Source organism: Saccoglossus kowalevskii, chromosome 20 (genome assembly GCF_978046115.1).
Source record: "Saccoglossus kowalevskii chromosome 20, keSacKowa6.1, whole genome shotgun sequence".
NCBI lineage: Eukaryota > Metazoa > Hemichordata > Enteropneusta > Harrimaniidae > Saccoglossus > Saccoglossus kowalevskii.
This window is the reverse complement of record NC_140660.1, coordinates 5,200,913-5,323,599: the sequence shown is the minus strand read 5'-3', so window position 1 is coordinate 5,323,599 and position 122,687 is coordinate 5,200,913. Positions and strand designations below refer to the sequence as shown.

Genomic DNA, 122,687 nt, shown 5'->3' with positions numbered 1-122,687 from the left:
ATCTTACCCTGAATCGGATTCAAAATAGCCGACTAGTGGCAATTTTGTTTAAACAAATGCTGTTCCATGGTCATATCTCTGACATGCATCGACAAAACATATTCAACACAAATACACAAGAACGCGCGCACGAACAGCTTGTATCGTGTTTGTCATACGCATGACAGTCATACTATATAATGGAAACATGTCTTATATCGGTCAATATGCAACCAACCGATGTACCGTCGTACTAACCACGCCATGTTCTATTGACATATTTAAATATGGCACTGTAATGACATTGTGGCTTCAGATCACTTTCAAAATTACCAACGAGGGCTATGTCATTTTCAATGACTGGTTTTGGGAAATGTTCACTGCACAAAGGGGTAAGTCACGCCCTGTCGTGTTTTAACTCCGAATACTCCAATCTTACAACGTTCTGAGACCTCCATATTTTTTATTGACCATATGAATAAGAAAAAAATATTAATGTAAAAAATAAAATAAAAAATAAAATAAAACCAACAATAGAAATAAGAACAGAAAGACACGGTCAAGGTTGGTTTTGTGGCCCTATTATGACGGCAGTTGAACTCCAACTAGTTATATCAAATGGACGTGAACTATGTCCATGGAATGTACGATCTACCGAGCCCACCGTCAAACTGAGACGTTACCAAGCTTTCATTAGTTAATTGTATTAAAATGCAGTTGGTTAAATTAACTTTTATAGGGTGAGGTTTACGTCAATGACTAGTACACGAAAGTGCCAAAATATAAAGATTTGATTGTAGTAAAATAAACTGAGAAGAGATCGAGTCAGTGGGTTGGGATGGAACAAGCATATCCGTTAGCAGATGTTAAAGGGCGGTGGTCGCTGCATCGCGCATGTGCGACATTTGTGTTGATAAAACATTGATTTTCCCACAATCCAATGCGCTCTTCTAATGGAAATCACGAGTATGAGTTTTGACCGGGGCGCGACTTGCACTGATAATAACGCGACCGCGACTGATATGCAACGTTTGACAAACGAGTCTAAACTGGGACATTACCAAGCTTTAATTAGATAATTTATTTTGTGATTGGAATGTATCGAAGGAGTCACCGGTGGTAATTAGTGCAATTCGGGCCCAGGTCAAACCTCATACTCGTTATTTTATTAAAAGAGCGCATCGGATTATGGGAAAACCAATGTTTATAAACATAAATGTCGCACACGCGCGGCGCGACGACCACCGCCTTTAAAAGACGGCAGTCGTCGTACCGCGTCCTGTTCAATATGGGACTCATAGCGACGTATACAACGCGCGTAAAATACAATGTTTATTTACATGAAATTCGAACACGCGCCGCGCGACGACAACCGCGCTTTAAGCTGGTAGAGACAAACACAATGTCCGGAAATGTATTCTGGTCATTACTGTAGTAGAGTATCGTTGATAATAAAGGTCATGATTTAGCTGATTTTCATCTTAAAGGGTGGTGGTCGTTGCACCGCGCATACCCGAGATATGGGTCTCATATAAACAAACAACGCTGACTGTCAGTGCAGATATTACCAAGCTTTCATAAGTAATTTCTTTGGTGATTGGAAAATATCAATGTAGTCGCCGGCGGTTATTAATGCAAGGCACACCCAGATCAAACTTGTACTTGTGATTTCATTAGAAGAGCGCATTGGATTATGGGAAAATCAATGTTTACAACAACACAAATGTCGCGCATGCGCGGCGCGACGACCACCGTCCTTAATGTTTTAATGAATCGGTGCTGGGTATATATTATGGCAGGTTGTTATCAAATCTGTGCCACTATTATACAATATTTTTTCTTTGATCTCACAAATGTGAATCCACATATGGCAAATAAAAATTCACGACATTTATTCTCTTTTAAATATGTTTCCCTTATTTAGTATGATTCTTGTTCACCACCAATCTTTTTTACCAGATAGACCAATAAGACTCAACGTTACATTGCTATACTGGTAGTTTATTAAAAGCACGTTGATTGGCCATTTCCCCCGGAACAGATGTATGCGTAGAAATGCTTATTTTGATGATTTGTTAGCACTGAAATGGCCGCGATTCGGTCATCTTGAATTGGATCAAGAGTCAAGTGCATGTGCATATGTATATGACGTGCATTTGAATAAAATCAGCCCAGGCATGTCTGACACAAATACGACAGACCACAGTCCCTCTATGATAGAGGGACTGTGGACAGACACATACACAGGACAGACAAATGAAGGGAAACAAATAACAGTAAAATAGTCATGTAAAAAAAGATCACAGAAACACAGAAGAGGAAGGGGTAAATTTTGTGGGTTTTGGAAATGACTGATATCATGCTCAATATCATGCCATTCAAGTGAAACACATATTGAAATGCTCTAATTATGTTTGTAACGCCGTCATACCTTCAAAGACACCAGGATGTGTGACCTTCAGGGGTCATGAAAGTCACCTAAGTATTGATGTAAGTATAATTATGGACATTTTGAATTTGTATTTTCCCCTACTACAGGAGTCTGACATATTTTTTTGAGAACCTACAAAATGGGCCTTTTTTTAACTATTCAAAAAGAAATGTATGGTAAAGCAATATATTTCATAAAAAAACAAATTATTTATCGAAATTCCCCAATAATTCAGGATGAGGTTGAATACCAATCTGTTTTCGCCATATGTATCCAAACACTATTTTGAATTATGATGAAACGTAGGAACCAATAATACAAGTTTAAAAAATTTCATTTTCACAATTTTCGTGCGAAAAGTAGTTATGTTACCATACTTTTCTATCAGGAGTTCGTGAGCAACAGCACAAAATCAGATCATCAGTCATTTAACATAGTAAAGACCTTACACCAATCTAATTTGTGGTCCAATTTTCAATCGCCACTCTTATAGTTAGGTGTTAGGCAAATATGGTTCAATACAGTAAAAGTCAAGGAAATCTGGTGACGAGGGCAGTGGTCATTGCGCCGCGTCATATTTGATATGGAACTCATAACGATGTATAGAACGTGTGTAAAATACATTGCTTACCCGATATTCGAACACTAGGTGTGCGATGACCACCGCTCTATAAATTAAGTTACCTCCATTAAAGAGCGCATGGCACAAGCATAAGTTGCCCCCCCCCCCCCCAATTGTTTGTAGCATTTGAACTCTGGTGAACTGATCAAGAGTTCAATGCAATGACGACTACACTACCAGTGACTCATATGTGTACAATGTTCTGGATTCCGTCGGGGATTTCGTTAGCAACATGTAGGCTTGGTGATTCACAACACTAACCATGACAAATTTGCATAATGCATTTTTTTTTCAGTTCAAAATAAAACATATACCTGTACACACTATTTGTGACCACAATCATATTTCTCTACTGCACTCCAAACATACTCTGGCAACTAGGACTGAATTTGGGAACTACTAGTATGGTTTGCATATTCATGAGTATATGTGACCAATCAGAGTATGGTTTGCATATTCATGAGTATATGTGACCAATCAGAGTATGGTTTGCATATTCATGAGTATATGTGACCAATCAGAGTATGATTTGCATATTCATGAGTATATGTGACCAATCAGAGTATGATTTGCATATTCATGAGTATATGTGACCAATCAGAGTATGGTTTGCATATTCATGAGTATATGTGACCAATCAGAGTATGGTTTGCATATTCATGAGTATATGTGACCAATCAGAGTATGGTTTGCATATTCATGAGTATATGTGACCAATCAGAGTATGGTTTGCATATTCATGAGTATATGTGACCAATCAGAGTATGATTTGCATATTCATGAGTATATGTGACCAATCAGAGTATGGTTTGCATATTCATGAGTATATGTGACCAATCAGAGTATAGTTTGCATATTCATGAGTATATGTGACCAATCAGAGTATGATTGGAATATTCATGAGTATATGTGACCAATCAGAGTATGGTTTGCATATTCATGAGTATATGTGACCAATCAGAGTATGATTTGCATATTCATGAGTATATGTGACCAATCAGAGTATGGCTTGCATATTCATGAGTATATGTGACCAATCAGAGTATGGTTTGCATATTCATGAGTATATGTGACCAATCAGAGTATGGTTTGCATATTCATGAGTATATGTGACCAATCAGAGTATGATTTGCATATTCATGAGTATATGTGACCAATCAGAGTATGATTTGCATATTCATGAGTATATGTGACCAATCAGAGTATGGTTTGCATATTCATGAGTATATGTGACCAATCAGAGTATGGTTTGCATATTCATGAGTATATGTGACCAATCAGAGTATGGTTTGCATATTCATGAGTATATGTGACCAATCAGAGTATGGTTTGCATATTCATGAGTATATGTGACCAATCAGAGTATGATTTGCATATTCATGAGTAAATGTGACCAATCAGAGTATGATTTGCATATTCATGAGTATATGTGACCAATCAGAGTATGGCTTGCATATTCATGAGTATATGTGACCAATCAGAGTATGATTTGCATATTCATGAGTATATGTGACCAATCAGAGTATGGTTTGCATATTCATGAGTATATGTGACCAATCAGAGTATGATTTGCATATTCATGAGTATGTGTGACCAATCAGAGTATGGTTTGCATATTCATGAGTATATGTGACCAATCAGAGTATGGTTTGCATATTCATGAGTATATGTGACCAATCAGAGTATGGTTTGCATATTCATGAGTATATGTGACCAATCAGAGTATGGTTTGCATATTCATGAGTATATGTGACCAATCAGAGTATGGTTTGCATATTCATGAGTATATGTGACCAGAGTATGGTTTGCATATTCATGAGTATATGTGACCAATCAGAGTATGGTTTGCATATTCATGAGTATATGTGACCAATCAGAGTATGATTTGCATATTCATGAGTATATGTGACCAATCAGAGTATGGTTTGCATATTCATGAGTATATGTGACAAGAGTATGGTTTGCATATTCATGAGTATATGTGACCAATCAGAGTATGGTTTGCATATTCATGAGTATATGTGACCAATCAGAGTATGGTTTGCATATTCATGAGTATATGTGACCAATCAGAGTATGGTTTGCATATTCATGAGTATATGTGACCAATCAGAGTATGATTTGCATATTCATGAGTATATGTGACCAATCAGAGTATGGTTTGCATATTCATGAGTATATGTGACCAATCAGAGTATGGTTTGCATATTCATGAGTATATGTGACCAATCAGAGTATGGTTTGCATATTCATGAGTATATGTGACCAATCAGAGTATGGTTTGCATATTCATGAGTATATGTGACCAATCAGAGTATGATTTGCATATTCATGAGTATATGTGACCAGAGTATGGTTTGCATATTCATGAGTATATGTGACCAATCAGAGTATGGTTTGCATATTCATGAGTATATGTGACCAATCAGAGTATGGTTTGCATATTCATGAGTATATGTGACCAATCAGAGTATGGTTTGCATATTCATGAGTATATGTGACCAATCAGAGTATGATTTGCATATTCATGAGTATATGTGACCAATCAGAGTATGATTTGCATATTCATGAGTATATGTGACCAATCAGAGTATGGTTTGCATATTCATGAGTGTATGTGACCAATCAGAGTATGGTTTGCATATTCATGAGTATATGTGACCAATCAGAGTATGATTTGCATATTCATGAGTATATGTGACCAATCAGAGTATGGTTTGCATATTCATGAGTATATGTGACCAATCAGAGTATGGTTTGCATATTCATGAGTATATGTGACCAATCAGAGTATGGTTTGCATATTCATGAGTATATGTGACCAATCAGAGTATGGTTTGCATATTCATGAATATATGTGACCAATCAGAGTATGATTTGCATATTCATGAGTATATGTGACCAGAGTATGGTTTGCATATTCATGAGTATATGTGACCAATCAGAGTATGGTTTGCATATTCATGAGTATATGTGACCAATCAGAGTATGATTTGCATATTCATGAGTATATGTGACCAATCAGAGTATGATTTGCATATTCATGAGTATATGTGACCAGAGTATGGTTTGCATATTCATGAGTATATGTGACCAATCAGAGTATGGTTTGCATATTCATGAGTATATGTGACCAATCAGAGTATGGTTTGCATATTCATGAGTATATGTGACCAATCAGAGTATAGTTTGCATATTCATGAGTATATGTGACCAATCAGAGTATGATTTGCATATTCATGAGTATATGTGACCAATCAGAGTATGGTTTGCATATTCATGAGTATATGTGACCAATCAGAGTATGGTTTGCATATTCATGAGTATATGTGACCAATCAGAGTATGATTTGCATATTCATGAGTATATGTGACCAATCAGAGTATGGTTTGCATATTCATGAGTATGTGACCAATCAGAGTATGATTTGCATATTCATGAGTATATGTGACCAATCAGAGTATGATTTGCACATTCATGAGTATATGTGACCAGAGTATGGTTTGCATATTCATGAGTATATGTGACCAATCAGAGTATGATTTGCATATTCATGAGTATATGTGACCAATCAGAGTATGATTTGCATATTCATGAGTATATGTGACCAATCAGAGTATGGTTTGCATATTCATGAGTATATGTGACCAGAGTATGGTTTGCATATTCATGAGTATATGTCACCAATCAGAGTATGGTTTGCATATTCATGAGTATATGTGACCAATCAGAGTATGGTTTGCATATTCATGAGTATATGTGACCAATCAGAGTATGGTTTGCATATTCATGAGTATATGTGACCAGAGTATGGTTTGCATATTCATGAGTATATGTGACCAATCAGAGTATGGTTTGCATATTCATGAGTATATGTGACCAATCAGAGTATGGTTTGCATATTCATGAGTATATGTGACCAATCAGAGTATGATTTGCATATTCATGAGTATATGTGACCAATCAGAGTATGGTTTGCATATTCATGAGTATATGTGACCAATCAGAGTATGGTTTGCATATTCATGAGTATATGTGACCAATCAGAGTATGGTTTGCATATTCATGAGTATATGTGACCAATCAGAGTATGATTTGCATATTCATGAGTATATGTGACCAATCAGAGTATGGTTTGCATATTCATGAGTATATGTGACCAATCAGAGTATGGTTTGCATATTCATGAGTATATGTGACCAATCAGAGTATGGTTTGCATATTCATGAGTATATGTGACCAATCAGAGTATGATTTGCATATTCATGAGTATATGTGACCAATCAGAGTATGGTTTGCATATTCATGAGTATATGTGACCAATCAGAGTATGGTTTGCATATTCATGAGTATATGTGACCAATCAGAGTATGGTTTGCATATTCATGAGTATATGTGACCAATCAGAGTATGGTTTGCATATTCATGAGTATATGTGACCAATCAGAGTATGATTTGCATATTCATGAGTATATGTGACCAATCAGAGTATGATTTGCATATTCATGAGTATATGTGACCAATCAGAGTATGGTTTGCATATTCATGAGTATATGTGACCAATCAGAGTATGATTTGCATATTCATGAGTATATGTGACCAATCAGAGTATGGTTTGCATATTCATGAGTATATGTGACCAATCAGAGTATGGTTTGCATATTCATGAGTATATGTGACCAATCAGAGTATGGTTTGCATATTCATGAGTATATGTGACCAATCAGAGTATGATTTGCATATTCATGAGTATATGTGACCAATCAGAGTATGGTTTGCATATTCATGAGTATATGTGACCAATCAGAGTATGGTTTGCATATTCATGAGTATATGTGACCAATCAGAGTATGGTTTGCATATTCATGAGTATATGTGACCAATCAGAGTATGGTTTGCATATTCATGAGTATATGTGACCAATCAGAGTATGATTTGCATATTCATGAGTATATGTGACCAATCAGAGTATGGTTTGCATATTCATGAGTATATGTGACCAATCAGAGTATGGTTTGCATATTCATGAGTATATGTGACCAATCAGAGTATGGTTTGCATATTCATGAGTATATGTGACCAATCAGAGTATGGTTTGCATATTCATGAGTATATGTGACCAATCAGAGTATGGTTTGCATATTCATGAGTATATGTGACCAATCAGAGTATGGTTTGCATATTCATGAGTATTATGTGACCAATCAGAGTTTGTTGTTACTTGGTGGAAGGATACACAAGTTGACAATTTCTGTAAAAACTAAAATTCAACTACCTAATTATTTGGCTGATTTTCGTGATTTATTGACCTTCAAAATGTCAACCTTACCAGTAATTGTTCACTTATTTTAACTCCAACAATTTGTTTAGGTGTGACTCTCTATGTTGACACAGGAAAGTGTGTGTAATTTTGTTTGACATTTAATTTGATGTGCAACTGTATATAACCAAACTTTTATATTTGTTGAAATTTTACTCTAAAAAAAACTCTACTGGCTGTGAATTTATTGTTATTTTGTATTCTAAAAACCTGAAATTTTTTCAAAAACATTCATTTAAAAGTAGTCAAAATTTTAGAGTTTTCACGGTACTATTCAGAACCCAATCGATCTTAGTAAATTAGCATCTTATAAAAAAATGTTTCCTAAAAATGGTTAATATCTGGCAAATATGATGATTTGCATAAAACAACATTTGACAATAACAAGCAGCCTCTCGGCTGAGATAGCTCCGCTGCTGGCAATGCACATTTCAATTAAAGAACAGAAGATATCATTAGAAAATGAACAATATGTATAGTATCAAAGCAATGGGACTTGCTGTTTTCAACAAGAATTCAAAAATATCATTTTTCACCATAAATGATTGTGGTTTTTAACAAGAAGAAAATATCACTTTTTACCAAAAATGATAAAAATATTCATCAAAATTAGAGAATTTAAAATATCATGAAATAAACAAATTTGAGAGTGGTCCACATGTAGTACCTATATATGTAATACTGTGGAATACTTTATTTTCGCTGGAATTAATTTTCGCTGAAAAGGCTTTTTGGGCGTTTTGTATGGAACTTATTTTCACTGATTTTTGATGAATTTAATGTTAAGTATATTCGCTGGATTTTATTTTCACGGAATCATCCATTCAGCGAAAATAAATTCCAAGCGAAAATAAAGTATTCTACAGTATCAAAGCAATTGGACTTGCGTTTTTTAACAAGAAGTCGAAAATATCACTTTTTACCAAAAATGACAAAAATATTCACCAAAATTAGAGAATTGAGGATATCATTACAAAATGAACAAATCTGAGAGAGGTCCACATGTAGTACCTATATATGTAATATCAAAGCAATTGGACTTGCGATCATGAAATGAACAAACCTAAGAGAGGTCTACCCAAGGTACATATACACCAAGTATCAAAGCATTCAGGCTTGTAGTTTTCAAGAAGAAGTCGAAAAAGTAAAACATTGACACGGACAATCACTCATATGACAAAAATGAGTGAAATATGCATTCTGATACATCTAATGTCTTCCTAAAGCATCATCTCCCCATTACTGAAAATCGTTACCCCCCCCCCCCCCCAATTTATGGACAGGCCATTCTATACATTAACATTTAATGTTACCCCCCCCAATCAAATGATACCAGTCGCTGGCAGCATAGTGGTTGTCACATCAGACTCATGATCGGTAGACCCAAGTTCAAATCCTACCTTAGGCTGAACATCAAAAGGGTATACCGGTACCCTTACCCTGGGTGAGTGTGCCACAGACAAATGCGACTTTGGGGCAATCTTGGTTAAGGTCCAGAGATGCTTGTGTTCAACCGAGCCTGGTTGACACCAGGATAGCGCATTAAATTGCCATTTGAGAATTTGAGATGGTCACACAGCCATGTCATGTAGTCCCAAACAGGAATATGACTTCTGTGGCAAAATGCACTATGTGTCAGCACTTGCAATTTGCACATACTAAAAAAAAAAATATCTGGAACTGTCGCCTGGCCCAAAAAAATAAAATAATGGGCATGTGGTTATCATTTTTTTTGTAACACCTTCCAACACAAGTACACACACACGCTATGAACACATTGATATCTGTCACCATTAATTTTATTAAATTTACACACTGTATACCGCCATCTAGTGGCTGTTTTTTGAAAGAAAAACTTATCAAAAAAGAACAAATTACATGTAGACTGAATAAGTCACATTAAATCAATTTATTCAATATTTTCCTGCAAACAACAGTTCTGCAGAAAATAAAATAAAAAAAATGTCACGATGGCTTTAGAAAATAAGCTGGCACAGTCCTATTCTGAGAATAAAGTCTGAGGCACTGTCTTAAAATATAAAGCTCCTCCAGTTTACTGAAGAAATTTACCAGCAATTTTTTTTATCACAAAGCTAGTGGGTATTACAAGATGAGTTCTCCTAGCTGAATGACATCATAGCACGGGTCAAACCAGGCGACCACAAACAATTTTAGTATTACAGTTTTTTTTTTTTATATATATAAGCACTCAAGGGATGTATGCTTTGATGATTATTATTCGACTTATTACGCAAGATAGCTATAGGTATCTTTCTCGCCATCCACTCTTTCCAGGTATTCCTTCTCAATCAAAATGTCGATACATTTCTGTGAGCAACAAGAAAAATGGTTATTAGTAGTGTACTCATTTCAACAGCAATAAACAATTAATCAAGGTTCAACAACATTTAGTCGTTTGAAATTTCATTTTTTCCTGCTCCCCTCTGGTTCATCATTATTCATTTATTACCAGCTAACTAACTGAAATTACTACATGACCACCTAGCTTTCCTTGAAATAACTACATGCCCATTTAACTTCCCTTAAAATAACTACATGAATAACTACGTTTCCACTCCAACATAATTTGATAATGTTTCACTATGATACAGGTAGCTTTTCAGTAATAATGTTAATCATACAACACCAACTTCAATGTTTTGAAATACGCTGTTTAAAAATGGACACATTGCTGTTACCTGTGGAAAACAGGACAAAACTGCCTTGCTAACGCATTGGAATATAAACTTTACTTTTAATGTTCACATCGTTCATGTTCATTTTCAAAATTTGTTATGAAGCAATTTAGTTCACAATTATTGAAGTCTCTTTAAGATCTGCTATCAAAAACGAAAAAGATTACATTTGCCATGTGCATGTTGTAATGTGACCCTAAAATTCACCATGAATGACTCCCTCTTAAGTTTGAAATAGCACTCCCTAGGTTTGGTAATATTCATAGTATACCTGCCATGAAGTTTTCCTAGGCACCCTAGGTTTTTCATTATTTCAACAACAATTTCCCCTATCTCACCTTTATAACAGGAACCCTGGGTTTAAATCTTGAAGACAGCTGCGTCAACACTTCACTCAAGAGCTGCTGATGTTTCAGTACTTTACGCATCTTCATTATGCGAACTATAGCCGCCTGTGTACAAGAGAAAATTTGGTTGGTCATTCAAAACAAATGTACACCTAGATCAAGGGGGGTATTACTCTCAAGCCAAACGGGATGATGCAGCATGAACCTTCCTTTTGATCATGAACTGTTCAACACTTTTGTACTGAAAATTGAGAGTATTAACTACCTCATGGTCAAAACGCGAACATCAAGCAAAAATCCAATCCCACCGACAAACACTGTGGTTATTGAATTTCACACTTTGATTTAGAATTTAAGGCCAGTTAACTTTTTTGCGTTTGACTTGATTCTTTTTGTATTCTGGTTTTTTTTTGCATGTTTTATATATATATATATATACAACAAACTCGTCTGAAAAATATAGTCCATCAAACATTACTGAAATTGCAGGATTCTGTTACCAGTTCTGATCAAAGCGGGGAGTCGTCACCTGTGCATGCGTCAGGTGGCAATAGCGTGTCATTGTTTCCAAACAAGCATCTACCCATGAGCCTTAGCGTTTTTAGCTTGTGTTGTTATCGGTGCTTGGGACTCAATTCCCGTGCGTGCGCAGGTGACGACCCTCCCAGTTTAACATTTTTGCATATAACTAATACAATCAGTGGTTTATATGCATTTCTGCAAACTATTTCCTGCTCGCTGCGAGATCTTGCATTGTATGTGAAATTGAACGTATAACAGAACTAAAGATCATGTGAGATTCAACAAACGTATTTCTAGGCTATTTCCACATCTAATAATGTGGTATTTGATGAAGCAAGCATATCAACGCCATTTCGAAAGATCGGTATTTTGACACTAAGTTATGAGAAAAGAGATTCAAGTTCAAAATCAAATCATTTGTTTGTAGCCGCTGATGTTTGGTCAGCACAATACGCAAGATTTCATAGTGACCAGAAAATCACCGATTGAAGCCATCTTCTAAATGAGAATATGAGGTTATTATGAGGATACCAACAAGTATGCACAAAGGCAGAACAGCGGGAGTATCGACCGACATGCAGCAGAGGTCGATATTAACCTTATTATTATACATCTTTTCCCTTCAAGGATACATCATGGGAATGCCAAAATACAAAAAAAGTATAGAACAGATTGAGCGAACTTCTTTGTGTAAAGTCCGGTCAAACCCTGGGGGCTGCCATGTTAGTTATTAATATTATTACAGGACGCTTACATGCGTAATCGTTCTATATTTAGAATTTGCATTTCCTAATATGGTTAGATGAAACCACCCAGTGCAATACTGCAAAAATATGGCACGCTGTAACCTTATGGCGTCAGTGACGGATGTATAATAATTAAGGTATTCAGAAATTGGCGAAAAATTGGATTTTTAGTGTCGTAACAAATACCTGTATTAGCAGCTTCCTATCCTCCTCAATGTGTTTATGTGTTGTTTCTTGTTCTTGTTTCTGTTCTGTTTTCATTGGCACATTGATATTTACACGTAGCTTTTTACTGGTGGAAAAAACAAACAAAACTCAAAAGTGTGCCTAGGTACAATGCTAGTAATATCACATTGCCCATTCAAATTTAAGCAATCATAACACAAATTTCGTATTTGCTGTATTATTAAACAGAGGTGATTCTATGGTCAAAATAAGAGGTACAATGCTAGTAATATCTCAACATCTCATTTAAGCAAACATCACATTCAAGATTTACTGTGTTAGTAGCACAACAATGTTACTATGGTCAAAATATAATAATAATAAATATAGTAATATTTTAATGATTCAGTATACAACAAATGGAATTTTCATTTCTATTAGAGGTGTTCTTTTAATAGAGGAAATATGATATTATGTAATGGCTTATGTTCATTGGCCGTTTTTGCAGTGAAAACCATGATTGCTCTTGATGTTGTAAAGTTGAAACAATTGATTACATACTTTGTTTCAAAATATTGTTGATTACCTGCAGACTTTGTCTACAGTTCTGGCATAATTACAAATCCAAATGACGTAAATAAGTCTAGACTGCAGACAAGTCACAACAATATTTTGAAACAAAGTAGATAATCAGTTGTTCTAATATTACAACATCCAGCAATCACAAAATCTTTGTGGTTTTCACTGTAAATGCTATATAGCTGACCTCTGAGATATTACTAGCATTGTAGCTAGGCATCAGAGTAGAATGCTGACCTCTTAGATATTACTAGCATTGTAGCTAGGCATCAGAGTAGTATGCTGACGTCTGAGATATTACTAGCATTGTAGCTAGGCATCAGAGTAGAATGCTGACCTCTTAGATATTACTAGCATTGTAGCTAGGCATCAGAGTAGTATGCTGACGTCTGAGATATTACTAGCATTGTAGCTAGGCATCAGAGTAGTATGCTGACCTCTGAGATATTACTAGCATTGTAGCTAGGCATCAGAGTAGAATGCTGACCTCTGAGATATTACTAGCATTGTAGCGAGGCATCAGAGTAGAATGCTGACCTCTGAGATATTACTAGCATTGTAGCGAGGCATCAGAGTAGAATGCTGACCTCTGAGATATTACTAGCATTGTAGCGAGGCATCAGAGTAGTATGCTGACCTCTGAGATATTACTAGCATTGTAGCTAGGCATCAGAGTAGAATGCTGACCTCTGAGATATTACTAGCATTGTAGCGAGGCATCAGAGTAGAATGCTGACCTCTGAGATATTACTAGCATTGTAGCGAGGCATCAGAGTAGTATGCTGACCTCTGAGATATTACTAGCATTGTAGCTAGGCATCAGAGTAGAATGCTGACCTCTGAGATATTACTAGCATTGTAGCGAGGCATCAGAGTAGTATGCTGACCTCTGAGATATTACTAGCATTGTAGCTAGGCATCAGAGTAGAATGCTGACCTCTGAGATATTACTAGCATTGTAGCGAGGCATCAGAGTAGAATGCTGACCTCTGAGATATTACTAGCATTGTAGCGAGGCATCAGAGTAGTATGCTGACCTCTGAGATATTACTAGCATTGTAGCTAGGCATCAGAGTAGAATGCTGACCTCTGAGATATTACTAGCATTGTAGCGAGGCATCAGAGTAGAATGCTGACCTCTGAGATATTACTAGCATTGTAGCGAGGCATCAGAGTAGTATGCTGACCTCTGAGATATTACTAGCATTGTAGCTAGGCATCAGAGTAGAATGCTGACCTCTGAGATATTACTAGCATTGTAGCTAGGCATCAGAGTAGTATGCTGACCTCTGAGATATTACTAGCATTGTAGCGAGGCATCAGAGTAGTATGCTGACCTCTGAGATATTACTAGCATTGTAGCTAGGCATCAGAGTAGTATGCTAACCTCTGATGCCTAGCTACAATGCTAGTAATATGTCAGAGTAGTATGCTGACCTCTGAGATATTACTAGCATTGTACCTAGGCATCAGAGTAGTATACAATGAGCAGAATATCGCATAAATTATTGTCAGAGCAGATTCCTGTCAGAGCCTCGTCAAATTCTTAACCCTAAAATCTTACTTTTTGTATCCAAGGAATAGTTTAACCACGGAATGCTGCGTTAGACAATCATCCTCATCTTCACATTCCTGGAAACAAAGAGAATGTTAATTGAAGCTATATGAACGATGCCCTATATGTGTTTTCCTTGCAAAACTTTTGTTTAAGTGTCAGTATTTGAACAGAAATATTTTTGATAGCTTTTGTTACAATATTTTCCACATTTTTTTTTTTGTATTTTTGTACTAAAATGGATATAAACTTTCTATTGCCGACAAGTTCTGATAAATCTTGTGAAAAATATGTGACAAAAATTAATTAAATTTATATTTATGACTGGTGAAGAAAGTTAATGTCTGAAAATGTAATTCCCAGCGAGACAAGTGTTTAAGAACGAGGGACGAAAAAAAACATGTCTACTTACCAATAACTTAGATTTCACTAAAATTTGAATTACTTGGAGTAAGATATCCTAGAGAATAACAAACAAACAAACAGCTTAGAGAAGCATTCGATGTAGAGTTATGCGAAACACAAGATCACAAAAACTGTAAAATCTGTATTAGAAGCCGCGACTTCTATTGAAATGGTACAATGCAACAGATGGGATGCAGCTTCTATCTACACATTTGAGAAATGATGAATTTTTGGTTCCAAACTGTTTAAAAAGAATGGGTGCGACTTCTATTAGGGATGCGGCTTCTGATACAGATTTTACGATATTCACAAGATCAACGAATCACAAGATCACTATATCACAAATACACCTGAAATCACTATATCACAAATACACGGTACACCTGAAATCACTATATCACAAATACACCTGAAATCACTATATCACAAATACACCTGAAATCACTATATCACAAATACACCTGAAATCACTGAATCACAAATACTCAAAGTACACTTACCAGTTTTAGTTGGGTATGTTCTTGTAATTGCAATAAGGAGTAGGTGTCTGAAGTGTTGTATTGGAGTAGTACTGCCATTTGAAATGTAGACGCCTACAATAAAACAAACATAAATAATAATATCAGGACACAGATGCAACAGTTGTGATAAATACTCCTGGTAAACAAAATATTCTGTTGAGGTAGAACGATACACTGAAGTACAAATACAATTTTCTTTGTTTTTACACACCGTGACCCAGTTTAATAGTTTCAGCTGAACCGCGAGTGGTTGAATGGTTTCCAAAAATTCTATTTATCATGTCACAAAAAAAATGAAATAAAAATTAACATTGTTTCCTATGGGAAGGATATATCTCAAAAATCTACTGGATGACATATGGTGAAAAAAAGGGATATATTGTCTTACAAAATACTTTTTGATGTCTAGAAGTATTATAACATTGACAATATTTTAGTGGGTTTTTTCAACACAGCAATGTGTTTTCATTGTGGTCTATGAAAACCTCTGCTAAAATTTTATATGTATTATTTCACCACTTTTCTCAAAAATCAGATTGAAAACCGAAAAAATGACATACTGTTGACAAATACTAAAATGTACTTGTGTCAATGGAATTGTTCAGTCAAGTCTAGATTAGACAAAAAACAAAGTTTTTTGTCAAGTTACAAGCCCTCTTACTAATCAACTGTTTGAATAATTTTCCAAACTGCTGTAAAACAACTACACCAGTAGGGCATGAAAGAAACTATGTACAAACTCCTTACCAATACTGAAAAATAGTAACATTTGACCTAAAAGTGAATCACTGTCTTCATGTCAAAGCAATCAAGCAAGTCAGATTTAAATAAAATAAAATAAAATTGCTTAAAAAAATTACACTGTGCAAAACATATTTAGAACTGAAAAGAAAACAGTCAGTACCCCCAGCACATATTGTTGCTGGATTAGTATTATAAATGAAAAAAACATTTGAATGTAGAAAAGTGAATTGTACATGCATGCCCAGGCATGGAAAACACTTGGATTATTCTTACCTGTAGAGTATACCTGTTTTTAAAACAATTCGTAACAAGTTCACCCTTAGACATCTGAAATAACCACATCAATTTCCGTCCACTGTGCTGCCCAGCGTAGAAAGTGGTAAAGCGCTGAAAACTACGCTCCAACTGAAAAATAATTAATAAGAATAAATAAAGTTGCTAATTAATCAAGCAAAACTAAACTGTAAAAATTCAATAAAATAATAATCAGTTTAAAAAGTGTCCAGAACTAGTAGCTACCAACAGGTAATTTTCCATTCACTGTGAGAATATGCGTACTGTTTGAAAAAAACATCTGAAATAAAAATTTGATTTAGAATGTAAATTTATTTTATAGCTCAATGTTGAAAGTTGAACAGATTAAATATATTGTTAAAATACCCTACCTACATCAGAGCTGACCATCATGAAATGTATGAGCACATATAATTAAGCGTGGAAATAGATATCCCGAAAAACTGTTGTGTTGAATCCCATGCAATCATTCAAAGTCACTACAACACTATGACCTGTTTTTATGTCCAATTTCACACGTATCTCAGAATCTCAATGTGATGTGTTTACTCAGGAACACACAAAACATCAAAAAAACCAGAGGTTTTAGGTTTAACTTCTTATTTATTCCACCATTTTCAGTTACCAACGGCACTACTTTTTACATATCAATACACTCGGGTGACCAGGTGACATATAACACCATTACAAAAGTATGTATTCTGATGCATGCAATAAAGTAGTTCCAAAAACGTCATTCTCACAGTGAACGGTTTATTCATTTAAATTTAATAATGTACTGATATACTGATTCATAGAAACTGTTGTACTAACCTCTGAAGGTAGGACAAATGTACAGGATTGTTGGAATGGCCAGGAACCTGAGCTGAGGACCTGTATGGTAAAATCTATATCCAGTGGCTCATTACTGTTCTTTAAATGATTCTTGAATTGTTCATTCAAGTCCTTACTGACTCCGATATCTTGAAACATCCGTTGTAATTTGGATGTGTACTCAAAACCACATGCTTGCTGCAGAACAAAAAACAAATATATAATTTAAATAATCATAACAAGCTTGGTATGACTCTGAATTGTCGTGTGATTCTGCACCAAAACTGAATAAACTCAATCAAATTGAACGGAGATTACACACTAAACTGTAAGCACCTTTCATAGTGATAGCAGTAGTAAGGGGTGTTCTTAACCTTTTCTTCTTTTCATTACAAATTCACAAAATAGTCCCGTTTATAGACAAATGCTTTGAGTAAAAATTGAAAACTGACTAAAATTTTGCTTGTTAGCTCTAAAATTAGGGTTCATTTTGAGAAATGAAGAATATAAGAAAAAATGGCTGAAAAATTTAGGCAAGAAAGTCTGGTGGTGAAAAGGTTAAATTCACAGCATACCATAGATACCCTAATTTAGGCGTCCTTTTTGCAACATTTGAATTCTTCATGGCACCAAAATTAGAATACATTTAGCACAATTTGTTGCAAGTGGCGCCTATTCAAGGGTCATAGGGTCAAACAAGTATGATTTTTTTTATTTGCACCTTTTTGGTTTGTGGAATGTGGGGCATCAAGAACATATAACTTCTGGTTGAGTGTTAATTGGAACAGGAATTTTTTTAGAAGGATTGTCAACAAAATGGAACAAGACATATACTGATGAAGAACCAGGTGATTTATTCATGTAAATGTAAACTTTATATACAAAATAAACAAGCAGTGATCAACACATTTTTTTGTACTTGACATGAAAATTTATTATTACAGTTTTCAATACAACTGTCAGGTTAGTGATTTAGAAAAAAAAAGTATATTATCAAAATTTTATGAAAAATTAAAACAAAATAGTGTGCATGATATCACGGTAAAATAATTAAGAAAAATTCCCGGAGTTCAAACATCGTCCACATTAGGCGGTGGAGTGCCTGGATTATCTTCTGTAGGACGTTTGGCAAAATAATTTGTAATAGAATTCATTGTCGAGTGGCGTTGTGCATCACGATGCGAGAAAGAGTGATTCATCAACTATATTGGTCCTATATTTATACCGTAAAAACAAAAGTGTTTATCACAGGTACGTGCCAGACTCGAGAAACGATGTCAGGAAACCACCTCGGCAGCGGTTATCAGTGTCAGACTTGGTAAACGAGTATCCGGTGGCCAGCTTTCGGGACTGTATGCCTAGCACGAGAGGCGAGAAATAATTCATACTCAATTATTTGAAAGTAACTGGCCTCATCGTTCAGTCGATTAATCCGGGATAAATGTATTTTAAACAATCTTGTTTTTAATCGTACAACCGAGATTTGTTTTGCCAACTGTACCAAAAGTTGTGCTCAAACACTCCGCAATATGTTGCAATAGAAGTGCGTGAAAGCGGCGTTTTGATTGGATGTTAATGTGACCTCCTGTCAAACGATGCACAAACTAACACATTAAGGCGGTCCTTTCTCACGCGATGAATTCGTGAGACTGAGAGGTAAAAAAAAGCAAAAATATATAGTGGTCTGTAATCGTTTTTTTTAGAATGAGAACTATCTGTTTTCCACATTTAATGTCAACAACATTACATTTAGAAAGAATTTACAGCATGCGCATAATATTTACATACACCTAACTTCCGCACCCGGTAGGTAATTACCGAGGGACTTAGCAACATCCCCAGACACTTTCCTAGACACTCCAGTGACCGCTGCAGACGCAATAAAATTATATACTCGCTCAGGCGACAGTTAATCAAAACACCGGACGCGGTATGCCTTTGATGCTTTGTAGGTACAAAAATCATTGCTGTGTAACACTTGGAAGAAATATAATACGAACATAAAACTGGGAATGAATATTAACAAGAAATGATAAATGTAAATTCCTTTGATTGGTAGTTTATTGAAATGGCATTGTTTTGTTTCGTGCGTTTTTCTTTTGCCTCCAGACGCCATAAGCTCCTTTGGTGTACTGCGTTCACTAAATTTTCGTGTTTTAATTAGCCATGACGTCGTTTAGTTATAAGCTATCAGACTTTTAGATAAGTCGCTTTGCATCATACCAACTATGGCAGTACATGTACATCGGAGATCGAACGAAATACGGTACCGGTATATGACTGTGCCCATGTGATCATCGCTCAACCAAAATTGTGAAGTTGTTTTTCGTTTGCATGGACTGGTAATTTTTTTTTTTATTTTAATTCACACTTGATGTACTAGGTCTGAAACAAAGAAAGTGCCTTTCTAACAGGAAGTCAAGCTGTCTGGATTTGACCGGGAAATTTAACACATGTTCTTAGCTTAGTGCACTTTACAACTTTGATACATTGTGTACAATTTCAGGTTTGGGTGACGCCTAAATTAGAATTCTTTTGTTAGGTTTGACCTTTGGGGGACGCCTAAATTAGAGGGACGCCTAAATTAGAGTACATACGGTATTCATCAAAAAAAGAAGAGTATTTCGTATCGAATCATACATGCTTATATGTAATCCAAATACAACATTGGTACTGGTGAGTCGACATAATTATGATATACAGTAGTTTTAAACAGAACCAGCTAAATGTTATACTGTATGTGTATATTATTATTATTATAGTCATCAGTTATTATTCTTGAATCTAATTATGAGTTAAAACTACATGCATGTGACTCTAAAACATGCACTTCCTGCAAAGCAATTACAGTATTGATAATACAGAGGTAAATACCTTTAGTTTTGATATCATGCTTGCCTCAGCGTCATCACTTGCCGAATTATGCTGTACAAGCCGCTTTGCTAACATCTTAGCATAGAATTTTTGAAACACATCTTTATCTTCAATGTATTTAAATACAACCATCTGTCGATAAATCATTAATATTATAATGTGAGTACAATGATGAGTCACATTTCACCATATATAGACAGACATATGAATGCCATTTTAGATGAAAGCATGCACTTCCAAACTGGTAGCTGGTGATGCCATTACTGAAAATCACAACAAATCAGATTTTTTTACCAAAACATACAGTAAAATACATCACTCAGTGACCAGCAAATCTTAACAATTGAATGCACACTACTCACTACTTGGTTCAATGACCAAAATAACTCAAACCTCACTACTTGGTTCAATGACCAACAGAATTTAGTACTCAACACTCTAATGACAAGTAAAAGTAAATATTCACTACTCGGTTCAATGACCAAAATAACTCAAACCCCACTACTTGGTTCAATGACCAACAGAATTTGGTACTCAACACTCTAATGACAAGTAAAAGTAAATATTCACTACTTTGTTCAATGACCAAAATAACTCAAACCCCACTACTTGGTTCAATGACCAAAATAACTCAAACCCCACTACTTGGTTCAATGACCAACAGAATTTAGTACTCAACACTCTAATGACAAGTAAAAGTAAATATTCACTACTCGGTTCAATGACCAAAATAACTCAAACCCCACTACTTGGTTCAATGACCAAAATAACTCAAACCTCACTACTTGGTTCAATGACCAACAGAATTAAGTACTCAACACTCTAATGACAAGTAAAAGTAAATATTCACTACTCGGTTCAATGACCAAAATAACTCAAACCCCAATTTGAATATCAATACTTGGATCAATGACCAATAGAAGTGAATTGTCATTCAACAAAAAAATAACAAGCAGCCTATTGGCTGAGATAGCTCTGCTGCTAGCAATGCACATTTCAATTAAAGAACTGAAGACATCATTAGAAAATAAACAATATGTATAGTTTGTATAGTAATCGGACTTGCTGTTTTCAACAAGAATTCAAAAATATCACTTTTTACCAAAAATGACAAAAATATTCACCAAAATTAGAGAATTAAAGATATCATTACAAAATGAACAAATCTGAGAGAGGTCCACATGTAGTACCTTTATATATAATATCAAAGCAATCGGACTAGTGGTTTTTAACAAGAAGCCGAAAATATCACTTTTTACCAAAAATGACAAAAATATTCACCAAAATTAGAGAATTGAAGATATCATCACAAAATGAACAAATCTGAGAGAGGTCCACGTGTAGTACCATTAAATATAATATCAAAGCAATCGGACTAGTGGTTTTTAACAAGAAGTCGAAAATATCACTTTTTACCAAAAATGACAAAAATATTCACCAAAATTAGAAAATTAAAGATATCATTACAAAATGAACAAATCTGAGAGAGGTCCACATGTAGTACCTATATATGTAATATCAAAGCAATTGGACTTGCGGTTTTTAACAAGAAGTTGAAAATATCACTTTTTACCAAAAATATTCACCAAAATTAGAGAATTGAAGATATCATCATGAAATGAACAAATCTGAGAGAGGTCTACCCAAGGTACATATACACCAAGTATCAAAGCATTCAGGCTTGTAGTTTTCAAGAAGAAGTCGAAAAAGTAAAACTATGACACGAACGACGACGGAGACGGACAATCACTCATATGATAAGCTCCGCTTGACAAAGTCAACAGCGGAGCTAAAAACTCATTAATTAGTTGAATGACAAATCAAATTGAATACTCACTACTTGGTTCAATGACTGATCGAGTTGAATACTCACTACTTGGTTCAATGACCAAAGTAACTCAAAACTCACAAACTCACTTCAATCATCAATAGAATTGAATACTCACTACTTGGTTCAACGTATCCTCTAGTTCAGCTTCTTCAGGGTTCTTTGAACTCTTCTTTAACAGTGAATCACAGTACCTGGCGAGTAACTCCGGTGATTTACTGGACGAGTTTGCTGCCTTAGTCACTGCATTATTATTGATGAACTTACCACACGCCTAGAAATCAATAGTTGTTATATTACTCAGCTCTACAGGGGATTCAATAAACTACTGTAAAATAATTAATTTAAGCTGGAATTTATTTTTGCTGAAAAAATTTATTATTATTTTTGATGAGTTGAATGAAAAATATAGGAAACAAACATCCTCTTGGCTGAGATAGGACAGCTGTTAGCAATGCATATTTCTTTGAGATGAAAACATTATCACAAAATGAAAAATTTGAGTGGTTCACTTAAGGTACCTATATGTATAATATCAAAGTAATCAGACTTCTTATTAGCAAGAAGTCAAAAATTAAACCTTTTACCATAAATGACAAAAATATTCCTCAAAATTAGAGAATTGAAGATATCATCACGAAATGAATAAATCTGAGAGAGATCTACCCAAGGCACTTATACACCAAGTATCAAAACAATCAGACTTGTGGTTTTCAAGAAAAACTTGAAAAAGTAAAAAGTTGGCATGAACACTAACGGATAGAGGTATTGGAAAATCAGTAAAATGATTATCTGTGACGAAGTCGACAGTGGAGCTAAAAAGGTATATTCACTGGATTTTATTTTCACTTAATTTCCCCTTCAGCAAAAATGAAAAAAAACAAGTGAAAAAGTTTTTTACAATATACGATAATGTTTGCAAAACAAATGGTGAGCATTATGTAATATGATTAAATATTCATGGAGACATTCAAAAGACAACCTATTGAGTAAATAAACATAGTTGAACTACACATGGCTTGCCTTTACTATTTAAGGTAGAAGCCTAGTCATAATTTTTGACAAAATTGGTCATAAATCGCATGACAATGTTCATTAGTTTATTATGTACAATCATAAAGCTAATGTCTTATAGTACAATGAAATAGCATTATTTTGTGTGTTATAGTTATGCTTTTTTGAGAAACGCGTCCTAATATTTCTTGAAAATTGCTATTTTTAGAACAATTCCATAGAACACAATGTTAAAGAAAATTGCATTTTTTCACTTTTTAAAACCCAGATTTTTTAAATAATTCAGAACAAAAAAAGTATTCCATCATTAACAATATAGAGGTATGTAAATGTGTCGAAATGGGCGTAGTGCGAGTGGTTAGTGCTAGTAGCACTAATCCGAAATAGTACTAGATCTAGTGCTAAAATGGCACTAGATCTAGCGCTAAAATGGCACTAGATCTAGTGCTAAAATGGCACTAGATCTAGTGCTAAAATGTACATAGTGCGAGTGGCATTGATATCGCATTGTCAACGACGTCGAGACATCCCGTAATTGTCCGAAAATGAATTAATATTTATGTAAATTGTTGTATCTTTCATTCATTGGGAAATGTGCTGCAGTGGGAAAATTGAGAATGTACATGAATGTCATTGTCCACGTTTGTCGTAATCACGGTTACTAAAAGAGACCTTTGAAACAACGCGATCGGCCGGGAAACTAGCTCCACGGACAGTGAAACTGCAGGTCAAACTTCGCAATTTTTACAAATTGTGAATAGATACACTGTATGAAATCGTATTGTGTGGAAGTTTGAGTTTTCAGCTTCGGTGGATATAAACTTGTAACTTATATGTAAATGGTGGAATTCAGCGTTGATTTTGTTTAAATCGCTGACGTGCCGTTTTATTTCTAGTCGGCGCCACATTTAATGAAAATAGATCTTCGAAAATGAAATTATGATGCCATATGTGAACTAAATAAAAAATGTGTATACTCCTAGTCTAAGTCCCGGGTCCCTGTAAAGCTCGGTGGATTTTGTGTGTACGGCGACCTGTGAATGGGCATGTCGCTCAGTACCGTTGGGAACCAGACAGAAAATGAACCGTTGTCTGGTTGTCATGACATTGACCTTTGCGGACATAATCAACCAATTATAAAAGTGGATTCACGCAATCCTGTTGTTACATTGTACCATGGAGCATAGACCTTAGAATGTCTATGCAAGGAAGTACTAACGGAAGCAGCGACAACCCCTCTCAAGTGGCCATTTAAGCCTCTTAACTGGCTTATTTCCTTTCGTTTCAACCCAAGTTAATCCTGATAAGGACACTGTCTAGCTCATCTTTGATGCCAATGATAGTTTGCGATTGCTTACACAAGTAACCAGTTAGCGGAATATGATATAACCTCGCTGATTTTTTAACATGACCATATAATATATGTCTAGACACTTTCTCAGCAATAGTATTTTTTAGGAGTCCTATTATTTGTTCTAGACTCTCAAAATTTTGTTACAGTTGCTAATAATTAAAACATGCGAAATCTGTGAAGTTACAAGTTAGTCTGTTGAATTTCCGGTCGTGAAATGCGTATTTTAACCCTTCACAGCTAAACAAACCCAGTGCAGTGCGCATACGTGATAACCGTAGTTTCGTAATGCGGCGATTTTTCGGCAGTTTTTAAATATTTTGGCGTAATTTTTTAGACATTTCAATCTTTCCGGACGCCTAAAATAGTCTATTTAAGCACCGTCCCTCAACACGGACGGTGATTTAAATTTTTATTCAAGAGCGTGTTTATTGTTACAAGCGTGAATGGGTAAACTTCGTGTGGACAAAGAGCTGCTATCACTGTAAACAATATTATATTATTCTTCTGATGCTCAGTTCATCTTTTGAAAACAACTATTTTTTGACTTGAAAAAAAAAAAATCATGCCATTTTCCCATCAAAATCCAAGCCAAAATATCGTACTACAACATCGGCAAATCTCTTCCGCGTTGCGTTCAATCTATTTAAATGAGCTATGGTGATTTGAACACATGAGCATCCTTCAGCATTTTGATTGGTTAATTAGCGATTTGACCTATTACCGTTAAAGTCCTAATATAAACCGCATACGTAATAGTAACCGCACCCCCAATTCCGGCTTCGGGGTTAAAGAGTTCTTAACAAAAATTGAAAACTTGAAAAGTACCTATTACTAACCGCACCCCCAATTCAACAAGACCGTGACTGACTTCATTGTTTCAACCAGCTGTTCCAAAACGACATTGTTCCTAATCCTATTCTTTGTTTCGACAACATGCCTAAAAATATTCACACCTATTTATTGTTCAGCGGTGATAAGATGTCAGACAGGCAATGAAACTGCTTTTGTTCTGGCGACCTCTGTCAATACTCTTTCTGAATACGTCTGTGTTTCGTAAGTTTTAGACAATGAGCTTTTATCACCGTAAAAGTGTTAAACTGAGCATTGAAGAATAATTTATTTTTCGAAAACAAATAATTTCTTGATTTAAAAAAAAAATCATGCCGTTTTCCCATGGAAATCAAAGGCAAAAGATCGCACTACATTATCGGTAAATCTCTTCCGTGTTGCGTTCACCATGAGGTCGCTGAACTGTCATTAACATATTTAAATGAGCTATGTAATTTAGACACGTGGGCACCATCCAGCATTTTGATTGGTTAATTAGCGACTTGACCTATCCGGTCAATAATACGTCAGGTGAGCATTCAAGAGCATGGCGGATATCGTATCGGCTGTTTACATGTGACTGAAATCATTCGCTTACGGGGAAACTAAGTTGAATTTTACTTGCATTTTATAACAATTCAACGAATTTATTTTTCGTGCGTTATTGTAATCACTACTAAATAATAATCACCAATATCAACAACTTCGAAAACAAGTAAGTTATTCACTTGTGACCAGCAGCATGGCCGGATCGAGCTACCGTTATGTGATCATTTGCTACTAAGCAGTGCATTCGTATTTTTATTTGAAACTTCTGTTAGAATATACTTTTTGTTGCCAAGAAAATTAAAAAAAATAAATGCATATTACATTAAAAATACTGAGTATTTTTTGTATCATGTAGAATTTTTTTTTGATTGACTGTAATTTTTCAACATTTCGTAACGCCTATTTTAGAACCAAAATAAGGCCTTTCACTCTTCCCCGACGCCTATTCAAGAGATTGTACGGTGTACGGTGTATTGTTTGTTTTGTGCATGTGTTGTGGACAAAAAATGACCACGCCCATTTAGTGATTGCAATATGTACGTAATAGAAACCGCACCCCGAACTTGAGCTTTTGATCCCAATTTTTAAATTGATACATTGTAATATAAACCGCGGTTTATAATAGGACTTTAACGGTAGCTCAACTCATGCAAAAGAAACATGGCGGATACCCTACAGCATCGAGCGTTTATATGCGATCGGAGTCATTTGCTTACGATGAAACTAAGTGAATTTTATTTGAATTTCATAACAATTCAACAAATTTATTTTTTGTGCATTATTATAATCACTACTGAATAATATTCAACAATTGTGAGACGCAGCATGACCGGATTGCGCAACCAGAATCATTTGCTGTTCGTTTTTATTTGAAACTTCGTTGAGAATATACTTTCGTTACCAATAAAATAAAAAACAATGTATTTGAAAAATTACACTGGGCGATATTGTAATGAAATTGCAGGCGGTCTACTTATTAATTCAACAAGAATTATTAATTATTATTGTTAATTCTGCAATAGTTTCTTTCGTCTTAGGTGGCCCAACTGACGGTGTTGAAAGTCTGCGTACACTAGTTAGATACTTCAATGATGAAAATGGAAGTCCTCAAAAAATATTTGATGATTATTTTTTGAAATTCTGAGCCCAAAATAAGTGCCCACCAGCCGTGAAATCCCCAGGCAATTTTCGGATGGCTAATTTACGACGGCATATAAAGAAAGTATTATTATGGACATCTCGCGTATATTGCCGATGTTTTATACTGTTTGTAGTTTGCATATGAAAGTGGTTGTTGATGCCCCTCCTATTATTCGACGTCGTTGACAATGCGATAACAATGCCACTCGCACTGTGCACATTTTAGCACTAGATCTAGTGCCATTTTAGCACTAGATCTAGTACTTTTTCGGATTAGTGCTACTAGCACTAGCCACTCGCACTACGCCCATTTCGACACATTTACATACATGCAATATATGATTTTTTAAGCCTATGTCACCAGATTAGATTTTGAGGTAAAAGTGTTATAATAGCGTCAAAATGGCGACTTTCCACTAAAATACAACCATCAATTTCTCGAAAAAAAGGCTGGTGACCCCCAACTTTTTTTAAGGTCAATATCCTTATATTGCCTTGGAGTACAATTTTTGAATTTATGAGTAGACTTCTACCTTAAGTGCAAGCAGATCATAGTATAGGGTAGGGATATCATTTTATCCTCAAGCTCACAGCACACCATCTTCTGCGATGTGACAGTCACACCGCATCACGTCATAGAGGTCAGTGTGCGATAGGCTTCAGTAAAAGTATAGACAAGTGAACTATACAGACCTTGTCTAAAGCTGCTACAAAACCAGCATCATTGTTGAACGATGAGAGAACCAGTGCATTGTATTTCCTATGTACGTCCAGTATAGTCTGAACGTACAGCTTGGGATCCTGTAAGCAACGACAAGGATAACACATCACTATGGTTACATTCCCAATTTAGGGATTTGTGTGACCAACATACACATTGTCAAATGTTTAGATTGTGGATAGACTATGAGAAATTAACTTTTAAAAAAGAATTATTATAAAAAGGTCCTCCCTAAAATAAGGTTAGTTATATTGTACATGTGTTTGTGGGATGGGACCCTCCAGCACTCTCAAAATAAAATTGGTGAGAAAGTGAGAGATGACTAATCTTTTTTTGGTTAAAACAGCTTCATTCAAAATGATTTCATGTTTTTTACTTGTTCTGAATGTGATGTTCAAATGATTTGTCACTAAATTAATTTAGTATAAACCAAACTCACATGCATCAAGGTGCCATGATAGTAAATGTATGTCTATGTACAAAATCAGTCCAACCACAACTAAGATCCAGTTCCATAATTGCAGAAATACATGATTTCGATAAGTTTTTTTTCAAGAAATAGAGGAAGATCCAGTTCCATAATTGCAGAAATACATGATTTCGATAATTTTTTTTTCAAGAAATAGAGGAAGATCCAGTTCCATAATTGCAGAAATACATGATTTTGATAATTTTTTTTCAAGAAATAGAGGAAGATCCAGTTTCATAATTGCAGAAATACATGATTTTGATAATTTTTTTGAAGAAATAAAGGAAGATCCAGTTCCATAATTGCAGAAATACATGATTTCGATAATTTTTTTTTCAAGAAATAGAGGAAGATCCAGTTCCATAATTGCAGAAATACATGATTTTGATAATTTTTTTTCAAGAAATAGAGGAAGATCCAGTTCCATAATTGCAGAAATACATGATTTTGATAATTTTTTTGAAGAAATAAAGGAAGATCCAGTTTCATAATTGCAGAAATACACGATTTTGTTATTTTTTTTTGAAGAAATAAAGGAAGATCCAGTTCCATAATTGCAATTTTTTTAGAAATAAAAGATTTGTACTCACATTAAGAGCTGACTCTCCACACTTCTCTATAGCAGACAGTCCTTGGTTCGTGATGTGTGATTCAAGTAAGTTCTTTAATTCACCGAGACCATCCTGGATCCTTGATACTAAGTTATACATCCTAGCTAAATCTAAAAAACAAAGATTTTATCTTTTTTTTTAAAATACTTTTGTACCGAGCAGCAGTTCCAGACATTGAATTTCACTGTTGTCTCCTGAATTTTTTTTATGTACAAAATAAAAGTGTGAGTATATACTGTAGAATACTTTATTTTCGCTTGGAATTAATTTTCACTTAAGGAATGATTCAGTGAAAATAAAATCCAGCGAATATACCTTTTTTACAATATTTTGCATTAAACTTGTGAAAATAAATTCCATACAAAACAGTCAAATAGTCTTTTCAGCGAAAATTAATTCCAGGTAAAATAAAGTATTCTACAGTACTGCATTTTACCACAAGCCACATTAAATGTTTAGAATGATGTGCCCATCTTTTCATTATAACAATTTAATGCTGAGGCCCTCCGATCAAACACAAGTACCTGTGTACTACATCTTTGCTAGCCAAGGTCTAAGTTTATTCGGCCAAGCCTGTAAAAGACCTTGGCAGAACGACCATCAAATATGCGTATTCTAACAGCGCCCCAGTAGTCAGTTGCGGCTAATTGTTGTCTAATCAGTTTGTGTGTCACAAATCCCTCTTTGGTGTTTCATTTTAAACAAAATGGCGGCGTCCATAAATCGTGATATTTGTGATGATAAAATTGCAAAAGTTTACGGTATTGGTGCCCTTAAGCCTCATCAGGTACAGGCAATCAACGCAGTTTAGTGTGGGAAGGATGTCTTCATAGCGACAAAAACAGGAAGTGGAATTTTGTTTTATAATTTAGTACCTCTAAGCTGATTGGGCGCCTTGTTTCGAGGCGCGTCCAATCAGATCTCACTGCTTAAGATACGCAATTAGCCTATGCGATCCCGCACGGTACCGTGTAGAGGCCTATAGGTCACAGACACGGGACTGTGCGATTCGGACAATGGTGTACTAAGGTTCCCCCAAAGTCGCATCCGTTAGTGAATAAAGTAGGGGGGTGGGTTGATCTTGTTTTGGTGTTCAACACTAAAACATGCGAACACATTGAGAACATTAACATGTGTGATGGACTACGGGCAAACACTTTTATCACAGATATCTTGCAGACACTGTAATTCTTGCAATTATTACATCACACTTCCCACTGCCAGTAGACTAGATACAGACTTTAATAATAAGATTTTGAAAATTCTATGAATACGTACGGGTGTCAGTCTGTGCATGCGAGTTACCATGGTAATGTACTGAAGTTATGGAGACTGCCAATCAGTGATAACACTAATCGTTACAAAGCGTAATATGTAGATTATGTAGTTACACAGAGATTCAATGGGCCGTTCTTTCGAGTACTGTAAAATCTGTATTAGAAACCGCGGCTTCTATTAAAATGGTACAATGCAACAGAGGGGATGCGGCTTCTATTAGAGCATCTACACATACAGTCAAACCTGTCTTAGCGGTCACCCTCAGAGAACGGTCACCTCTACGGAGCGGTCACCCTGCAGCAGTCCCGTGCAATTTGCCATGTAATTGACACTGCATAGAACGGCCACCTCCACAACGCGGCCAGCGGTCGCCAAATATCTAGGTAACCGGCGGCCACTACTGTGTATAACGGCCAGTGTTTTGGTCCAAAGCAGTAAAAATGGGAAGAGACGATAAAAATGCATTAAATCAAGACGGTCTCTCGATTACTAGTATACAATGAACAGTTGCACTGACCGGCGACCGCCGTCAATCATGCAGTTCATTTCACACGTAGGGTACTTACACTAGCAGGGAACAGACTGTTTATTTCCTCTGACATGCCAGTTTGTTTCAATTGAGTAGCCCATTTGTAATTAGGTGTTTTAACACCTGAAAACAAAACCTGAACAGTGACGGGAATTATAAAAACAATGACCACGCTTTTACTGTTGACTGGCATTGTTCACGTGATCAATATGCTAATTTGGATTGTAAGTACGAACAAAACATCAATGTTTACATTAACATAACGATGTCTAGAGTGTAAAAAAATTTAAAAATTACGTTGAATCAAGAATATGGCGAAAATTTTTAGGAAGGCACTGACGTTTACAGAGAAGGTTGAAGGTTGAAAGAAATGGCCTTAAAGAGGTATGCCTAAGGTACGACAGGGTCACGACCATACCAACGCTACTACGGCAGTGCTAAACAAGGCCGGGCAGTCTGTTTTATTTCCGTTGAGATGTCTACCACATGGGGGATTAGTTATTATTGGATGTTTTAACACCTGAAAACAAAGCCTGACTTGTGACAGCGATCGCAAAGTTTTACGTTTGAAAGACATTGTTCACGTGATCATATGCTAATTTGGCTCACACGTAAGAACAAAACATGTGAACAAAGCGATATCTTCAAACTTCAATCACTTTATTATTTACTCTCTGGCTTACAACATCTACGTATAACATTGAATCAAGAATATGGCAAAAATTATTAGAAAGACGCTGACGTTAACTCAGAAGGTGGAAATGATAAACCGTTTCGAAGCAAGTGGTGGTTCCTTGGGATCGCGTAAATTGGCTGTCGAATATGGTGTTGGTCGCACCCAGATACAGAATGTGCTGAAAAGGAAGGCCGAAATTCTTGATGAATACGAAAATAATGCACCCGGGGATCGTAAACGAAAGGTTCGAAAGACCGGCAATGAAGAAATAAATCGTCTAACTTGGGAATGGTTCAAGGATGCCATGGCAAGAAAAATTCCAGTCAGCGGGCCTTTGATGCAAGAACGCGCTCTTTCCTTCGCAAGCGATCTCGGAGTTGACGACTTCAAAGCATCGAATGGCTGGTTGGACAGTTTTCAAAAGCGTCACAACGTTGTATTTAGTATCATGACTGGCGAAAGCGGTGACGTGAATAATGAAATTGTCGAACAATGGAAAGATAAATTACCATCACTACTAGATGGCTATGAACCCAGAGACATTTATAACATGGATGAAACTGGACTTTTCTACCGGGCGACTATGAATAAAACTTTATTTGTGAAAGGCGAACAGTGTCGTGGTGGAAAGAAATCTAAAGAGAGACTGACAGTTATGTTATGTGCAAACATGGTAGGCGATAAAGAGAAGCCATTAGTTATCGGAAAATCCACCAAGCCACGCTGCTTTAAAAACATCAATCTAAAGTATTTACCTGTTGATTATTACGCTAATAAAAAGGCATGGATGAACTCGAAAATATTTGAGGACTGGCTTCGCAAATTTGATCGCAAGATGAGACGCCAAGGAAGAAAAATATTGCTCTTTGCCGATAATGCGCCATCACACCCAACGATCAACCTCAAGAACATTAAACTTCAATTTTTACCAGCCAACACTACGTCTAAATCACAACCGATGGATCAGGGGATTATTCAAACCACTAAGCTGAAATACAGAAAACGTCAGCTCCGTCACATCGTACGAAGAATGGACGAAGACAAGGCAAAGTATGGCAGTGAATTTTTGAAAGAAATTAACGTCCTGGATACAATCATGTGGATCAGCCAGTCGTGGAAAGAAGTTGAAGTCTCAACTATAGAAAAGGGCTTCAGTGCCTGTGGTTTCACCAGCAATGCAGAAATTACTGGTAAGTTATTTTTTCTTTTTATATTTTAATGTTTCTTTTTGTGTGTTGTTTTTTAAATTCCTGGACATTGTTCACTATGTTGGTTTATAAACTCAGGAGACAATAAGAAACAATGCATAAATTAAACAACAGAGTTTACCTGAAACAATAGAATATTTGCCTCACTTTTCATGGACACAGGGAACTGATCAAATGTTTTCCAGAATCATTAACATGTTTAACCTCCATGGTAGAATGGAACACAGTTTCATATCAACATGATTGGTGCTATGAATATTTCCCCCACTTGGCAGGTTTGTTTCATATTTTATTAATTCCCCCTAAATGTCGCCATTACATTTTTTTAATCTTTAATTTGAACTTTCTCTCTGCAGATGAATCCAGTAATGATGATAACACAGAGATAGCACAGTTGGATGAATTGTCCCATGAGTTGTTTGGATACAGTTTAGATGAGATTGTCAATATAGAAAGAGACCTAGCAACATGCAACACAGACAATGTTAACTGGGAGCAATCAGCAGTTGATATTTTGAGCCAGATGGAAGAAGATGAGACAGGTGCAGAAGATAGTGATGATGAGAACACCCCACCACCACCACCAAACCCAGAGAAACCATCCATCAATGATTACGGCCAGGCAGTCCAGTCAGTCTCTAACTTGAAAGATTTCATGTTGAGACAAGGATTGGATGACATGCTACTTGCTATAGCAGATATTGAAGATATTTTGGGCAAAAAATATGTGGAGAAAATATCATCTGCAAAACAAACTTCAGTTTTGGATTTTTTTGAACCTGCCAATGACAATGGACAATAAATGTACTTTATTACCTGTACGTGTATAGTGAGCCATTCAACTACAAATACATTTGTATTTTATTTACAAATATTTCATTTTGATCCTATTATTTATTTGGTTATCATTTGGTTATTAATTTCTTTATTCATTAATGACATGTGTATGTAAATGACTTGACTTTACACATTTGACACATTTATGTCAATAAAACAGTTTAAATTGTACAACTTTTTGTCTCTTGACACAGAATGCCCCGCCCACTTTGAAAAAAAAGTAAAATATATCCAACCTCTACAGAAAGGCCACCTTTATATAGTGGTCACTTTAGCCTGGTCCCTTGGGTGACCACTATACACAGGTTTGACTGTATGAGAAATGATGAATTTTTGGTTCTCAAACATTCAAAAAGAATGGGTGCGACTTCTATTAGGGATGCGGCTTCTAATACAGATTTTACGGTACTTGGAATGTCTGGATATCATAATTTTGCATTTATTACTGTAAAATACTTTATTTTAGCTGGAATTAATTTTCACTGATAAGACTTTTTGGGTGTTTTGTATGGAATTTATTTTCACTGATTTTTCGCGAGTTGAATGTAAAATATAGGAAAAATGTTATATTTGCTGGATTTCATTTTCACTAAATCATTCTTTCAGCGAAAATTAATTCCAAGCGAAAATAAAGTATTTTACAGTATATCAAACATCCTATTGGTAAAGGCTGCAAACTAAATTTAGCGGATACGAGTGGATTAAAGCGGGAGGGTCGTCACCTGTACACGCTAAAAATGCAAAGGCATGGGTAGACGCTTGTTTGTAAAAAATGACACGCTATGGCCATCTGACGCATGCGCAAGTGACAACTCCCCCACTTAAAGTCTTTTGTTCACTGATAACAACACGTGCTAAAAACGCAAAGGCTCATGGGTAGACGCTTGTTTGTAAACAATGACACGCTATGGCCATCTGACGCATGCTCAGACGACGACTCCCTCGCTTTAAAACAAGTAGACGATTACTACTTACCTAGGTTTTTATCATCATCTAATAGATTCTGAAACTCAGCATGGAAAATTTCCAAGTGTTTTTCTATAAGTACACGCTCACATGTTTTTGCTAATTCGTCCTGCGTACTTTCATGCAGGTAGACCTGCACACGACGCTGTTCCTCTGTCAACCTTGATTCTGCCTGGTGACAAAATAAAAGTAAACAATTATACTGCCCTCTGGTGACAAGAACTTACTTATTTTGAGGTTATTACAGAGAATGCACCAAGGAATATGGTGAGGGTATTCACAGGGGTGGGCATTCTGCTGTTCCTCTGTCAACCTCAATTCTGCCTGGTGACGAAATAGAGTAACATACTTTCATTTCATATGTGGATTGTGTCAAAGCAAAATGAATGCGACATAGCTTTACCCCCGAGAATACACCAACTCATAGAAGATATCAATATAATCTCTGAGTGTACATTATACGATATTTTAATTTCATTCAATGACCATAGAGGACACCCCTAATTAATATTATTCAAAAGTCAGAGGTCATCCTCATTAAAACCATTCAATGACCATGGAGGTCATCCTCATTAAAACCATTCAATGACCATGGAGGTCATCCTCATTAAAACCATTCAATGACCATGGAGGGCATCCTCATTAAAACCATTCAATGACCATGGAGGGCATCCCATTTATTTCCATTCAATGGCCATGTAGGGCATCCCATTTATTTCCATTCAATGGCCATGTAGGGCATCCCATTTATTTCCATTCAATGATCATGGAGGGCATCCCATTTATTTCCATTCAATGGCCATGGAGGGCATCCCATTTATTTCCATTCAATGGCCATGGAGGGCATCCCATTTATTTCCATTCAATGGCCATGGAGGCCATCTCATTTATTTCCATTCAATGGCCATGGAGGGCACCATCATTTATATCCATTCAATGACCATGGAGGGCACCATCATTTATATCCATTCAATGGCCATAGGGGGCACCCTCATTTATTTCCATTCAATGAGCATAGACGAGAATACTTACTTTCTTCATGTACTCTGTGACTGGATTCTGTCGTAAAAACTCTGTGCTTTCAGACATGTAAAACCTCTCAGTGTCCGCCAAGAATTGACTTTCAAACGAATCTTTGTAGACATTTAGTGTGGGTCCCTTGGACGTAGGATCATCTTCATTCAAACCGAGCTCAACTGCAAAAAAAATCAGCCAACAATGGAGTGAGTTTATGATCAAGAACAAGAGTAAATAAATCAATGCACACGCTTTCATCAATAAATTCGTTAATTTAGAGTTATTTTCAAAATGATTGTCTATCTCATTATGAATTACATTTATGATGGGAAATATTTGATATGTCTTGGTATAAGTACATTTTTTTAAAACTCAAACAAATCATGAAAGCTCCCATACATTTTTTTTATCAACAGGCCAACTTATTCTCAGGGGCAGACACCAGGGCATTTTCACCACTTTGCATCCAACATGGTGAAAACAAAAGCTGAAAACTGTCAGAAAACTGCACTTTGGGATATTTGTTGCCCCGTCAACCCCCCCCCCCCCCCCCCAAACCCTCTTCTTTTCTTAATATAAATAAATTTGGTTGCTCAGGATTGCTTCAAAGTTGAGTTTGTGTTGTTTCCTTTACTTCAGTTGATTTCACCGGCTCTTTGACCGCACAGACCGCAAGCTCGCACAGAGCCCATAAAAATACATGGTACAGTGGTGCACGTCTTAGCATGTCATGTCATGTGACATAGCTCCACCACCAAGATTACACAAATCTAGACCAGGACAAGTTAAGTAATAAGTCACTCATCAAAACAAGAATGCTGAGATTTCATACAAGTACACAGGAATGACAGCTTTATATCACGATTCAACTGAATATCGTTTTCACAACTACAGGAACTGTAAATCTCGCAAGTACTGACCAGCAATCAGATTTGTAGTTACTCCTGGCCTACTATAGGCGATGTACTAGTGTGTACCACTCGGGGGGAAAAAGTGAAATTGAGATAATAAACATCATCTTACCGTAGCAATCTATGACACCTCGTATTAGACGTGTGTTGATTGTTTCTCCGTTCCTTTCTCGCTCTATTAATTTCAGAACAGCACCAGTTACCTGCATAAAAACACATACTGAGTGAAACTTGTATGGTAGATTGCAAAACAAAATGGCCTCCACATCAGCCATCTTTAATCAAATTACAAAACAAAATGGACACCAGTCAGCCATCTTTAACCAGATTGCAAAACAAAATGGCCTCCAGTGAGCCATCTTTAATCAAATTACAAAACAAAATGGACACCAGTCAGCCATCTTTAATCAAATTAAAACACAAAATGAACACCAGTCAACGACCTTCATGGGGCTTATCTTCGTGAAAACAAATTAAGATCCAGAAGCATGCAGCTCATTTGATTCTTGTAGATAACAAACAGGCAGACACTCATCTAATTTTTTTTTTTAGATCTTGTCGTTGGTTACCATTGCACGATCTTGTCCATTTTCAAATTGCAACTAGTTTTTAAGACACTTAAAAAATTTAGCACCTCCATATAAGAAAGAAAAGTTGACATATGCTAGAAAGATGCATACAATGAACACAAAATCAGTAGATACCAACAATCTTAATACAAGGTAGACCCTGGAGAACACAAAGTGCCTATTGCAGAAAATTGGGAAATCAGATAGTGTCAACATTTTGAAACACAAATATTTACCCGTTTGAGTGTCAAAGTCGACTTCAGACATCATCCACAAAATAGTTTTGTTACAGTCTGCTCGTTTCCACATTAAATTTCCACATTTCCTTCACGGAAAAGGGAGCAAATGAAAATTTTAGTTCACCATGTGACAGTTTGAGGGAGATTTTATGATTTTAGGAAAAAATAAAATTACAAAATTAGTTGACTTTTACAATGAAGGAAAAAGAAAAGGTCACAAAAAAAGGCCAAAGTCAACTTGAAAAGTAGTTTTATTTATTATAGTCTGCTTTTTTACACATTAAATGTTGATCAAAAACTAGAAGCAATGTCATAATTTGTCAATTTGGTTCAAAATTGCAATTGGGATTCTGTGAAATGGATTCTGTAAAAATGACAAAAAGCTGAACAAATTTATGGCAGAAAAAATGTTTTCATTCCAACAGGCTAAAGCCATTTATTTTTTATGCATTTTAACAATAGTTAATTTGAGATTGCTTTGGTATATAGTCTGTCAATCATTTTCCTTATTTTGTCTAGTTGTGTACATATTCTTTTTTGAGAGCCATGGTAAAGAATATAATTATACATCTGGCATCGTAATGCCATAGTTACAGCGTGCTGCGATTTTGCACTGGGTATTTTCATTACAAAACAAAATGGCCTCCAGTCGGCCATCTTTAATCAGTTTACAAAACAAAATGGCTACTAGTCAGAACCATTTTTACTCACCTGTTTATTAAGAGGCTTAAAAAGATTATCTCGCCAGGTCACTAGAGCAAGCTGTTGGCAAACAGAAATCATGTCAAAGGAATCTTAATTTATTTACTTATTTTTCATTTTCATACGGACTGCTGAAAGTTTTTCATACGAGTACTCTCTGGAATAAAACATTGATCGATAATCATTATTTCATCAATGGACATGTCTACAGTACTGTGCACTCATTAATTATTTGTTGGTTTTTATTATTTTCGCCGATAAGTAAAATTCGCCAATATGAATCCATGTGAACATGAAAAATATCAATAACTCATTTTCTCGCTAAGTTTGTGAAATTGCTCAAAGCTTCAAAATAGTGAATTAAATGCCAGTGAAACCTTGAAGTTTGAGCCATTTGAAAATGAATGTTATAAGATAGGTAAATAAAAACTATTACAAGATTTAGAGAATTTTCCATGAAATAATGCCTTTACATACATTTCCATGGAAATTGTTTCAAAAATGCCAAATTTCTTAACTCAGTTTTCTCTAAAACACAAAGATATTGTAAAAATAAGGAAAACTAACTGTCCAAAATGTTGCATTTCCTTGGTGAGGTGGGGGTCAACACTGGTTACCAATGAGCTACGTTTCCCATGAGGAAGTTTAAATAATCAATTGCCTCTCAATTAATTTTGAAGAGCAGTGATTCAGATGCTCACAAAACATCAATTGGTTATTATTTTTTCAAAATGTCCTAATTTCATCCAAATATTTCAAAAAACAAAGAGCCTAAGTGTTTATTTCGAAATATGGCATATAATCATAAATTGGAAAAAATATTCTAAAATAATTTTGTGACAAATGAAATATTATGACAACTACAGAGAGTGTAGTATAATAGACCATGGAAATTTTGTGTCAACAAAATTCCAGAGATTCTAACTCGTTTTTTAAGAAATTATCATATGTAACAAAATTGCCACAACTAGGTCACAGTCTATTGCTGCAGTAGCTTTATATACTTACAGAGTAGATTTCATATATGCCTTTTCTTCCTTCGTCACACTCCCTCCGTACCCAGTGACGATTTAAATAGGCGCACACACCGTTTAGAACCTTACTGGAGAACTGATAGTCTTCCCATTGGTTTGTGTAAAAGGTCAACACACTCTCATCCATCAACTCGGTACCATCCTGTCAACAACAACAACAGCTTGGTGTTAATAGTTTTACTATGTTCTTGTAGGGATCGGAGATTGGTTTACATTCATGCGTACATCATTCTCTAAGACTGATTTCCGACACTGGTGGCGTGGTTGAGGGTTCAGAATCAGACCCTGCCACACACGACATTTTATACCTCAATCCAAGGGATTATGCGGTTTTTTTAAAAAGCGCTATATTACTAATAGTTTTGTTTTTGTTTTTATTATAATATTTTACATGGAAATTCAGCATGAGAAATGTATGAATGGGATTACCAAGGTACCGGAAATTCCGTTGAAAAACTAACCAAGTGAATCGCAGAAAACATTATCTATTTTATGCGAGGTCATATCCATCTGGTTGTCTTTCTACACGTACACGTACGTTAGGAATACATAAATGTTCGAATTCATCTTCACCGGTGAGGATTCTGCCTCATTCAGTCAATACTTGGAGAATGTGCTCTACATACACAAAAATGGGCTGTATTTGCAAAGTGCATTACTTATGTGAATTACTTTTATATTAGCTGGTATTAATTTTCGCTTAAAGAAAATTTTGACTGTTTTGTATGAAGTTTATTTTCACTGAATTTTGATGACTGAATGTAAAATATAGTAAAAAAGGTATATTCACTGGATTTTATTTTCATCCCTTCAGTGAAAATAAATTCTGAGTGAAAATAAAGTATTTTACAGTACATTTACTCTCTAAGCCTGCACTCTACACCAAAGAATTGTTATACCTCTTGATTCAAAAGTTCAAGATATACCCTGCATCTTGTTTTCTGATAAGTCAGTGTGAACTTGGAGGCTTATGTACTTATTATATATAATCCCATGACATTTTCTCCTAGGTTGGCGTCAGCAGACACAAATGATTACCGCCAGAGTTTGTATCAAGTTTTGCCTTTGGCTCGTATTGATACAACTTTTCAAAATTCCCAGATATACTCTATATATACACTGAAAGTCTCGACTCTACTCCAAGACATTTTTAAACCTCTTGATTTCAAACTTCAATAAGAACTACCCTGCATCTTGTATTGAGACAAGTAAGTAAAAACCTGGAGGCTGTTCTACTTTTACATAATCCTTTGATATGTTTTCTTAGGTTGACGTCAGTGGACACAAGTGATTATCATCAGAATTTTGTTTCAACTGAAGCCTCAGCTTACTCTGTCAAAACATCCCAGGATTGTATTTTTATCATATTAATTATTATTATAATTATTATTATTAGTAGTAGTAGTAGTATTATTATGCATAATTCCACAGTGCAAGTGTTGAATACAAGAAGAAATTGATGCTATTCTAGCACCACAAGTGTATGACAACTTAGGCCAGACTTTTATTATTCCTTGTTTTGCGAACCCGCCGAATGAACAGGAGCCGAAAATGAAATTTTTTTTTTTATTTCAGCATAATTTCTCGCACCCGCCGACTTGTAAGCGCAAAAAATTACTAAAAAAATATTATTTTTATCTTCATTTTTTCACCAGCCCGCCGCATAACCCCAAGTTGCATTTTCGTGGGAGTATCATGATCAAAGTACCGAAGTCTCGCGCAGATGAGAAACAAGGTTATACATGGAATAAAATGTTATTTCATTTCTTCTCTCTCTGATCAATGATCTCACTTACAATTCTTTGAGAATCACACAAATATAATGGAAAAAAAGAATTAATTTGATATATTTATTTTTTCCGCTCTCCTCAAAAAAATTGCCTTAAAAAAACTTGAGAAACAAGGAATAAAAATAGTCTGGCCTTAGTAGAATAAACATTCAACATATATATATATGTTTAATTGCATGCATAATTCCTTAATCCAAATGTTGAAATCAGAATTAGCTTAAGTAATACTGATTACAAATACTACAAAATACTTCATTTTCGTTTGGAACTAATTTTCGCTATTTTTTCGCTGAAGATAAAATCCAGCAAATGTATCTTTTTTTTTCTGTATTTTACATTTGTCAAAAATTGGTGAAGATAAATTCCACACAAAACACCCAAATAGTCTTTTCAGCGAAAATTAATTTCAAGTAAAATATTTAGTATTTCCTAGTACAGTCAAACCTGTGTTAACGACCACCTGTGCAGAGCGGCCACCTGCTCATAGCGACCATATTAGTACAGTCCCTTCGCAATTTACATGTTAAAGACACTGGATATAGCGACCACTGTCCAACGCGACCAGCGACCACCCTATTGTAGACCTATTCACATTTTAACCTTTGTATAACGACCACCAACATTTCCGTCAGACGGTATCAGCAAAAAAACAATACCTACTTGCGAATCGCTAACAGGAAAGTGGCCATATGTTACGTTCAGATTACCGAGTACACAATCTTTAGGTCTAATAGACAGGGGTGACCATCGCAACTTGGTTTGCAAAAAAGTAAAAACAAAAAGTTGAATATCATCTGAATGTAACGTTTGGAGACTGGAAAATTTTTACAAATTGAAACAGTTTCATTTAAAGTTTGAAATGACAAACTAGCTTGTTTCCGATCGATACTATACTATCGATCCCCAGCCGGCCAGCGGCACTTCTGTGGACTGTCTCGCACATGAAGAGCAAATTCCTCCCGTCTCAAAAACAAAATGAACAAATGAACCAGTTTTATTAAATGAGAGATGTTTTATTTACCTTGTCAACATGAAATATCCAAACAAAATTATAAAACATTCGTTTTTTACGTTTTCATCGCGGGATTGCAAAATCCAACCTATTTTGGCCGCCATGTTGTTTGTTGTTGATCGTTATAAATTATGCTAATGAAGCTAGCGCACGGGCAAAACATATTGTTATTGAGGGGTCATCTCAGGGTTATTCTCAACGAAAGATGTTTTCTACTTTGATCCTCTTTTTTTTTTTTTTTATAAAAGGTAATATCAATAATTCGCAATCGAGAAAATTCGTTTCGTTTGGGCAGTTTTGACACGTCGATGCTTGCAACAAATAACTGTAAAATTGCGTGTGCGATCATCATGTTTCATTTCCAGTTCGTTTGACTTTCTGATTCAACACCAACAGTTGGAGCAATCGTTATGAGTTTGGTAAATTTTGTTTATTACCAATGCTTCTTCATGTTTAATGCTTGTTTGTTTTTTCAAACACGGCAACTTTGCCTGTGCATTTTGTCACAGTGTACAATCGACAATACTATGATGGAGTATGTGTGAGAGACTAGGGAATAAGACTGCATGGCGAGAGTGTGAAAGACCGAGCTGAAACACCAATGCGGCCGATTGTTGACAATCGTTCTTATGCATTAAACACACGAATGAATCAATGGGCAGAATCACTTGGTTCCAGTGAATTTACATGATATAATTTGTAGTAAAAAAGTAAAGATGTGTAATTATCCAGATAAAAATGAGTGACTTTTATTAAAAAAGACCTGTTTATTGTACAATCAGTGTTCTCCCCAGACTTCATGTCAAGCATCACGGCCAATTTGCATAACACTGCATCTAATTTGCATAATTGTTATTTGCATAGTAATCAGTTTTTCCCAACAAATATTGTCAATCTACAATTAATTAAAGACAAGATATTTTTATATCTGATAAATTTTATATCATTTTACTGCATTGTATTTTATGTTTTTGTATCAAGTCAAATAAAGTTTGAAATGGAACATCATAAAAAGGAAAAAAATTGAAAAACTTGTGTCATTGCCAGTCAGTGAATATACTGTTATCCATGGATGTAACTGGTTCATCTTTGTGTATAAGTTTTTAGAGCCCATGTCAATGTTGGTTCATATAAACGTCGGGGAATACATTTTTTGGTTAAATTTATAAAGTCGGCAAGATATCGAAATATGTTGAAATTAATAAATCAATAATTAAAAAAAAATTCTACAATGGCAGTTCGGCGATTTTTCATTGCAATATATATACCTTGTGAGTACAACGCTACGATCACCGTAACATTGTCAGCTGGCAGCATTGCGTTGGACAGGTATTCACCGCTGCTATTGCGATCATCGGTATCTGACTTTTTGGTGTGAAATACACAAATTGTTTATTAAAACGATTCATTGACGATTATCATAAGCATTACATCTAAATTGCCAACGAGATGTTGTTTTTAAACATCGCGGAAAATCATGCATTCTACGCCGCCATCTTTGTTACCTCGGTCAGAACCCCTGGTAACCCAGCATGCACCGGTCACAATGTTGCAACGTGCATTATGTCGCCTTAGGGCGGCGTTTTTCTGTACTAAGGCACCCTATGAATGGGGTATTTCCAGAGGTCAGAGTTTGTTTTTTCTCAACCCGTCTCGTCTGCTGTTGAATTATTCATACTTTTCTTTCCAATGCGACATAATTTCACTTGTTTTTTTTTAATTTTGGGGTAATTAATGTCACCGGTGATTGAGTGATAACAAATCAGAGTGCAGCAAAAATAGGGGTTGATCTTCCCGACGTACGCCGTGACTTGTTTTGTCACATTGTTGCCGTTGCGTGCAATAGGCAAATTATTGCTACTCTAGTTAATTTTTTTTTTGATTTGGAGGCTCTGCACCTTTGAAAGACTTCGCAACATATTGCAGACTTCCGTTTTTATCACTGTCTTTGTATGGCTAACAAAAGCAGGATTACCTAAATCGATCAATACATGTTATTGTTTTAAATATGTGCAAGACGAGACTGACACTTGTAAACAAAAACATAAGCATCACGGGCAAGTGACCAAGCGTCACGGACAAAGGGCAAGCATCACGACCGAGTGTCCAAGCGTCACGGTACCGTGTTGCTTCAGAGGCCTGGGGAGAACACTAACAATGTGTAGGTTTGCTTTTATGTTTTACTTATGATCTCCCTTAAAATTCCCGCCCTAATTAATATTCATGATTGAATGAATAAATTAGGCCACCTCCATATAAAGACCACCTGTCTATAAAGGACAGTTTGGCTCAGTCCACTGACTGTCCTTTATAGACAGGTTTGACTGTATATCAAAGCACGTGTTTTTGATGACCCACTCTGATTCATTTCACATGAACGCCTCGTATAAACCCTATGACGATTATTCCAGAATAATTCTAAAATTCAAGATAATTTTAATAAAATAATGTTTAATAATCAACATTATCACATGAAAAACCTTGAAACCCTTCCACGGTGATCTACGTCACACAGCGTATCTAGACATTGGGGAAAAAACCTGAAATATGGTTGTACAGATGGTGAAACAATGTGACATTACTAATAATAAATTATACAGTCTAATAAAAATATAATAAATGTATAAACCACATTACCTTCAGCAGATTCACAAGATAGTTCTTCAGAAAATCTCTAAGCCTTTTATATAGTTCAAGACCAACAAACTGTGCACCTCCCATGTTTTGGCCCTTCTTAGTTTTCGCTGACGACGACCTTGACTGCTGTGATTGATGTACACTTGTACAGTAGTTGTAAACATGTCTGACAGCGAGGAAACCAGTCAAGGAAACTTACACTTGTTTATCAAATAGATCGTTTTCCATTCACTTCGAGATCCCACGTTATGCATGAAATTGAACGCAAAAACTGGACAAACAAAGGTCATAGTGTCGGAGTGACGACAAACATTGTGTGGGAATCGACAAACGCGAAAGTATTTTGGGGGGTATTTCCATGCTAAATATTGCGTTGTACACATTTGATGATAGGCAATTTTGTAGTCTTGCCTCATGTGTGTATGCGAGACTGATAAAATTATTGTTTGAGGAGTGTGTGATAAGTAAATTTGGGTTTTATGTAAACTTGATGTGCTAATGTCAATTTCGATGAAGTAAGGCTATTTAAAAGCAATATTCCCCTGTCAAAGATCGGCTTTTCATCTTTGAGCTATAAAAAAAAAGAAATTCGAGTTCAAAATCAAATCGTTTTTTTTTTTGCAGCAGACGTTTGGTGCCTGTCTTTCATGCAACTCGCGAGATCTCACAGTTGAATGGAAAATCACCTAATACTAAAGATCAAACTGCAGCACCAGATGCATAAACGAAAAGATGGCAATGTGACGTTTTTGGGACTACTTTATTGCATGCGACAGAACACACACTTTTGTAATGGTGTTATATGTCACCTGAGTGTATTGATATGTAAAAAAGCAGTGCCATTGGTGTAACTGAAAATGGCGGAATAAACAAGAAGTTAAATGTGCAAGCTCTCTGGTTTATTTGATGTTTTGTGTGTTACTGAGTCAACACATCACAGGCAGCATGAATTCAGTATTTCATGCTACACCGTGAAGTATCAGTTAATTGTTTCACCACCAGACTGCTTTATTTTTTCTTCTGAAGGAAAGTGGACTATAAACGAGACTATTTTACAAGTTACCCGTATGAATTTAAGTTTACACTCGCTGTTCGTGACAGTACGTCCTTTCAAGGCAGACAATAAGATGATTAACACCTCTGTTACAATTTAAGTGGTATGTCTAAATATGGACAACAAAGTTTCACAATGATGTCAGGTAATGTCCAAATAAGGACAACAGTCTGCTGCAACAATGTCATAATGGTATGTCTAAATATGGACAACAAAGTTTAACAATGATGTCAGGTAATGTCCAAATAAGGACAACAGTCTGCTGTAACAATGTCATAATGGTATGTCTAAATATGGACAACAAAGTTTAACAATGATGTCAGGTAATGTCCAAATAAGGACAACAGTCTGCTGTAACAATGTCATAATGGTATGTCTAAATATGGACAACAAAGTTTAACAATGATGTCAGGTAATGTCCAACAGTCTGCTATAACAAATGATGTCATGACATTTACAGTTTGTTCAACTATCCTAAAATGAAGCCACTTTGGAAATACATAATGCATGCAAGATATTAACAAATTATCATAGAGAATATAGATACAGTATGTTATAATATTCTGTAATATCATAACACTCAAATACAGATAATAACATGCCATAACAACTGAAGGATACGTATATAGCTCCATGAATCGTGACTTAGCCATACTCTGTCTTGTGTAGACATGCTGTATCCCTGACTTTAGGTCATCCCAGATCTGATCCAAACCTATCTGTTTCAGCCCATGGGGGTTCTGACCACCTCTCCCTGACCCTGATGACCTTGACATGATGACGACAACAAGACAGATACACGTGTCCAAAGCACAGATACAAGTTTGGATGTCAGCTTCTGCGTTTTTTTTTCTTACTCAGTTCTACAAGTAAAAAATGGATAAACCATGATTATTGTTGTTCTACCTGATTAGAGGTGCCCCCTTGCAATTTTTAGTGCCCCCCCCCCCATCCCCACCCCTGTGCTTACGTATTCAAACCTATGTATAGCCACCACACAATGAACATTATTAAAAGTCTCGATAAACAGGTGGTATTTATTATTTAAGTTGGATGATTTTTTTTATGGATCGCCAACACATACATTTGAAAACAGATTTGTATACACATTTCTTTGAGGTAATCAAAATCTAAAAAGCAAATTAAAAATGTTTTATAAACTTAATGCTCAAAACAAAGACAAATCTGAAAAAATATTGTCAGTCATGTAAGATCAGGGGTTTTTATAAATAGGTTGCTTGTATTTCTGGAGACTGCTAAAAAAAAAGTCACTATAGAAAGGAGTCTTTAAACAGAGATGGTCACGAACACGAGTTTGACTGTAGTATAATTATTTAGGGCATAAATTCAGGTTTGTGGCACTTGGAAGTGACATTTTTTTTTGCTTTTTATTACCCAGACAGTCTTGGCTATTGCAGCATTGTGAATAGAGGAACATACTCAAAAAACAATTTCAAAATATAGAAAACGGGTACAAACATTCTCTCTTTCAAATGCTTAGCAAGATTTAGCAAGAATGTACATAAATAATAATAAAAAAACATGGTGGAAAAAGTAATGATGGGATCACCATACTACGGTAAACACTATATTTAACTTTTTACAAAACGATAACAGGTTTAAATTTGGGACTGTTGATGCATTAGCAAAATTCTTTCTGAGTGAATTATTTAATTCTTGTTTTGCAATTACAAGTCAATAGGGTTAATAGAGTACCAGGGTAACATTCCAAAAACTGAAATGAAATTAGAGAAGTAATGTAGTTGTTGTACTTCCCAATTAAAATTTATGATTTCAACAATGCTGAGCATACATTATTTGAAACATGTTTTGTTTTGTTTTTGGCCAGAAACATCACAAATGATTTTCATTGAAATCATACATTTTGCAATTCTGAAACTGGATTTCGATTATTTCTAAAAAAAAATGATTGAAAAATTTGTTTTGAAACAACATATGGGACATGTTCAAAATTTCAGTGTGAATTTGCATTCTAATGCTCATGACATTGACCGAACTTGAGTTTGTGGAGTTTTTCAAACATCAAATCATCAACAACAACAAAATTTATGGAGGAACCAAGAATCAGCAATGATCTAGACAGCATGTGTGTATGAAATTATAAACATGCCAATCATCAACAGATTTGCATGAATTTTTGAGAAGCCATTCTTTTTCCAAAATTTCACAGATTAACAGTAAGTGGGACGTAATTTACTTCCGGCACACTAACAATGAACTTTAACTGTAAACAGTGATCTATCGCTTGATGAAGGACGGACAGGGATGGGGTTTCCCTTCAAGGTGGGAATCCCCGAAACTACAAGTCAATGAATTGGTCACGATTTAGATACATAGGTACTGTGGTGTAATGGTTAGCACTTTCGACTTTAAATCGAGAAATCCGAGTTCAAATCTCGGCAGGACCTCATTTTCACTTGTCACCAATTTTGATAATATCTATTTTTAAACATGGTTCTTGTTTTCTTGAGATCCCGGCAGAACGTGGATGCACTTTTTTTTTGCCTCGCAATCATATTATCGGGACCACACTGAGCTACCCCTGGTTGAATCCGACAAATAAAATCATATATGACGATGAAAATATACTATAAACATGACGAAAAGGGTGAATAACACGTTACCTCACGACGGTGAATCACCTTTTGAATTTGATGACAGCGACAATTCAAACACTACCGACAATATTCTTCGAATTAAACCAATGAAGTGATTTTCAGATATATAAAATAAACTGACCTACCTGTGGGATACCTTGAAGTTTTGTGGAACGGCCCTTTGTTGATATAAAATTCCCAGGTGAACAGATCGCAATAAAATCTTTATCATTTTCTCGGGGACTAACCTTACAAAATGGCGGCTTCCATGGCAGTCAGTTGTAACAAAACTACGATTGACAAAGAAAAACTTAAACGAGATATACTCCGGGATATACAGCCGATATGTTACAACTGAAATCCGGGAAATCCGATGAACAATACAATATTTCTCATGGAAGGTACGAAAACCCAGAAAATTGTCGTTGATTTTTGTTGAATATACGACACTAAAATTCGAAGATCCCGTGCTATGCTTCTCGCGGTTGGCGAGACTTGGTGAAAATCAAACAGCGCCCCCGTGGAGAATGTTTGTAATAGTACCCATTTTAACTCGGTGCCTATTCAGAAACTTGCCAATCGAACATAAATATTGTGGAAGCTTTCTCTAACAGATATACAATCAATGACTCAAAACGAGAACATTTTCAGAAAAACTGTGAATATGTATTTTTGATAGAAGCTTTCATGAATGCTAGAAATGCTCTTGGTTTCACCAAGGTCCCATGGTGTAATGGTTAGCACTCTGGACTTTGAATCCAGCGATCCGAGTTCAAATCTCGGTGGGACCTCCACTTGTTTTTTTTTTAATTCTCACAGACGATTTGTATCTTATTGAGTTTTTATACAGATAATATATACACATATAAAGTGTATTTTTACTTTCTACATTGTTTCCTATGGCAAGAATATATCTTAATATCTCAAAATTTTGTTTAATGACATATGGTGAAAGATAATCATATAGCACATGTTTATGTACATTGAATTGACATTATTCATAATTTATGATGAAATGTGTTTGACTGTGGTATATCGAAATCGGTGCTAAATTTCCAATTTCTGCATTAGTACCGGAGAAAAATCTCAAGAAAAATAAAATAAATTTAAAAATAGTATTTTGACTCGAAATATTGTCACTGCTTTATGCTGTAATATGTGTATGTATAAAAACTGCATGAGTAGCATTCTACCTAAAGAAATGACCAATCAGTGCTCGTTTTAAAACAGGGTACTGTCTGGCCATCTGATTGGTCGGTTTTCATGGGGAGGCACATGATTAGTGTATTCGCAAGCTACTGATTAGACCAGTGTAGGTGCATTATACCGCGGCGTTCTTGGCGTAACCTAGACTGCCCAAGTCATGGCAATTGTTTTATACGATATATCCTTTAGAACGAGTTTGTAGAATCTTCTACGTTGACTCAAAATTACCACATCTGGTTTCTATTTTCAAGCAGCTTTTCATTACAGAAATTATTAATATCATCAAAGAAAGAAATTCATAAAATTTTCCAGTCAATGTCAGCTTACAAATGTTTGCACATTAAATCATGTCGGCAAATCAGACAAGTCGCGTGAGCATCAGTTTATGATACGTCGTGCTCACGTGCCACCAATAATTCAATTTGAAGGACCAAAACTCAAGCTGAAGTCGATCGATACTCCCGCTGTACTGTCTTTGCAGTATCCTCGTAATAATCTTTTCCTCCCAGAAATACATCATAGGAATGCCGAAATCTTAAACCTTCAGAACAGATTCAGCGAACTTCTTTTTATGGGGTCCGGTTAAACTACTGTAGAATACTTTATTTTCGCTTGGAATTTATTTTCGCTATTTTCGCTGAAGGGATGATTCCGTGAAAATAAAATCCAGCGAATATACTTTTTTTCCTATATTTCACATTAATCTCATCAAAAATCAGTGAAAATAAATTCCAAGCAAAACGCCCAAAAAGCCTTTTCAGCGAAAATTAATTCCAGCGAAAATAAAGTATTCCACAGTATAAACAATAGTCCTACTATACTGTCTTTGATTAAACCCTGGTGGCAGCCCTGTTTTTTTTATTATTAGAGGACGCTTAAGCGCGTAATCATTCCATATTTGGAATTTGCGTTTCCTAATATGGTAGAATGAAAATATCCAGTGTAATACCGCAACATTACGGCACGCTGTAACTTATGGCGTTACAGTGACAGATGTATAATAATAATTGTTACCGGGAATATGCTTAGATATTTCTGGCTTCCGGTTATCAGCGAAATCTGTTTAAGGGGAACTGCTCAATCCCATGGATTGCACCAAAGAATCATGGGACACTATTGTTTATGTTGTTTACAATTTTAATCTATCTTTTGTTATCCATTGTTATTTTAATCCAGAAAGTAAATTTGTTGTGAAATTAATCTTAACTGGAAGGTGCCCATTTCGGGTTATAATCATTAAGTTATTGCTACAGGCAGAAAGGATGTATATGTATAATAACAATGTTATCATGAGAATACTGCGAAGTATGTACAAGGGCATTACAGGATGGCATCATTCATGCCTACATTGCAGTATTCCCATAACATGAATAAGTCCACATTCAGGAACTTGTCTTGCATAATTTCAGACTTGCAAGACACCGACATACATTCTTACCGGGTAATAGAAGTCACACCCATTCTTTTTGAACAATCAAGAACCAAAATGTCACCATTTCCATATGTGGAGATGCTCTAACAGAAACTACATCCCCTATTTTAATAAAAGACGGCTTCTAATACAGATTTTACAGTATTCAGTAATTTTTTTGGCAATCAAGTTCAATATAAGCATATTGATTTTAAATAATGTACTAGTATTCCACTTACAGACATTCACTTGTTTAATTTTTGTCAACCAGCTTGTGAATATCAGATAACAAATTTAGCTCACTGGTCAGACCTAGCTTGTGTTCAAACATTGCCTGTGTATAACAATAGCAGTCAGGGTTTTTCCAGAAAAAAATGAGGGGGGCATACACAGGCGAGGGAGCGGAGCATACACAGGCGAGGGAGCGAATTGACCTGGAAACGTCATATCGGAAGGTTTCTGTGCCGTTTTAATGGTGTATCTATCGCCATTGAAATGTTTTTGAAGTAATTTTTAGTGTATTTGGTGTCCAAACCTCTGGCAGTGAACCATCTTTGATGAGTGACCAGTGTGTCAAACTCGGCATAAGATAATATATGCTAATAAGCTAATTTATGTTAATGAGGCATGTGCATGTGCAATTTGCTGTAATAAAAAAGATCAAAACAAGATATATCATGTATTTATTTATAAAATACTTTATAACACAACAAGATTATCTTTTTTAATAGTTAACAATAACAAAAAAAATCAAGTTTTTAACATTTCCCACATTGGGAGTAATGAAATGCATGCTGGGAAAGTGGACAGATCCATTTTGCCAGAAACAGGGGGGGCCCACAAGCTATGCCACGCATCGAATACGAATTTGAATCCTAAAAACAGACTTCACGAAATGACTAACTTCTCAAAATAAAAATAATTGCTGATGGAGAAATAAGAGTTGATGTGTTCCACAGAGTATGAAATGTTTCGATATTTGTCAGCCGATGTTGATGACAAGACAGTGAAGTATGGAGAAGGGTTACACATCATGACTGCATCGGCGTGCCTTGCTTTTCCAACTCTGTCCTGTAAAGACGAAAAAACAAAAAAACATTGAAATCAAAGGCTTGAAAATGATAATACTGATTCTATTAGAAGCGCTTATACATTTCTATAATCAAAATAAGTAATATTTAGTGAACACAACAAATGTGATTTTTGGTTTACAGTCAAATACTTTCTTTTTGCTGAAAAAATTATTCAGTGAGAATAAAATCAGTGAAATCATCCTCTCACTCACCTTAGTTGTTTTGAGAAATCATCTTCTACGTTATCATCATCCCAATTATCTTCCCAGACATTCACATCATCTTGGTCTTCATCTTCTCCACCCCAATCTGTGATAAAACACACTTTTATACTTAAAGGACGGTAGTCATCGTGCAACGCATGCGCCAAATATATGGGTCTCATATAAACAAAGATGGCGACTTTGAAGTACAAACTGAAAAGTTACCAAGCTTTAATTATGTATTTTTCAGGTGATTGGAAGGTATTGAAGAAGTCATTGATGGCAATTAGTGCAAGTCGCGCCCAGGTCAAACCTCATACTTGAGATTTCTATTGGAAGAGCGCAAATTAATGTTAATCAACACAAATGCTGCAAATGCACAGCACAATGACCACTGCCTCCTTTAAGTCATTTGAAATTGGGGATCTAGATACGAGAAAGCTTAAAAGGCAGTGGTCGACTGGCAGTGTTCTGTTCGATATAGAACTCATAGCTAATAGGTGATTTTCTGTACAATTGCGAGATCTCGTGAGATGCATGAAAGACGCGCGTCGAACGTCTGCTGTAAAAATCAAACAATTTGATTTTCAACTCGAATTTCTTTATTTCGTAGCTCACATCGACTGGCCGATCTTCGACAGAAGAATATTGCTTCCGAATACCCTCACTTAATCGAAATTGTCTATCATCAAATGTGGACAGCACATTATTAAGCATGGAAATGTCCCCCAAAATACTTTCGCGTTTGTCGAATCCCACGCGATGTTTGACGCCACTACGACGCTATGACCTTTGTTTGTCCTGTTTTTACGTTCGATTTCACGCATAACGCATGATTCTCGCAGTGAACGGAAAATGGTCTATTAGAGCTATGAATTGCAAATATAAGTTGGTGTTTGTTCATAATTGCAAAACTGGGTCAAGGGGACGAATAGTGGAAATAGATCTTTTAATCACAGAGCCGCGGGACGAATAGTGGAAATAGATTGGTTTTCCGCACAGCAGCAGGGTGAATAGTGGAAATAGATTGGTTATTCGCACCACTGCAGGGCGAATAGTGGAAATAGATTGGTTATTCGAACAGCCCTGTGGCGAATAGTGGAAATAGATCAGTTATTTGCACAGTCGTGGGAAGAATAGTCATTGCCTATTTAAAGTGGTAATATTGATGGTGGGTCCAAACGTTTGGGATTGTACGTCAAAGGGTAAGCGATTTTGTTGTCAATTTTAGGAAACAGCTAGTTTTATACAGTACAAGTGTTGCTGCTAACTAATAATGGTGGGTCCAAATGATGAGAATTTTAAATACCATCAAGTTGTCTAATCGTCAAGGGGTCCAAACGACCTGTAATCATTATGTATTAATAACCTGTTCTGTTTCTTTTTCATTTATATAGTATGCGCTTTTTCCAATAATTTTATTGCAGCTCCTAATTACTTACTAGTGAGCCCCTGTTGTAAAAGGGTAGCAACATATAAATAAATAAATAAATAACCTGTATTCGTGTATTTTTGCATTGTCATAACATGTGACAAACGTATCTCGATAAAGTTAAGACGTACACACAGAGCAAGAACAGCGCATTTAAAGCACCGCCAACTTGTCTTTTCTTGTGTAACAGGCTTATTATCATTTACCTTCTGATGGGAACTCTTCGAATTCGTCGTCTTCTTCGAGAAGACCCAAGTCCATGGCTTTCTTTGCGGGTTCCGCCATTTTGAGTACAGGCTCGTTCGCCGAAATAAATAATCAAGAACTAACAATTATCTTAAGTTTTGTTTTGTTTTCAAAATGTCAAAATTATATTTTAATTGCAGGAATAAATTATTATAAATGATACTAAGAAATGGTTAAATTTGTAAGGTACAAAATGAGTGAATTTTGCTGGAAAATTATTACTACGACCGGGAACGAGGCATATCGTGTGCAAAATCACGTTGTAGACGGCAGTTGTTCATTGGAAACTCCATTTTCACCTTACTCGTTGATAATGTAAGTATTTGTCGATTTGTATCCATGTTTTGTTCAAAATACGGCATGCTTTCATACAATATTCAAAGCATGGTGTGTTTAGTGATGGTCAAAACTTGATATTAAGCATAGTTTGGGTGTATTTCTCGAGTTAAACGTTTTCCAAACCGAGACCTCGTCTCGCGTGGCACAACCTTTCGTCCATCACTTTAACAACCTTGCGGTCTTTTGTCTCTGAAATGAACACCGTCTTCTCGTCGACAATAATGTTAAACTTTTTAATGCATTCGTCGATTTTTTTTTCTAATTGCCCTAATAGTAAGTATTTGCCATGTTTGATTAGTCGAGTTGTCGTCTTTGCGAATTGATGATTTGGTAAGAGATTTCACCCCGACTCAACCGGATCCCTCGTCGGGGTTATTGACCCTCCAATAATAAAAAAAAAAAAGAAACCGGAAAGGATATGCGTTTTTTTTTCGAACATACTTCCCTTTAATTCTTGCTGCCTTTTCGTCATAGGGAATAAAATGTCTATAAATACAGTGCTCGGCGTTGCAATGTCAAGAGCCCTTCTCGGCTGCAAAACCGCATGTTGCGCCTACAGTCAGCTGTTCTGCGGACGGCATGGCAACTTCCCGATAAATAGGAAACTACTAATCGAGACGTTTACTGATTTAAGTTTAAGTATTTGCAGCGCTTCATTTTTGTTATTTGCTTTACTTAAATTTGTAGAAGGTATTAAGAATATCTGATAATATTTCTGCTGGTAACCTGCTGCAAAAACCATATGTCTACCGTTAACTTAGTTTTCCCTTTTCACGAGTTCAACTCAAGGCCCTGGTTTGGAAGTATTCGTTTTGGGAAGAACTGCTATGATGGATAGCATGGTAACCAAAATATGTTTTACAAGTTGACCCCCCCCCTCTGTACAGTGGTTTAGACTTCCTATTAATATTCTGCTGCCATGCTCACTGGGCAACATGAATGCTGATTGGCTGATAAAAATAGCTCACTGAGTATGAATACTGGAAAAGTTTGATTTTCACCTAAAATTCCCATGTTCCTATGAAAATATCAAAAATGGACACCTTTGTAAACGATGAAAACTGACTTTATTTACCTAGTTAGAATGTATGAAATACTACAGTAGTACAATCAGACTCCTTAGTATGCCAGAAATAAATTCAAATAATCAGAAACTGTTCTATATAAGGCCAGACTTTTATTATCCCTTGTTTCGCGAACCCGCCGAATGAACAAGAGCCGAAAATAAAAATAAAATTTTATTTCAGCGTAATTTCTCGCCGACTTATAAGTGCAAAAAATTGCTAAAAAAAAAATGTTTATCTTCATTTTTTTCCGCACGCCGCATAACAAATCCAAGTTGCATTTTCGTGGGAGTATCATGATCAAAGTACCAAAGTCTCGCGAGGATGAGAAACAAGGTTATAGATGGAATAAAATTTTATTGCATTTCTTCTCTTCGATCAATGATCTCACTTACAATTCTTTGAGAATCGCACAAATCTCATGGAAAAAAAGAATTAATTTTATTTATTTTTTTTCGCTCTTCTCAAAAAAATTGCCTCATAAAATCTCGAGAAACAAGGAATAAAAAAAGCCTGGCCTAATATATGAAATGAGAATGCTTGCTTAGCATCATGGTTACAACAGTTTGAAAACAAATCCGCAATCTTGAAAATTACAAGTTTTTGTCAACACCCTTGTTTATAATGATTGTTCACCCAATCAACCACATTGCTGATGCTACTGCAACTGTGTTGAGATCATCAATTTACGACAAGATGCATACAATGGCAATGGCAGGTTATCAGATTTTCTTGATGTTCTTATTTGGCATGTATTTTCAATAATGCAATAAAACGATGACACTGTTTGATTGAATTATGACTAATCTTTACAAAGCACAAACAAGATAGAGGCAAAAAATGTGTCCAAAAAAATGCAACTGTTTAAGAAGACAGTGTTGATGTCGCTCCAATTCATAATTACGCAATAGAGGCATCTCAAGTAGACCTCGTTCATTTTGTGATGACATCTTCAATTCTTTAATTGAAATGTGCATTGCAAACAACGAAACTCTAAGCCAAGAGGCTGCATGTATTATTACCCTCGTATTTCTATGTGCAAGTTTTAGTTGCATCAACAATGGTTACAATCGAGTTCAACCAGATACTATTCACCATGTTGCAGCTGTCGTAGTCATTATGAAACTAATATGAACTTTGTATTGTGGCCATAAAGATTTACCGTATCACTAAGTATTATCTATTCTCATGCATACACTTCTATAATTTATAACACACTCAATACAAAGTTCTTATCTTCATTCATAATACTGTAAAAAGATTAAATATTCACTGGGTTTTAATTTTGCTTATTTCGCTGACTGGAAAATGCGCTAAATTAAAACCCAGTGAATATGTAAAATTTATTATAGAACACATTATCTAATGGTTAAAACTGTGAATTTTAAACCCACTGAATATGCCTGAAATGGTAAATCAGCGAAATTTAAACCCAGTGAAAATTAGTCATTTTACAGTAGGTGATTTTCTGTACAACTGAGAGATTTCGCGAGTTGCGTGAAAGACGCACTAAACGTCTGACCAAAAATCGAATGATTTGATTTCAAACTCAAATTTCTTTATTTCGTAGCTCAAATCAAAAGGCCGATCTTTGACAGGAAAATATTTCTTCATACCCTAACTTAATCGAAAGGGAAAATCATTAGATGTACATAGAACATTATTAGGCATGGAAATAACCACCAAAATACTTTCGCGTTTGTCGAATTCCACGATGATTGTTGACACTTTGACCTTTGTTTGTCCTTTTTTTTATGTTCGATTTCACGCATAACGTGGAATCTCAAAGTGTGCGAAAATTTGGTCTATTCTGATTAATTATTCTACTACAAAATAAAGGCTTAAACTCCACTGAGGCATCAAAACCATTGCCTTGATGTCAATGAATTTACAGTCAAACCTGTGTATAGTGGTCACCCAAGGGACCAGGCTAAAGTGACCACTATATAAAGGTGGCCTTTCTGTAGAGGTTGGATATATTTTACTTTTTTTTCAAAGTGGGCGGGGCATTCTGTGTCAAGAGACAAAAAGTTGTACAATTTAAACTGTTTTATTGACATAAATGTGTTAAGTCTTGGGATAATATATTTACATACACATGTCATTAATGAATGAAGAAATTAATAAAGAATGATAACCAAATAAATAATAGGATCAAAATGAAATATTTGTAAATAAAATACAAATGTATTTGTAGTTGAATGGCTCACTATACACGTACAGGTAATAAAGTACATTTATTGTCCATTGTCATTGGCAGGTTCAAAAAAATCCAAAACTGAAGTTTGTTTTGCAGATGATATTTTCTCCACATATTTTTTGCCCAAAATATCTTCAATGTCTGCTATAGCAAGTAGCATGTCATCCAATCCTTGTCTCAACATGAAATCTTTCAAGTTAGAGACTGACTGGACTGCCTGGCTGTAATCATTGATGGATGGTTTCTCTGGGTTTGGTGGTGGTGGTGGGGTGTTCTCATCATCACTATCTTCTGCACCTGTATCATCTTCTTCCATCTGGCTCAAAATATCAACTGCTGATTGCTCCCAGTTAACATTGTCTGTGTTGCATGTTGCTAGGTCTCTTTCTATATTGACAATCTCATCTAAACTGCATCCAAACAACTCATGGGACAATTCATCCAACTGTGCTATCTCTGTGTTATCATCATTACTGGATTCATCTGCAGAGAGAAAATTCAAATTAAAGATTAAACAAATGTAATGGCGACATTTAGGGGGAATTAATGAAATATGAAACAAACCTGCCAAGTGGGGAAAAATATTCATAGCACCAGTCATGTTGATATGAAACTGTGTTCCATTCTACCATGGAGGTTAAACATGTTAATGATTCTGGAAAACATTTGATCAGTTCCCTGTGTCCAGGAAAAGTGAGGCAAATATTCTATTGTTTCAGGTAAACTCTGTTATTTAATTTATGCAAAATAGCATTACACAACACAAGTCAATTTCTATTGAAAAATCACCATTGTTTCTTATTGTCTCCTGAGTTTATAAACCAACATAGTGAACAATGTCCAGGAATTTAAAAAACAACACACAAAAAAAAACATTAAAATATAAAAAGAAAAAATAACTTACCAGTAATTTCTGCATTGCTGGTGAAACCACAGGCACTGAAGCACTTTTCTATAGTTGAGACTTCAACTTCTTTCCACGACTGGCTGATCCACATGATTGTATCCAGGACGTTAATTTCTTTCAAAAATTCACTGCCATACTTTGCCTTGTCTTCGTCCATTCTTCGTACGATGTGACGGAGCTGACGTTTTCTGTATTTCAGCTTAGTGGTTTGAATAATCCCCTGATCCATCGGTTGTGATTTAGACGTAGTGTTGGCTGGTAAAAATTGAAGTTTAATGTTCTTTAGGTTGATCGTTGGGTGTGATGGCGCATTATCGGCAAAGAGCAATATTTTTCTTCCTTGGCGTCTCATCTTGCGATCAAATTTGCGAAGCCAGTCCTCAAATATTTTCGAGTTCATCCATGCCTTTTTATTAGCGTAATAATCAACAGGTAAATTCTTTAGATTGATGTTTTTAAAGCAGCGTGGCTTGGTGGATTTTCCGATAACTAATGGCTTCTCTTTATCGCCTACCATGTTTGCACATAACATAACTGTCAGTCTCTCTTTAGATTTCTTTCCACCACGACACTGTTCGCCTTTCACAAATAAAGTTTTATTCATAGTCGCCCGGTAGAAAAGTCCAGTTTCATCCATGTTATAAATGTCTCTGGGTTCATAGCCATCTAGCAGTGATGGTAATTTATCTTTCCATTGTTCGACAATTTCATTATTCACGTCACCGCTTTCGCCAGTCATGATACTAAATACAACGTTGTGACGCTTTCGAAAACTGTCCAACCAGCCATTCGATGCTTTGAAGTCGTCAACTCCGAGATCGCTTGCGAAGGAAAGAGCGCGTTCTTGCATCAAAGGCCCGCTGACCGGAATTTTTCTTGCCATGGCATCCTTGAACCATTCCCAAGTCAGACGATTTATTTCTTCATTGCCGGTCTTTCGAACCTTTCGTTTACGATCCCCGGGTGCATTATTTTCGTATTCATCAAGAATTTCGGCCTTCCTTTTCAGCACATTCTGTATCTGGGTGCGACCAACACCATATTCGACAGCCAATTTACGCGATCCCAAGGAACCACCACTTGCTTCGAAACGGTTTATCATTTCCACCTTCTGAGTTAACGTCAGCGTCTTTCTAATAATTTTTGCCATATTCTTGATTCAATGTTATACGTAGATGTTGTAAGCCAAAGAGTAAATAATAAAGTGATTGAAGTTTGAAGATATCGCTTTGTTCACATGTTTTGTTCTTACGTGTGAGCCAAATTAGCATATGATCACGTGAACAATGTCTTTCAAACGTAAAACTTTGCGATCGCTGTCACAAGTCAGGCTTTGTTTTCAGGTGTTAAACATCCAATAATAACTAATCCCCCATGTGGTAGACATCTCAACGGAAATAAAACAGACTGCCCGGCCTTGTTTAGCACTGCCGTAGTAGCGTTGGTATGGTCGTGACCCTGTCGTACCTTAGGCATACCTCTTTACGGCCATTTCTTTCAACCTTCAACCTTCTCTGTAAACGTCAGTGCCTTCCTAAAAATTTTCGCCATATTCTTGATTCAACGTAATTTTTAAATTTTTTTTACACTCTAGACATCGTTATGTTAATGTAAACATTGATGTTTTGTTCGTACTTACAATCCAAATTAGCATATTTATCACGTGAACAATGCCAGTCAACAGTAAAAGCGTGGTCATTGTTTTTATAATTCCCGTCACTGTTCAGGTTTTGTTTTCAGGTGTTAAAACACCTAATTACAAATGGGCTACTCAATTGAAACAAACTGGCATGTCAGAGGAAATAAACAGTCTGTTCCCTGCTAGTGTAAGTACCCTACGTGTGAAATGAACTGCATGATTGACGGCGGTCGCCGGTCAGTGCAACTGTTCATTGTATACTAGTAATCGAGAGACCGTCTTGATTTAACGCATTTTTATCGTCTCTTCCCCATTTTTACTGCTTTGGACCAAAACACTGGCCGTTATACACAGTAGTGGCCGCCGGTTACCTAGATATTTGGTGACCGCTGGCCGCGTTGTGGAGGTGGCCGTTCTATGCAGTGTCAATTACATGGCAAATTGCACGGGACTGCTGCAGGGTGACCGCTCCGTAGAGGTGACCGTTCTCTGAGGGTGACCGCTAAGACAGGTTTGACTGTACTTGGTGTCTCTTTCAATAATTCCTGTATTATTGTTATATGCTAACACCATATTTGGAAATAGATGCCCTGTCAACTTAGAAGTTGACATCTTTCGTTAAGTCAGACAATAGGTATTAAGTTGCCTCCTCGAGCCCTTTAACGGCCAATTTAATACTCGATGCAACAAAACATTAGTTTTAAAATTCTCGGCAAAACAATAGATTTGTTGGGAGCCATCCGGCTACCCACAACTTGGTAGAAATCACGACAACTGAGGCGCAACATGCATTTGTAGCGAGTGTTTACATATTATATTTTTGTGTAAATTAGCCACCATGTTACTTTGCTTGTGAGAATCTAGTGTTATTGATGTTTTGTTTTTTGTTACAGCTGTCAGTTGTATGAGTCAGAAGACGCCCAAACCTACACTTACAGGTCAGAGGTTGAAGACCAGAAAAAGAGGTATGGCTGGATTTGATTTTTTTTTTTTGATTTTCTTCTCAGCTCAGCAAGTAGTGCCGTTCGTGTAGGTGATTGTCCGTTGTCCATCAACAATTGCATTTTCAATTTCTTCTTGTAAACTACCAGTTTAGTTGCTTAGATATTGATATACAGGTACCTTGGATGAACCAAATTTGTTCAATTTGGCTGATATCAATTCTCTATTTAAGAACCCACAGTTTGATGACATCACATGTGAGAACCCATAGTTTGATGGAATCGCGTGTGAGAACCCACAGTTTGATGTCATCACATGCGAGATCCCACAGTTTGATGTCATCACATGTGAGAACCCATAGTTTGATGTCATCACATGTGAGAACCCATAGTTTGATGTCATCACATGTGAGAACCCATAGTTTGATGTCATCACATGTGAGAACCCATAGTTTGATGACATCACATGTGAGAACCCATAGTTTGATGACATCACATGTGAGAACCCATAGTTTGATGTCATCACATGCGAGAACCCATAGTTTGATGACATCACATGCGAGAACCCATAGTTTGATGACATCACATGCGAGAACCCATAGTTTGATGACATCACATGTGAGAACCCATAGTTTGATGACATCACCATCTGTTCCAAATGATGTGAATATTTTTGTTCCTGACCTCACCATGGAGGATAACAAAAACTGATTTAATGAGACTGATGGAACAGTCGCCAGTTGGACAAAAAATCTTTAGTCTCTGTTTGTGTCTGTCCCTCCACCTGACTGTTGATATTTCTGTACATGCATGCATGTATGTGTGTATGTCTGTGCGTCTGGAGCTGTATCTCAGACATACATTGACCAATTCTCAAAACGTGCACTTACTTGATGATTACTTGACTGGATCAAAGATGGCCAAACTGGCAGCTGATATTTTGTTCTAAAAATACACTAAATCCTAATTTTTTATTTTTGCTCCCAGGTTATTTTCCCAAACAGTAAGACCTAGACAATGTGGTTGTCCAATGTTAAATTATGTGCAGGATTATTGTGCCTTTTAACATAACTGATTTTTATAAGGATCCGAAGTCAAAATAGAATATCTCAAAATCAGGTTGAGTCGACTTGTTGACTACTTTGGGGAATTCTTCAAAAAAAATTGTATGACTTGAGGCACGAACAAAAATAGTGTGGCCTCTGATTTCTTGTGTTTCCACACTTATTTTGTTCATGAATACAGATAGTAAATTTCATTTCACCAAATTACAAATTCCACAACTGTGTTTTTAAAGATCGCTATATTAGTGTACGATAATCTGTTGCATCAATGATGCGTGTCTATGAATTGTTGCATCACAGCTTTTCTTGGTACATCATATAAGCTTTGAGGGCGCACTGCCAGGCATCCTTACAATATCACTCCTGTTACCGTAAAATACTTTATTTTAGCTGGAATAAATTTTTGCTGAAAAGACTTTTTGGGTATTTTGTATAGAATTTATATTTACTGATTTTTGACGAGTTGAATGTGAAATGTGGAAATAAAAGTATATTCGCTGGGAAAAAAAAATAAATTCCAAGCGGAAATAAAGTATTCTACATTATATGGCACACATGTGCTATACCTCACGAGGGCGCTGCTCTGATACATACAGTACTAATTTTTGCAGATGAAAAGGAGAAATATGATCCTATAGGATTCCGTGATGCTGTAATACTTGGTATTTACGATGCCAGTGATTTGGATCAGCTCGCCAAGTTCTTGGATACCGCCGGAAGTCGACTTAATTATCGACGCTATGCAGACGTCCTCTTTGATATCTTATTTGCTGGGGGAATTTTAGGTGAGTTTTACTGGGGTTTTCAAATTTACAAAACTGTGTTTGGAATCAGTCATGTCCAACTTGTGTTTTATTGGTCATGTTCAGAATACAGTCAAACCCGTTTTAGACAGTTATATAATGATGCACCTACCTATAGTGACCATTTTTTCGGGGGCTATAATGTACGAGTAACCTGTGTTAAGAAATGCACCAATGTACCATGCATTTCTATGGGTTATAAACAGGCTTCTGTAGAACACTGGTTGGAGAGCCAGTGAAAACAGCAGACATTGTGAAAACAGCATAAACTCAACTACAAAACAATCCCAAACGACCAAATTTATATATGTTACACGTGTTACCTCGTTGCTCTGTTCAGCAATATATTTTTTTTGGGAGTTTTTCATCATTGTGGTCGCCAGTTGTGGTTGCCAGGCAATGAAAATGCCTGGATGTTTGCTCGCATGAATAAGGGCAATGTTTGTATAACTGTATGCTTGAGACGGATAATTTTTTGTTTTGGACTGGTAAAAATTAAAACGTATTTGCGCGATAGTCTGGTAAAAGTTTTCTCTGGGCTGCTTTAATTTTAATAAAAAAGTATTTTGGATCAAGTTAAACACAGTTTGCTTCGAATGGCTGATAAAAAGATGATGAAACAATGAACGCAGCAATTTAAAATAAAAAAAATTATATAATTGTGCATGTTGGATTTCTGTGATGCTTACTTGAAATGAAATTAGGATTTCAATTTCTAAAATAAGAACTTTGTAGTACTAGTATCTACCTATGTTAATAATATGAAACATATTTAGGCATATTACTCCAAAAAATTTTTGGATATGTATCAACATCAGTTTATTGGCTAAATATATTAAAAATATACATAGAAATTGGATTGGCCTTGCGCACATAGGTTTGAAAGCCACCCAGTCGGTTTTGAAAGCCAACCAAACTAAACAAGCTTGAAAAACTAGTTAAGTATTAAAGGCCCAGGTATACTATAAATACGCTCCTAAACAATAGGGATTATTTTCTTGCTTGTTACGCTGTAGTAAACAGTTCAAGCCAAGCTCCAGTAAAAACGCGTTTTCTCGAACTTGCAGGTCTATTATGTCGTGCCAAAGTGGATGCATTGGTGACTATGAATATCACAGCAGTGACTGTGTGTAGTATTTATGACAATAAATAGTGTACGGGTTGAGATTTTGGCGGATAAAAGTCAAAAACATGAACCGGGGAAAGGGATGCGCGACTAATCTTGAATAATTAACTACTGTCAATCAAAGTCAGGTGATGTTGGACCGCTGAAACGGGATGCGTCATAGGCTATGCAAGTGATTAACAACACATAGCCCAGGGCAAGTGAATTGGGCTTTTAAGTATCATTTCTGATTACAGCCCCTGGTGGTGGACTGATAGAAGATGAGAAAGCTAGATGCGAGCTGTGTGTGTTTCTAGCAGACAATGATCTGGATGCCATGAAGGCATGGGCACAGGTAAATATACACACACACAACCATATCCATTTTGTTAGTTTTTTTCTCCATTTTTTGACTTCAGTGTATTAAGTACATTCACCTTGACCATGTGTTTATGTGTGTGTTGCGTAATCTTGGCATTGTTACACAATTATCACAGTTGGTCTACTGTAAAGTACTTTATTTTAGCTGGAATTTTCACTGAAAAAAACGTTTTGGGTGTTTTGTATGAAATTTATTTTCACTGATTTTTGTCAAGTTGAATGTAAAATATAGGGAAAAGGGTATATTCGCCGAATTTTATTTTCACTGAATCATCCCTTCAGCCAAAATAGCAAAAATAAATTCCAAGCAAAAATACAGTATTTTGCAGTATTTAAAAATGTAGTGTTATGATTATTCATGAGATGCAGTGACGTTGTGGAACCCGGGAGTGAAACTTATCCAAAAGAGGAAAGTAGGTGTGTGTTTATGCTAAAATATGTGCGCCAGGGTAATGTGTTTGTTGGTTGCATAGGGATCTTTTCAAAAGTTGCCTTCCTATTGCTCATTAGCCAGGCTGCTCATTAGCATAATTTCCATGTTGACAAGCGTATGAAGCACTGTAGAATAGACAAGTTATGGAAATTTGCGTCAACGCAAAGATTTATTAAGTTGTCATGGCCTGGCCAGTCTAAGGTGAATGCTATTACTGAAAGTTAGGTCATTTTGATGCACAGTTCAGGGTTCTCCCCAGAAAAAATGCATAGCGCCGGGGCTAATTTGCATAATAATTTGCATATCATTTACATATCTTTCCTTCATTGATTAACAGAACTTATTTACAATTATGAATATTAGTGAGCTCAGTCACAGGGCAAATATTTTTTTTAATGGAATCAACACATTATGTTTCACAATTTAGAAGAGTTTGAAACATTCTCGAAATACAAATGCTGCAGACTAAAAACAAACACAAATAAATTATTGTTGCAATTTAATTGTTTTGTAAAACGTTGAAGGAAACGCATTCAAAACGTTAAGCCAGATTTATGTTCACGAATCTCATAATTTTATTCACTCCAAAAACATTCTCCTTCAAAAAAATCGATCACGTAATTAATTGACGTATTGTTGTAATTTATTATTCGTACCATCAACTTCTAAAACGTTTACAATTACAGTAATGAGCGAACAAATAAAGCTTCAAAACGATCATCAAAGTTACGACGAGACATAACTTACTTGGCCATGTTATACACCAGTTATAGCAATAATTCCTCAACAAATTTAACTTTTTTTTTTATATGAAATGTAAGTAAAATCCGACTTATTTTTATCGGGAGCGATTATTTTTGATCACTTGATCGCTTCGGTAAAAAAAACCAGACTCGCCATGATGTTTGTGAAACATTAGCATGTGTCCTTTGACCCGATGGGTCAAGAATGCCATTAACCAATCAAAATGCCGCATGGTAGAACCCGAAGTTTTCCGAATGGTAGTGATCATAAAGATTACATTGCGGAAGTAAAGCGATGTCGTAGCACGATGTGTTGGCATCGATTTCAATTGACAACTGCATGATAGCTTTCGAAATAGGTGATTTGCAATATTTAAAAGGTAAATTAGGTCTTGAAAGAAGAGTTTTTACATGATTCGCAATGATAACAGTTCAAATGTATTTTACCAAATAACGCAATAAACACGTTGTTTTTTTCTTGAGTAGCGTGAACTGATCGTGAACTCCGATTTGACCATGTTATATCGAGGTGGAATTGATTTTGAAATAATTTTAGCTTTCAATCTAAAGACTGTGTCTATCGCAGAAAGTATTTACTTACAAACAAAGAGGTGCTAATTCCACAAATTTGACTAGCCGCTACGTATCGTGCGACTAGGTCTATTGTTTATAAATTATAATCCACGACTGACAGGATGCGTGTCGGTCGGTACGTAATTATACTAACAATCAGACAATAGTCCTCGCATTTCCGTGGTGGTCACTAATTTTGAGTGACGGTCGGGGCCGACCGACGTGGCGAACAAAGATTTTTCACATCTGATATTGGCATGTCAAATATGAAATCAAGCGCCGAGGTGGGAACACATAGCGCCGAGGTCCCAAGTGAAGCGCCGAGATTCACAGGTATAGCGCCGCGGACCTCGGCGCTAAAAAGCCCTGGGGAGAACCCTGCAGTTTAAAATTGCTGATTTATTGTGCTGATTTGGTCAAATGTCAAATGAAGCTGCTTTTGAAAAATATAAGTTGTTTTATGGACTCATTCAGGTTTCAATAATTTGCCTTTTATGAGAGATGGAATGTTTTTAACACAGCCATGGCTGCAGCCTCTGTTCGTGAACTGCGTTTGCACAATTTATTGAAGATCTGCGTGATGCGTCAATGCATTGTGTTACTCCCATGATGAGTCTCAATGATGTACATTAATTTTTCTACTTGATGACATCACATGAAGGAACCCACAGTTTGATGACATCACATGGGAGAACCCACAGTTTGATGACATCTTGTGAGAACCCACAGTTTGATGACACCTCGTGTGAACCCACAGTTTGATGACACCTCGTGTGAACCCACAGTTTGATGACACCTCGTGTGAACCCACAGTTTGACGACACCTCGTGTGAACCCACAGTTTGACGACATCTCGTGTGAACCCACAGTTTGACATCTCGTGTGAACCCACAGTTTGATGACATCTTGTGAGAACCCACAGTTTGATGACATCTTGTGAGAACCCACAGTTTGATGACATCTTGTGAGAACCCACAGTTTGATGACATCTTGTGAGAACCCACAGTTTGATGACATCTTGTGAGAACCCACAGTTTGATGACATCTCGTGAAAACCCACAGTTTGATGACATCTCGTGAAAACCCACAGTTTGATGACATCTCGTGAAAACCCACAGTTTGATGACATCTCGTGAAAACCCACAGTTTGATGACATCACATGTGAGAACCCACAGTTTGATGACATCACATGTGAGAACCCACAGTTCGATGACATTACATGTGAGAACCCACAGTTCGATGACATCACATGTGAGAACCCATAGTTTGATGACATCACCATCTGTTCCAAATGATGTGAATATATTTGTTCCTGACCTCACCATGGAGGATAACAAAAACTGATTTAATGAGACTGATGGAACAGTCATAAATTGTACATGAATTTAGTCTTCATTGTTTTTGTCTCGCCACCTCTGGGCTCTCTCTGGAATTTGCTAGGTAATAGTAAATTTACTAATCAAGAAAAAAAAGTATTAGTAAACTTTGTCTGGAAACTGTGGAGCATTTTCCCGCGACCGAGCACAAAAGGGAAGAGAGAAGGAGCTGTCCCCTCTGTCGTCCGCCGAAAACAAGAACAGCATGCTGAAAATGGTGCTTGCTGGTAGCATCCTGAGCTCTAATTTTGTGTGTGATTTCATGGCATCAAATTAGGCAGTCTGCTCCACAAAATGTACCATTTATGATGGTACAACAAAACACCACAACAAAATATGCAATGTAGACACCAGAACCTTTATTCGAATAACTCAGTATTAATTAAACATATTCATGATAAGCTCACATTGTTAACAGTGGGGAAAATAGTCATCATTCAAAAGTTCACTAAGTTCACTGCCTAGAACACAAGTCATCCTGTGAATAAATTTTCATGAGAAATTTCTCAGAAAAAAACTCTATGCCAATCAATATTATTATGAAGTAATCTCCCGTGCTCATCATGCAAACCCGCATGTTGACGTTTATGACGACACAAAATGACTATTATTTTCATCGAAATTTCTGAATTAAAGTGAAAAAGTAACTAAAGTAACTAAAGTAACTTTCGGTCTTGTAACTCGATCTCAATGCTAAGAATGCCCGGTAAGAATGTTACACAAATTATAGTATTTTTCGATCGATTCGCTAACATTGTCTCACCTTCCATTAGCTGTGGAATCATAGCCCTATGTTGCCGACCGCATTATTTACGTGACAGACACTGGCCGGCCCATGTTCGACATACAACAACAAAAATAAAAACAAGACGTCCGAATGAAATTGGTAGGGCAAAATTAGATTGTATGTCGCACCAAAGAGCTACGGAACCGCAGCTAACCTTCCATTATTTCTGAAATCATGCTGCAGTACGATCAACTTTCCGTTTCTTGGTGCTGTCAGGGTTAGGACACCCATGGGTTTCTGGTTCTGTACACGATTTAGTGGTTTCTCCATCTCGTCGTGAAAAATACTCGTCGAGCAGATGTCTGCTCCTTTTTGACGTAGTCTCCATTTTCAATAAATAAACAAATCACATGTTTGATAAGGGCGACATGAAACCGTCCCATACTGAGAGTAGAGTTGCGGGGTATCTTGAAACACATGTCGACTAAACTACGCATGTGCGATGACACCAAAATAACTTTAGAGTGGAAAAGTACATTCAGTGGCAGTTCCGTGTTGATCGCGATCACCATGTAACAATTGTTGCAATCTTAGAAGTAACGGGATATTGTTAAAATGGCAATCACTCAAACCGTAACACGCGTGATGATCACAGTCGAGTCTTGACAATTAAATGAGGGCGATTTGCGAGGGTATTTTTTACAAAATGTGTTCGTAAATCCTACTAATAGATATTTATTTTGTTCGTAAATCTTGTCCAAATTTCGTAATTTACGACATTTGCGAGCGACAGCGAGAGCACAGCACCTGACTGTTCACATACATGAGTGCATGTGCCTGTTTGCGTTTGAAGCTGCATCTCAAACATACCTTGACCAATTCTGCTCAAACTTTTTACATACTTCACCCCTAGTCTAGTTCCAAAATTTGAATTTTTTTGATGACATGTACTCTGTAGTGTTTGTATTGGGTTATTTTCACATGAACAGTACATCAAATCCACTGCAAACTCATCTATGCATTGTCATGTTGTAAGTATCCGAGGTAAACCTTCAAAGTTGTATTGTCGACAAAATTGTTCAAAGTTGATGTGTGAAGTAATAAATGCAACAGTTTATGATATTAGTAAGATGGTCGCTGCAGTTTCTTAGATTTCATTGTGATTGAGTTTTCAGCATCTTGGGGTGTCATCAAGTCACTGTGTTTTCAGCATCCTTGGGGTGTCAAGTCACTGTGTTTTCAGCATCCTTGGGGTGTCATCAAGTCACTGTGTTTTCAGCATCCTTGGGGTGTCATCAAGTCACTGTGTTTTCAGCATCCTTGGGGTGTCATCAAGTCACTGTGTTTTCAGCATCCTTGGGGTGTCATCAAGTCACTGTGTTTTCAGCATCCTTGGGGTGTCATCAAGTCACTGTGTTTTCAGCATCCTTGGGGTGTCATCAAGTCACTGTGTTTTCAGCATCCTTGGGGTGTCATCAAGTCACTGTGTTTTCAGCATCTTGGGGTGTCATCAAGTCACTGAGTTTTCAGCATCCTTGGGGTGTCATCAAGTCACTGTTTTCAGCATCTTGGGGTGTCATCAAGTCACTGTTTTCAGCATCTTGGGGTGTCATCAACTCACTGTTTTCAGCATCTTAGGGTGTCATCAAGTCACTGAGTTTTCAGCATCTTAGGGTGTCATCAAGTCACTGAGTTTTCAGCATCTTAGGGTGTCATCAAGTCACTGAGTTTTCAGCATCTTAGGGTGTCATCAAGTCACTGAGTTTTCAGCAACTTGGGGTGTCATCAAGTCACTGTGTTTTCAGTATCTTAATCAAAGAACTAAACTACAAAATTAGTATTTGATGTGAAGTAGTTTCCATTGGATTAGTCACAGATGTACACCAAACTTATGAATTACCTATGATTTTGCAATTTATAAAATGACCATTTTTGTTATTTCTGCGTCCTGGTGAACTTCAGAAACAAAGATTACGGTACTTACTTCATGTCAGTTGTGTTTATTGTGCTTTCCAAGTAGAATTGAAACAGAAATGCAATATTGAATTTATTTAATGGAAATGGCAACGATACATCTTGTTTTAGACAAGTATACTACCATAATAATCAAAATTGGAAAGACTTTCAACTAAGTTTTGTTGACAAAACGACCTCAACTCACACAAATGCTTGTGTAGCATTAATTGACTCAGTTCATTTTATTGTAGGTTTTTAACCTGCTGATCCGCAGATACAAATACCTGGAGAAGGCATTTGAAGAGGAGATGGCAAAGGTACTGAGATTAGTTGTTTATTATTTGTCAAAATGTTTATATTTTTGTCTGTTTAGATACTAAAAATAAGTGAGGGGATTCTCGGCCAAAGTAAGGAACTGTGGAAATCCAAAATATTTTCTTGCCAGCTTTCTGTGGTTTTTGCATTGGTTTTGATCCTTAAGTTTTTCATCATACATAACAAATTTGACTGCTGACATAGGCTGAACATATGACATAGTGCATTTGGAACTTTATATTTTACAGGAAGTGGGTAGTTAAAAGTGTTTTAATATTTTTCTTTTAATGTTATACTTATTTCTTGTGATAACACTTACCAATGGTGTAAGTGATATCTGGTGACAGTTTAGCTGATTCTAACGATGTATGCTACGACTCATTTCAGATCCTAATGTTTCTCAAAGGATATGGTGACAGTTTAGCTGATTCTAACCATGTATGCTACGACTCATTTCAGATCCTAATGTTTCTCAAAGGTTACACCGAAGAAGAACGGAGTAAACTCGCTAAAATCACAGCTTTGTTCTTGTCCCTTGGTAGAGTACAGGCTACAATACTGAACAGCTTGTTCAACGATCAACTTGTGAAAGAAGGTAAATAGAACAATTAAAAAAAAAAAAAGGCCTGGCATGCCCAGCTATGAATGTAAACCCAAAAGTCACATAGGGATTTCAACAATGTATACGGGGAAATGTACATTTATACATATGCATAGATCTAACTATACAGTGATACAGAAATAAACATGCTACATAAAATAAAATAATCAATTCCAGAACATTCACAAAGTTATTGTACAAAAGAATGACATGTGTTGGACCTCTGAGGTTCAAAACCAATGACAATTATTGACTAGGTAAATCTCTTCACCACCAGACTTTCTCTCCTAAATTGTTGTGCACTTTTTTCTTGATATTCTACAATATTTCTGGAAATAAACCCAAAGTTAATAGCCAACAGACAAAATTTGAGGCAATTTCAGTTTTTACTCGTAACATTTTGGCTGCTTGTCCGAATCTTCGGAAGACAAGTAGACTATAAAATTGACCGGTATATAGAGGGTTGGAGACCCACAAAATAAAAGATAACCGGACTAGTTTTGCACACGCTAATGTAATACTATCATAATTTTCAATCAAGGTGGTGATAAATGTTCAATAATATTAAATTTGTTGATAGGTATTGCGTTAGAGTTCGCTACTGAGATGTTCACGGTATGGTTAAGTGAGAAAGATATTGGTAATGTGTCATATGCACTGAGAAAAGCACAGCTGGAGACAAAGTTATTGGTATGTATTAAAATTTGGTATCTCCACTGCAGTGGTTGCAGTCTGTCTGTAGGTTTCTGCACACATCATTGAAATGTAGTTAGATCTGCATGGTGCATCTGTACATTAGTTTGTCCAGTTGATGACATCAGATGTGAGAACCCACAGTTTGATGGCAATAACACGCAAGAACCAAGTTTGATGACATCACATGCGAGAACCTACAGTTTGATGACATTGCCTGCGGGAACCTACAGTTTGATATCATCACATGCGAGAACCTACAGTTTCATGACATCACATGTGAGAACCCATACTTTGATGACATCACCATCTGTTCCAAATGATGTGAATATTTTTGTTCCTGACCTCACCATGGAGGATAACAAAAACTGATTTAATGAGGCTGATGGAACAGTCATAAATTGTTAGATTTTTTTTATCCCAAGCTAAATTACCTTTTCACCACTAGTTCCCTCTTTTCATCACAAAATAGTCCTGTTTATATCTAAAATTTCTTCAGAAGATTAGGACAAATATAGCCAAATTTTTTGAGTAAAAACTGAAAATTGTCTGTTGGCTACAAAATTAGGGTTCATTTCCAGAAATATTGAAAAAAAACAAGAAAAAAAGTGCAGAAAAATATTGGCAAAGTCTGGTGGTGAAAAGGCTAGCTGCAATGCATTGTGTTCTGTTTATGTTATAACAAGGCATAAAAAATGACACACTATTTTAATTTGAGAAACTAATTTTTGCAAATCCTGTGAGTCAATGAAGTTTCAAATTTTGTAGCAGTCTAATTCTTAACACTTTCACTGCCAGACTTTCCTGTCCAAATTATTCTGCACTTTATTCTTCAATATTTCTTGAAATGAACCCTAACTTAAGTGTCAACAGTCAAAATCTGAGTCAGTTTTAACTTTTTAAAAATGTGGCTATTCTGGTATGGTACAGTACATTTTTGGTGTATGTTGGCTCTTAACCCTTTGCGCCCCAATGCGGCCATATACGGCCGCTTATTTCTGACCAAAGATAACCCAATTCGGTCGTAAAAGGCCACCCGTTAATGCACTGTCAAAATCCCAATGCGGCCGTAAACGGCCGGTATTTCATAGATTGAAACAGAAGTTGATTCTGATCTCCCATGATCTTTGCATGAAAAAATAAATTGTTGATGAAAATAATTAGAAATACAGGTATGTTCAGACTGAAAATTATATACGAATTGTCCTCGTACTTTTCTTGTACAACGGGTTTTTCGGACGGTGTCTGTGAAGAGCTGTGACAATTTGCATAAATAAGCAAACACAGCGGCATGTTTGGTGAAAGTTCATTTATTCTACCGCAGTTTTTATCCAAAATAAACGCATAACGCATAATACATATAAAATTTATATTCATCTGAACTGGAAACATTATTTAAATAAATTACCTATATAAAATGTTGTTTTTCCTTGTCGGCGAGTTTTTAATGTCGAAAAATCAGACTGTCATCGCAATCAGTCTTGCGTACCAGCAGCAGAGGTCAACACGTGAAAATTGCCGTAGTTGCTGGTTCCGTAAAAAAAGCATCCCAGTTTCGTTGCTATTTTTCACTGCAAGTCCTTATTTCGCCTCTGTTGTATTTCCACTGGATATCCATGTATTTTTTTCATTCACAGTGTTCAAATATCGCTTTAAAATGGGGGTTTTAAACGGGAATATCCAATGACCTCTGTAGACGACACTGTCATCAATTACCGTTGGTTTGAATATTTAAACACGATCACTGTGTCGTTGCCCCGGTAATTCCCGCCCTACTGTTCCATATGTATATTCCTAATAAAGAATCCTGCCAAATAAGAAATACTTCTTCCGAATATATGAATAAATTACACACTAATTTGACTGTGGCGGGAATATGCAAGGTTTTTCAGTGGTTGACAGACACGATCATTCAGTTGACCTCCACTGCGTATTTGCATTTGTTTGTAAACACAGCTGACTTGTAATCAAACGAATTAAATTCCTGTCGAGTATTTTTGGATTTTTTATGCAATTATTCACAACTATTTGTGTGATACGTTTAAAGTTTTAACTCGGTGATGAATTTCCAAACTGTGAGCGAACAGCAGACTGCGGGCCCCAGTACCTGGATGCCACAACAACCGGCCTACTCGGAGCTGTCATCGCAAACTGATCGTGACGCAATTCTGAGATTTTTCGATGAGTCTGATTCAGACACTGAGTTTGAAGGCTTTACAGTGGAAGAAATAGACGAAGGGAGATTGAGATGTGAATTGCTATGCCAAAATACCAACTGTGGCAGTGGCAGTGACATCGATCCTAATGATCTGTTAGACTTGCTGAATGCCGATGCCGACAGTGACTCGGACTCTGATGCCGATGACATCGCCGATACACCAAACATCTGGTCAAATGAAAGGACCGATGTGAACATTCCAGCACATGACGACCAGTTTTCAGGACCAAGACATGGTGTTGGTTTTTTAAATTATATTTTACGGACGATTTTTTGGATTTGTTGGTCGGGGAAACAAATAAAGACTTCATTTGGGTGCAAGTTTTGTAATGTATTTCTGTGTAAAGATGACTGCTTTATCAGGTACCATGCCTGTATGTTACAGCATTGAGTAATATTTTTTTATAATAAATTAGAAACCAAGTGAATTGTAAATAAAATGTGTTTTTTTTTTTAAATGAAATGAAACTACAGTGTCCTAGTCTTCTTTTCCCTGTGTACATGTCAACCTACCTGGCTCACACTGAATTGGTAAAAAGTTTTGGGTAATGGGAGTACAAATATGCAAATTAGTAATGGGCCCCCCCCCCCCCCCCCCGCAACATTGTTGCAACAAAGTATCTATGGTGTGCAAAGGGTTAACAGAAATGCACTCCTGTAGAGCAAATACAGTATCCGTGTAGGAATAATGAAATAAATATTGTTATCTTGTGTCCAGAATTACCTGCCAGTTAACAAACGTACTCCAGAAAACTTCGCCAAACATTTCAACGATGTAGGACTTGACAAGCTGGTAGCTTTCATGGTATGTATCACTTTTAATGTTCAGTTGTTGTATTTCTGTAATATTCAAATGATATCACGTAGATAACGTACTTGTCAAGCATTGTGACAGAAATAGAACGCAGGGAGTCGTCACCTACGCATGCGTCAGATGGCGTTAGCGTGTCATTGTTTATAAAAAAGCGTCTACCCATGAACCGCACGTTACCCCTGTATTGAGTCTCAATTCCTGCGCATGCACAGGTGACGACCCTCCCGCTTTAAGTCAACTTTGTGATATTGCATTTTTATTGAAAGTGAATTACTTGTCATGGGTAATTTTTTTATGAATATTCAATACGCAGTATTGGCCAATTTGCCTAACAATATAGTATGTTGATGACTTATGTTGTGTTCATTGTTATGCTAAATGTTTTTTATTGTTCATCCAAAACTTAACAGTTGGGAACCTCTACTCTATAATGCTCTGGGGTGAACCCTGATTTTCAAATCAGACAAATCAAGTGGCTCTGCAGAATGTAATATTAGGTCATCACGAGGATGCCGCAAAGTATGCACAAAGGCAGTACAGCACGAGTATTGACTGAGGTGCAGGGGAGGTTGATGTAACCATGTACTGTCTGAGTGCATACTTTTTGGTATCCTTGTAATAACCTTATTATTATACACCTTTTCCTCCCAAGGATACATCATGGGAATGCCGAAGTACAAAAAGATTGGAACAGATTGAGCGAACTTTATTGTGTGTGGTCAGGTCAAACTTCAAATAAATTACCCGAGTGTCTGCCATGTTTGTTTTAATTATTAGAGGACGCTTACGTGCGTAATCTGTCCATATTTGGAATTCGCATTTTCTAATATGTTAGGATGTAAATACTGCAAAATTATGGCACGCTGTAACTTGTGACGTTAATGTGACAGATGTATAATAATTACTTTTATTGTCTGTTTCAGAGAATTCAGCGAAATGTTGAGTGCAAAAAAGAACTTCAAAATGAAGTGTCTGAAATGATTCGTAATCAAGACTCCGTCAGAGAGGTAGGATGATTGTTTTGTTGTCTTGACATCAGAGTATAAATAAATTCTTGTAAAATACTTTATTTTCACTTTGGAATTATTTTGGTTATAGTCTGAAAGACTAATTTACCTATGCATGTTGATACAGGATTACTTGTGTAGTATTTCTCATTACTCTACAAGTCCAGTTGACATGCTATAATAATAATATATCATCTCGAACCATTGTCAAGCTTTGTGTACAGTGAGCTTAACACACTGATACAGATGATACAATTGCCTTTTGATGTTTGTAGACGTTGGAATCAATTCAGTGAAACCACTATTTTTCGTTTCAGATTGGTGTTCATTGTAAAGAACAGATGAAACTGAACAATTTAGAAGAATTTGAAGTGACTGTTCTGGTGAGTTGTACCATGTGTAAACTGTAGATTCTACGCTGCACACCCTGCACTGTGATGTGTGCACCCGGCGCTGTGACGCTGTGCACCCGGCACTGTGACGCTGTGCACCCGGCACTGTGACGCTGTGCACCCGGCACTGTGACGCTGTGCACCCGGCACTGTGACGCTGTGCACCCGGCACTGTGACGCTGTGCACCCGGCACTGTGACGCTGTGCACCCGGCACTGTGACGCTGTGCACCCGGCACTGTGACGCTGTGCACCCGGCACTGTGACGCTGTGCACCCGGCACTGTGACGCTGTGCACCCGGCACTGTGACGCTGTGCACCCGGCACCGTGATACATACGCTGCACCAACAGTTTTGACAACACAATAATAATGTCACAAGACTATTTTTACCGCCTACCACCATTTCGTTTGCACGAGTTCCTCTGAATTCACTCTTTGCAGACGCAGTAATTTGGAACATTGTATCATTGTTATCCATAATTTTAACTTTTAGTGTGTTTACGAACATTACTAATATAAGACTTGTTTATGCAGAGTACCCTGCACAATTTAGATGGCGAGCTAAGTAAGCTTTAAGCCAGCTTGAAAAACTAACTACTGTAGAATACTTTATTTTCGCTTGGAATTTATTTTCGCTGAAGGGATGATTCCGTGAAAATAAAATCTAGCGAATATACTTTTTTTCCTATATTTCACATTGAACTCATGAAAAATCAGTGAAAATAAATTCCAAGCAAAACACCCAAAAAGCCTTTTCAGCGAAAATTAATTCCAGCGAAAATAAAGTATTCCACAGTAAATGTTAAGTTATGCTTAAACCTTACTGTACTGGTCAGTAAATATGCAACAATTGTCCCAGATTTCTGAAACTAATGCTGAACATGTACATCTAAATTAAGTTTTCAGACTTTTGTGGTGTCCGCTCGCTGAATTCTGTTTGACAATCAAAAATACACTTTATCACAAAATCAAACTTTTACCATTAAGAGTGATCTTTGATGTTCACTTCAGTTGTTTCTGTATGATTTTCATTTCAATCGAATCAACTGAAGTGCTCGGTGATTGTCGGCAAGGCAGATAGATACCTTGCTATCACCATAGCTGCTACATTTATTAGTATGCATTACTTAAAGGGAGGTGGTCGTCGCGTGTTTGAATTTTATGTGAACAATGTATTTTACATACATTGTGTACCTCGCTATGAGTTCAACGACACGGAGCGACGACCACCGCCCTTTAACATACCAAAGGCTTTAAGAAAACTTTTTCCATCAATACAAATAAATACTGTAAAATATTTTATTTTCGCTTGGAAGTAATTTTCGCTATTTTCGCTGAATATTCTTTTTTACCTATATTCTACATTGAACTCGTCAAAAATCAGTGAAATTAAAATCCATACTAAACACCCAAAAAGTTTTTTCAGTGAAAATTGATTCCAGCTAAAATAAAGTATTTCACAGTATTGAACAGTTGCATGTAAAATTCACCTGTATATTTTAGATATAGTCCTGAAAGACTCCTTTATGCATGCATGTTGATGCAGGATTACTTGTGTAGTATTTCTCATTACTTTACAAGTCCAGTTGACATGCTATAATAATATATCATCTCGAACCATTGTCAAGCTTTGTGTGCAGTGAGCTTAACACACTGATACGGATGATACAACTAAAGAAATTTACTCAGTTTGAAATGATACAATTTATCGTGAAAAAATTATGGAATTATGAGGCAGGACTTCTAAGCGTTTTGGAGAATGCATGTTTGCACTGACGGCCGCTGATGATTTTCGTAATCTGCAGAAGAGCACAGAGAGGTTGTGTTGTCATGCCACACGATCAATTGGTGATTTTTTGTTCACAAGGAATGATTCAGTGAAAATAAAATCCAGCATTCAACGCGCCAAAAATCAGTAAAAATAAATTCCATACAACACGCCTAAAAAGTCTTTTCAGTGAAAATAAAGTATTTTAGAGTATCAGTGATATTTCACGTTAAACATCACTACTGTGAATGATGTGCATCTATACAATGTGATAAATAACATAACTACAATTGTATTAAATTCAGTTATGGAGAAGTTTGATGGATGCCGTTGAGTGGAATAAGAAAGAAGATTTAGTGGCAGAACAAGCACTGCGACATCTCAATGTAAGTCGTCTGTATCAGATTACTTGAATATTTCTTGAGATGACGACAAATTTACTAATATCCTCTTAGTACTTCTCTGGTGTTTGTAATATGATAGTCTCCATGCAGGCTAAACCCTATACTGTCCCAATCAGCAAAATTGTATTTGAAACAAACCACAAAAAATTTTCGTCTGACTACCCAGACATTCATTTTTTTTACCAGCCTGACTGGATAGTTACCTATTTTAGTCTTATAAGTGGGTAGTAATTTAAAAACCTGACTACAGCTTCTACCACAGTCCGTTTATTGGTTTATAAACAAGTCATGAAGCCAAAAACCTTAACTTAACTAACCTTAACTACATGCAAGTACAAGTGCAGATCAAACTGAAAAAGGATCTGTGCTTTTGCATAATTAAAACCCAAAATGCCATGAACCAAAGACAGAGATTTACCTATGCATGTTGATACAGGATTACTTGTGTAGTATTTCTCATTACTCTACAAGTCCAGTTGACATGCTATAATAATATCATCTCGAACCATTGTCAAGCTTTGTGTACAGTGAGCTTAACACACTGATACGGATGATACAACTACCGTATTTGTTCTATTAGAAGCGCATTTTCAAAATAAATATCTCATAAACCCAAACTACGTACTGTATCATTAGTTTCATTCACACATAGCTCCCTTGCATGGGCTAAGAGGTCAAAAACATTAGTTTATTTCAACAAAGCGTGATTAAACTCTTAGTACACGTAGCCATAGATAAAAAACGATTGAAACTTTGTATATTCTTAACAAGTTTGAGCATTCGTTAGTCTGTGCAACTGTTTGCTCTTGTAGTTCTAGTCCAGAGTTTTAAATCTGGTTTTGTCCTCACCTTAAACTAGTGGCAATCGCTCTTACCCCCTCCCTCCACTTTGCACGATTTAAAGAATCCCTCATCCTCATCCCAACCTTCCCACTCTCCTCCTCCACTTGCATCTTCCACGTCTTCTTTGGCCTTCCCCTTTTCCTTGAACCACTCACCTAAATCAAGGGCCCTTCTTAATACATGCCCATCTTCCCTCCTCAGCACATGCCCATACCAACGTACCCTGTTTGCCTTCGCCAACCGATCTACCGCTTCATTCAAACCCAACATCTGCATCAAGTTCTCAGTTAACTTTCTGTCCATCAACTTCACCCCGCACATCACTCTCACCATCGCTCTCTCTGTCCTCCTTAAAATACCCAGCTCATTTTCACTCAAACACCATGTCTCGCTCCCATACAGCAATGCTGATCTCACACAACTCTTATAAACTATTCCTTTCATCTCTAAGGGAAATCTCTTCCCATATAGTAGCTCTCCACATTCCCTAAACTTCACCCAAGCAAACCTTGCTCTAGCTGTCACAGCCGCCTCACACCCACCACCCACACTTACCTTGTCCCCCAGGTATGTAAACTCCTTCACTGACTCAACCTCATCACACAACTTTTCTTCCTGTTCCACCACCCTTTCAACTCCATTCTTACATTTTCCACACGCAAAATCCCTTGCCAATCTTTGGGTCACCCTCTTCATCTTTGCACATCTCCCATGTATCCACTTCCCACATTTCACACACCGCACTGAATTTGCCTTTACCCTCTTTCCACACATGCCACATGGGTCAACCTTACTCTTGTGCATGAAGATAATTGGGTCTATCCTATATGCAACCATTTGATTAGCATAAACTGAACATTACTATTATATCGACTTAAATCTTTCTTTCTAAACACAATAACACAGGTGATTAGAGAATAGCTGTGCTATTAAAATTAAAATGTCTTCAAAATTGTATGGGTAAGGAATGATTAGGTTACTGGGTCTTGATTCAGGCGAGTGGCGATCACTTTCCTTGGAAAGCAGCTTCTGCTACAGATGCACTTACTGTAGAATACTTTATTTTCGCTTGGAATTTATTTTCGCTGAAGGGATGATTCTGTGAAAATAAAATCCAGCGAATATACTTTTTTTCTATATTTCACATTAAACTCGTCATTAATCAGTGAAAATAAATTCCATACAAAACACCCAAAAAAAGCCTTTTCAGCGAAAATTAATTCCAGCGAAAATAAAGTATTCCACAATATAGTAGATACAAGAGATATTCCAAGATGGTTTATTAACCATGTAGTTTACTTAGCAAACACTATGCGAGGTACTTCCAGTATTTGTGAGTAAACTTTTACCATTCTATCCACAGACCTATTCACCACTACTTGCTGAATTTACAAGCCAGGGGAAATCAGAAACAGCACTGATATTAAAAATTCAGGTAAGGTACACGTACACTGGATTGTATGTTTGATATCTTTGGCACCTGGGAATAAAATCACATGACAATTTTTATTATATTTTCAGTCTAATTTGATATTCTGTTAATTTCTAAGCAATAAAAGAATGATTTTTATTGGTAACCCGGTAATTCATGCATTTGTAACAAAAAATAGTTCTTACAACTATGAATTTTTAGCTCTGCTGTGTCATACAACGATGACAGCATAGCTAAAAATTCATTTCATGTAGGTGATTGTCTGTAGTTGTCAACAATTGCATTTTTGACTTCTTGTAAACTAACCAGCTCAATTGCTTAGATATTAATTGGTTTATACTGTAAAACATGATGAAAAAGCGGCATGCAATTTTAGCGAATTGTGTTAAAATGATGTAATAGCGACATGTTGATTTAGCGAATCTCTCGTCATTGTTGATTTCTTTGTTTGGCGGCCATTTTGAATTGATAATAAAGTCTTTAGCGACATCTTGAATTAGTGAATCAGTTCTCTCACTAAATTTGCAAAAAAGACATGCTCGCGAAAAAGACATGTTTTACAGTAGGTAACTTGGGTGGACAGCTGTCAGATTTGTTCATTTTGTGACAATATCTCTGTAATATCTTCACAAATGTTTTTATTTTTGGTACAAATATTTTCTCTGCTCTTGGAAAAACCATGGGCCTGCTTTAATATTCGATGTGTACATAATATTTGTGAACAATTTCTTTGAAGTTAGGTTGGCATATTCTTAACAGCCAGAACTCCATTTTTGTGGGTTTAATTGTGTTTTTTCTTGTGCGTATGCACTACTTTCACGAATTTCCATGTCAGAACCCACAAAACCAAAAAACATAATAGTGTTGGTGGGAATTTCCAGAAATTATAAATCGTTGATTTACCTATGCATGTTGATGCAGGATTACTTGTGTAGTATTTCTCATTACTGTACAAGTCCAGTTGACATGCTATAATAATATATCATCTCGAACCATCGTCAAGCTTTGTCTACAGTGAGCTTAACACACTGATACGGATGATACAAAATTATGTCAAAACATGACTACGCATTTACCATTATTTTCATTTTATTTTGACTTGGCATTATAGGAATAGTACTCAAAGATAGCGCTGTGTTGAAACCCCTCAACATTGCCATGACAACCGTAAAATCTGTATTAGAAGCCGCATCCCTAATATAAGTCGCACCCATTCTTTTTGAATAATTGAGAATCTAAAATTTACCATTTCTCATATGTGTAGATGCTCTAATAGAAGCTGCATCCCCTCTGTTGCTTTGTACCATTTTAATAGAAGCCGCGGTTTCTAATACAGATTTTATAGTAATCATAAACAAAAACAGACTGTGGTTTTTCAGATTAACACCTGTGCCCCCCACCAAATGCTCACTATCCCCCACACAAACGAAACAATCTTTGGTTTCCTTCTGACTTCCTGTTCAAGCCCTACTCTTGTACTCTGCAAATTTTATTGAATATAATCAGACTACAATTATTGTTGTGTACAATACCGTAAACTCTTTATTTATTCCCTAGTTTTTAATTTTGCCATTATCAGCTGTAAATAAAATCCACTAAACGAAATCTTTGTTCACATAGAAAGACACTACATGTACCCCTGCTAACTTTGTGAACTTAAGACCCAATGAAACTGCTCAGAATATCAAAATAGTGAAAAAAATAGTTTTACATCCCAGAAAAAAATTATCAAAGTTTTTGTTTTTGTTTTCAGGATTATTGTTACGATAATATGAATTTTATGAAAGTTTTTCAGAAGATTATTATACTGCTCTACAAATGTAAGTAACGTGAAATCTTATTGGCTATTGTATACTTGATGTATGTATTACTGTAAGTAACGTGAAATCTCATTGGCTATTGTATACTTGATGTATGTAGTACTGTAAGTAACGTGAAATCTTATTGGCTATTGTATACTTGATGTATGTATTACTGTAAGTAACGTGAAATCTTATTGGCTATTGTATACTTGATGTATGTAGTACTGTAAGTAACGTGATATCTTATTGGCTATTGTATACTTGATGTATGTAGTACTGTAAGTAACGTGAAATCTCATTGGCTATTGTATCCTTGACGTTTGTAGTACTGTTAAAGTGATTTATTTCACAATTTTTGAGAGGGTGGAAAAACATGAAATTTCAACGAAAATTTGACAGGGTGCTGTGTTTTGGAGATTCTATGACTTCTTCATGAGATTTTGTTGACATAAAAACATCGAATTGCGCAACTTCCCGGCAGTGGAAATTAATCGGTTTACAATACTTGTAATTATGAAATCATACATTGTTCCAAATGATGTTAATATTTTGTTTTTGACTATTGTGGAAGAATACAAAATCTGATTTAATGAGAACATTTGCTGTAAAGTTTTACAAAAAGGCAATTCTAGAGGAAACTCACTAAGGCAAGGCCGTGTCACAAGTTTTCTCGCTAAAATAATCTTCTCTCCAAGTTGACAATGTCACCTGAAAAGTTAGTTGCCTGTTGCCCTAGTTAGTTGCTTTGTTATTCCTGGCAATGTCCAGGTGTCTTGTGTGCTTTCAGATTAAATAGACCATGTTTTTATTTAAAAAAGACTAATTTACCTGGAAGTTGGGATGATTGAATTCAAAATGGGCCAAGATTCAAATTAGGAAATATTATTCATAACCATGACAACAAGATGCATTTTTAATATTCAATGAAGATTTATTAATGTTTTTAAATATATGCTTTGAAAGTTTATTTGGATAAAATAATCTTCTGAAACAGAACATTAACATCCAGTGAATACTGTAAAATACTTTATTATCGATTGGAATTAATTTTCACTAAAGGAATGATTCAGTAAAAATAAAATCCAGTGAATATAAACTCGTCGAAAATCAGTAAAAATAAAGTCCATACAAAACACCCAAAATGTCTTTACAGTGACAATTGATTCCAGCTAAATTAAAAAAAATTTACAGTATACCTTTTATCCTATAGTTTACATTCAACTCATCAAAAATCAGTGAAGTCCGAACAAAACACCCAAAAAGTCTATTCAGTGAAAATTAATTCCAGCTAAAATAAATTGTTTTACAGTAGTTCATTTTTTTATCTTTGTTTAGCTGATGTATTATCAGAAGACGTGATCCTGAAATGGTATCGTGAAGATCACCTCGCCAAAGGAAAGAGCGTCTTCTTACAACAGTTACAGAAATTTGTGGAATGGTTACAGAACGCAGAAGAAGGTATTGTAAACTAGTTAATTTTCGATTCTATGAATTTTCGTAATTTGACTGCTACTCTATTTCATATCATTACAATCTTTTTTTTCTCCACCAGAATCTTCTGACGAGGAAGACTCGTAAATATTTTGTAACCTTGGCGACCACTGTCTATGGATGCAAACTGTTCCAGATAGCCGGAAAACCGGAGGATGCAAAAATTTTAACCAAGTCGTCACAACCTTATTAGTATATATTATTAAAAAAAAATTGAAAGCTAACTTTTTCTGTAGAAATATTTGCAATGTCCTGTTTATTTTGTATACGTACCTGTATTGAGGTCAATAATAGTGTATTGCCCTCTTCCACTGTGATTGGTCTTGTATGTATGTTTCTCAATTCAATAATGGTAAAAAAAAAATTGATTGACCATATATTGCCCTCAGATGTCATTTATGTTGGGTCAATATACTATAATTTCAACATTATTGAAACTTTTCATTTTACTGTTCAGCTTTCTGAACTCCATGGCCAAGGGCCATTCATTATCTTTATATTGCCCTGTCCTGATATGATTTTTCACAAATTGGGAATCAGTTGGCTGTAACTTGTTGGCGACAGAAACTGACGGTTTGTTTAAACTGCTCTGTTAAAGCGCGAGGGTCGTCACCTGTACTTTTCGTGTGTTGCTGGTCTATTTTATGTCAGTTTGGAAATCCTCATCTTTGTTACAAATCATAGTCAACAGAAATCTGATTAGTCTATGCACTTAATTTTACATGATACGAGACGTTAATGAGATGTCGGTAATTCAACTTGTGCGTGACACCCCAAAACTAGCCTGGTTACCTTCGCGGATCTTTAAACCTATGCATGCAAGTCTGCAAACATTGCCCTTTGTTTGCTCGTACCATGACCAAAGTCACAAAGACTGCCACCCTGTTTCTGTGGCAACTGTCGGTGATACAGCGCATACAGACAATTGTGACGTCCAAGTAGGTTGTGCATTTAAATCAGCAGCGTTATTTATTGACCAAGTTCAGCAAAATCAAGGCTATGTTTTCAGACGAGTATGGAGAGGGCCAAAAAAATAATAGAATGTAACGTAACCAGGCTTGCCAAAAGCAGTCAAACACAACCTTGGGAGTGATCGAGTGTTCTCAAATTCGCAAAATTCATCTAAAAACACCAAAGGTGTTTCGTTTCAGAAGGGGGGGGGGGTGTTGAAGAAGTCTATTTTTATGGTTGAAAAAAAGTTGTTTTTTTCAGTCCAAAATATCCAACTTTTCTGCACAGGGAGGAGTGTATGAATGAAATATTTTATTTCTTTTTGGCGAACTTTATCAATTTGAGAAGGGCCCTAAAACTTTCATTTTGTTCCAATGACACGCTCCCTTTAGTTGCTCTTTGGAAATTTCAAACTTTGTGACCTTGAAATGAAATAATAAAATAAATATTTTTGATGTTTTATTTTACCATTTATACCACATTTACTGTCTTAGAGAATAGAATAATAAAAAAAAACTGAAATAAAATTGGCTGAATGTATTATTTTTAGTTCCGCTGTTGACTGTCAAGCAGAGCTTATCACGAGTGATTGTTATCCTTGCCAACTTTTTCGACTTCCTGAATATGAACCTTTTTTGACTCCCGTGTGCGAAGCACAAAAGGGAGTCTTTGCAGTTACCCTGTCTGTCTGTCTGTCTGTCTGTCTGTCTGTCTGTCTGTCTGTCTGTGTCTGTCTGTCTGTGTCTGTCTGTCTGTCTGTCTGTCTATGTATGTATGTATGTATGTCACTTTTTTTGTTCACAGTTATCTCAAGAACCACTAATCAGATTTTGGTGAAACTTGGTACATAGATGCTCTGGGATAATGCGCAGAGTTGATTAGGTTTTGGTAAAAATCTATGAATATTAATTACCTAATTTGCATGATAATTAGCTGATTTTTAGCTGTTCCACTGATGTATGAAGAACCACTTATTGGATTTTGATGAAACTTGGCACATGGATGCTCTGAACTAATGCGCAGATTTGATTTGTTTTTGGTAAAAATCTATGAATATTAAATACCTAATTTGCATGATAACTGATTTTAAGCTGTTCCATGACTGTTCCACTGATATTTGAAGAACCACTCATTAGATTTTGATGAAACTTGGCACATGGATGCTCTGATCTAATGCGCAGATTTCATTAGTTTTGGGTAAAAATCTGTTTATATTAATTACCTAATTTGCATAATGATTAATCAATTTTCGGCTTTTCCACTGATATCTCAAGTACTAATCATAACATTTCAATAAAACTTGGTACATAGATGTCATATGAGACTGCACAGATAGTTTTTAGGGTAATATCAGTACATATTAATTACCTAATTTGCATAATTAATTAATTTTCAGCTATTGATATTTCAAGTAGTAATGAACACATTTCAATGAAACATGGTACATAGTTACTTGAGGACTGTGCAGAGGCCTAATTAGTTTTTGGAGAAATATTTGTGCATATTAATCACCTTATTAGCATAATTAGTTAATTTTCAGCCCTTCACCTGATATCTCAAGTACTAATCATCACATTTCAATGAGACTTAGGATAAATTATTGTGCATATTAACTACTAATTTGCTTAATCAGTTAATTTGTCCTAAGAACCACTCATTGAATTTTAATGAAACTTTTAAAGAGTGCTCATCATATTTCAATGAACCTACATGTGTAGGACTATACACCATATTAGTTTTGGTAAATATTTATGCTTCTTAATCACCTAATTAATTAATACTGATATCTCAAGTATTGATCATCACATTTGAATAAAACTTGGTACATAAATGCTCTAGGACAATAGACGGCACGATTAATTTTGGGTTAAAATCTGTTCATATTAATTCTCTTAATTAGCACAATAATTAATAATTTTTTGGTTCTAATCACATTTCAATGAAACTTGGTACATAGATATTACATTATGCAGATCTTATTACTTTTACATTGCGCAGACCTTATTAGTTTTACACTTAAATGTGTTCATATTAGTTACCTTATTTGCATAATTAGTTTTCTGCATTTCCATCAATATCTCAAGTTCAAGTAATTTTGAATTAATTTTTAATGTGTCTCCAATACTCTCAGCACACGGGAGTTCTTTCTAAGCTTTCTTTGATTATATTTATTCATTTGGTTAAAAGTGATATTTTTGACTTGCTAAAAATCACAAGTTTGATATTATACATAAAAATACTGCAGGTGTCCCTCTCAGATTTCATTTAGCGTTATCTTCAATTCTCAAATTGAAACATGCATTCCGAAAAGCTGCTTGTTTAATCCCTATTACACTTGTATTTTGGGTTCATTTGTATTTGCATCTTATAATAATTTGATTTGTACAAAGCCACGCGGTTATAAGGATTTCTTTGAAAATATCGAGTTGCTTGAGTATGCCGTCACAAATTTTTGTATTGATTATTGGCTACTAAGGGCAGCCATGCTAGTTTTATTTCATTTTTCCCGCAACCATTTCTCGGGCATGCTTCAACTTTTGTTTCGGTAAAGTTGTTTTACCTCTGTTACTGACAAATTTTTATTTTTTCTTGTGTCTTGGCAGTTCCCACGTACTTTCATTGATAGGTGTATAGTCACTATCGTAGTACACCAGAGAAATTTTCACTAACCAGCAAAATCACACAGTGTCTACAACAATTTCCTGAGCATGCCAATTACTGTAAAATACTTTATTTTTGCTGAAAATAAAATCCAGCGAATATACCTTTTTTAGTCCCTGTTCGGACGCAGTCCGAAAACGGGGACTTATGTTTTGCCCTGTGTGCGTCCGTGCGTCCGTGATCACCTGTATCTCGAACATGCATGGACCGATTAAGTTCAAACTTCACTCATACATCACACATTATATGGGACATATGCACATGCATTTTTTTCATGATCCGATTAACGATAGCCGAATAGCGGCCATTTTAAGGCCGAAAATGCATCAAAATCGCACATTTTCACCATTCCGGACCCGGATCTCAGTTATGCATGGACGGATTTCATTCAAATTTGGTACATACATTAAACATAATAGGACCTTGATGCACGTCATTTTTTTTTTCGGATCAAGTTCGAAATAGCCGACTGGCGGCCATTTTGTTTTAAAGAATTCAGTTCTGGATCCGTATCCGAGACATGTCTGGATTGATCAAGTTCAAACTTCACACACACAAGGTACATCATGTCACAAATATGTATGTGCATTTGTTTCATGATCTCATTAACGATAGCCGAATAGCGGCCATTTTAAGGCCGAAAATGCATCAAAATCGCACATTTTCACCATTCCGGACCCGGATCTCAGTTATGCATCGATGGATTTTGTTCAAATTTGGTACATACATTAAACATAATAGGACCTTGATGCACGTCTTTTTTTTTTTCGGATCAAGTTCGAAATGGCCGACTGGCGGCCATTTTGTTAAAGAATTCAGTTCTGGATTCGTATCCAAGACATGTCTGGATTGATCAAGTTCAAACTTCACACACACATGGTACATCATGTCACAAATAGATATGTGCATTTGTTTCATGATCTGCTTAACAATAGCGGAATGATGGCCATTTTAAGGCCGAAAATGCATCAAAATCACGTATTTTCACAATTCCAGAACCGGATCTCAGTCATGCATGGATGGATTTTGTTCAGATTTAGCACAATGTGTTGTACATATGCAGGTGCATTTCGGTCATGATCTGCTTTGAATGTATATGTCACTCAAATATGAACGGAACGGGGACGTGTCATTGACAATGACTTGTTCCAAATTGTACTTGCCAAAAATCAGTGAAAATAAATTCCATACAAAACGCCCATAGTCTTTTCAGTGAAAATTAAGTCTTTTACAGTAGTATGAACATTACTGGTTTTGTGATTCAAAGCCCAGCTAGTTTGTTATGAGAATGATTTTGGCGTCTAAAGCCACCAAGCCTTAATAAAATCAGTGCCAGCAAATAAGAATTTGTAGAAATTACTCAACATGTACACGAGTCTGTTCAAGCCACTTGCATTTTTACTCCTACAAAGGGTTTGATATTTATAAATTTGACTAGTATGCGAGAATTAAAGAGAAGGGGTCTTCACCTGCATATGTCAGGGAATAGTCCATTCACTGCGAGATCCCGCAATGTGCATGAAATCTAAGGTAAAAAAGGTCATAGTGGTGATAAACGTGAAAGTATTTGGGGAATATTTCCATGCTTAATGTGTTGTACACATTTGAAGTCTTTGTATTCAACAGCAATATTCTCCTGTCAAAGATCAGCCTTTCAATATGAGCTACGAAATAATGAAGTTTAAAGTCAAATTTTGCGGCAGACGCTCGGCGTGCATCCTTCATGCAACTTGCGCAATCTCGCTGTTGAACAGAAAATTATTTATTGGGGTGATTACTGTAACAATGCACACCAAATATCGTAAAGGCTTATGAGTAGACACTTGTTTGCGAGGATTAAAAGACTTGTACAGTATTTGTCACCCACAAATTAAACAACATTGGTTGGTGTGTGACGTGTTCAAAATTTATGCAAATAACAAGTCTTGTATGCAATGCATGGGACTCACATCTACTTCGACATCGCATGGCGACCGTCAAAAACAATATACATGGTATACATCACTATAGGTTTTATGACTACCATCTATAAAGAATTTTACAATAAAGACATAGAATTAGTCTTTTTATTGATAAAACCAAGCAACATAAAAAAAAATCCACTACTTAGAAATAATATACACGACACAGCTTTAACCTTGTCATCACCAGTTCCCCAAAAAAGTCCTGTATATATAGTTTCTACATTTTCTTTCAGAAGATTGGGACACAAATAGCCAAATTTTGTGAGTGAAAACTGAAAATTACTCAAAATTATGGTTCATTTCAAGAAATATAAGAAAATATTGGCCAGAAATTTTGGTGGCGAAAAGGTGAACTTTGAGCAAAGCACCACAAGGACGCATTGAAACTCGCTATCACAAATTGTCTTTTACTCCTAGCGTAACAAATCCATTTCCTTTATTTTTTATAATTTTCACAATTCAAACAAACGAGACGTTTCTATTGGCAGATGGAATAACATTCAAATTATGCCATTTTGTGATGTGCTCACTGATTGGCTGGTTGGATTACATTTATACAAATAAATTAATGGATTTGCTGTGTCGATAAGTACAAGAAATATGATAAAACCATAAACAATACGTATATATGTTACCAATATATACAAATATTAGCTTGTGACCATGTTTTAACTTTAAATCCAGTTCTATATAAAATTAAAAAAAAAATAACATTAAGCCTCTCTTCGATACAGGATAGAGCGCTCTCTACTGAGTTAATGTATCTATATATTAAGTTTGTTACACTTCGTAAAAATACCATAAAGCCTCACTCTGATACAAGATAGGGCGCCCTCTACTGGGTTAATGTGTGTATATATATATATATATTTATTAAGTTTGTATCATTTTGTAACAATACCATAAAGCCTCTTATTAAAACAAGATAGGGCGCCCTCTACTGAGTTAATGTGTACATTAAGTTTCTGTTAAAATACCATAAAGCCTCACTCTGATACAAACCATGACGCCCTCTAGCACGTCATGTATATTAAGTTACTGTTACACGGTAAAAATACCATAAAGCCTCTCACTCCAATACATAAGGTGCCCTCTACTGACTTAATCTCTATACAATGTATTAAGTTTCTGTTAATTTAAAGCCTCTTACTAAAACAAGATAGGGTGCCGTGTACTAAGTTTGTTACTCAGTGAAAATACCATAAAGCCTCACTCTGATACAAGATAGGGCGCCCTCTACTGAGTTAATGTGTACATTAAGTTTCTGTTAAAATACCATAAAGCCTCACTCTGATACAAACCATGACGCCCTCTAGCACATCATGTATATTAAATTACTGTTACACGGTAAAAATACCATAAAGCCTCTCACTCCAATACATAAGGTGCCCTCTACTGAGTTAATCTCTATACAATGTATTAAGTTTCTGTTAATTTAAAGCCTCTTACTAAAACAAGATAGGGTGCCGTGTACTAAGTTTGTTACTCAGTGAAAATACCATAAAGCCTCACTCTGATACAAGATAGGGCGCCCTCTACTGAGTTAATGTGTACATTAAGTTTCTGTTAAAATACCATAAAGCCGTGTACTAAGTTTGTTACTCAGTAAAAACAGCATAAAGCCTCACTCTGATACAAGATAGGGCGCCCTCTACTGAGTTAATGTGTATATATATATATATTAAGTTTGTATCATTTCGTAACAATACCATAAAGCCTCTTATTAAAACAAGATAGGGCGCCCTCTACTGAGTTAATGTGTACATTAAGTTTCTGTTAAAATACCATAAAGCCTCAGTCTGATACAAGATAGGGCACCCTCTACTGAGTTAATCTGTATATAGACGACTTCCCCGGAAGTTGAAGAATGAAGATGCGGCTTTTTCGCATGCGCGCGCATGCAGTTTTGGGGTGTAAACTTGCACGCTTGATATTGTGCTTCTGGGTGTACCAATTGACGTAACAACAATAAAATTCTTTTTATCGACTATCAATAACTGACATGTTTGTATTTTTGCACCTCAGTTTTGCTACTTCCGGGAAAGTGGTCTATCAAGTTTCTGTTACTCTTGATAAAATACTGTGGAATACTTTATTTTCGCTGGAATTAATTTTCGATGAAAAGGCTTTTGGGGCGTTTTGTATGGAATTTATTTTCACTGATTTTTGATGAGTTTAATGTGAAATATAGGAAAAAAAGTATATTCGCTGGATTTTATTTTCACGGAATCATCCCTCCAGCGAAAATAGCGAAAATAAATTCCAAGCGAAAATAAAGTATTCTACAGTACCATAAAGCCTCTCTCTGATACAAGGTAGGGCGCCCTCTACTGAATTACTCTGTAAAAATAAAGCCTCAATCTGATACAAGATAGGGCGCCCTCTACTGAGTTGAACTGTATATTAAGTTTCTGTTACTCTCAGTAAAATACCATAAAGCCTCACTCTGATACAAGATAGGGCGCCCTCTACTGAGTTAATCTGTATATTTAATTTCTGTTATTCTTGGTAAAAATACCATAAAGCCTCACTCTGATACAATATAGGGCGCCCTCTACTGAGTTGAACTGTATATTAAGCTTCTGTTACTCTTGGTAAAATACCATAAAGCCTCTCTCTGATACAAGGTAGGGCACCCTCTACTGAGTTAATTTGTATATTTAGTTTCTGTTATTCTTGGTAAAAATACCATAAAGCCTCACTCTGAAACAGGGCGCCCTCTACTGAGGTAATGTGTATGTTAAGTTACTGTCACTTATAGTAAAAATAGCATAAAGACACAATCTGAATTTAAATAGGGCGCCCTCTACTAATGCGTATATGAACACATTGTTACTCCTCCCAGCACACAGTAACACTCCATATAACTGAAACTGTTTGAAATGGAAAGACAATACATTGAGCACCATCTTTAGTAGTGACATCATAGAATTATCCAAATCAAGATTAAAGCGCGGTGGTCGTCGTGCAGCGCATGCTCGAATTTCATGTAAATAAACAATGTATTTTATACTATGAATACTATGAGTTCCATATCGAACACGACACAGCGCAACGACCATCGCCCTCTTTAGGTGATATCAAGTAATTATCCAAATCATGATTTGGTGACATCAAGCTATTGTCCAAATCATGATTTGGTGACATCAAGCTATTGTCCAAATCATGATTTGGTGACATCAAGCAATTATCCAAATCATGATTTAGTGACATCAAGCAATTATCAAAATCATGATTTAGTGACTTCAATTGATTTGTACATCAAGCTATACAAATCAATTGCCAGATATAATTAAATCTTCTTCGTAGTACGCAATAAGAACCATGATAACAATGCCGAGAATGATTCCCATATTTTGTAAAATGAATGTAAGAACTGGTTTGTCACTTTGATAATGTGATATTTCTGGCATCTGAAAATAAAATTAAACAAGTCATGATTAATGACATAGTCCCTGTTGGAACTAACAAGGATAGAAATGTGCCAAATATTGAAGTATAACTATAAAATACTTTATTTTAGCTTGAATTTATTTTCAATGAAAAGACTTTTTGCGTGTTTTGTATGGAATTTATTTTTGACGAGTTGAATGTAAAAAACATTGCAAGCAAAAATAAAATATTTGACAGTATACAGTAAATAAATTCTAAATCTAGTGAACATGTAAAATAACAATAGATCTCATTTGAAAAGTTAGCAACAAAAAAATGAATGTAGTGTCATTGAAAATTAAAAAAAATGAAATTATACATTATGTATACATAAACAAATTTCTTGAAAAAAAATGACAGATTGATGGAGAGAGATTCCCATAGTTTGATAGGAAAGCCATGACAACACAATTTAAAGATTGTACTAAAAATATAATGTCATTGTTTATTTGCTCATTAGAATATTCCAGCCCAATTTGCGTATATATTCCAGTCATTCAACGTTTGATGTTTGCCGCAGTTGCACGTCCTATACTATACTGTCTATGCTTTAATTTAGTGAGAGAAACAAGTGAACATTACAGGAAATATTACTGACTAGATCTAAAATCTGCTGTGATATCTTAGCATCAGTGTTCCCTCTAAGCCTCAATTTTCTCAGATTCAATTGCAGTTTCTCAGTGAAATTTTGTCTTTTGAGAAACTTTCCAACTTTTTTATGCAGAAAAAACATTTCAAGGAGATATGGGCAAATTTTCTCAGTATTTTCAAGATTCAAAAAAATTAAAGGGAACAGGTCATCGGCACAAGACCTCTGTAGGTAATTTCACTTACCAGATCTACTAGGGCTATGTAAAGAAAGATTCCGGCTGTTATCGCAAATATCCATTGTCTTGCCGATTCATCGGCTCCGATTGATAGACCAATATACAAACCAATAAACGCACACATTGCAGAAAGCGAGTTAAACAACAAAGCCATTTTGTAACTGAGTCCACCATTCATCAGGATAGCAAAATCACCTGAAATTAACATTAACCTTATTAATCACACAAGTTGAGCACCTGAGATTAACATTAACCTTATTAATCACACAAGTTGAACACCTGAAATAAACATTAACCTCATTAATCACACCTGAATAAATGTACAATCAAATAAAACAAACATTATAAACCAATTAGAACCTGACTCACCTAATTCATGAGGTAATTCATGGCAGAACACGGCTATAGATGTGGAAATACCGACAAATACACCAGCAGAGAAGGCGGCACCGATAGCAAGTCCGTCACTGATATTATGTAAGATATCGCCAATCACCACCACGAATATAACAGAAGATACTAAAACAAAAGAATTAATTATAAATAAAGAAATAGATATTTAGTTTAATTTTTTCACCACAAGACTTTCTCACCCAAATTTGTCTGTGTTTTTTTCCTAAATTCTTTAATATTTCTGGAAATGAACCTCTTTTGGGGTCAACAGACAAAATTTGAGTCAATTTTCAGTTTAAATATTTGGCTATATTTGTCTACTGAACGATAGTATTGATTATAAACGGGACTACTTTGTGAATTTGTGATGAAAAGAGGGAATTAGTGAAAAGGATATACGTCCATCAGTGAAATAAATAAAAAATTAATTTGGCGGTCAGAAAAATCTATAAGAATCAAAACATTATCAGGGTTTGTCATTTCAAAATGGCTGACAAGTAAATATTACCGGTACATCTTTTCGTAAAATAAAATTGTCACTGATTTTCATTGATTACTGTAAAATGACTAATTTTTACTGGGTTTAAATCTTGCTGATTTACCGTTTCAGGCATATTCGGTGGGTTTTAATTTAGTGCATTTTCAAGTCAGCGAAATAAACAAAATTAAAACCCAGTGAATACAGTGGCCCCTCGCTAAGTCGCGCCTCGGTAAGTCGCGATTCGGCTAAGTCGCGGGTACTTGGATGGCTCCCAAAATTTCTATTGTGTTTTGACAGCAATTTTGAAGTACAAAGACTAATGTTTCGTGGCATAGTGTTTTTAACTAACCGTTAAAGAGACAACTTAACACCCACTGTCCGTCAATTGCTGAGACGCAATGGGTGACGGCGGCCTTACTCAAGGTGTCAACAGGGGTGTCGAGTAGTGACCGTACGTACTTCTTGGCCGGTCCCATTTTGGTATACCTCTACAAAAACTCGCTACAATGAGTTGAATTCATAGAATTCTGATCTCTATTTCTCAATTGAGCAGCATGTCAAAGCAAAAGCTATACAGCCTGTTCGTACGCCATAAACTCACGGCGATCGACCGTGTCAAACCAAGTTAAGGGTTGCACGTGGTTGAGCCCACTATTCGTGGGTGGGTAAAAAAATGAAAAGTAAATTTGTTTTCAAAGTTGACCAAGAGGCGGGACTGAACAGAAAAACAAGCGAAAGTGTCCGACAATGATGACACCGATAAAGCTGTTTACGTTTCTTTAAGAACGGTCTGCCGGAACTCCACTATCTGGTCCCATCACCCAATGCAAAGCATACAACTCAGATATGACGACTTTGAATTTGAGGCCAGTTCAGGGTGGTTCTTGCGATGGCAAAGAAGACACGCTATCGACACACGCAGTCTCAATCCAAGGCGAAGCTCGATCTGGGAACATTGACGCTGTCGGAACTTTTCCCGAAAAATTGAGAGAAATTATCTATGAAGGTGGTTATTTTGACGAACATGTTTATAATTGCGATGGAACTGGTTTATTTTGGAAGCTGTTACCGTCGAAGTCACAAGCAACAGCAAGCGGCCCACATAATATCAGACACAAACAAAATAATCAACGCAATGTTTACAGCAAACATAATCATGATTTTATTCGAATACTGCCTGACATGTGATGATACATCAATTAACTAAACCGAGGGTTTATATGTGCTTTTTATATGTTTTTAAATGCACGACCTCCCTCTTTCACGACGTCCCTCAGTAAGTCGCGGCCCTCAATCAGTCGTGGTTTTTGCTTGGATCCCAACACCCGCGACTTAGCGAGGGGCCACTGTAATTACTACAATGACGAAACAGAAGTAATTGAAAGATTTGCAAAACACAATTCGCACATTTTATTACAATATTATTTTTATGGCAAAAGCATTAATGGTGTAAAAATTAATGGGGTCTGTGAGAAACAATCAGAAGCGAACTGGTTAAAAATGTTATTTTGAAATTGTAAATTATTTTTTTCATTATTGAAATAGCACAAATAAAACATGACAGCTGGCATTGAATTGTACAAAATAGAAAACACCACAATAGCCCACATCTCATTCTTGTTTTGTTTTCAGTTTTTGTTTCTGTAAATTATTATGTTAATATTGTGTGGAAAAAAATATATTATAAATAAACAAAAAAAACAGTCAAGAGTTTTTATAATTATTTTCTTTGTTAAATGTTTTTGATTGGACACAAACTTTGAATGCAAAGCAATTTACACCTGAATGTATATCTGCATGGTGTGACCAAACAGGTCAAGTCTGTTATTAACCAATCAGAATGCTGTGTCTACTGTGTGACCAAACAGGTCAAGTCTGTTATTAACCAATCAGAATGCTGTGTCTACTGTGTGACCAAACAGGTCAAGTCTGTTATTAACCAATCAGAATGCTGTGTCTACTGTGTGACCAAACAGGTCAAGTCTGTTATTAACCAATCAGAATGCTGTGTCTACTGTGTGACCAAACAGGTCAAGTCTGTTATTAACCAATCAGAATGCTGTGTCTACTGTGTGACCAAACAGGTCAAGTCTGTTATTAACCAATCAGAATGCTGTGTCTATTGTGTGACCAAACAGGTCAAGTCTGTTATTAACCAATCAGAATGCTGTGTCTACTGTGTGACCAAACAGGTCAAGTCTGTTATTAACCAATCAGAATGCTGTGTCTACTGTGTGACCAAACAGGTCAAGTCTGTTATTAACCAATCAGAATGCTGTGTCTACTGTGTGACCAAACAGGTCAAGTCTGTTATTAACCAATCAGAATGCTGTGTCTACTGTGTGACCAAACAGGTCAAGTCTGTTATTAACCAATCAGAATGCTGTGTCTACTGTGTGACCAAACAGGTCAAGTCTGTTATTAACCAATCAGAATGCTGTGTCTACTGTGTGACCAAACAGGTCAAGTCTGTTATTAACCAATCAGAATGCTGTGTCTACTGTGTGACCAAACAGGTCAAGTCTGTTATTAACCAATCAGAATGCTGTGTCTATTGTGTGACCAAACAGGTCAAGTCTGTTATTAACCAATCAGAATGCTGTGTCTACTGTGTGACCAAACAGGTCAAGTCTGTTATTAACCAATCAGAATGCTGTGTCTACTGTGTGACCAAACAGGTCAAGTCTGTTATTAACCAATCAGAATGCTGTGTCTACTGTGTGACCAAACAGGTCAAGTCTGTTATTAACCAATCAGAATGCTGTGTCTACTGTGTGACCAAACAGGTCAAGTCTGTTATTAACCAATCAGAATGCTGTGTCTACTGTCAAAAATTTAAGGGGATTAACATACTATAAACATAACATAATAACAAAATAAAATTTTTCATTAAATTACCCATGTTTAAGAACGTTCTGTTGCCGTTGATTTTCGGTATCCTGATCGCATAAACCATAGAAGAGCTTACATATAAACCAACATTACCTTGTTTCTTTTGTGGGGGTTCATCTTCCTTGCTTTTCTGAATATCACCATTGCAAGCGGTAACCTTCTCTGGTGCCTATAACAATGACACCATGATTTCAAACCGATGAAAAGGAGAAATTTACAACATGATACAATGTATGGTCAGTTGAATGAATAAACATGGTTTATTCGGGCAAAAGGCAAACTTTTTTTTATATTTCGCTTAAAGGACGGTAGTCGTCGTGCTGCGCATGTGCGATATTTGTGTTGATAAACATTGATTTTCCCACAATTCAGTGCGCTCTTCTTATGGAAATCTCAAGCATGATGTTTGGCCTGGGCGTGATTTGCACTAATTACCGCTGGTGACTCCTTAGTTACCTTCAATCACCTGAAACAATACCTAATTAGAGCTTGGTAACGCACTCAGTTTGTACTCGTTGATCTGCGCAACAGTCAAAGTCGCAATCTTTGTTTATATGAGACCCATATATCTCGCACATGCGTGGCGCAACAACTACCGCCTTTTAATTAATATATGAAATGAAAATCATAATATTTTAATTGTAGCAGTGAAAATTTCTTTGGAGTCTTACGACAAGAAGTTTCAGCAACTTCCACAAACATTTTGTTTTCACAAATAATATAAAATCACAAAAATTAACCAGTTTACAGTCATACCATCTCAGCGTTCTCAATCACTGACGTTTTCGTATTAAATCCCAAAGTAGGAATGTTCATTTGCAGCTAAAAACTCAACACCTGCATTCAATCGAGAAGAAATTGTTCACATCAAATCTCTCATGAATACAATTTTAATTACTTAATTAATGCAGTGAGTAACAAGCCAAATCATGACATAGCTTCAATTCGGCATCTAGCCAGCCACCTGTCTACCTGTCATTTTAAACAGATACAAAAATTCAGCAAAATCTTTACAAACCTTTTCGTTCAATTTTGATTGAAAACAAGCAGCCTATCGGCTGAGATAGCTCCGCTGTTAGCAATGCACATTTCAATTAAAGAACTGAAGACATCATTAGAAAATGAACAATATGAATAGTATCAAAGCAATCGGACTTACAGTTTTTAACAAGAAGTCGAAAATATCACTTTTTACCGAAAATTACAAAAATATTCACCAAAACAAATTAATTAGAGAATTGAAGATATCATCACAAAATGAACAAATCTGAGAGGTCCACATGTAGTACCTATATATGTAATATCAAAGCAATCGGACTTACAGTTTTCAACAAGAAGTCGAAAATATCACTTTTTACCAAAAATGACAAAAATATTCACCAAAATTAGAGAATTAAAGATATCATTACAAAATGAACAAATCTGAGAGAGGTCCACTTGTAGTACCTATATATGTAGTATCAAAGCAATTGGACTTGCGGTTTTTAACAAGAAGTCGAAAATATCACTTTTTACCAAAAATGACAAAAAAATTCACCAAAATTAGAGAATTAAAGATATCATTACAAAATGAACAAATCTGAGAGAGGTCCACATGTAGTACCTATATAAGTAATATCAAAGCAATTGCACTTGTGGTTTTTAACAAGAAGTCGAAAATATCACTTTTTACCAAAAATGACAAAAATATTCACCAAAATTAGAGAATTGAAGATATCATTACGAAATGAACAAATCGGGGAGGGGTCCACATGTAGTACCTATATATGTAGTATCAAAGCGATTAAACTTGCGGTTTTTAACAAGAAGTCGAAAATATCACTTTTTACCAAAAATGACAAAAATATTCACCAAAATTAGAGAATTAAAGATATCATTACAAAATGAACAAATCTGAGAGAGGTCCACATGTAGTACCTATATATGTAATATCAAAGCAATTGCACTTGCGGTTTTTAACAAGAAGTCGAAAATATCACTTTTTACCAAAAATGACAAAAATATTCACCAAAATTAGAGAATTAAAGATATCATTACAAAATGAACAAATCTGAGAGAGGTCCACATGTAGTACCTATATATGTAATATCAAAGCAATTGCACTTGCGGTTTTTAACAAGAAGTCGAAAATATCACTTTTTACCAAAAATGACAAAAATATTCACCAAAATTAGAGAATTGAAGATATCATCACGAAATGAACAAATCGGGGAGGGGTCCACACGTAGTACCTATATATGTAGTATCAAAGCGATTGGACTTGCGGTTTTTAACAAGAAGTCGAAAATATAACTTTTTACCAAAAATGACAAAAATATTCACCAAAATTAGAGAATTAAAGATATCATTACAAAATGAACAAATCTGAGAGAGGTCCACATGTAGTATCTATATATGTAATATCAAAGCAATTGCACTTGCGGTTTTTAACAAGAAGTCGAAAATATCACTTTTTACCAAAAATGACAAAAATATTCACCAAAATTAGAGAATTAAAGATATCATTACAAAATGAACAAATCTGAGAGAGGTCCACATGTAGTACCTATATATGTAATATCAAAGCAATTGCACTTGCGGTTTTTAACAAGAAGTCGAAAATATCACTTTTTACCAAAAATGACAAAAATATTCACCAAAATTAGAGAATTGAAGATATCATCACAAAATGAACAAATCTGAGAGAGGTCCACATGTAGTACCTATATATGTAGTATCAAAGCGATTGGACTTGTGGTTTTTAACAAGAAGTCGAAAATATCACTTTTTACCAAAAATGACAAAAATATTCACCAAAATTAGAGAATTAAAGATATCATTACAAAATGAACAAATCTGAGAGAGGTCCACATGTAGTACCTATATATGTAATATAAAAGCAATTGCACTTGCGGTTTTTAACAAGAAGTCGAAAATATCACTTTTTACCAAAAATGACAAAAATATTCACCAAAATTAGAGAATTAAAGATATCATTACAAAATGAACAAATCTGAGAGAGGTCCACATGTAGTACCTATATATGTAATATCAAAGCAATTGTACTTGCGGTTTTTAACAAGAAGTCGAAAATATCACTTTTTACCAAAAATGACAAAAATATTCACCAAAAATAGAGAATTGAAGATATCATCACGAAATGAACAAATCTGAGAGAGGTCCACATGTAGTACCTATATATGTAGTATCAAAGCGATTGGATTTGCGGTTTTTAACAAGAAGTCGCAAATATCACTTTTTACCAAAAATGACAAAAATATTCACCAAAATTAGAGAATTAAAGATATCATTACAAAATGAACAAATCTGAGAGAGGTCCACATGTAGTACCTATATATGTAATATCAAAGCAATTGCACTTGCGGTTTTTAACAAGAAGTCGAAAATATCACTTTTTACCAAAAATGCCAAAAATATTCACCAAAATTAGAGAATTGAAGATATCAACATGAAATGAACAAACCTAAGAGAGGTCTACCCAAGGTACATATACACCAAGTATCAAAGCATTCAGGCTTGTAGTTTTCAAGAAGAAGTCGAAAAAGTAAAACATTGACACGGACGACGGACGACACCGGACGACGACGGACAATCACTCATATGATAAGCTCCGCTCGACAAAGTCGACAGCGGAGCTAAAAATTACTATATTATTAAAATAAGCAAAATTAATCAACAAATCGCTTGCAAGGTTGTGGTTACAGATTACAGGCAGCTATCTTACATTTTGATAAAGATTTCAGTCGGATAAATTTCATTAAACAGGAATAAATATTTAGAAGGATAAATTTCATTAAATACCCAGTAGGCAAAAATATTTACAAACCTTTCAATTTTCATTAAAATTTTCTGCAAATTACGAAATAACCATAAAAACCCATAATATCCAATGTATGTATACGACACTGATATCTGGTTTAGGAATGCAAAAAATTACAGCGATGAATTTTCGGCAGAAAATGGCCGCCATTTGGCCATCTTGAATCAAAAGCGAAATGAATAAACATGCATATTTAATCCCGAAATGAATGATGTCACTACTGAAGACATGAATTTTTAAACTTACCAAATATTGTTTAGACCCTGATTGCTTCATCTGGACTGGTGGTTTTGATGTATTAGCTTTCTTTGCATCTACTATTGACAATGGTTGCTCTGCATGTGAGTGTCCATGTATAGAATGTGAATGGTGTCCATGCTCCTCATCACATACTTCCTACAGGTAGATAGTAATTTAACAAATACTGTAAAAAACTTTATTATCGCTTGGAAATAATTTTAGCTATTTTCACTGAAGAATGATTTATTCGATTGTACATAAAATAAATAGTAGAAAAAAAAGGGAAAAAAAAACGGTTTTGTTTTATTTCCTTATTTTTTTTATACCAAACAATATGCTAATTAGTATTCAAATTAGCCGCTACTTTATGGAAAATTTCTGGAGAGAACACTGGACCATGTTAAGAATGAAGAACTACTGTAAAATCTGTATTAGAAACCGCTGCTTCTATTAAAATGGTACAATAAACTAGATGTGGCTTCTATTAGATCATCTACACACATGAGAAATCATGAATATTTGGTTCTCAATTATTCAAAAAAATTTGAAATACAAATTTGAAATACAAATCTGGACAGTTTACAGAAATTGATTAAATTGAAAGACACTTACATCAATTTTGTGTAATTTTGTTATACAGATAGTAGAAATCTTCTCAAAAAGAAAGAATGCATACACCGAAACCATGACAACCACACTTTTCCATATATGGTTAGTCGCTTCACTCTCACTTTCATGACTACTTGCACCATGGGAGGAGTGAGAGTGAAGACCATACGCCTGAAACAAACAAGAAACAAACCAGAATGAAAACAAAAATGAAACAAGAATGAAAACAAGAATGAAAAAAGTCATTGAACAAGATACAGTCTCTGTCGGTATTATCAACAATGTTTGAAAAGTCTTACAATTCTTCCATATAACAAGAAACAATTATACTTTACAAGGAAAATAATGAAAACACATAAATTATAAATTAACCTTATTAGACTACCAAGGTCTGCATGGTTATTTAGATTTTTCTTATTGCTGCATATGATAAAGTCTCTGTTGTTGAAAGAAACAATAATTCCTTTTATATTCAGACAGACATACAGACAGACAGACAGACAGACAGACAGACAGACAGACAGACAGACAGACAGACAGACAGACAGACAGACAGACAGACAGACAGACAGACAGACAGACAGACAGACAGACAGACAGACAGACAGACAGACAGACAGACAGACAGACAGCACCACAACATAAGGCCCCTGTTGACAGTCAACGGGAGCAAAAAATTAAGACACCTATTCTATGGGATGTGGCTCCAAACAACCATCACTGCAATGGAATACATGCAGACACAGACACAGAGACACAGACATACAGACGCAGACACACAGACACAGACATACAGATGCAGACACACAGACATACAGACGCAGACATGGTGACATACAAGATCATGAAGATTATTAACAGAATTAATCCCTCGCTATTCTACTTCTATTACCCTGCTACAACAGGTCATTGCCAAAAACTCACTAAAGGACGATCACTGCAAACTTGAACTATGAAAGAAGTATTTCCATCGGCAAATCTTCAACTGAAATTCACCACCAGCCAACATACTTACTTTTGAATAATTACATAATTCACTACGTTCAATTACCCACCATAGACTCTGGTCAGTCAAAAGTACTATTTTGAACTGTATGCATTAATCTGTGATTCAGCCAATGACAGAGAGAGAAATCAAGGTCAGGGGAAGTCCCATGAACTAATAGATTTTCTTCCATGTCATGCAACACGTGACCGAGGCAAAGAAGCCCGTGCCATCTTGCCAAAGGATCATTTCTGTTTTTCTTCGCACCGAGTGCATCGTGCATCGTAGCAAAGTGGTATTCAGTCTCCAGTTTTTCGACTGAGTTTTCTAAAGAAGCTGTGAACCGTTGGTAACAGTAGACGTAGTGGCTGGTAGGATAAGTTTTTTTATTTTAGGGCCAGTGTCTTTTTTTGTGTGCAAAAACTCAGATGACGCATTTATCAAAACTAACATTAAAACTTGTATTTTCTAATAAAGTTAATATTTTGATGTTTCGTATTTATGTCTGCTAGACCTTGGCAGACTAATAAAGTTGATGTGTAATGCACAGTTGTGAAATTTCAAAATATTTAGTTTTATTACAGTGACCTCTTGGCTAAATAGCGCCTCAATGAGTCATGATATCTACTACGTTACGAGAAATCAGAAGGCTCCCAACAAAAAATTGATTATCTCTTTTTTTTAGGTTGGTATTTTTCACTTCTGTGATGGCATTTGTAACACTCTGCACACATGTATCACATCTCGCTTTACAATACAGGTCACTTAGTACCTAAACCAACAAGTCAAATCACCATGACAACGGATTATAAAATCACTATCTACTGCTTACCTGGGGCATAAGATGTATAAGTGCGTCGGCCGCCAACGTCCCGACACCGAGCGCGATGAAGAATTGCAAAACTTCTTTGTAAACGTAGTTCTGGAGAAATGGAATAAATAATAAACCAAGAACAGCCAGTAGACTGATAATGAAGACAGATAACGTTCCATAACCATATTCTATAAGTAAATGAAGACGGTAGATTTAGTCTACTGCCTCCCAAAAAAGAACTTTATTAAGCTGCTAGGGTCTGGCATATATTGCTTCTGCAGATTAAAACATTCACTTTATTAGGTTGCCAGGGTCTGGCGTATATTGTTTCTGCAGATTAAAACATTCACTTTATTAGGTTGCCAGTGTTTGCCATACATCACTACTGTAGATTAAAACACTTAACTGATTAGGTTGCCAGGGTCTGGCATATAGTACTACTGCAGATTGAAACATTAAATTTATTAGACAGCCAAGGGTATTGGATACATCACAACTGTGCATTAAAACATCAACTTTATTAGACTGCCAATGTCTAGCAGACAGAAATACCAAACAAAAATTATTAACTTTATTAGACCACCAAGTCCTACATTGTTTTGTTTCCTATTTATTTTCAATATACCTTCATATTGGGTTTACTTACTCTGTGCCGTGGTGAGTTGTTGTTTTTCTTCTTCATAGTGGTGTACGCAAGCATCTGACAAAACTTGTTGCAATAACGCAGGGCAAAGTGATATGAACTGAGAGCCTGATATGCCAGTGTCATGGTCAATGTCATATATCGTCATCAAATCTTCCCCTGAATAACACTGCAAAGAATAAATACACCTATTATTAACATACATATTATTCTGCAATTTTTTTTATATTCTTCAATATTTCTAGAAAATAACCCTATTCTGAGCCAAGAGACAAAGTTTGAGTCAATTTTCATTTTTTTTTTTAAATTTGACAATTTTTGCCCAAATCTTCTGAAGGAAAGTACAGATTATGAACGGGACTGATTTGTGAATTTTTGATAAAAAAAGGAAACTGGTGTTAAAAATGTTAAAGTGTATATAGTGACAACCCAAGGTACTGTCAAACCTGTATATAGTGACAACCCAAGGTACAGTCAAATCTGTGTATAGTGACCACAAAAGGTAGTCAAACCTGTGTATAGTGACCACCCCTAGTACAGTCAAACCTATGTAGTGAACAGCAAGTACAGTCAAACCTGAGTATAGTGACCACCAGGTACAGTCAAACCTGTGTATAGTGACAACCCAAGGTACAGTCAAACCTGTGTATAGTGACCACCCAAAGTACAGTCAAACCTGTGTATAGTGACAACCCAAGGTACAGTCAAACCTGTGTATAGTGACAACCCAAGGTACAGTCAAACCTGTGTATAGTGACCACCCAAAGTACAGTCAAACCTGTGTATAGTGACAACCCAAGGTACAGTCAAACCTGTGTATAGTGACAACCCAAGGTACAGTCAAACCTGTGTATAGTGACCACTCAAGGTACAGTCAAACCTGTGTATAGTGAGCACTCAAGGTACAGTCAAACCTGTGTATAGTGAGCACTCAAGGTACAGTTAAACCTGTGTATAGTGACCACTCAAGGCAGTCAAACCTGTGTATAGTGACAACCCAAGGTACAGTCAAACCTGTGTATAGTGACCACTCAAGGTACAGTCAAACCTGTGTATAGTGACAACCCAAGGTACAGTCAAACCTGTGTATAGTGACCACAAAAGGTAGTTAAACCTGTGTATAGTGACAACCCAAGGTACAGTCAAACCTGTGTATAGTGACAACCCAAGGTACAGTTAAACCTGTGTATAGTGACCACTCAAGGTACAGTCAAACCTGTGTAAAGTGAGCACTCAAGGTACAGTCAAACCTGTGTAGTGTCTGACCATGGTACAGTCAAACCTATGTATAATGACAACCCAAGGTACAGTCAAACCTGTGTATAGTGACCACTCAAGGTACAGTCAAACCTGTGTAAAGTGAGCACTCAAGGTACAGTCAAACCTGAGTATAGTGACCACCAGGTACAGTCAAACCTGTGTATAGTGACAACCCAAGGTACAGTCAAACATGTGTATAGTGACCACACAACGTTTCATGCTGTAGCTTTATACTCAGGGATGAGAATGAGAATTTTAATTTTCAGCTGAAAGTAAACCGTAGTTGATCAAATCATTACAATACAGACACTGCGCCTTTCTCGGGACCTCGCACTTGCCAATGACGTCACTCAATTTTTCAGTTATCACTTCATCTTTCTTCTCGATTCGCACGTTCAAAGTCACTTCCTTGTCAAGTAATGTCTTTATAGATCTCTGGCACAGCTGACTTGTTTTCCTTTGTAAGCAATTTCACAATTATCGCTGCGTGAAACAACGATCCAACGCAGCTAACAATTGAAACAATAAAATGGCGTCATTGGTGAAAAGAAAAAGTGAAAGCTCTTCACTGATTGGCCCCAGAACAAACCCAGCCAATCATGTTAATCGTTACATTTTACTTCAAACTCTTTGAAACCACTTCAGATTTTACGATTGCACTGATGAAAAGAGTCGAGAACATTCCGCATTGGAGACGCCACGAGTTGTCTGCCTTCGACCATACACGGATTCACGAAAAATTCTCATCCCTGTATACTATAAGATTCAAATTGGGGAGAATGTGGTTTTCATGATACACTATTCCGAACTGTGTTTTTTAGGAAGGGTGCAGCGAGAATGACGTGGTATGTGGTGCGTCTGCCTGCAGTGACAATCGTCATTATCCTGGATGTCATATTATGTATTCGTATTTCACTACATTAATATTCACGATGTAAACAACAACTGTATGCGTATGCGTTTGATAATTAATACAAACTGTACAAGTTTTAGTAATCATGTGTGGCGTGTGTGTCCGTGTGTATTCCTTACAAATACAGTCAATCACCATGCAGTGCTGGGAGTTAAGGCTGTCATAATATGTATTCGTATTTTGCTACATTAATATTCACTATGTAAACAACAACTGTACGTGCATGCGTTGGATAATTAATACAAGCTGTACAAGTTTTAGTAATCGTGAGTGTCTGTGTGTATTTCTTACACTGGATTTGAATCTCAAGTTTTGTGTTATAATATTTGTGTTTTTGTTTACACATATTATTTTTTTAAATAATGAAATGAACGCGAAGCAAAATTCTTTTTATGTTTGTCCAAAAGAGATTTGATTTGTAAGTGACATAAATAGAATTAATCCCTCAAACGTCACAACATTACATATGCACAGGTTTATTTATTTACAATTTTATTTGTATCAAGACTACTAATAATAGAATGACGTCAATAATCCCAGTTTTACAGGTCTTTTTTATTTATTTTTTTTTGTCACAACAGCTTTGGTGGTTTTATTTATATGTCAATAAATGCAGGCAGTTTGAGCATTCTGTGTACTGTAGATTATTACATATGTACTGCAGTTTATTTTGATTCGTCCCTGAAATCAAAATCGGTATTTCCACAACCCATATGCAAATGAGGTCTGAGAGCAAACAAAGTAGTCCCTTCAGGAGTACAGTTTTTCGAAATAAATAATATTTAGAAGTACGATATTTTCCTTTTGGGGTACATGAATATACTTGCCGAGTGAAATGAAATTTGAACAACAGTAATGGTACTTTTAGGCAGTCACTTATTTTGGCCCAAACTAATTTGCATATCACCCATGCAATAATGTTTTTGGTATTTTCACGGTCTATATGCAAATGAACATGGTATTTTCATTGGCTACCGAACTATTTTTATTTTGTAAACACATTTTCGTCTGCTATTTTTATCCAGTTCAAATCGTCCAACAACATTTTTGGCATGTCAGGTGTACATCACATAGAATACTACGATTGGGAGAACTTAATGTATATTGACCACCTGGAAACTGAGTTTTATAAACCTTGAAGGGCTCTCAGAAGATCCACCAGCAGTAAAATCAGCGATTACTATGCAGCCGCAACCATCAGCATCGAGATACCAGGTTTCTGCTGGTGACGTTGCGGCGTTACTTGGTTCCAATAAAAATTACCAACGCCAAAAGAGCAACATTTTAACCGGTAATCAAGACTCAGTCAATCCACGACCAGCAAGCAACATCACACACAAAGTTGTAGCGTGCAGCTAAGCGAGAACCGCTGTCGACAAAAGTCATCCCGTCTGTGGAGTACCGCAGTTGCACGGCATGTTTGCCAATGCACAGTTCTGTGGCGGAACTTTTAACTTCAACATAAACTGTGTATCATAGTCGTCCAGTTCAAGTTCTGGTTCTGCCGTGGTCCCAACTAAACGTCAACGAGTTATTTATTCGGACAGTGACTCAGATTAGACGTCTGATATTTTTAATTTCAAACAAACAGTGACTCGCGTTCTCCGGGCGCGTTCTACACTGACACGCGCTGCTATGGCGTATTACTTATATTGGAACATATTAATGGGCAATGGGGTTCCCCGACCTAAATTCCATCCCGGTTTGCACGTTCTTTCTTTAATACGAAATAATCAAGTATGGAACATATGTAATAATAACAGAACCCCACACCCTTCCCGTGGCTTTCGCTCGTGAAAATAACTTCCATACGCAACGAAAGCCACGGGGAGGGTGTGGGGTTCTGTCATAATACTTTATTTCCGCTTGGAATTTATTTTCGCTATTTTTGCTGAAGGATCATTCCGTTAAAATAAAATACAGCAAATATACTTTTTTTTCCCTATATTTCACATTAAACTCATCAAAAATCAGTGAAAATAAATTCCATATAAAACGCTCAAAATGCCATTTTAGCAAAAATTAATTCCAGCGAAAATAAAGTACTCCACAGTATTATAACCAAACTTATCAGACTACCAATGACTCCATTGTATTCAGGGTTTTTTCTAGAAAAAAACTGCAAGAGGGAGCACTGCAATTCAGCGGCGCCACCAAGTGGAGGAGATAGGGTTCTCCCTACCAGGGTGTTGGGTTTTTGATAATTCTAAGTTAAAATGGAGCATTCTTGGCTTCCTTGGGGCCAAAATTACTATCAGACAGGTCACAGTTGAAGACAGTGGCCACATGTGATCACTAGTCAATCAGAATTTTATGATTGCCAGAGGATCTGCTCCCCAGGGTAAGGGGGCGCATGGCCGTGGCATGAGGGCGCTGCGCCCCTGTTTAAAAAAATCCCCGGTAATTTTTCACATTTTTGTTGTGGAATACAAGACAGAACTGGAAATTATAAATAAACTTTATTAGACTGCCAAGGTCTGCATGGTTATTTTCATTTTTCCCATTGCTACATATGATACAACACACAGATTTATAAATAGTTTGTTAAAACTGATAAATATTCAAAACAAATTAATGATTTGTTTTTAGTTCAAAAATGACTGACAACTTTTTTCCAGGTTTTTACTAAAGTACTTTTAAAATGAAAAACTAAAAGAGTACCACTGCACTGTTTTTCGGAACGTCCTCAATTCCAGAAGCAAACTTATTTTTTACAATACAGATGCCAACTATAAAGCCAGATTGAAAATTAATAAATGAACAGCAATACTGTAAAATGACTAATTTTCACTGGGTTTAAATTTCACTGATTTACCATTTCAGTGGGTTTTAAATTCACGGTTTTATCATTTAGATAATATGTTCTATGCTAAATTTTACATATACACTGGGTTTTAATTTAGCTCATTTTCTAGTCAGCGAAATAAGCAAAATTAAAACCCAGTGAATAATTAACGCTTTTACAGTATTGCAATATTAGACACTGTTTTGCTAACAAAATAGTTACATAAAGCAATGGCTACATTGTTAGCAATATATTTATATCATTAGCAAAACAGTCGGGCACAATAAATTTAGCTAGATTCAACTTAGCTTGCTTTCAAATCTAATACATGTTTAAATTGAGCAAAAATATGTATTATATCATTAATATATCATTAAAAAATAAATATATACAAACATGGTATCAGCAACTTAGTCATGTCCCAAAAAACGGAAATTCAGGAAACAAACTAAGAACGTATAATTTGTTTAAAATGGAATATGAATTTGAAGGATATTTAACAGAAATTCAGGACTTCAATTTGAGAAGAATGGTTACCAAGTTTCGACTTAGTGACCATAATTTGGAAATAGAATTGGGCAGGAGAAAATTTCCAAGAATGGAGGCAAATTACAGATTGTGTAAAAAATGCAACACAGGTACTGTAGAAGATGAACATTTCATCCTTGACTGTTGCTTCTTCACTCAAGAAAGAAATACCCTTTTAGAAGATTGTAAATTAGAAATGTGCAGTACAACTAACCAAAATTTAATATTCACTTGCATTATAAATAGTAGTACTGCACTAGCAAAATACTTAAAAAAACACAATTTATAAAACCTAATTGTACCGTTAAAGTCCTAATATAAACCGCATACGTAATAGTAACCGCACCCCCAATTCTGGCTTCGGGGTTAAAGAGTTCTTAACAAAAATTGAAAACTTGAAAAGTACCTATTACTAACCGCACCCCCAATTCAACAAGACCGTGACTGACTTCATTGTTTCAACCAGCTGTTCCAAAACGGCATTGTTCCTAATCCTATTCATTTGTTTTGACAACATGGCTAAAAATATTCACACCTATTTATTGTTCAGCGGTGATAAGATGTCAGATAGGCAATGAAACTGCTTTTGTTCTGGCGGCGACCTCTGTCAATACTCTTTCTGAATACGTCTGTGTTTCGTAAGTTTTAGACAATGAGCTTTTATCACCGTAAAAGTGTTAAACTGAGCATTGAAGAATAATTTATCTTTCGAAAACAAATAATTTTTTGATTTAAAAAAAAAAATCGTGCCGTTTTCCCATGGAAATCAAAGGCAAAAGATCGCACTACATTATCGGTAAATCTCTTCCGTGTTCACCATGAGGTCGCTGAACTGTCATTACCATATTTAAATGAGCTATGTAATTTAGACACGTGGGCACCATCCAGCATTTTGATTGGTTAATTAGCGACTTGACCTATCCAATCAATAATACGTCCCGTGAGCATTCAAAAACATGGCGGATATCGTATCGGCTGTTTACATGTGACTGAAATCATTCGCTTACGGGGAAACTAAGTTGAATTTTACTTGCATTTTATAACAATTCAACGAATTTATTTTTCGTGCGTTATTGTAATCACTACTAAATAATAATCACCAATATCAACACTTCGAAAACAAGTAAGTTATTCACTTGTGACCCGCAGCATGGCAGGATCGAGCTACCGTTATGTGATCATTTGCTACTAAGCAGTGCATTCGTGTTTTTATTTGAAACTTCTGTTAGAATATACTTTTCGTTACCAAGAAAATTAACAAAATAAATGCATATTACATTAAAAATACCGAGTATTTTTTGTATCATGTTGAATTTTTTTTTGATTGACTGTAATTTTTCAACATTTCGTAACGCCTATTTTAGAACCAAAATAAGGCCTTTCACTCTTCCCTGACGCCTATTCAAGAGATTGTACGGTGTATTGTTTGTTTTGTGCATGTGTTGTGGACAAAAAATGACCATGCCCATTTAGTGATTGCAATATGTACGTAATAGAAACCGCACCCCAAACTTGAGCTTTTGATCCCAATTTTTAAATTGATACATTGTAATATAAACCGCGGTTTATAATAGGACTTTAACGGTAATACGTATTTTATATATACCCTTTAGTTTGTTTTGTTTGCAATTTTGAAACTTTTGTTGTTTTTTGTGTTTGTTTTTTCTGATCTATATCCATACATACAGCACCCACCGATGGTGCAGTTGTATAATAAAGTTATTATTATTATTAATATAGGGAAATACCACTAAGAATAAATTTAAATTATTGATGACAATGATAGTCACTTCAAATAATATAAGGTTATTACGAGGATACTGCAAAGTATGCACAAAGACAGTACAGTACAACGGGAGTATCGGCCAGCTGGCAGCGGAGGTTGATTCACGGTGTACTGTCTGACTGCATACTTTGCTGTATCCTGATAATAACCTTATTATTATACATTTTTTTCTTCCAAGGATACACCATGGGAATGCCGAAATCCAAAGTGTTTAGAACAGAATCAGCAAACTTTTTTGAGTGGTGGCCGGTCAAACCCTTATTCATTCATTCATTCATTCATTCATTCATTCATTCATTCATTCATTCATTCATTCATTCATTCATTCATTCATTCATTCATTTATTTATTTATTTATTTATTTATTTGTTTATTTGTTTATTTGTTTATTTATTCTATTAGACGATGCTTACAAGTGTAATTGTTCCATATTTGGAATTTGCGTTTCCTAATATGGTAGGAAGAAAATACCCAGAGCAATGCCGCAAAATTACAGCACGCTGTAACTTATGGCGTTACGGTGACAGATGTACAATAATTAGTAGTCTTTTTATGGAAAACCAACGACAGTTGGAAGTTACACTTGAACTGTACTGTGGATTTAAAATTATGAATTTAAAATTTGGGGAAAAATACAGTAAAAATGAATAAAATATTGATACTTACATCAAGTTCTTCAGCTTCATGATGATGATCTTCGATAACGATAATGTCGTTCCCATGGTGATAATGCTCTTCATCTGTGATGTGACGTTTGTGATGTGATGAGCTAATCACGGTCATATCATCCACGAATCGTTTTTTACGATCATGATCGTGATCATCATGATCTTCTTCATCAGTGTCCGGATTCCCAATCCCAAGCTTTTCTAGAATTACTTCAAAATCTGGACAACAAGAGATGAAGGAAATTTGATTCATACAACAATTTTATTTTCACTAAATCATTCAGCGAAAATTAATTTCGAGTGAAAATAAAGTATTTTACAGTATTTCCTGAGTGTACTAAATAAATGGCTGCCTGTCAAACTTGGTGCAAAATAATAGCCTGGATATCAGCACACATAGACTGATTTAAATTGCAGATCACAGAGTACTGTGTAAAATATGCAGTTGAGAAGACACACAGACAACTCTTGACTTGCAGCCTTGCAGTGTGCGAAGGTAGTAAAGTAATTTTTTTAAGTGAAAATGAAAAAAATTAAAAATGCAAATCTGGCAGGCACGAGCAGAACAGATATTTTGTGTCTGGCCCAATGGTACATGTACAAATGTAATACTGTAAAAGAGTAATTATTCACTGGGTTTTAATTATGCTTATTTCGATGACTGGAAAATGTGCTAAATTAAAACCCAGTGAATATATAAAATTTAGCATAGAACACATTATCTTAATGATAAAACCGTGAATTTAAAACCCACTGAATATGTCTGAAATGGTAAATCAGTGAGATTTAAACCCAGTGAAAATTAGTCATTTTACAGTTTATGCATTCTTACTGCTCTCATCAATGGTTCCATTAATTCCATAACGTTGATATAAGTCATCCAGGAAGGAATCCGGTTCCGGTAATTCCGAAGTCCCTATACAGTGTCCTTGTAATAGATTCCATATGATCAGTGTACATAAGCTTTCTACCTCGTGCCAGTCTGTCAGTTCAGTCACTCCAATATTGTAGAGCAGGGAATCGGCGTCAAAACACTACAAAAATACAATAACATATAAAATATTAAAATTGCATTTCCACTTTGTGTAGTCTGTAGAAAACCTCTCACTGACCATAAGCACCATAATAACTTTGGATTAAGTATACTGTAAAATATTTTTGCTTCAAATTTATTTTCGCAAATAATTTATATTAAACTCATCAAAAATCAGTGAAAATAAATTATATAAAAAATAATATTGATACAAAACACCCAAAAATTCTTTTCAGGGAAAATAAATTGATTGCAGCAAATACACAATAATTTGTTTTTTGTTTTTAAATTCAAAGGGAGTCCTAAAATAAAATTTAGAAGTCACTCCTAAAATAAAATAAATTATTCTTGGGTGAAAATGTTTTTTCCACAATAATTATGGCTTGTCGATTATATTTTATCGAATTCCGGAAATGAGAATCATTCAACCCCTTCCATTATGTCTTGCCTTATTCTGAATTATAAACAAAATCTGTGAAAGTTCATCTGAAAAAAGGGTGGGAGAATTGAAAAAAAACAAAAAAGGAATTATTCAAATATATAAATCGAAAAAAAAATATGTGCAACAGAACCCAAACAGAAGTGAGGGTAGGTCACCACTATGTTGGCCAAAGTCTGTATTTTGAAATGTTAGAGAAATAAAAAAACAGGTTAAAAAAAACTAATATGTGTGATTCTCTGTCAAAGAAAATAGTTGGCTGTCAATTTTACAGTAGCTTAGTACACTGTTAACCTTTTCACCACCAGTTCCCTCTTTTCATCACAAATTCACAAAATAGTCCCTTTTATAGTCTGCAGTTTCCTTCAGAAGAAAAAAATTGAGTAAAAAATTGACCAAATTGACCAAATTGTTGTCTGTTGGTTCCAAAATTAGGGTTCATTTCCAGAAATACTGAAGAATATAAAAAATAGTGCAGTAAAATTTGCTCCCAAAACATTGATGGTGAAATGGTTAAGGTATTTGTTTGTTGAATTTGTGCAGCCATGTCAGATTTATGGACCCACACATCTTAACCCATATAAGGTTAGATTAATAAATAAATCACAGCGCTGCCAACAATGGCAACATTGTCTGAGTATAAATTGTATTGCAGGTTTTATGACATTCTGAAGTCCCTATTAGATAAATATTCGCGATATTCATCAAAAATACTGTAGAATACTTTATTTTAGCTGGAGTTAATTTTCGCTGAAAAGACAATTTGGCTGTTTTGTATGGAATTTATTTATCTCTGATTTTTGACAAGTTTAATGTAAAATATAGAAAAAAAGGTATATTCGCTTGATTTTATTTTCACAGAATCATTCCTTAAGCGAAAATTATTTCCAAGCGAAAATAAAGTATTCTACAGTAGTAAAAAATGTGGCATTCTATAGTAAGAACATTCTACCACCCTCAATTCATCAAATCTAGTTTAGGGGTCAACCATTTAAAACAATGGGGGTAGAAGATTAGTTGAGAAACATGTTGAAAAAACGACATGCAATTTTAGCTAATTGTGGTAAAATGACATAATAGCGAAATGTTGATTTAGCGAATCTTTCTTGTCATTGTTGATTTCCTGTTTTCACAATACTTGTCTGACACACGTCAAAAGAAATGGGCAGTTATCACCTTATTATACGTTTTTTTGTGTTACAGCAAGTTTCAGAAGTATTGGAGCAGCCAATTTGCGAATTCGCTGGCAAATTGGCTAACTGCTTTGGTTTTGACTGAACGGTTGGCTTTCGAATCTCGATGGCGCCGTCCTGTGTAATGAGGTGTTCGTATACAGGGATTGTCCACGCAAAAACGAGGAATAAAGTCGAATTTTATTAGGTTTAATGTTACCCCAACGAATCGTTTTAATGTGAAGATTTATTTTCTCCCTGATTTGTAGGCAGTTTCTCAACTTGTCTATTTAGTTTCAATCAGTGTTCAAGATGGTAAATATTGGTGGATTAATTGCATTTATCTTATTATCACTTGTACACCAGATGACTGTGGCTATTCGCAGGCTGATCAGGAAAACTACTTTCACATTATCACGCCTCGCAAAGCAAATCATTCAGGGGAATCCAGACATGTACCATGCTACGTATAAACATTCTATGTCCCCTAATGCAATACAGACTCGCCCAGAGTTTAGTCAGAACCCAAGCAGTTAGCCAATTCGCTAGCGAGTTTGCAAATTGGCTATCCCAATACTTCTGAGACTTGCTGTAATTTAATAAAGTGTATCTATCATGTCAATACGTTTTTTTTGTGTTGTTTACAAAGTGTGTGTGAAGAAAAAAAGATATTGGCGGCCATTACACAAGGGAAAAAAAAGTACATGCCAGGTGCGCAGAAAAAAAATGTTTGTTCAGTCAAGAAAAATGAAAATGTACAGACAAGTCACCTAAAAGAAGAATTTCCTTGTCACAATCTTTCACCCCCCCCTAATTTACAATGGTTAACCACTTATGTGTTGCTTGGGAGGATAGCAGATATGGCCTTCTCTATTTATAGCTCACGTATGCAAATTAGGTACCGTTAATAAGCTAATCAACAATAGGGCTTTGCTGGAACTGTCGTATTCACTATTATAGATAACAAGTTTGAATATTTTTTATTTTCTGTGAAATAATTAAATTTTGTAGATAAATATTAGTTCAATATTTTAGTGGCTTTTATTTAATTTTAATTTATTTTAATTTAAAAAGAGAGGTACGTTTAAGTAAGTACGGTGGTCGTCGCGCCGCGTCCTGTTCGATATAGGACTCATAGCGACGTATACAACGTGTGTAGAATACATTGTTTGTTTACATGAAATTCGAACATGCGCTGCGCGACAACCACCACGCTTCAACTACGGTACCATCACAAGACTAGTTTTTTTTTCGCATACTGTTGGAGTACACACAGACTTATGAGGCTATGTAAGCTAAATTATTGCCACATTTAGTGTCAAATATGAGTTAGTGAATGATTGATAAGGAATAGTAGTAGTCTCTTAGCCCACTTTTCAAACTAGGTCAGTACTTGTTCTCTTGGTCACAACCTTGCTACTACAACTATTTGAAACAATACCTGATAGAGATCAAGTGAAAAAACACTAAGCCACGCCCACTTGATGACGTAGGTGAATTCTTATTGAATACATAATGAACAGCAACAAAAAAAACATGGCAGCTACCACTCCGACCTTGTAATGTTGGGGAGTTAAATAATAAATAAAATAAAAGCTAGATATTTTGACACTGCGTTACCTGCACTGAACTATCCGATTCATAGTATACGCTTATATTGTGTAGAATAACCACCAGCTCCTCTTCGCTTATACCGTTCTCCGACGAGTCGTTGAGGAGTCGACCCCAGTACTGCTGGGCGAGTTTTGCACTCGGATCGCTCCAGTCTTTGCACACGGACTCGATGGAAGCAAACTTATAAACCAATACGACGAAGGCACTTCGCAGGTCTTCATCGCTCAAACTCGAACTTGTTCCCGACGATGCGTTAAAATTGTCCGCCTCGAAGCACTGCAAGAAGCAAAAATTACAAATTCGCTTTAGTGTGAGAAATAACAGACGCCATTTTGTTGGTTTTAATGGGATTACCGAAGGTACGATGTTGAATTGAGGTTGAATCGCCTACCAAAACTCGGCGCTCCGGCGTTACCGTCTGTGAAATGCTACAAAATTGCAACTTCTTCCGCAATAAGACAGTAAGAGAAACAACATGTATCATAAATAACGTGGAGATTTGGTTTAGACAACACCAGGTACAGTCCCATTCCGAACCGGTCCCGGATATAGAATTCGCAATCACGACGCAAACAATCAGTTTCCAAAATTTAAGATCTGAAAACGTGATATTTTCGCAGACTTGCCCGTCATACAAAACATTGGCAAAGTACGCATAATTATGTCGATTCCGGGCGTAATCTGGTTACCTACTCGCAAAAATGTAGCAATCGACGATCGTATTATTCTTACCTGCGTGCACTGCGTCCTATTTTCGAATGGGCAATCAAACCTCGCTATGATCGTATCCAACATTAAGTCAACCAATTCAAAACTAATCGTTCTATTTACACCATTTTCCTGGTGTATCCTCCGCTCCAAGTCGTCCAGGTACGACACGATTCCGTCAAATACATCATCGGCGTCGTACGACTGTTCGTCACTGTGTTCGTCATGTGTCGTCGACGTTGTTTCGCCGAACGTTGCTATGAAATTACAGGAATTCACCCAAAAGCCAACAATAAACATGTAAAACATCAACTGAGCCATAATAACAAATGAGAGAGCATCGATCGCCAATTTCACTTTTCGGCTCTCCCGGATCAACACCTTTCAAATAATAGTGAAAGCAGCATGTGAAAGGTCACGTGGTTTCAGAGAGAACCATTGTAAAAATAGGGGGGTATTAAATTACAATAACATACACTAAAACTCGGGGGGTGTAGAGAATAACTTTTGGGTAAATGGTGTTTTTTCTCCACTTTAAATATTTTTTTAGCTAGATATTCTTTCTAATACTGCGTTGTATTATTATATTTTTTTCTGTGTGTATATATATTTACTCCAAGACAATAGTTTCTTGTGTTATCGCTAACACGATTGTGTCAAAAGTCCCGAGACTGATTAATATTACTTTACATAAATATTATATTTTAGTGAAAATTAATAAATTTATGGAAGGAATTGTAACTTAGGACAATATACATAATCACAAATATTAAACTCTAAAGTGACGTCATCTGAAGTGCATCAGGCGTCAACCAAACGTTTTATCATAACGCCATGTTACCACTATTGGAACTTGAGGTCATTTTGCATTGGGTTAAAGCGAAGGGGTCGTCACCTGCGCACGCGCAAGCATAGAGTTCCAAGCGACGGTGACAACACACGCTGGGTAGGCGCTTGTTTGTAAACAACGTAGTGCCATAGCCGTCCGGTCTGCATTATGCACAGGTGCAATGTGCCAGGCAGAGTTCTATTACTTTCGATGATCTAACCGCAAGGAGCTCTGGGAAGGAGAAAGGCACAAGTGGCCACTCCTTCGCTTTAAAGGGCAGCGGTCGTCGCGCCACGCATGCGCGAGATATGGCTTTCATATATGAGCAAAGATGGCGACTTTGACTGTTGCTCAGACCAAACGGAGTACAAACTGAGACGTTATCGAGCTTCAACTTAAACTAGGTATTTAGTGATTGGAAGATATAGAAGAGTCACCGGCGGTAATTAGTTAACGTAGCGCCTACTCGTGATTTCCTTTGGAAAGCGCATTGGATTGTGGGGAAATCAATATTTATGCCGCACACCATGGCGACTTCCCTCTCGTTAACAAGATAATGAGTAATAATATTCCAAATCTTCGATGTAAAATGGGACATACAACTTTAGTGTTCAACATTGTTTGTTTTGTTTTTTGTTTTTTTGATAAATACTTATTTTATCTGTGTTGCTAGGGGGAAATTATGGCTGCTATGGCTAAATCAATGCAAAATCCTTTTTTCATACACTTTTTGATCTCCAAAATATTTTTTGGGGGGCATATTTAAACCATTATTCAATAAAATACAAAGATTTTGTGTTTGTGCAAGCCTTATAAACACATATTACAGATACAGGCTTTGTCAGTGTAATTCCATTATAACACATTGTAACATACCATTTTCGTGTCACTGCGATATCCCGCGTTATGCGTGCAATTGAACGTAAAACAAGGACGAACAATATATGGTCAGGGCGCCTTAGTGATGTCAAAACATCGCGTGGGGTGTACTATATAATATTGATGATCGTAAATTTTACTGGAGTAAGTTCATCACAATGTCATATCCCCGCCAGGGAGCTCGGCATTTTGACATTGAACAATATAAAACAAAATTAAAGTTCAAAATCAAATCATTCGATTGTTGTGTCCGTGTACTTCACGCATTATGCGAGATCTCACTGTGAACGCAAAATTCCTACTGGTGTGATAGCACATTTCGGGAGAGGTCGAAATACATTTCGATTTTGAGACAAAGGAACGTTATGTTATTTTTTGTATTTAAAGCGGGAGGGTCGTCACCTGCGCAAGCGCGTTAATTGAGTCCCAAGCGATGATAACAACACACGCCAAGAACACAAAGGCTCATGAGTAGACGCTTGTTTGTAAACAATGACACGCTATGGCCATCTGACGCATGCGTAGGTGACGACTCCTGCTCTTTAATAGGTTGAATGGCCGCGAACAACTTTAATTAGAACTCTACTTTATTGGCCAGCAGTTCATCAACAAAAATACATTCCTTTCATTACTGTGAACAAGGCAATAGTACATCGAAGTGAGAAGAAAAGAAATACATGTCTAAATCCTAGCGTTAAAAATAAGCTGAAGTTAGCTCATAAAATATTCAACGAGCAATCATCCATGAAGTCAGCGTAATTTTGTTGTGGGTTAGATTTTGATTGTATTAGTACGCAGTTTACTGCTGAGTCCTCCGGCGGTCGGGTTCTTGGTAAGTTTTTTTTTAAATGTATTTATGCTAGGTAAAGTTCCGAATATTGAATGTCACAGTTGTCTCTCCCGACTTTTTTTTTATGTGCAAATTACAAGTGATAGTGCTGAGACATGGTGCATTTTTACCACTAAAGCCATTTCCATGTTTGGGACAACGTTACAAGTGATAGTGCTGAGACATGGTGCATTTTTACCACTAAAGCCATTTCCATGTTTGGGACAACGTTACAAGTGATAGTGCTGAGACATGGTGCATTTTTACCACTAAAGCCATTTCCATGTTTGGGACAACGTTACAAGTGATAGTGCTGAGACATGGTGCATTTTTACCACTAAAGCCATTTCCATGTTTGGGACAACGTTACAAGTGATAGTGCTGAGACATGGTGCATTTTTACCACTAAAGCCATTTCCATGTTTGGGACAACGTAATAGGGCTGTATGGCCATGATCTACCTATCAAATGACAATTTAATGCGCTATCATGACGTCAACCAAACTCGGACTCGGGCGAACACATTCACCGTTGGTGAACCAAGGTTATTCCAAAGTCGCATTCGTTCGTGCCCTTCCCATTGAGTCTGTGGCACACTCACCCAGGGTAGGGGTCAACTATTTTAACTAGTGTTCAGCCTAAGGCAGGATTTGAACTTTGGGTCTACCAATCATGAGTCTTACGCAACTAACCATGTTTAACTAGTGTTCAGCCTAAGGTAGGATTTGAACTTTGGGTCTACCGATCATGAGTCTCACGCAACTATTCTATGCTACCAGTAACAGGTACAATATTGGTATTGTTAAAAAAAATGGTCTCTGGTCCGAATCATGGAGGTGTGTCTATTTAAATTCATCATAGCACATTATACATGTAATGTATTATTACAATTTAGACTAATGAGATCTATACAAAAAAAGCTTTATTAAAGGGCGGCAGTGGTCGCCCCGCGCATGTGCGACATTTTCACTTTTCTAATGAAATCAGGAATGCGAATTTTGCCCTGGACGCCAATTGCACAAATTACCGCCGGTTATGCCTTCCAAACACCAACAAATACCTAATTAAAGCTCGGTAACCTCTTAGTTTGTACTAGTTTGTGTGCGCAACAATAATTGGTTTATATGAGACCCATATCTCGCGCATGCCCAGTTTTAGAAAAAGTTACTGAAACAATGTTGATATGTCTGTGTCGACAAAGGACAGTGGAGGGACTGTGGTCAGACAAATTAAAAACTGATTCCTTGTATCTCGTGACATCAGAATCATGCAACACATCAGCCTCCAAGTCCTGCAGTAAGACAAAACATAATAGCCGACGGCATGCTAAAGTGCAGACAGATAACAAACATAGTGTATGCTGTAAACGCATTAATTAAATCCGCTAAATTAAATTGTTCAAGGTCTTGTAACTGTGTATGTGGTTAACAGCTTGGCATGTTAGCTTGAGTAGGCCCTCGCCGGCAGAACGGCTTCATACCTCACTAACTTTTGGTTTGGAGCACCGCGGAGGGCGCAACTCACGCGACCTCGTGCCTGGACCTCTCTCAGACCTCTCTCACCTCACTGGGTTCGGGTTTGAAGCACCGCGGAGGGCGCAACACACGCGACCTCTGGCAGAACAAGAACATTTTTCGTGGTGAGTCCATGGCCGCTTAGTGGAATTAGATTTTCGAATAAATTATCTGAAAATTTAGTGGTTTCAAAGAGTGAAATATGTAAATTAAAAGAATACATATTATATTTTCCCTGTAAATTTCTCTTATTTTGAATTAATAGAGAAAGTAGTGAATGCACGTACATCAACAATCACCAAAATCTGTCTGAAATTATTTATTAGGGACAAGGTTCCACCTAGTCTGACATGTAGGCGTGAGTAGCGCCCTCGCCAGCCAAACGGCATCAGACCTCACTAACTTTGGGCTTGGAGCACCGCGGAGGGCGCAACTCACGCGACCTCGTTAGGCACGTTAGGCTAGGTTTATAAGAGACCTATATATCTCGCGCATGCGTGGCGCGCCGACTACCGCCTTTTAACAAAGATGGCGACTTTGACTTTCGCAGATCAACGTGTACTAACTGAAAGGTTGCCAAGCTTAAACTATGATTAGGTATTTTTTGTGGTTGGAGGATATCGAAGGAGCACCGACTATAAATAGTACACGTCGCGCCCAGATCAAAATTCGATTTTCATTATATATATTTCTCCTTGTACTTTGTGACCATTTTCTTTCCCTCCGGGGATTGTGTAAGAGTCAATAAGTAAATAAATAAACATTAGAAGTGCGCACTGGATTGTGGGAAAGTCAATGTTTATCAACACAAATGTCACACACACATGCGCAGTGCGATGACCACCGCCTTTTAATTAAGCATGGATCTTCTATACGTGTTGGCTTTGCACGCCGTGATATTGTCAATTATATACCAAACGTCATCAGCGGATAGCAACGACGAGCCGTATGACTGGAGTCTTGACCTGCCTCGAACGGATTCCCGATCAGAGACACACACTTTACGCTGTGCATTGTGGAGTACGTGGTTCTCTCAAGGCGATACTCTCAACTGGTTCAAGAATGGAGAGGTTATCAGCACCAATGGTGAACTAAACACGGAGTCAGATAACGTCGACGTCACACGTTATTCACTGCAGAACGTCACCGAGGATTTGCCGATCTGCAATTTGGAAATTAAGAATATCTCGGCATCGACGGCTGCATTTGA

At 36.1% G+C, this 122,687-nt stretch overlaps 4 protein-coding genes and 4 non-coding genes across 9 annotated transcripts; 5 read left to right on the top strand and 3 right to left on the bottom strand.

Annotated features, from left to right (window-relative positions):
- Positions 1-10,246: 10,246 nt before the first annotated feature.
- Positions 10,247-48,675, bottom strand: LOC100376800 (cullin-1-like). The gene is made up of 20 exons (XM_085494572.1): positions 48,351-48,675; positions 46,208-46,449; positions 44,533-44,698; positions 39,068-39,235; positions 38,069-38,119; positions 36,662-36,752; positions 35,654-35,817; positions 34,631-34,793; positions 29,107-29,237; positions 28,020-28,127; positions 22,560-22,715; positions 20,614-20,745; positions 17,740-17,937; positions 16,906-17,037; positions 15,868-15,960; positions 15,375-15,422; positions 14,972-15,039; positions 12,850-12,955; positions 11,387-11,500; positions 10,247-10,680 (listed from the first exon to the last, which is right to left on the bottom strand). Exons 2-20 carry the CDS (start codon positions 46,360-46,362, stop codon positions 10,600-10,602), a joined length of 2,325 nt encoding a protein of 774 aa, XP_085350698.1. The 5' UTR covers positions 46,363-46,449; positions 48,351-48,675; the 3' UTR covers positions 10,247-10,599.
- A 248-nt stretch (positions 48,676-48,923) lies between these two features.
- On the top strand, positions 48,924-48,995 carry TRNAQ-UUG (transfer RNA glutamine (anticodon UUG)). The gene has a single exon. It is a non-coding gene; the product is annotated as a tRNA-Gln (tRNA).
- A 2,492-nt stretch (positions 48,996-51,487) lies between these two features.
- LOC144343811 (26S proteasome complex subunit SEM1-like) lies at positions 51,488-53,835 on the bottom strand. Of its 2 annotated transcripts, XM_078006219.2 has the most exons (3): positions 53,736-53,835; positions 52,107-52,203; positions 51,488-51,892 (listed from the first exon to the last, which is right to left on the bottom strand). In XM_078006219.2, the coding sequence occupies exons 1-3, from the start codon at positions 53,812-53,814 to the stop codon at positions 51,853-51,855; spliced, it is 216 nt and encodes a 71-aa protein (XP_077862345.1). In that variant the 5' UTR covers positions 53,815-53,835; the 3' UTR covers positions 51,488-51,852. The 2 variants fall into 2 exon arrangements, with proteins under 2 accessions (XP_077862345.1, XP_085350324.1); XM_085494198.1 differs by lacking the exon at positions 51,488-51,892 and having other exon boundaries at positions 52,103-52,203.
- Positions 53,836-53,999: 164 nt separating this feature from the next.
- LOC100369606 (eIF5-mimic protein 2-A-like) lies at positions 54,000-84,047 on the top strand. The gene is made up of 15 exons (XM_085494551.1): positions 54,000-54,090; positions 60,818-60,889; positions 62,541-62,714; positions 64,095-64,192; positions 70,279-70,344; positions 70,802-70,937; positions 71,524-71,633; positions 74,573-74,659; positions 75,592-75,675; positions 75,993-76,058; positions 78,142-78,222; positions 80,447-80,518; positions 82,269-82,335; positions 83,653-83,775; positions 83,870-84,047. Exons 2-15 carry the CDS (start codon positions 60,829-60,831, stop codon positions 83,893-83,895), a joined length of 1,251 nt encoding a protein of 416 aa, XP_085350677.1. The 5' UTR covers positions 54,000-54,090; positions 60,818-60,828; the 3' UTR covers positions 83,896-84,047.
- LOC144357741 (small nucleolar RNA SNORD57) lies at positions 61,519-61,593 on the top strand. Its single transcript, XR_013421705.2, has one exon. It is a non-coding gene; the product is annotated as a small nucleolar RNA SNORD57 (small nucleolar RNA).
- Positions 67,255-67,329, top strand: LOC144360281 (small nucleolar RNA SNORD57). The gene has a single exon (XR_013422177.1). It is a non-coding gene; the product is annotated as a small nucleolar RNA SNORD57 (small nucleolar RNA).
- On the top strand, positions 71,951-72,025 carry LOC144348592 (small nucleolar RNA SNORD57). The gene has a single exon (XR_013419858.1). It is a non-coding gene; the product is annotated as a small nucleolar RNA SNORD57 (small nucleolar RNA).
- A 5,425-nt stretch (positions 84,048-89,472) lies between the features above and the next one.
- On the bottom strand, positions 89,473-117,800 carry LOC102808357 (metal cation symporter ZIP14-like). The gene is made up of 12 exons (XM_085494263.1): positions 117,451-117,800; positions 116,725-116,994; positions 113,293-113,494; positions 112,459-112,679; positions 104,524-104,689; positions 103,896-104,065; positions 102,082-102,249; positions 101,476-101,625; positions 97,503-97,578; positions 94,013-94,162; positions 93,651-93,838; positions 89,473-92,797 (listed from the first exon to the last, which is right to left on the bottom strand). The coding sequence occupies exons 1-12, from the start codon at positions 117,745-117,747 to the stop codon at positions 92,660-92,662; spliced, it is 2,196 nt and encodes a 731-aa protein (XP_085350389.1). The 5' UTR covers positions 117,748-117,800; the 3' UTR covers positions 89,473-92,659.
- Positions 117,801-122,687: the final 4,887 nt, after the last annotated feature.

Excerpts from the sequence above, each read along its gene's own strand:
- LOC102808357 (XM_085494263.1), bottom strand. The coding sequence starts at position 117,747 with ATGGCTCAGTTGATGTTTTACATGTTTATTGTTGGCTTTTGGGTGAAT. Across the intron at positions 116,995-117,450 it reads ATAGGACGCAGTGCACGCAG|TGCTTCGAGGCGGACAATTT; the intron begins GTAAGAATAATA and ends TGCTTCTTGCAG. Across the intron at positions 94,163-97,502 it reads ACCCCCACAAAAGAAACAAG|TATCTTCTGTTATATTCGTG; the intron begins GTAATGTTGGTT and ends CTTTTGTTTTAG.
- LOC144343811 (XM_078006219.2), bottom strand. The coding sequence starts at position 53,814 with ATGGCGGAACCCGCAAAGAAAGCCATGGACTTGGGTCTTCTCGAAGAA. Across the intron at positions 52,204-53,735 it reads CGAAGAGTTCCCATCAGAAG|ATTGGGGTGGAGAAGATGAA; the intron begins GTAAATGATAAT and ends GTTTTATCACAG. Across the intron at positions 51,893-52,106 it reads GATTTCTCAAAACAACTAAG|GACAGAGTTGGAAAAGCAAG; the intron begins GTGAGTGAGAGG and ends TCGTCTTTACAG.
- LOC100376800 (XM_085494572.1), bottom strand. The coding sequence starts at position 46,362 with ATGTCAAGGTCATCAGGGTCAGGGAGAGGTGGTCAGAACCCCCATGGG. Across the intron at positions 35,818-36,661 it reads AGGTGTCATAGATTGCTACG|TTGAGCTCGGTTTGAATGAA; the intron begins GTAAGATGATGT and ends TTTTTTTTGCAG. Across the intron at positions 20,746-22,559 it reads AGGATACGTTGAACCAAGTA|ATGGTTGTATTTAAATACAT; the intron begins GTGAGTATTCAA and ends ATTTATCGACAG.
- LOC100369606 (XM_085494551.1), top strand. The coding sequence starts at position 60,829 with ATGAGTCAGAAGACGCCCAAACCTACACTTACAGGTCAGAGGTTGAAG. Across the intron at positions 76,059-78,141 it reads AATTTGAAGTGACTGTTCTG|TTATGGAGAAGTTTGATGGA; the intron begins GTGAGTTGTACC and ends TATTAAATTCAG. Across the intron at positions 82,336-83,652 it reads TATTATACTGCTCTACAAAT|CTGATGTATTATCAGAAGAC; the intron begins GTAAGTAACGTG and ends ATCTTTGTTTAG.